General features: G+C 43.3%; 2 protein-coding genes across 3 annotated transcripts in view; one reads left to right on the forward strand and one right to left on the reverse strand.

Annotated features, from left to right (window-relative positions):
- acmsd (aminocarboxymuconate semialdehyde decarboxylase) overlaps positions 1-2,458 on the reverse strand; it is a 10,423-nt gene extending 7,965 nt beyond the window's left edge. The window contains exons 1-2 of the mRNA XM_071341713.1: positions 2,278-2,458; positions 127-171 (exon numbers count right to left, since the gene is read on the reverse strand). Coding sequence (XP_071197814.1) covers positions 127-171; positions 2,278-2,367 — 135 coding nt within the window. The 5' untranslated portion in view covers positions 2,368-2,458. The remainder of the gene's footprint in view (positions 1-126; positions 172-2,277) is intronic.
- Positions 2,459-4,059: 1,601 nt separating this feature from the next.
- Positions 4,060-111,682, forward strand: LOC139539033 (transmembrane protein 163a-like). 2 transcript variants are annotated; one of them, XM_071341715.1, is made up of 8 exons: positions 4,060-4,643; positions 23,042-23,161; positions 84,198-84,241; positions 85,187-85,278; positions 89,784-89,880; positions 99,425-99,536; positions 100,285-100,426; positions 106,275-111,682. In XM_071341715.1, exons 1-8 carry the CDS (start codon positions 4,460-4,462, stop codon positions 106,333-106,335), a joined length of 852 nt encoding a protein of 283 aa, XP_071197816.1. In that variant the 5' UTR covers positions 4,060-4,459; the 3' UTR covers positions 106,336-111,682. The 2 variants fall into 2 exon arrangements, with proteins under 2 accessions (XP_071197816.1, XP_071197815.1); XM_071341714.1 differs by having other exon boundaries at positions 4,064-4,646.
- Positions 111,683-144,179: the final 32,497 nt, after the last annotated feature.

The following is a 144,179-nucleotide window of genomic DNA, read 5'->3' on the forward strand; positions in this document are numbered from 1 at the left end:
CTTGGCCAGGTCGCAATTGTAAATGAGAACTTGTTCTCAACTGGCCTACCTGGTTAAATAAAGGTGACATTTAAAAAAAATATATATATTGTTCTGTACTGTTGAGTAACCTAACTTGAGACTCACCTTGCAGTGATGGTGAAGCTGGATAAATCCATCATATCCATATCTCTAAAGAACAAATAAAACTGTCATTAGAGTGGGTTTATGCCGTCATGATAATGAATAATTAAGTGTTTTGCTAAGCATAGGACATTTTGAATTTCCTGATATTATTTTAATACATTCACAAAGTCATATCTCATGGCTCCCGTGTATCGAAAGCTACAACTTTCATTACTTGTCATTATGCACCTTGGGGTTTGGCTTGTGCGCAAAGTAGGCCTGCAGAGATAAAAAACAGACCAGCCAATGTAATTTTAATTGGAGTAAATTACCTATGAACCACCTTCACAACAACTGGGAACAGAGACAGAAAGGGAGGGATCTGAACGCAATCAACACCATCCCATTTCGGTCCAGTGATATGCATACAGATGAACCCTGACACAGCCCAAAAAGAGTAATAATATCCATTCCATAGGATCAACATCCTCCTCAATTTAGACTGAAGATAGCTTCCCTGTATGTATGCTAAGTGGGTTAGATGTCCTTGAACGTGCCATGAACCCCAATGCAATTCCTCTATCTGTTTGAATACAATTACATTTCCTCCATCCATCTCAACAGTGTTAGAATGCTTGTGGGATCAGGTAGCCTAGCAGTTATGAGTGTTGGGCTAGTAACTGACAGGTTGCTGGTTCAAATCCCTGAGCTGACTAGGTGAAAAATCTGCCTTGAGCAAGGCACTTAAACCTAATTGCTCTGTATAAGAGTGTATGCTAAATGACAAAAATGTTGCTGTTTTTTTATGAAGGAGTGGCATGGGTCTTGAACAGGTTGCAGCTGTTTATCTGGTCTTTAGAGTAATAGGTCTAACTTCAATAAGGGATGGAATGGAATGCGATTTGTTCAGTCATTTTATTCAATGAGTCCACAGGTTGGCGCAAAATGCACAGGGCAGAACACATAATGCCTCTGATGCAGCCATGTTGTTTAATAACACTGTTGTAAACATGTCTGTATAATAAACTACGAGTGGCATGGGTCAATATTTTTTTATTTTACCTTTATTTTACCTTTATTTAACTAGGCAAGTCAGTTAAGAACAAATTCTTATTTTCAATGACAGCCTACCAGGGAACAGTGGGTTAACTGCCTTGTTCAGGGGCAGAACACAGATTTTTACTTTGTCAGCTCGGGGATTCAATCTTGCAACCTTTCGGTTACTAGTCCAACGCTCTAACCACTAGGCTACCTGCCGACAATATGATGCAATTGGAGTCATGTTGACTATCAGGGTGACTGGGCCTCTGTCCTGACTGACTCCTGTTGCCCTCTGTGGCTTTCTCACCCCCACAAAGGATTTTTCCCCCCAGAATAAAACATGGCGTTTGTTCCAAGTGGCTCCCTATATAGGGCACTACTTTTGATTTGGACCATGATTCCCACAAGCCGTAGTGAATGTAGGGAACTGGGTGTCATTTGGGACGCACACATGAACAATCATTAGCTAAGGTCAGGCCTATTGACAGAAAGACAGTCTTTAAAGGACTGGGTCACTGCCAAGCATTGATTAATGTTTAACAAGTCAGTGCAGAGATGTAATAGCGGTGGTAAAACTTTTCATAGGATTTCCTTACTGGCTGCATAGAAAATATAAAACCATTTCTTCAGAGTTCTCGATGATATTCTTGTTAGTTTCAAATGAACAGTCTTCATCAAGGACTTTGGTATTCTGACAAACACAGTTATAAGATGTTACTTCATTCATTTGAGTTTATTATGCTAAAATAAGGTGATTCTGTTTGTTTTTTAGCCATGTGTGGTGGGTGTCATAGGCCTTCATGATTCTGCTCTAAAACTAATAAGACGTTTTTTTGCCAGATGCGAGGACTCAGTGAAAAAAAACACAATTAGATAACCAGATGTATTGATTGAGACAAGATATAACTCCTAGATCCACCACAGCCTGTGCGGTGCCAAGCGGTGAGCGCATTCAGCAATGTGCGCGACTGTGCATAATGACATTATGTAAATCAAACGTCAGGTAGACTATTAATAATGCACCATGTACCGGGCACGAGAAGTAGCCTGATTAATCCTTTCTATTGAAAAAATGTTTTTTTTAAAGTTGTCAATGCATCTTGTAAAGTAGTATGGTATCACATAGCCTACCTCTTTCAGATTGGGCCATTCCTTGGGTAAAATGTGATTATGAATATCAATCTTCATCCTGATAAATCTACTACGACAAGTGTTTTTCATACAATTCGCCTGATGTGAGACAGGTAGTAAACGGTGTCTATCATGAGCATTGAGCAAGGTTATTCTCCGCCCTACTGCCCTGCCCCCTAAACACCCCAATGAAAAGCAGGTGAATGACTGACAGGGCATAGTCTCTTCTCACAGACACCGTGCCAGAGACATGGGCGGACTGGGACAAGAAATCGGCATTTCTAACACACCAGACCATTTTTTCCTTGAGACCTCCATTATTAGCCGGATATAGTTGAATTTGAGGAAGAAAAACAACAAGTCAGACCAGCCCATCTGGCATTTGGGCAAATGGGTCTCGGGACAGAACGCTTCTAGACTCACAGACAGGGCACATCTCATTTATGGATGGACAGGGTTTTACACACAGCACCCAAAAAATAACTGGGGCTGGACAAAAAGATCCAATACATCGAGAAGAGAGGAATGTACAGTATGTTCACTTTCCTTTTCATGTAGGTTATCCTTCAATCAGGTTTTATTATCACTGGGTCATAAATATTTGTGTAGCAGACTTATTGACTAATAGTTCAACTGTGCACTGGAAACACAAAGGGTTTCGATGACCCCCCCCCCCCCCCCCCCCATTCTCCCAAATGCAGCATCTGTTGTGCTATAGGCTATCTACATGAGGTCCTGCATTACAAGAACACGCTGAATCAGCAGGTTATAATATGAGCCTCATTTTGGATCCAATGTATAACAGACACATGCAGTAGTATAGAAAATGGTAAAATTAGTTAGGCTATTGGATAGCCTATAAGTTGCAAAAACAAAACCTATTTTTGGGTTGATTGGTTGAACCAGAGAGAGTATGCTAGTTTATTATACAGACATGTTTACAACAGTGTTATTAAACAACATGGCTGCATCAGAGGCATTATGTGTTCTGCCCTGTGCATTTTGCACCAACCTGTGGACTCATTGAATAAAATGACTGAACAAATCCCATTCCATTCCATCCCTTATTGAAGTTAGACCCATTACTCTTAGGACCAGACATACGGCTGCAACATGGACTCAGGGCTCCACGTAACATAGTAAAGGTAAATCTGTCTCCCCCCATTTCCATTTAGTATGACATGTTACGTTTTGTATGGTATGTATTAATTTGTGGATGTCCATCATCCATTTCATATATGTTACAAATGACAATTAATATATGTTATGAATGCAGTTCATACAACATGTTATGAATATGCTATATTTATGATACTTTACGAATTCCAATTTGTTTTGGGTTATGTTAGCTAGGTGGCTAACATTAGCTAGCTAGGGTTAAGGTTAGGGCTTTGGGTTAGGGTTTATGGTTAGGGGAAGGGTTTTAGGTAACATGTTAAGTAGTTGCAAAGTAGCTAAAAAGTAGTAAATAGTTGCAAAGTTGATGATTAGTTAAAATGCTAAAGTTGTCCATGGTGTGATAAAAAAATGTAACCTTTGGGTTGCTAGACATTCGTGTTATATGCAGACCCATACTCGCTGACCTTGGCATAAGTAACCTTCTGTCTTATGTAACCATATCAAACATAACATATAATACTGTTGTTTTACAGAAAGAAATTAAATAAATAGTTCATGGTATCGAAATCCAGGAATTGATTGACAGTTGGGTGTTTTCGAGCTATGTTCTTGCATTCTGCGCATGGTTGCGTGTGATGGAAGGATTTCGAGGGAGGGGTAGAAAAGTTGTCGCGTCAAAAGTCGACAATTGAGCGTCAAATGGCAGCCTTGTGTCTTTATCGCAAGTGCATGTCGATAATAATCAGATCTATATTACAAAACTCAAGCAAATTAACCCATTTATGAATCTGAGCAAATTAACCTTGATTTATAAATCTTCTCACTGCAGTTCCCTCTATCGTGCGAAATCTCGTCGTCAGAGAGAGTGGAGAGAGAGGGGTGTGGCCGTAAGGGGTCTGTTGCTGCTGATGCTGTGGAGATTGCGTTTATCTCTCATCTAGTCATCGTTGTCTGCACTTCGTCCTGTCAACACCGGCGTCATTCGCGCCCTGGATGGCAGCATTTGGAACTCCGGTGTGAGTTATTTTTTTCCCGAGGACTTTTGACTTATAAGTAAACAACCATGACTGACCCAATGACACAAGATTCATTCCCTGTCCCGGATCCCACAATCGTGGATCCTTCGGCCGTACGGAACGGCGGATGCGCGTCTAATGCGAATCTATCCAAAATACCGAGTCAGGACGATCCTTTTAATATGGACCGGGACCAAGAGATGAGAATCACCGACAGCGTTGATGGTCAAGGTAGTAAGTAATTCAGGGATTACAAACTTTATTGTTGTAAAAGTACATCTTCACCTTGACTTGATTGATGGGCGCTTCTGGAGTTTATTTATAGCATCTGGAAAGTGGTTTTGATCAATTATTAATTTGATCAATTATTAATGTGTTGCTATAATTACTTACCTGCATAACATCAGAGACATGTCAATTTGGCAAAGCAATTGGAGATAAATAATAGGCAAGCATCGCTGTCTCTATAGAGCACTCTTATTGTCAAGATGTTGTGTCTGACATTATCTAGGTTATTTCTTCCGGATGATCACCAAAACCCGTATGTGAATTTGTAGAGGTTATCAAACAATACAAAAATGAATGTACATTTTGAGCCTGAACTCAATGTGTGAAATCTTTTTTAGAGAGAGATAAGATGCAATGGTTATGAAAATGCCCTCAATATTCAGAAGTTTTGTCTGTCTCACACACACACGCGCGCACGCACGCACACACGCACGCGCGCACGCACGCACACACACACACACACACACACACACACACACACACACACACACACACACACACACACACACACACACAGGTCATACTAAATGGAAATGGAGGGAGACAGATTTACCTTTACTAAGGTCTGACATAAGGTCTGTACATAACCTGTGTTATACAGTATAATGTGATCTCTTTCACAAGTCTTATCATAATCCCTTTGTTATCCCCATGGAGACTTGTATAGGGGGAAAAAACTTTAAAAAACATCCCAACATGGATATGACCAAGACCCCAGTCATAACATTCCAACATGTATATGACCAAGACTCCAATCATAACATTACAACATGGATATGACCAAGACCCCAGTCATAACATTCCAACATGGATATGACCAAGACCCCAGTCATAACATTCCAACATGGATATGACCAAGACTCCAATCATAACATTCCAACATGGATATGACCAAGACTCCAATCATAACATTCCAACATGGATATGACCAAGACCCCAGTCATAACATTCCAACATGGATATGACCAAGACTCCAGTCATAACATTCCAACATGGATATGACCAAGACCCCAGTCATAACATTCCAACATGGATATGACCAAGACTCCAATCATAACATTCCAACATGGATATGACCAAGACCCCAGTCATAACATTCCAACATGGATATGACCAAGACTCCAATCATAACATTCCAACATGGATATGACCAAGACCCCAGTCATAACATTCCAACATGGATATGACCAAGACTCCAATCATAACATTCCAACATGGATATGACCAAGACTCCAGTCATAACATTCCAACATGGATATGACCAAGACTCCAGTCATAACATTCCAACATGGATATGATCAAGACCCCAGTCATAACATTCCAACATGGATATGACCAAGACTCCAATCATAACATTCCAACATGGATATGACCAAGACTCCAGTCATAACATTCCAACATGGATATGACCAAGACCCCAGTCATAACATTCCAACATGGATATGACCAAGACTCCAATCATAACATTCCAACATGGATATGACCAAGACTCCAGTCATAACATTCCAACATGGATATGACCAAGATCCCAGTCATAACATTCCAACATGGATATGACCAAGACTCCAGTCATAACATTCCAACATGGATATGACCAAGATCCCAGTCATAACATTCCAACATGGATATGACCAAGACTCCAGTCATAACATTCCAACATGGATATGACCAAGACCCCAGTCATAACATTCCAACATGGATATGACCAAGACTCCAGTCATAACATTCCAACATGGATATGACCAAGACTCCAATCATAACATTCCAACATGGATATGACCAAGACCCCAGTCATAACATTCCAACATGGATATGACCAAGACTCCAATCATAACATTCCAACATGGATATGACCAAGACTCCAGTCATACCATTCCAACATGGATATGACCCACTCCCACTTGGTATGTCGTCTGTGTAACAGTGTGGACTTACACACGTTGGCCCTTTTCCATGCCAAATTATTAACTCAGTTTCTTTGCTATATGCTGTAGTATTTCTATTTAAGATGAATGTAATGGAAATCCATTACCGATTGGATCATATGGTAGTGGTGTCAGTTCAGTTAAATATATTGGGTCATATGGTAGTGGTGTCAGTTCAGTTAAATATATTGGGTCATATGGTAGTGGTGTCAGTTCAGTTAAATATATTGGGTCATATGGTAGTGGTGTCAGTTCAGTTAAATATATTGGGTCATATGGTAGTGGTGTCAGTTCAGTTAAATATATTGGGTCATATGGTAGTGGTGTCAGTTCAGTTAAATATATTGGGTCATATGGTAGTGGTGTCAGTTCAGTTAAATATATTGGGTCATATGGTAGTGGTGTCAGTTCAGTTAAATATATTGGATCATATGGTAGTGGTGTCAGTTCAGTTAAATATATTGAGTCATTCATATGGTAGTGGTGTCAGTTCAGTTAAATATATTGAGTCATATGGTAGTGGTGTCAGTTCAGTTAATTATATTGGATCATATGGTAGTGGTGTCAGTTCAGTTAATTATATTGGGTCATATGGTAGTGGTGGCAGTTCAGTTAAATCTATTGGGTCATATGGTAGTGGTGTCAGTTCAGTTAAATATATTGGGTCATATGGTAGTGGTGTCAGTTCAGTTAAATATATTGAGTCATTCATATGGTAGTGGTGTCAGTTCAGTTAAATATATTGAGTCATATGGTAGTGGTGTCAGTTCAGTTAAATATATTGGATCATATGGTAGTGGTGTCAGTTCAGTTAATTATATTGGGTCTTATGGTAGTGGTGTCAGTTCAGTTAAATCTATTGGGTCATATGGTAGTGGTGTCAGTTCAGTTAAATATATTGGATCATATGGTAGTGGTGTCAGTTGAGTTAAATATATTGGGTCATATGGTAGTGGTGTCAGTTCAGTTAATTATATTGGATCATATGGTAGTGGTGTCAGTTCAGTTAATTATATTGGGTCATATGGTAGTGGTGGCAGTTCAGTTAAATCTATTGGGTCATATGGTAGTGGTGTCAGTTCAGTTAAATATATTGGGTCATATGGTAGTGGTGTCAGTTCAGTTAAATATATTGAGTCATTCATATGGTAGTGGTGTCAGTTCAGTTAAATATATTGAGTCATATGGTAGTGGTGTCAGTTCAGTTAAATATATTGGATCATATGGTAGTGGTGTCAGTTCAGTTAATTATATTGGGTCATATGGTAGTGGTGTCAGTTCAGTTAAATCTATTGGGTCATATGGTAGTGGTGTCAGTTCAGTTAAATATATTGGATCATATGGTAGTGGTGTCAGTTGAGTTAAATATATTGGGTCATATGGTAGTGGTGTCAGTGTGAGTTTCAAGTTTGGGGAAGCAATTTTTTTCAGCTTTATAATAAAAGATTGCATGCATCTATCATCTTTTTTGCAGACAAATGTAAGATAGGTATTGCTAATGTGATGCATAGTCATAATTTAGGCTAATATTATAAACTGGGTGGTTTGAGCCCTGAATGCTGATTGGCTGACAGCTGTGGTAAATCAGACCGTATACCACGGGTATGACAAAACATTTATTTCTACTGCTCTAATTACGTTGGTAACCAGTTTATAATAGCAATAAGCACCTCAGGGGTTTGCAGTATATGTCCAATATACCACGGCTAAGGGCTGTGTCCAGGCACTCCGCGATGCGTCGTGCATAAGAACAGCCCTTAGCCGTGGTATTATTATTATTATTTTTTTATTTCACTTTATTTAACCAGGTAGGCTAGTTGAGAACAAGTTCTCATTTGCAACTGCGACATGGCCAAGATAAAGCAAAGCAGTTCGACATATACAACAATACAGAGTTACACATGGAATAAACAAACATACAATCAATAATACAGTAGAAAAGTCTATATACAGCATGTGCAAATGAGATAGGATAAGACAGTTAAGGCAATAAATAGGCCATGATGGCGAAGTAATTACAATATAGAGTTATTTAGGATGATATCTATGAGGGTGCCTGTGTTTATGGATTTGGGGTGGTACCTGGTAGGTTCATTGAAAATTTGTGTGAGATTGAGGGCATCAAGCTTAGATTGTAGGATGGCCGGGGTGTTGAGCATGTCCCAGTTTAGGTCACCCACCAGCACGAGCTCAGAAGATAGATGGGGGGCAATCAATTCACATATGGTGTCCAGGGCACAGCTGGGGGCAGAGGGTGGTCTATAGCAAGCGGCAACAGTGAGAGACTTGTTTCTGGAAAGGTACATTTTTGAAGTAGGAACTCGAATTGTTTTGGTACAGACCTTAATAGTAAGACAGAACTCTGTAGGCTATCTCTGCAGTAGATTGCAACACCGCCCCCTTTGGCAGTTCTATCTTGGCGGAAAATCTTATTGTTAGGGATAGAAATTTCAGGGTTTGTGTTGGTTTTCCTAAGCCAGGATTCAGACACGGCTAAGACATCCAGGTTGGCAGAATGTGCTAAAGCAGTGAATAAAGCAAACTTAGGGAGTAGGCTTCTAATGTTAACATGCATGAAACCAAGGCTTTTACGGTAACAGAAGTCAACAAATGAGAGCACCTGGGGAGTAGGAGTGGAGCTAGGCACTGCAGGTCCTGGATTAACCTCTACATCACCAGAGGAACAGAGGAGAAGTAGGATAAGGGTACGGCTAAATGCTATAATAACTGGCCCTCTAGCACGTTCGGAACAGAGAGTAAAAGGAGCAGGTTTCTGGGCACGATAGCATAGAGTCAAATCAAATCCGCTGGTGCCTATATTTATATAGCCCTTCTTACATCAGCTGATATCTCAAAGTGCTGTACAGAAACCCAGCCTAAAACCCCAAACAGCAAGCAATGCAGGTGTAGAAGCCCAGTGGCTAGGAAAAACTCCCTAGAAAGGCCAAAACCTAGAAAGAAACCTAGAGAGGAACCAGGCTATGAGGGGTGGCCAGTCCTCTTCTGGCTGTGCCGGGTGGAGATTATAACAGAACATGGCCAAGATGTTCAAATGTTCATAAATGACCAGCATGGTCAAATAACAATAATCACAGTAGTTGTCGAGGGTGCAACAAGTCAGCACCTCAGGAGTAAATGTCAGTTGGCTTTTCATAGCCGATCATTGAGAGTATCTCTACCGCTCCTGCTCTAGAGAGTTGACAACAGCAGGTCTGGGACAGGTAGCACGTCCGGTGAACAGGTCAGGGTTCCATAGCCGCAGGCAGAAACAGTTGAAACTGAAGCAGCAGCACGGCCAGGTGGACTGGGGACAGCAAGGAGTCATCATGCCAGGTAGTCCTGAGGCATGGTCCTAGGGCTCAGGTCCTCCGAGAGAGAGAAAGAAAGAGAGAATTAGAGAGAGCATACTTAAATTCACACAGGACACCGGATAAGACAGGAGAAGTACTCCAGATATAACAGACTGACCCTAGCCCCCGTCAAGGCATAATGTACAGACAAAGGTATGGTAGGAAGAGAGTACATTGGAAGTAAACCTAGGCATTGAGTAATGATGAGAGAGATATAGTCTCTAGAGATGTTTAAACCAGGTGATGTCATCGCATATGTGGGAGGTGGAACAACATGGTTGGTTAAGGCATATTGAGCAGGGCTAGAGGCTCCACAGTGAAATAAGACAGTAATCACTAACCAGGACAGTAATGGACAAGGCATATTGATATTAGGGAGAGGCATGCGTAGCCAAGTGATCTTATGGGTCGAGTGAGTGGTTGGGCTGGCTGGGGACATGGCGATTCAGACAGTTAGCAGGCCGGGGCTAGCAAGCTAGCAGTTAGCAGGCCGGGGCTAGCAAGTTAGTAGAAGGGCCTTAGAGGGACGTCGCGATGGGGGAAAGTCTGTTTTTGCCTCCTCGTGCGGTGACGTCGATAGACTAGTCGTGGAATTAGTAGGGTTCCAAGTAGCAGAGGGGTCCAAGTCCAATTGGCAAAATGGGTATAGTGATCCAAGAAACTGGCCGATGGATCAGCTAACAGTCCAATATGCTCTAGATAGCTAGCAGGCCGCGGTTAGCAGAATGGGCCTTCAGGGGACGTCGCACCTGAGGGGCCTGTTGGAATCCTCGGGCAGATTATGTTGGTATTCCAGTCGTGAAGGATCGGCGGGGTTCCGTGCCCCGTATCGGCAGTAGAAGGGGTCCGGATATTGTAGCCGAGGAGTGGGCTTCAGGAGTAGCCCAGGAGCCCTAGCCGGGAGATGGGCCTAGCATGGGCTAGCTCCAGGCTAATTGGTGCTTGCTCCGGGGCGGAAACGTTCGCCAGGAGTAGTCAACCCGGGTTGCGGTTAGCTAGCTGCAATGGTCCAGATGAAAAGGTTCAGAGCTTGCGGTAGGAATCCGGGGATATGGAGAGAAAAATAGGTCCGATATGCTCTGGTTTGAAACGTGTTGTATGAACTGGCGAGAGCTTTCCGAGCTAAAGGTTAGCTGATGACCGCTGGCAGTGGTTAGCTGACTGATAGCTGGTAGCTAGTTAGCTAGCTAGCTTCAGTTGAGTTCCGATGTAAGTAGAAATACTTTAGAAAAAAAAACCTGATCCACACCACATTGGGTGAGATGGGTTGCAGGAGAGTATTTTGAAATTGAGGTTAGGAAAAATATTAAAAAGATTGCGAAGAAAAATATAAAAAAGATATATACATGAGACAAGACAAGACAAAAACAAAGACATCTGACTGCTACGCCATCTTGGATTATGCTATATTATGGTATATTGGCCATATAACACACACCCTCGTACCTTATTGCTTAAATATAACTCAATCACTGTTAGAAAAACAGACAGTTCTGAACAAAGCATGTCTGAGAGGGTAGTGACATCAATCTAATCAAATACTTTTATTTTCCTTTCTTTGCATGTGGCCTTTTGTACAATATGACATCCATCTAGCCTGGAGGAGGAAATTGTGCCCCTCAAATCTTTCCAGTGGCACTGGACCAATGATAAAGACAGTGAATATGCATCACTCACTGGGGAAATGGCCCGATGTTCTCCGCTGGTGCCTATAAGATAGACTACTGTTCTCTCAATCGGGAGTTGAACATTTTGATAACTAGAGACAGATTAGAGTCTTTTCCTTGGCTTGTCTTTTCAGCAATAGCCATTTGCTTTCTAAACTATGTTTCCTACGATTGTATTTTGAAATATTGTGATAAGCCTAGGGCTATTTAACTGCTTCTCACTGACCGCTCTAACTCAACAATCAGCTAGCCTATTTGGTAGCAGTAACTCAACAATCAGCTAGCCTATTTGGTAGCAGTGACTCAACAATCAGCTAGCCTATTTGGTAGCAGTAACTCAACAATCACCTAGCCTATTTGGTAGCAGTGACTCAACAATCACCTAGCCTATTTGGTAGCAGTAACTCAACAATCAGCTAGCCTATTTGGTAGCAGTAACTCAACAATCACCTAGCCTATTTGGTAGCAGTGACTCAACAATCACCTAGCCTATTTGGTAGCAGTGACTCAACAATCACCTAGCCTATTTGGTAGCAGTAACTCAACAATCACCTAGCCTATTTGGTAGCAGTGACTCAACAATCACCTAGCCTATTTGGTAGCAGTAACTCAACAATCAGCTAGCCTATTTGGTAGCAGTAACTCAACAATCACCTAGCCTATTTGGTAGCAGTAACTCAACAATCACCTAGCCTATTTGGTAGCAGTGACTCAACAATCAGCTAGCCTATTTGGTAGCAGTGACTCAACAATCAGCTAGCCTATTTGGTAGCAGTAACTCAACAATCAGCTAGCCTATTTGGTAGCAGTAACTCAACAATCACCTAGCCTATTTGGTAGCAGTAACTCAACAATCACCTAGCCTATTTGGTAGCAGTAACTCAACAATCACCTAGCCTATTTGGTAGCAGTAACTCAACAATCACCTAGCCTATTTGGTAGCAGTAACTCAACAATCAGCTAGCCTATTTGGTAGCAGTAACTCAACAATCAGCTAGCCTATTTGGTAGCAGTAACTCAACAATCAGCTAGCCTATTTGGTAGCAGTAACTCAACAATCACCTAGCCTATTTGGTAGCAGTAACTCAACAATCAGCTAGCCTATTTGGTAGCAGTAACTCAACAATCAGCTAGCCTATTTGGTAGCAGTAACTCAACAATCACCTAGCCTATTTGGTAGCAGTAACTCAACAATCAGCTAGCCTATTTGGTAGCAGTAACTCAACAATCACCTAGCCTATTTGGTAGCAGTAACTCAACAATCAGCTAGCCTATTTGGTAGCAGTGACTCAACAATCAGCTAGCCTATTTGGTAGCAGTAACTCAACAATCAGCTAGCCTATTTGGTAGCAGTAACTCAACAATCAGCTAGCCTATTTGGTAGCAGTAACTCAACAATCAGCTAGCCTATTTGGTAGCAGTAACTCAACAATCAGCTAGCCTATTTGGTAGCAGTAACTCAACAATCAGCTAGCCTATTTGGTAGCAGTAACTCAACAATCAGCTAGCCTATTTGGTAGGCTATTTGCTGCAAGCTCTGCCCAAATTGTGCGCTTTAAACAACCCACAGTACATTTTTTAAAGAAGCTAATGATCCTCTGTGGCCATATCATGCTCTCTGGCGTAGCATTTTGAATGTTTTCATTTAATTAAGTATAGGCATGAGTAATTATATAGGTGCTTTTGGCAAATTTAATAAAATGTACTTTAGGGGAAGCTTATCTTCCCCTAGCCTATGCCAACATCAATGTGAAGGTAACCGGTGAAAATAACAGTTGCTGGCCGCAAGGCTTACAAGGCCGAGTTCAAATGCTGACATCAAATTCAATTTGTGCACTGCCTAACTGTCTGGCACATCTCTGCTCTCTGAGAGAAAGGCATCAGGCTGGCAGCTGCTCTCTGAGATGCTCTCCGCATGGTCCTAAAGCCAGCCCATAACCAATACTCTAAACAGCCGCTGCATTTTAATCGGGATTGGAATGATTTTAGTCTTCCTATATGTAGCTTACATTTTTGGTCTTGAGCTATGGTTTAGCCCAGCTATACCCAACTGAGGCCTCTGTCATAGGGTGACCAGCGCAGATGTAATGAGATGGTAACTGAAGAGACTCTATGTAGGAGGATTGTACACTCAGAAAAAAAAGGCGATATCTAGAACGTAAAATGGTTCTTCGGTGGTCCCCATAGGATAACCTTTTGAATAAGCCTTTTTGGTTCCATGTAGAACCCTTTTGGTTCCAGGTAGAACCCTTTTGGGTTCCATGTAGAACCCTTTCCACAGAGGGTTTTAAATGGAACCCAAAAGGAGGACAGCCGAATAACTCTTTTGGAAGCTTTTTTTCTAAGAGTGTAGGTGCTGAAGCTCTCTAATGAGGCCCAGTCAATGTGTTAGAGAGCCTTAATGATGCTCGTTGCCCATAGGGATGAGTCTGAAACATACCGACTGGAAAGAGATGAGAGAGAGAGGGACATCAAGGAGGAAATGTTTTTGAACGGTTTGCATTATAACAGTAGAGCCCCATACCCCCACCACCATTCCCTCCACATATGCTGCCTCCATCTCACCCCCATTTACATACAAGACTGTAGCCTTGCTGCCTTTCAGAACTGCAGTCATTTGAATATGTCTAGCAGAGTTTCAGAAGTAGAGCTAGAGAGGAGACTAGCTTTATGGCACAGATTGTTAGAGCTGTACATGTTGTTCACTACAGATATACAGTACATGTTGAATGTAACATCTCTGTGCCTGTGTCTACAACTGTGCCTCCCTGCTTCTCATAGCTTTAACATGAGTTTTCCGAGTCTTCAGACCCCCCCATCTGTAATATCATGTGTTACCTGGAATCACCCCAACCAATCAATTCAGTGCTTTGAATAATTTATGTGTTTTTGATTGACAGCTGGCAATATAGGAGACTGTGCGGAGGAGTGGAATGTCAGAGTGAATCGAGATTATGTTGGAACCACCTTTTAAAGCATGTTGACGTTTATTGTCTTTAGTCTTGTCCTTCAGGCAGCACTGAGCGAGTTCCCCTTAGAATTTTATTTTTTATTTAACCTTTATTTAACTAGGCAAGTCTTTATTTAGATAGGCCAGCTGCAAAGTCAAAATTGGCTATATTGTAAAAATGCATGTTTTTCTTTTTGTTGTTGTCTAATTTAAGGTTAGGTTTAGGCATTGGGGTTAGCAGTGTGGTCAAGGTTAGACTTAAAATCAGATTAGATGACTTTGTGGCTGTGCTAGCTAGTGACCACTGCAGAGCTGCCTCCAGAACAAGATTCATGATGAAAAATACTAACCTGCCCTTTTAAAAGGGAGGGTTCTATGGGTTTTTTCAGAAAATGTATTAACATTCTATTAGAGAGATTACAGTCATAGCCCAGAGTGCCACGGGAATCTAATCACATATTCAGTAGAGGACGAAAATTGGAATTACTTCCAATTTGAGTATGTTGAAGATTATGAACATGTAGTTCATAATGTAGTTAATGTAGTTAATCCACAAAACCAGCATGGATCTATGGGATGAATTAAACACACTCTTAAAACGAGGGTTCTTTGGAAGGCAAGGAGTTTTAACTAAAACCTTTTTCATCCTAAGAACCTTTTTTTGAAGAAAGGGTTCTTTGATGATCCTTTGGAAGGAAAGAAGGGTTTTACATAGAACTCTTCTGAATCTGAATAAGATTTTTGATAGTATTGATAGAAACTTTTTTCTTTCCTTTAAATAGTGTCTGAGTGTTTACCTCAGTGTTTAAACTTTGAATAATCTGGTCAATTTAAAAATATGTGTGAGAATGTTTTAAACTGTACCTATATGGGAATATTTGTGCATGTATCTCGTATTCCCTTAATGATTTTTACATGTACAGTACTGACATAGTATATACAGTGCATTCGGAAAGTAATCAGACCCCTTGATTTTTTCCCACATGTTGTTACGTTACAACTTTTTCTAAAATGGATTAAATTGTTTCCCCCCCCATCAATCTACACACAATACCCCATAATGACAAAGCAAAAACAGGTTTTTAGAAATGTTTGCAAATTTATTTAAAAAAAAGGAAAATATCATGTTTACATAAGTATTCAGACCCTTTACTCAATACTTTGTTGAAGCACCTTTGGCAGCGATTACAGCCTTGAGTCTTCTTGGGTTTGACGCTACAAGCTTGGCACACCTGTATTTGGGGAGTTTCTCCCATTCTTCTCTGCAGATCCTCTCAAGCTCTGTCAGGTTGGATGGGGAGCGTCGCTGCACAGCTATTTTCAGGTCTCTCCAGAGATGTTCGATTGGGTTCAAGTCCAGTTTCTGGCTGGGCCACTCAAGGACATTCAGAGTCTTGTCCCGAAGCCACTCCTGCGTTGTCTTTTCCTGTGTGCTTAGTGTCGTTGTCTTGTTGGAAACCTTCGCCCCAGTCTGAGGTCCTGAGCGCTCTGGAGCAGGTTTTCATCAAGTATCTCTCTGTGCTATGCTCCGTTCATCTTTCCCTCGATCCTGTCTAGTCTCCCAGTCCCTGCCGCTGAAAAACATTGCCACAGCATGATGCTGCCACCACCGTGCTTCACTGTAGGGATGGTGGCAGGTTTTCTCCAAATGTGACGCTTGACATTCAGGCCAAAGAGTTCAATCTTGTTTTCATCAGACCAGAGAATCTTGTTTCTCATGCTGGGGAGTAGCTTTTGCTGGGGAGTAGCTTCCGCCTCCCGCCATGAGGTCGAAGGAATTGTTCGTAAAGCTCAGAGACAGGATTGTGTCGAGTCACAGATCTGGGGAAGGGTACCAAAAAAATTCTGCAGCATTGATGGTCCCCAAAAACACAGTGGCCTCCATCATTCTTAAATGGAAGAAGTTTGGAAACACCAACACTCTTGCTAGAGCTGGTCACGCGGCCAAACTGAGCAATCGGGGGAGAAAAGCCTTGGTCACCTCCCTGTTTTTATTTGTGGGAATACTTGGGGACAGATTTCTTATATAAAAACATTGGGCAGGCCCCAAAAAAGTTGTGGCCCACGAGTCCACTGTTGCTGACCTCTGCCCTACGGGGACAAACCGAATCACACTGTATGGTTGTACTTCGTAGCGAGCCTACAGACTGTGATCTTTACCCTCAGTAATTCTGGGAAAAAGAAAGTATGAATCATCCAATGTATGTAGTTTATCATCAAATGTAGGATCAGTATCTATGTTGTGTGTGTGTGTGTGTGTGTGTGTGTGTGTGTGTGTGTGTGTGTGTGTGTGTGTGTGTGTGTGTGTGTGTGTGTGTGTGTGTGTGTGTGTGTGTGTGTGTGTGTGTGTGTGTGTGTGTTTAGAGGAAGTGAGTAAGAGAACATCAGGGAAGAATGCAGCTTCGTTCAACTCACATGATCCACATCTAGGATCAGCAGTGGAAGCATGTGCCCAACAACCTCCCTCCCTCCCTACACACACACACACACACACACACACACACACACACACACACACACACACACACACACACACACACACACACACACACACACACACACACACACACACACACACACACACACACACACACACACACACACACACACACACACACACACACACACACACACACACACACACACACACACACACACACACACACACACAGAAAGAGAGAGTGAGAGCTGTTATTAACTCTATCCTATAAGAACTGTATGGAGCTGGGCCATGTGACTCTCGACCACCAACTGGCCTACTTAAAGCTGACCTGAATACCATGGAGGTAAGGGGGATTTTTAATTTGACTTTCACCCCTGACTGACTTGGCTTGAGACTCACCCCTGAGGACACTTGAACATGTGATTCCCTTTGATTTCCGTTTGGAAGAACTAATGATGCTGATACACAGCTTTACAAGCTGATTTCAGGTCAGAGGTAAACAAGTTGTCAGATCTGTGTGGTCCTCATAACATTACTGCCTCCCACTGAACTCAAATCAATGAGTAAAGGGAATGAGATATGAGCTGGTAAATATTTCACTACGATTGTCCCCCCAGGGAATTTCACCCTTTTCCTCTGGTGGCTGTGACTGTAACACAAAAAATTCTTGATTATGTCAATTGGTCATCAGTGAGACAAGGATGAGAGTACAATGAGAGGAGGGGTTCCCTGTAGTTTTCTTCCATTATGATGTCTGTAGGTACGATCTCCTGTCAGTCAGTGTGTATAAAGAGCTAAGCGTCTTAGTGCTTATTCACACAAACCCACATGGCAATGAAGAGGGAAGCACTGCCGGATTCATAATCACAACATCTAGTATTGAGTTTGAGTTTATTTTATTTTTACAGGAACAGTGCACATTAATCAACGTTTCAGTAAAAGTGCCGGTTTTAGCCAACCGGCTAATTTTCAACCGCAGTCCCTGGGCAGGTTTTTAAAAACAATTAGAAAACAGACAATCAACGAGCAGTGAGCACACGCACAGCAACACAGGACAAGCAAGACATAGCATGCAGACAGAGAAACATATCACAAAAAGCAACAAGACATTGAGGGTCTCTGTGCTGTAAGTCTCTCTGTCTCTGTCTCTGTCTCTGTCTCTGTCTCTGTCTCTGTCTCTGTCTCTCTCTCTCTCTCTCTCTCTCTCTCTCTCTCTCTCTCTCTCTCTCTCTCTCTCTCTCTCTCTCTCTCTCTCTCTCTCTCTCTGCCCCTCTCCCCCCCCCTCTCTCTCTCTCTCTATCTCTGTCTCTCTCTCTCTCTCCCCTCTCTCTCTCTCTCTCCCTCTCCCTCTCCCTCCCTCTCTCTCTCTCTCTCTCTCGCTCTCTCTCTCTCTCTCTCTCTCTCTCTCTCTCTCTCTCTCTCTCTCTCTCTCTCTCTCTCTCTCTCTCTCTCTCTCTCTCTCTCTCTCTCTCTCGCTCTCTCTCTCTGTCTCTCTCTCTCTCTCACTGTCTCTCTCACTGTCTCTCTCACCCCTCTCTCTCCCCCCCTCTCTCTCTCTCCGCCCCTCTCTCTCTCCCCCCTCTCTCTCTCGCTCTCTCCATTTTTCCCCAATTCCATTTCAGGGCTTTATTGGCATATGTTAACATTGCCAAAGCAAGTGAAGTAGATAATAAACAAAAGTGAAATAAACAATAGAAATTAAATACTAAACATTACACTCAAAAAAGTTCCGAAAGAATAAAGACATTACAAATGTCATATTATGTGCAAATAGTTAAAGTACAGCGAAAATAAATAAACAAAAATATGGGTTGTATTTACAATGGTGTTTGTTCTTCACTGGTTGCCCTTTTCTTGTGGCAACAGGTCACAAATATTGCTGCTCTGATGGCACGCTCTGATATGGGAGTTTATCAAAATTGGGTTTGTTTTCAATTTCTTTGTGGATCTGTGTAATCTGCCGGAAATATGTGTCTCTAATATGGTCACACATTTGGCAGGGGGTTAGGAAGTGCAGCTCAGTTTCCACCTCATTTTGTGGGCCGTGTGCACATAGTCTGTCTTCTCTTGAGAGCCAGGTCGGCCTACGGTGGCCTTTCTCAATAGCAAGGCTATGCTCACTGAGGCTGTACATAGTCAAAGCTTTCCTTAAGTTTGGGTCGGTCACAGTGGTCAGGTATTCTGCCATTGTTTACTCTCTGTTTAGGGCCAAATAGCATTCTAGTTTGCTCTGTTTTTTTGTTAATTCTTTCCAATGTGTCAAGTAAATGTCTTTTTGTTTTCTCATGATTTGGTTGGGTCTTATTGTGTTGCTGTTCTGTGGCTCTGTGGGGTGTGTTTGTGTTTATGAACAGAGCCCTAGGACCTGCTTGCTTAGGGGACTCATCTCCAGTTTCATCTCTCTGTAGGTGATGTCTTTGCTATGGAAGGTTTGGGAATCGCTTCCTTTTAGGTGGTTTTTAACAGCTCTTTTCTGGATTTTGATAATCAGCGGGTATCGGCCTAATTCCACTCTGCATGCATTATTTGGTGTTTTACCTTGTACACAGATGATATTTTTGCAGAATTCTGCATGCAGTCTCAATTTGGTGTTTGTCCCATTTTGTGAATTTTTGGTTGGTGAGAGGACCCCAGACCTCACAACCATGAAGGTCAATGGGTTCTATAACTGATTCAAGTATTTTTAGCCATATCCTAATTGGTGTGCCAAATCTCTCAGCTCGTTCACAGCGTTGTGGAAGTTGCCTTTGGCGCTGATGTTTAGGCTGAGGTATGTATATTTTTTTGTCTGCTCTAGGGCAGCGGTGTACAGATGGAATTTGTATTTGTGGTCCTGGCAACTGGACCTTTTTTGGACGACCATTTTTTTTGTCTTATCTGTGCAATCTGTGCAGAAGATCTAGGTGCTGCTGTAGGCCCTCCTTGGTTGGTGACAGAAGCACCAGATCACCAGCAAACAGTAGACTTTTTACTTCAGTTTCTAGTAGGGTGAGGCCGGGTGCTGCAGACTGTTCTAGTGCCCTCGCCAATTCGTTGATATATACGTTGAAGAGGGTGGGGCTTAAGCTGCATCCCTGTCTCACCCCACAGCCCTGTGGAAAGAAATGTGTGTGTTTTTTGCCAATTTTAACCTCACACTTGTTGTTTGTGTACATGGATTTTATAACGTCATATGTTTTTCCCCCAACACCACTTTCAATCAATTTGGAGACCCTCATGCCAAATTGAGTCAAAAGATTTTCTGAAATCAACAAAGCATGAGGAGACATTGCCTTTGTTTTGGTTGGTTTGTTTATGAATTAGGGTGAATACGTGGACTGTCATACGGTAATTTGGTAAAAAGCCAGTTTGACGTTTGCTCAGTTCATTGTTTTTACTGAGGAGAAGTACGAGTCTGCGGTTAATGATAATGCAGAAGATTTTCCCAAGGTTGCTGTTGACATATCCCACGGTAGTTATTGGGGTCAAATTTGTCTCCGCTATTGTGGATTTGGGTGATCAGTCCATGGTTCCAAATATTGGGGAAGATGCCAGAGCCAACGATGATGTGAAAGAGTTTAAGTATAGCCAATTGTAATTTGTGGTTTGTATATTTTATCATTTTGTTGAGGATACCATCAACACCACAGGCCTTTTTCGGTTGGAGGGTTTGTATTTTGTCCTGTAGTTCATTCAATGTAATTGGAGAATCCAGTGGGTTCTGGTCGTCTTTAATAGTTGATTCTGAGATTTGCATTTGCTCATGTATATGTTTTTCCTGTTTGTTCTTTGTTTTCGGATCAAAAAGATGGTGGTTTATCCATATATCTCCGTTTTGGATAGATAACTCTTTGTATTGTTGTTTGTTTAGATTTTTCCAATTTTCCCAGAAGAGGTTAGAGTCTATGGATTCTTCCATTACATTGAGCTGATTTCTAACGTGCTGTTATTTTTCTGTAGTGTATTTCTGTATTGTTTTAGTGATTCACCATAGTGAAGGTGTAGACTCAGGTTTTATGCGTCTCTATGTTATTGGTTGGACAGGTTTCTCAATTTCTTTCTTAGATTTTCATCAAACCATTTGTCATTGTTGTTAATTTTCTTTGGTTTTCTGTTTGACATTTTTAGATTTTAGATACTGTTTAGGTTTTCTACTGCCAAGTTTATGCCTTCATTATTACAGTGGAACGTTTTGTCCAGGAAGTAGTCTAAAACGGATTGAATTTGTTGTTGCCTAATTGTTTTTTGGTAGGTTTCCACACTACATTCCTTCCATCTATAGCATTTCTTAATACTAATCAGTTCCTTTGGCTTTGATGCCTCATGACTGACTATTGCTCTGTTCAAGTAGACTGTGATTTTGCTGTGATCTGATAGGGGTGTCAGTGGACTGACTGTGAATGCTCTGAGAGACTCTGGGTTGAGGTCAGTGATAAAGTAGTCCACAGTACTACTGCCAAGAGATGAGCTGTAAGTGTACCTACCATAGGAGTCCCCTCGAAGCCTACCATTGATGTACATACCCAGCGTGCGACAGAGCTGCAGGAGTTGTGACCTGTTTTTGTTGGTTATGTTGTCATAGTTGTGCCTAAGGGGATATATGTCACCTCCAGGTAGGTGTTTATCCCCCTGTGGGCTAAGGGTGTCAGGTTCTTGTTCAGTTCTGACATTTAGGTCATCATAGACTAACCAGGGCATGTCCCTAGGCCTGGAAATGATTGATTTCCCCCTCCAGGATGGAGAAGCTGTCTACATTAAAGTTTGGGGATTCTAGTGGCGGGATATACTGTAGGTAGCACACAGGAGGACATTTTTCTCTGTTGAGATCATTTCCTTTTGAATTTCTAGCCAAATGTAAAATGTACCTGTTTCGAATAATTTAATAGAGTGATTTAGGTCTGCTCTATACCAAATTAGCATACTCCCCGAGTCCCTTCCCTGTTTCACACCTGATAGTTTGGTGGATGGGACTACCAGTTCTCTGTAACCTAGAGGGCAACCAGTGGGTCCATCTCCTCTATACCATGTTTCTTCTAGGATGACATTGTCCTCAGGCCTTGGATATTCCAGGATGAGATAGTGAAGGCTTTGTGTCCCATAAAGTGTCCAATATTGTTAGTCGTGTGGTTTGGCCTCAGACCAGTAAGTGTGAGCAGAGCCTGCTGAGCATCTGGTACATGACATTGGCTTGGGCTAGTGTATAGGTCTGATCTGAGGGGGCCTAGCTTTTTCAATCACTCCCTTGAGTGCTGTTGCCACACTTTCCTGCAGTGTTCTCAGGTTGTTTGTGCCTGTGTGTATTATTATGTGGCTAGGTGACCCTAACTGGTCCTCAGACAGAAGGTCTAGGGCGCGCTTGGTGTTTGGTCACCAGAGTTTAGACACTGTGTGTTTGGGGAAAAGTACATTTTCTTGTATATATTTCCCTTTTGAGTCCATAAGGAGTACAATCTGTGGCTTGTGTATGTCCTCAGTGGGTGTCAGGAGTGCTATCAGGGTGGCTGACAGGGGCGGTGATCAGAGGCTCTCTCTCTCTCTCTCTCTCTCTCTCTCTCTCTCTCTCTCTCTCTCTCTCTCTCTCTCTCTCTCTCTCTCTCTCTCTCTCTCTCTCCCCTTCCCCTCTCTCTCTGTGCCTTCTCTTGTTAGCAGTCTGTCTTCATGGATCGGCAATCACACCGCCACCTGTCAGCACTTAACTACCTTTGCAACAGCAAACTTAATTGACCCTTTATCAGAGAGAACAACAAATTAGTAAACCCTGGCGTCTCCTGAGAAGCTTTTAGTCGAGCTAATTATCTGTAGCTGTGTTGTAGCTCACTGGGATTCATCCACCCTTTACCTTCCTGCAACACTGCAAATGACATCCTCAAGTGCTTTCTTGGCTGGCGGGGAGAAGGGGAAGGAGAAGAACTAACTCCATTGTGGTTTGAAGCAGTGTTAATTAGCCCTTGTTGTAGCACATTGTTTACCTCCTGCCTTTGGCTAGACGTGCATAGCTATTAATCCCAGTTTCTCACCTCTCCACAGGCCTGCTGGAGAGCAGCATGCGACTAAAGCCCCACGAGGCTCAGAACTACAGGAAGAAGGCATTGTGGGTGTCTTGGATCTCCATCGTGGTGACAATCATCCTGGCAGTGGCAGCCTTCAGTGAGTACATACCATTTAATGGTGTCCTTTAATGGTGTTGTATTATTCACTGTAGCCTGGTGTCCTTCAACAGTCCTATATTGTTAAGTGACTCTCCCTGAGTGACTGTGGTTCTGGATGTTTCTTGATGAGCATTGCTGTTAGGTTGCTTCAGGCCTAGGTAGTTATTCATTAGGTAGTGCCCTTCATCCAATGATTTCCAATGCATTTCAACCATTGACTAAACATTGGTTTTAAACCAAGTAAGTATAAAGTATATTATATTAAGTATATTTTGTAATCTTGTTACACTAAATTAGAACTCAGTCCAACAGGAAAAAGATCAAAAGAAAGAATGAGTGGGAAAAAAAGCATTTGAAATCCAAACCAACCTGCTGGCAGATTGGCATTACTGTCAGAAAACAACAGAAAGAGCATCAGATAGAACAGAAGGCCAAATCTAACTCCTGTTCATAATATTGTAAATTGTAGTTATTTTGAAGCCTTCACAATGCACTGTGAAAGAAAGCTAGCCAAATCACCTGAAATTCTTGAAAATAAGTTTGCAGTGCTGTCATTCATTGCTAGTCACCACATGTCAAAAAGTTCACTTCACGTTGACTCATTCCCCTTGGTGTATTCTGGGGTTTAGATTCAAGAGAAAAAATAAGGGTAGAAAAAAACATTTTTTTCACTGACAGATGTTTGACTGTAGACATGCAGACTGGCAGACTGACTGCATGCAGTAAGCCTGGAGCCACTTTGTCATTCACAATGGCTGAGCAGCAGGGTTAACTTGTTATAAATGGGCTTGAACATTGTTAGTTCGTTATCGACCGGGGTAATTAATATTCTGTCCTCGCCACACACCAGTCTAAGGACCAGGGAATAGACAGATGAGCCGAGGCAAAGTCGCAGTGCATTCTGGGAATTGATGGGACATCTGTGTTCAGCATCTAGGATATGGAAATGGAGTTTGTTGTCAGGGACCTTTCCTGTCCTATGTCCTATATCGCTCTGAGACATCTGCTCTAAGAACATCCTCAAACTGAACTTGTAGAATTCATTTCCTCAAACACCTATTTTTCTGTGGCAATTGACGAGACTATAAGTGACTAAATAGACCCAGAAAAAACTACAACCAAACAAAAATGATTTTTCAAATTACTTGACTAAAACGAGATGAGACGAAATGATCAGAAAATCTGACTACTGAATGGACTGGACAAGAGTTTTTGGAGAGATTGAGAGCTTTTCAGTGATAAGCACAATGAATATTAGCAGCAAAGATGCGCAGCATGGTTCTGTTCAGCAGTGGGAAGGATACGCCACACCCAGTACACACAGCCTAACATTTATTTGGACTCTCGCCACCATAAGACACGTTCCTGTGTATTCTCACCATACCTGCTTTTTAGTGTAGCCTCATCACACAGCTGTGTGTTTTGTTAAGCTTGTTTGGTCCTTGTGTTGTTAAGACTTTAATTGAAATGGCCTCCACAAAGCTCAATTTCCAAATGGACCGTCCTTGGGCTAGATAGGGTTTCACAGCCATAACCATAGGATCACACACAATGTTCATATAATGGACTTGGCTACATACCGTATGATTGAGTGTGTTGTTCAGAGAGGCAAGATGACAATACAAAGATACAATCTGTTCTTGTCAAATGTCACTATAGGGCTGAATTCTATCATAATTCTTCCATCATATCTGCCATACTACGGTTTATGTTAAATCCTCACATTCTGGATGAAACAGGAAGCATATCAGGCAGAAATTAGAGAGGGACATTTGGATACAAACAGCTTGGTTATCCACATAGTAATGCATGTCTATGGTGGCAGAAACTTTATCTATACTGAGTGTACAAAACATTATGAACACCTGCTCTTTCCATGACATAGACTGACCAGGTGAATCCAGGTGAAAATTATGATCCCTTATTGATGTCACTTATTAAATCCACTTCAATTAGTGTAGATGAAGGGGAGGAGACAGGTTAATAAAGAAGGATTTTTAAGCCTTGAGACAATTGAGACATGGATTGTGTATGTGTGCCATTCAGAGGGTGAAAGATTTAAGTGCCTTTGAACGGAGTATGGTAGTAGGTGCCAGGCGCACCAGTATGTATCAAGAACTACAATGCTGCTGGGTTTTTCACGCTCAACAGTTTCCCGTGTGTATCAAGAATGGTCTACCACCCAAATGACATCAAGCCAACTTGACACAACTGTGGGAAGCATTGGCGGAAACATGGGCCAGCATTCCTGTGGAACGCTTTCGACACCTTGTAATTGAGGCTGTTTTGAGGGCAAAATGGGGGTGCTCAATAGTAGGAAGGTGTTCCTAATGTTTTGTACACTCGGTGTATATTCTGTTGTTGCACCTTCCAGACTAGTGACATTGACATTGTAAAAATAAAATATATATTGACAAAGAGGCAAATGAGGCGAGGATTTGAAAGGAATTTCTCGTCTGTTCAACAAATGCTAGGCCTGCATTAAACTATGGAGTTTAGCAATGTGTCTTTATTATCATAGACAGTATCTGTGGGATTGTGTGATGCCAGACGATGATTGAAAGCCTTTAAATTATTGTGTCTGATCTATCTTCAGTAGTCTTTGCCTTCGAAGTTTCACCAATTCATAATTTAACTTTCTTTGAGACCCACTCAGACACAACATTAACGGAATAGATATCTCATTAACAATATAACACATAATATTCCGTTGTGCAAAGGCCAGGCATAATAGGTTTAGATATGGTGCATCACTGTTCTGCCTGCTGAGAGAGCATTGTATAATAGCAAAGCTGCTCAATATTCAAAGAGAGTGTTCTTCTCAACAAGCTGATTTAAGATAGCCTACAGCCCTGTTAGGGATTGTAGAAGTATTCTGGGGGGTGACAAATGGTGTGCTGCTTGATAAATCTGTCTCTCTGTCTGGTTCCATTTGATGTTATGTGAGGAGGGAGAGCGAAGGAGAGAGAGACGTAGAGAGAGAGAGAGAGGGGGGGGGGGGGGGGGAAATTGAAATGAGAAGGAGAGATTGGGATAGAGAGAGAGAGACAGAGACAGGGAGAGACAGAGACAGAGACAGAGACAGAGAGAGAGAGAGAGAGAGAGAGAGAGAGAGAGAGAGAGAGAGAGAGAGAGAGAGAGAGAGAGAGAGAGAGAGAGAGAGAGAGAGAGAGAGAGAGAGAGAGAGAGAGACACAGAGACACACACAGAGACACACACAGAGACACACAGAGACACACACAGAGACACACACAGAGACACACACAGAGACACACACAGAGAGACACACAGAGAGACACACAGAGAGACACACAGAGACACACACAGAGACACACACAGAGACACACACAGAGAGACACACAGAGAGACACACAGAGAGACACACAGAGAGACACACAGAGACACACACAGAGACACACACAGAGACACACACAGAGACACACACAGAGAGACACACAGAGACACACACAGAGAGACACACAGAGACACACACAGAGACACACACAGAGAGACACACAGAGAGACACACAGAGAGACACACAGAGAGACACACAGAGACACACACAGAGAGACACACAGAGAGACACACAGAGACACACAGAGACACACAGAGACAGGATGAATAAAGCACACCAGTGCAGTCTCATGTGACTACTGTTATGGGTGGTCCAGATGATTCCGGTCTGAATGTGGAGAGAGATCTGGTTGGGCTTTAACTCAGTCTGAACACAACCACTGGAGTTAAAAATAAACACTCAACAATTCTGCTTATTGGTTATGCAGTTCTCATTAAAATAACTTTGTGCACACATGCAGGTATAAGGGACATTCTCTCACAGGTAGTAAAACAGTTTAGTGCAGGCAAATGTTCACAGAAATCTGTATATTAGGGCTGCACAATGAATACATTTTTTATTGAAATTGCAGTATTGGCATGTGCAATATCCATATTTGAAAAGGCTGCAATTTATTTTAAACACCATGAATGTAACGTTCAAATCCCCTGTGAAACTCTGACCAGTACTTTGGTTCATACCCTGTCACAACAACTTTTACTGTACCTGTCTATGTCGTTAGTTATGCCAAGCAACACCAACCATAGAATGCTCATTTTAATTATATTATTCCAAAAGTTCACTCAAGTGTTTTGATCTAAATCTAAAATCTAATCTCAATATTTGGTTAAAAAAATGCTATTATTATTATTTTCCCGTATTGTGCTGTATATTGAACATCGGAAAAAATATATCCAAAAGTGATGGATGATCTGAAGAATGAATGATCTGATTTGAGAACACTTACGTCGTAGAGGTAGCCCTTCACCTGGAATCACTGCCTTCCAAGTTGGTGTGGCGCTTCCTGCAGTATGTTGCTCCTAGACCTCCAGCCTTCCCCCTGGTTTTAAATTAAACATTAGCTGGCTTTCACAATCCGTCGTGCCTCCAGGCTCAGTGCACCTCCTTCTCTGTCCTCTCAGTATTTTCTAATCAACTTCAAATCTAATTAGCTCACTTGCAGCCAAAGTGCAGCATCAGAAGTGCTTTTAGAGCAGTGGAATATAGGGGAATGAATGCATTCCCATCTTTAGAAGATTACCAGATTAAGAAATAAATAAAAAATATTTAACCTTTATTTAACTAGGCAAGTCAGTACAGAACAAATTCTTATTTACAATGACAGCCTAACCCAGACGACGTTGAGACAATTGTGCGCCGCCCTGTGGGACTACCAATCATGGCCAGAGGTGATGCAGCCTGGATTTGAACCAGGGACTGCAGTGACACCTCTTGCCTTAGACCGCTGCGCCACTCAGGAGCCCCTGATAGCCAGAAGATTATTAGTTTTCCATTCTTATAAAATTTTATTTTCATATAATATTCTGTTCTTTGTAGTGGATAAGGCATACATTTCCATCTGATGCTATTTTATTGGGTTGGTTTCTAATACAGTTTTTCCCAAGGTTTCTAATACAGTTTTTCCCAATAGTTTACACACTTAAACTGGCCCATGAAGCACAATGACCCAAACCTGTAACTCATTTAGCAGAACCATACACCAAATCTGCAACATGTTTTGCTTTACACTCAGATTGCAATTCTATAACAAACGTTTGGAAAAACACAACACATAATTCTCTAGCTTCGGCACAACCTTCACAACTAAAATATATTGTGTGGAAATTAAAAGCAACACAACAAGCTAAGCTCAATTAACAATTGATCCCTTTCTCTCTTCACATGTTCACACACTAATTGCGTAAATGTTCATTTTGCAATCAAACCGTTGGTATGGATAAGAAGGCCACAGGTGAGTACTCCTGTGCTTGGAGAACAATGGAAGCGAACTTGGCAGAGAGAGGTGGAGGTGGAGGTAGAGGTGGAGGAAGAACAAGGAGAGTAATCTCTGATGAAATTTGGGCGACTGTGGTGGACCATGTGGTCAACCATGGTTTGACCTTGAGAGAGGCTGGGCAGAGAGTCCTTCATCGTAGCATCCATCATCCGGAAGTTCCACAATGAGAAGAGGTTTGTACTGCAGACATTGGACCTCTCTACTACTTTTACTACTTGACAGTAGTGCAACATAAATCAATACATATTGTAAGGGGACACAAAGTCAATGTTACATGTATTACTGTCTGTATGAAATTTGGGAGCTATACTACTTCGTAACATGTTTATCTTGTGTACTGTATGACTGTAGTGTTTACTGTACTGCATGCTATTTCGTTTTTGTAGAACTGAAAGACGACCACCACGCGATGGAAGAACGTGTTTATTTACAGACAAACAGCAGGCTGCCATTGTGCAAATGGTAGTTGAAAATAATGCCATAACAACAGATTATTGAAAACCCTGCCATCTTCCATAACATCAGAGTGAGTTTATCACCCATAGCTCGCATCCTTAAGAAACACCATCTCCGGATGAAGCAAATCTACAGAGTCCCATTTGAAAGAAATTCCCAAAGAGCGAAGGATAAACGGTACAAATATGTGCAAGTAAGTAATGTACTAGTATTACACTCTTAAAACATTAAGAGTGTAATACTCTTAAGTTGCCAGTGAACTTTATTATAAAGCAATTACAGTATTTACTGTCATTTTAGAGAATCATGGAGTTGGATGCAAGTCCCATCCCCCAAGAACTCACATTCATAGATGAGGCTGGATTCAATTTAGCGAAGATGAGGAGGAATAGAGAGGAAGGAACATCATTGGTCAACGCGCCATCGTGCCGGGAAATGTCACCATATGCGCAGATATGAGCCACAATGGGGTCCTCCACCGCCATGCCACTCTTGGACGATACAACACTGCCCATCTCCTTCATTTCCTGAACACCTTACATGACAATCTTTTTCAGCCAGAGCAGAGAGGGCCAGGTGATCCTGAGCAGCAAATGTATGTTCTAATTTGGGACAATGTGAGTTTCCATCAGGCTGCTCAGGTCCGCAACTGGTTCCGTGACCATCCCAGGTTTACAATTCTCTATCTCCCACCATATTCCCCATTGAGGAGTTGTTTTCAGCATGGCGGTGGAAGGTGTATGATCGCAAACCCCATGAACGTATGACCCTTCTCCAGGCAATAGAGGAGGCATTTGGTGACATTCCAGCGGAGTCCTGTCAGGGGTAGATGCGTCATGCCAGAAGATATTTCCCCCGCTGGCTGGCCAAGGAGAATATCGGCTGTGTTGTTGATGAAAATCTGGGGCCGGACCAAAACAACAGACATGACTGATTTTGTTTTCTCAATGGAGTATTTGTTTCTTGGCTTATGATTTAGATTGGAAAGTTTCTTTCTCTATTCCGTACAATTGATCTAACATACAGTACAGTAGTACAAATAAGACTATTTATCTTCCTTTGCATATGCAAAATATATTTACTGTATGTTTGCATTTTTACTGAATGTGTTAACAGTTTGCTGTTTGACACGTATTGAGTCATGTTGAAATATAAAACATACATTTTTGCATTTGTGTTCCTTTCTTGTTTGAGTACACACAAACAATATACAGTATAACAACAATCTTAGTATTTACACTGAAATAGGTTCTGATAGTAGTGCTTTCAATATGTCACATTAGTGGGATCTTGTTGTTCACTATGTTAGATTCATTCGATGTGTGTGTGTGTGTCTCGTTTGTATGCAGTTTCATCTTGAGCAGGGAGTACATGATTTTGATTGCTGTGTTTCATTTTGCAAGATGTCTGTGCGGTTTGGGGAAATTGTCTAACTGTTTTGTGTTTTGTGTTTGAGAGTTTTGAATACCTGAGATATAGTTTCAGCGAATGTAATAAAGCCTTACATTCCATGATGAATTTACAATGTTGTGTTGTGAAACGATTTATCCTTGTGAGAACATGTACACATACATGTACCTGAGGTCATTACTCACACAGTATTCAGGGATTTGACTGTGAGTGAAGAAGGCTTTCTGTCTGAAAGCTCCACTTAACCTGTGGTGAATATTACAACGTGTGTCCCCCAAATGGCACCCTATTCCCATAGGGCTCAGGTCAAAAGTAGTGCACTATATAGGAAATAGGGTACCTTTTGGGGCTCACAAAAATATATATACACTACCGTTCAAAAGTTTTGGGTCACTTAGAAATGTCCTTGTTTTTGAAAGAAAAGCTATTTTTTTGCCCATTAAAATAACATCAAATTGATCAGAAATACAGTGTAGACATTGCTAATGAACTGCTATAGGAAGAGAACAATGTGTTACTGGAAAAGCAGGGAGCAGTGAGCTCAAGGCTGCACAGCTTTAATATTCTAGTGTCCTAATTCTAGTGTCCTAATATTGTATTCTTCCACAAAGGCTGCACACGTAATACAGTGGTCACCACCTCTTCACTGGGATGTCCCTGGATGAGAGAATGAAACACTGGCTGTCATTAGAGCTAATAAATTTGACCCATCTTTTGCTGGGAGTCATTGGAGTGGACTGCATCTCTCTTTACTGCGGCAGGCAGCCAGGTAGAGCGATACAGACAGATGCAGTGAGCCCTGATCAAAGGCTGTGCTAATGTCTCGCCCCCAGTTAGCTCAGTAGAAAGTAGGAGCACAACTCTGACTGTCTCTTGGCTGCCTGCCACAGTAATGTTTGGTCCTGATCCATGGCCAGGGTCTGGTCTGCTGTGGTGGACTGAAAGTCTGTGTGTGTGTGTGGAAGTATCAATGACTATTTGTCTTGTTTATTATCAGGGTCGCCTCAGAGCACAGATTTTGTAGGGGAGAATAAATAAAAACTAAAAACAAGTAGAAACGTGCCTCTCCACTGTCTCCCGAGGTCTTGTGGTATGAATACCTTTTTGTTACATGTGTCTAGAATACCGGGCTGTGGGCAGATTGACTGGAGATATCACTTCACATGAATAGTGATGGTGTGGTGAATACCTTGGATTCTGGCTTCAGAATAACTCAGAACACAAGCACAGTATCTGATGTGAGTGGTGGTACTTTTTCAACATTTTGTTGTGTTACAGCCTAAATTTAAAATGGATTAAATTGAGATTTTGTGTCACTGATCTACACACAATACCCCATAATGTCAAAGTGGAATTTTGTTTCTAAAATTAATAAAAAATTCAAAGCTGAAATATCTTGAGTCAATAAGTATTCAACCCCTTTGTTATAGCAAGCCTAAATAAGTTCAGGAGTAAAAATGTGCTTAACAAATCACATAATATGTCGCATGGATGCATTCTGTGTTCAATAATATTGGTTAACATGTTTTTTTTGAATGACAGCCCTAGCTTTGTACCCCACACATACAAAAAAAGCAGACGCTGAATATCCCTTTGAGCATGATGAAGTTATTAATTAGGCGTTGGATGGTGTCTTAACACACCCAGTCACTGCAAAGATACAGGTGTCGTGTCTTTGGCTATGCCGGATTAAGTGATATGACATGTTATTCTATAAAATAATTTCTCTGTAATTAATATTACCTGATTAAGCTAATCAGGTAGATAATTAACTAGAAAGTCGGGGCACCACGAAAGAATGTTTATAGAGCTGTTATCTTCCGAATAAACTCTTAAAGACCTGGTCATCTTTTACATCAATAGCAGTCCATATTTAATCGTCACCTTGTTTAGTCTCATCTCAAAGTTGTCAATTATTGGTTATCTTCACGAACCCTGGCTAACAAGTTGATTCAGCAATATCAAAATTTGGTTTAATTATTTATTTACTAAATACCTAAATAATCACACAGAATTACATATACACAGAATGTATCATACATTGATTACAAATTATGTCATAAAGGAAAACGTCCCTAGAGGACGGAACAGATACGACAGCTGGTTACACAAAGAGAGGGGGTTGGGCTTGAGTGAAAGAGCGGGAAGACTGAGTAACAAAGGGAGAAGCTATGCTATCATAAATACAGAATCTTATGCATTCTAAATAACCGCCCATTTGAAAAAGGAGAATGCAATAAATATTTACTCTGAGCTGCGCTCCGGTAGATTGGTCGTCGATGGAAGGCCGGTTTGTCCGTTATGGATCTCTGGTCCTCTGAAGAATGTCTAGTGGTGAACTGGAGTGTGGTAGAATGGATACTCTGTCCGTCCTCTCCTAGCCCACGTTTAGCGACTGCTGCTAACTCAGCGGCTAGGAGGTATCACTTCTGGAGTGAATAAGAGTTCAAAGTTCATACCAAGTTGCCATACTTTTAAGCTCATGCTATATTCTGGCTGGTATAGTCGAAATTCATCCTTTCGGCGTGTTGACCATCATCTTCACGTTGGAATTCAATGCTGATTCAGTTAGGTTATCTGAGCCCTTTTAACGTAAGACCGTCGCACTAACGTCCTCGGAACAGAAAGTTACATTTTCGTCAAGGGCTTTATATAGGAGGGGAGAGAATGGTGTGTTTCATAGTTTATAACCAATTTCTGTTCACATGGGCAGGGCCACTGAGTTGAGCATAGTTCACTCATGAAAACCCAATTCTCTCATTTGGAAGCTAAAATTACATTTAATCTTTTCACAAATAGTTTAATATTTAAACATTTAAATTGCACAACAATTCCATGTGAATCTGAGATACAAGATACAGTTTATTTCCAAGATACAGTTTATGTCGTCCTATCATCAGTAATAATGTCTCAGATGCCAACTGATCTGGCATCATATTCATTTAGTACCAACGCATATTTTCAGCTGGTTGGATTACCGAAATATGGTTCCGTTCCCATCTTTTGATGTCACCGGACTCTCTCTCAATGTTAACAAAGGGATTTTCAATAGTCACATCAGTAGAGTAGAGAGAAGAAAAAGGGGAAAGGTATTTATGGGGGTCATAAACCTCCCCCACTCAGGCCAACGTCATGACACAGGAATCCTTCCTAACTCAGTTGCCAGAGAGGTAGGAAACTGCACAGGGATTTCACCATGAGACCAATAGGGATTTTTAAAACAGTTCCAGAGTTTAATGGTTGTGATATGAGAAAACTGAGGTTGGATCAACAACATAGTTACTCCACAATACTAACCTAAATGACAGTGAAAAGAAGGAAGCCTGTATAGAATGAAATAATCCAAAACATGTATCCTGTTTTCAACAAGGCACTAAAGTAATACTGCAAAAAAATCTGCAAAGAAATGAACTTTTTGTTCTGAATAGAAAGTGTTACTTTTTGTCCTGATTAGAAAGTGTTATGTTTGGGGATAATACAATACAACACATCACTGAGCAGTACCACTCTTCATATTTTCAAGCATGGTGTTGGACTAGGGAGCAAAAAACTATATATAATAACCGGAATAGAGCTCAGCACAGGCAAAATCCTAGAGGAAAACCTTGTTCAGTCTACTTTCCAACAGACACTGGGAGACGAATTCAAATCTACACTGGAGTTGCTTGCCAAAACAACATTGAATGTTCCTGAGGGGTCTAGTTACAGTTTTGACTTAAATCGGCTTGAAACACTATGGCAAGACTTGAAAACGGCTTTCAAGCAATGATGAACAACCAACTTGACACAGCTTGAATAATTTAAAAAAGTATAATTGGGAAATATTGTACAATCCAGGTGTGCAAAGCTCTTAGAGACTTACCCAGAAAGACTCACAGCTGTAATCGCTACCAATGGTGTTTCTAACATGTAATGTCTCATAATGATTCTAACATGTAATGTCTCATGATGATTCTAACATGTAATGTCTCATGATGATTCTAACATGTAATGTCTCATGATGATTCTAACATGTAATGTCTCATGATGATTCTAACATGTAATGTCTCATGATGATTCTAACATGTAATGTCACATGATGATTCTAACATGTAATGTCTCATGATGATTCTAACATGTAATGTCTCATGATGATTCTAACATGTAATGTCTCATGATGATTCTAACATGTAATGTCTCATGATGATTCTAACATGTAATGTCTCATGATGATTCTAACATGTAATGTCACATGGTGATTCTAACATGTAATGTCACATGGTGATTCTAACATGTAATGTCACATGGTGATTCTAACATGTAATGTCTCATGATGATTCTAACATGTAATGTCTCATGATGATTCTAACATGTAATGTCTCATGATGATTCTAACATGTAATGTCTCATGATGATTCTAACATGTAATGTCTCATGATGATTCTAACATGTAATGTCTCATGATGATTCTAACATGTAATGTCACATGGTGATTCTAACATGTAATGTCTCATGATGATTCTAACATGTAATGTCACATGGTGATTCTAACATGTAATGTCTCATGATGATTCTAACATGTAATGTCACATGGTGATTCTAACATGTAATGTCTCATGATGATTCTAACATGTAATGTCACATGATGATTCTAACATGTAATGTCTCATGATGATTCTAACATGTAATGTCACATGGTGATTCTAACATGTAATGTCTCATGATGATTCTAACATGTAATGTCTCATGATGATTCTAACATGTAATGTCTCATGATGATTCTAACATGTAATGTCTCATGATGATTCTAACATGTAATGTCACATGGTGATTCTAACATGTAATGTCTCATGATGATTCTAACATGTAATGTCACATGGTGATTCTAACATGTAATGCCTCATGATGATTCTAACATGTAATGTCTCATGGTGATTCTAACATGTAATGTCTCATGATGATTCTAACATGTAATGTCTCATGATGATTCTAACATGTAATGTCTCATGATGATTCTAACATGTAATGTCACATGGTGATTCTAACATGTGTCTCATGGTGATTCTAACATTACATGTCTCATGGTGATTCTAACATGTAATGTCTCATGATGATTCTAACATGTAATGTCTCATGGTGATTCTAACATGTAATGTCTCATGGTGATTCTAACATGTAATGTCACATGGTGATTCTAACATGTAATGTCTCATGGTGATTCTAACATGTAATGTCTCATGATGATTCTAACATGTAATGTCTCATGGTGATTCTAACATGTAATGTCTCATGGTGATTCTAACATGTAATGTCTCATGGTGATTCTAACATGTAATGTCTCATGGTGATTCTAACATGTAATGTCTCATGATGATTCTAACATGTAATGTCTCATGGTGATTCTAACATGTAATGTCACATGGTGATTCTAACATGTGTCTCATGATGATTCTAACATGTAATGTCTCATGGTGATTCTAACATGTAATGTCTCATGATGATTCTAACATGTAATGTCTCATGGTGATTCTAACATGTAATGTCTCATGATGATTCTAACATGTAATGTCTCATGGTGATTCTAACATGTAATGTCACATGGTGATTCTAACATGTGTCTCATGATGATTCTAACATGTAATGTCTCATGGTGATTCTAACATGTAATGTCTCATGATGATTCTAACATGTAATGTCTCATGATGATTCTAACATGTAATGTCACATGGTGATTCTAACATGTGTCTCATGGTGATTCTAACATTACATGTCTCATGGTGATTCTAACATTACATGTCTCATGGTGATTCTAACATGTAATGTCTCATGATGATTCTAACATGTAATGTCTCATGGTGACTCTAACATGTAATGTCTCATGGTGATTCTAACATGTAATGTCTCATGGTGATTCTAACATGTAATGTCTCATGATGATTCTAACATGTAATGTCTCATGGTGACTCTAACATGTAATGTCTCATGGTGATTCTAACATGTAATGTCTCATGGTGATTCTAACATGTAATGTCACATGGTGACTCTAACATGTAATGTCTCATGGTGATTCTAACATGTAATGTCACATGGTGACTCTAACATGTAATGTCTCATGGTGATTCTAACATGTAATGTCTCATGGTGACTCTAACATGTAATGTCTCATGGTGATTCTAACATGTAATGTCTCATGGTGACTCTAACATGTAATGTCTCATGGTGATTCTAACATGTAATGTCACATGGTGATTCTAACATGTAATGTCTCATGATGATTCTAACATGTAATGTCTCATGGTGACTCTAACATGTAATGTCTCATGGTGATTCTAACATGTAATGTCTCATGGTGACTCTAACATGTAATGTCACATGGTGATTCTAACATGTAATGTCTCATGGTGATTCTAACATGTAATGTCTCATGGTGACTCTAACATGTAATGTCACATGGTGATTCTAACATGTAATGTCTCATGGTGACTCTAACATGTAATGTCTCATGGTGATTCTAACATGTAATGTCTCATGGTGACTCTAACATGTAATGTCTCATGGTGATTCTAACATGTAATGTCTCATGGTGATTCTAACATGTAATGTCACATGATGATTCTAACATGTAATGTCTCATGGTGATTCTAACATGTAATGTCTCATGGTGACTCTAACATGTAATGTCTCATGGTGATTCTAACATGTAATGTCACATGATGATTCTAACATGTAATGTCTCATGATGATTCTAACATGTAATGTCTCATGGTGATTCTAACATGTAATGTCTCATGATGATTCTAACATGTAATGTCACATGGTGATTCTAACATGTGTCTCATGGTGATTCTAACATGTAATGTCTCATGGTGATTCTAACATGTAATGTCTCATGATGATTCTAACATGTAATGTCTCATGGTGATTCTAACATGTAATGTCTCATGGTGATTCTAACATGTAATGTCTCATGGTGATTCTAACATGTAATGTCTCATGATGATTCTAACATGTAATGTCTCATGATGATTCTAACATGTAATGTCTCATGATGATTCTAACATGTAATGTCTCATGGTGATTCTAACATGTAATGTCTCATGATGATTCTAACATGTAATGTCTCATGGTGATTCTAACATGTAATGTCTCATGATGATTCTAACATGTAATGTCTCATGATGATTCTAACATGTAATGTCTCATGGTGATTCTAACATGTAATGTCACATGGTGATTCTAACATGTAATGTCTCATGGTGATTCTAACATGTAATGTCTCATGATGATTCTAACATGTAATGTCTCATGGTGATTCTAACATGTAATGTCTCATGATGATTCTAACATGTAATGTCTCATGATGATTCTAACATGTAATGTCTCATGGTGATTCTAACATGTAATGTCTCATGGTGATTCTAACATGTAATGTCTCATGATGATTCTAACATGTAATGTCTCATGGTGACTCTAACATGTAATGTCTCATGGTGATTCTAACATGTAATGTCTCATGGTGATTCTAACATGTAATGTCTCATGGTGACTCTAACATGTAATGTCTCATGATGATTCTAACATGTAATGTCTCATGATGATTCTAACATGTAATGTCTCATGATGATTCTAACATGTAATGTGTCATGGTGATTCTAACATGTAATGTCTCATGATGATTCTAACATGTAATGTCTCATGATGATTCTAACATGTAATGTCACATGGTGATTCTAACATGTGTCTCATGGTGATTCTAACATGTGTCTCATGATGATTCTACCATGTAATGTCTCATGGTGATTCTAACATGTAATGTCACATGGTGATTCTAACATGTAATGTCTCATGGTGATTCTAACATGTAATGTCTCATGGTGATTCTAACATGTAATGTCTCATGATGATTCTAACATGTAATGTCTCATGGTGATTCTAACATGTAATGTCTCATGGTGATTCTAACATGTAATGTCTCATGGTGATTCTAACATGTAATGTCTCATGGTGATTCTAACATGTAATGTCTCATGATGATTCTAACATGTAATGTCTCATGGTGATTCTAACATGTAATGTCTCATGGTGATTCTAACATGTAATGTCTCATGGTGATTCTAACATGTAATGTCTCATGGTGATTCTAACATGTGTCTCATGATGATTCTAATATGTAATGTCTCATGGTGATTCTAACATGTGTCTCATGATGATTCTAATATGTAATGTCACATGGTGATTCTAACATGTGTCTCATGGTGATTCTAACATGTAATGTCTCATGGTGATTCTAACATGTGTCTCATGATGATTCTAATATGTAATGTCACATGGTGATTCTAACATGTGTCTCATGGTGATTCTAACATGTAATGTCTCATGATGATTCTAACATGTAATGTCTCATGGTGATTCTAACATGTAATGTCTCATGGTGATTCTAACATGTAATGTCTCATGGTGATTCTAACATGTAATGTCTCATGATGATTCTAACAGGTAATGTCTCATGGTGATTCTAACATGTAATGTCTCATGATGATTCTAACATGTAATGTCTCATGATGATTCTAACATGTAATGTCTCATGATGATTCTAACATGTAATGTCTCATGATGATTCTAACATGTAATGTCTCATGGTGATTCTAACATGTAATGTCTCATGGTGATTCTAACATGTAATGTCACATGGTGATTCTAACATGTAATGTCTCATGATGATTCTAACATGTAATGTCTCATGATGATTCTAACATGTAATGTCTCATGGTGATTCTAACATGTAATGTCTCATGGTGATTCTAACATGTAATGTCTCATGATGATTCTAACATGTAATGTCTCATGGTGATTCTAACATGTAATGTCTCATGATGATTCTAACATGTAATGTCTCATGGTGATTCTAACATGTAATGTCTCATGGTGATTCTAACATGTAATGTCTCATGGTGATTCTAACATGTAATGTCACATGGTGATTCTAACATGTAATGTCTCATGATGATTCTAACATGTAATGTCTCATGATGATTCTAACATGTAATGTCTCATGGTGATTCTAACATGTAATGTCTCATGGTGATTCTAACATGTAATGTCTCATGATGATTCTAACATGTAATGTCTCATGGTGATTCTAACATGTAATGTCTCATGGTGATTCTAACATGTAATGTCTCATGGTGATTCTAACATGTAATGTCTCATGATGATTCTAACATGTAATGTCTCATGATGATTCTAACATGTAATGTCTCATGATGATTCTAACATGTAATGTCACATGGTGATTCTAACATGTAATGTCTCATGGTGATTCTAACATGTAATGTCTCATGGTGATTCTAACATGTAATGTCTCATGGTGATTCTAACATGTAATGTCTCATGATGATTCTAACATGTAATGTCTCATGATGATTCTAACATGTAATGTCTCATGGTGATTCTAACATGTAATGTCTCATGATGATTCTAACATGTAATGTCTCATGGTGATTCTAACATGTAATGTCTCATGGTGATTCTAACATGTAATGTCTCATGGTGATTCTAACATGTAATGTCACATGGTGATTCTAACATGTAATGTCTCATGATGATTCTAACATGTAATGTCTCATGGTGATTCTAACATGTAATGTCTCATGGTGATTCTAACATGTAATGTCTCATGATGATTCTAACATGTAATGTCTCATGGTGATTCTAACATGTAATGTCTCATGGTGATTCTAACATGTAATGTCTCATGGTGATTCTAACATGTAATGTCTCATGATGATTCTAACATGTAATGTCTCATGGTGATTCTAACATGTAATGTCTCATGGTGATTCTAACATGTAATGTCTCATGGGAGTGAATACTTATATAATCATTTATTTTGGTTAGATCGTTGACCAAAATGACAATTAAATCCATTCAAATCCCACTTTGTAACACAATGACATGTGGTGAAAGTCAAGGGGTGTGAATACTTTCTGATGGCACTTGCTGAGATTCACAGATCCAGATGAAATTGGGAATCTACAGTGTCTTGTGAGGGTCATCCTGTTAACTATGCTGAAATACAATTGTTTTCAAAAGTCATCAAATTAATGACACAACAGGCCCAGTCTCCTGATACACATTCCTAGAATGTATTGGGTCGCCCATTAGGATTAGGCCTGTATTGTAATGTTTTACAATGCCCATAGTGAGTAAACCTATAGCTAGTCGACCTGTTACAGTTTTTTTCTGATTGCTTAGGCACTATCTTTGAAACTATAGGCTATTTTTGCAAAACTCTACATACTAACCACAAAACCTTACACCAAACCAGCAAAACATTATACATCTCTTGCAAAAGCAAACAATTCTAGCAAAACTCTTCAAACTCTTTAAAAATGTGTGTTTTTGAATCAATACAGCACACACAAACCGTCATTTGAATAAGCACACGAAGCACCAACTAGGCACTGATAGTATAAATGAAAAACACTTGTGGCGTTTTCTTTGTCTGTGTGCAGGGCAGAGCAGTTTGCAGTGAAGGTTTGTCGTACATGTAGTAAACACACATTCACACAGGTATCCAAATGTGTAAAGTATGGATGTGGATTCCAAACATAACACACTATCAATACAAAAACGGAGAAAACATATTATTTTTTCTTCTCAAAATCTTCTAACACTCCTCAAACAACAGAAGCACAGTAGAAGAAACCAAAACATTTGTGCTAGAAAAAAAAACGACAGAAGAAATGTGGCTACATCTCACCTTCTTTGTGGGTCTGGCCAGAAGACTTCATCCACATCACATGTAATGTTGTCTTGAGCTAGGCACCGTGGAAAGTATGGCCTGGAGTGCCGTATCCAGGCCTGGCCCCTGATCCATGTCTCCACAAGCCTCCTCCATTGCCTGTAAAAGGGGTATGCGTTGGTGGGGCTGGCGATCATACACCTTCCAACACCATGCAGAGAAGAATTCTTCAATAGGATTCAAGAACGGAGAGTATGGGGGTAGATTGAGTGCGATGAAAAGTGGGTGACCTGTGAACCAATTACGGACCACAGCAGCCCGGTGGAAACTAACATTGTCCCAGATGATAACGTACCTGGGCTGCTCTGGCCCCTGGTCATTAGGGATTAGTCTGTTGTGGAGGGTGTCCAGAAATGTGATAATGTGTGCAGTGTTGTATGGGCCTAGGATTGCATGATGGTGAAGGACGCCGTTTTGACTAATAGCTGCACACATTGTTATGTTGCCACCACGTTGTCCCGGGACATTGATGATGGCACGGTGTCCGATGATATTTCTGCCGCGGCCCCTTGTTTTTGCAAGGTTGAAACCTGCCTCGTCCACATATATTAGCTCATGATGAACTGCATCTGCTTCTAGCTCCATGACTCTCTGAAAGAGACAAGACAAAACAATGTAGCACAGTACGAAAAGACAGGGATCAGTCAATATGATGTAGCACCATACACGTCCAGATGCAGTACCAATGATAGGATAGTATAGCTTACCTGCACATATTCATATCTCAGTTGTTTTACACGGTCTGAGTTTTTTTCGAAGGGGACTCTGTACAGCTGCTTCATCTTAATTCTATTGCGTTTCAGTAGATGAGACAGTGCAAAGAGACTCATTCTGTTGACGTTTTGGAATATGGTGTTGTCTGCCATTATGTGGTCCTGCAGTTCTCTGAGTCTGATGAAGTTATTTGCAATGACCATATTTACAATGTGGGTCTCCTGCTCTGAGGTGAACAGTCAACCTCTTCCGCCAGATACTGGTTTTCTTGCAGTTGTGTAAAAACATTTGAATGGTTTTAGTGATAGATCCTCCTCATTATGAATGTACAGTACATATTACTGTACCAGTAAGACTACAGCACTTAGTTACTTACCGGTTCTCATTTCTAAATATCCGGATGATACCTGCAACAGTATAGCAGCTCAGATTTGGTTGAACCCATTGCCCAGCTTCCCTCATTCCCATCCCATGGTTGACAACATGGTCAACCACAGTCTCTCTGATTTCATCAGTTATTGTGTTCCTCTTCCTCTTCATCTTCCCCGTCCTCTCCTTATCCCCCGTCCTACTTCACCTCTTCCTCCTCCTCCTCCTCCTCCTCCTCCTCCTCCTCCTCCTCTGACTTCTCCTCCTCCTCCTCCTCTTACTTCTTCTCCTCGTCCTCATCCTCCTCGTCCTCCTCTTCCTCCTCCTCGTCCACCTCTAGTTCTCACCCCTCTTACTCTCTGTTCAATATTGGCCTCCATTGTTGTCCAAACCAAATGTTTACCTGTGGCCTATTTATAGTGCTCAAGCTCTGATTTGTAAGTGAACTCATTATCTAAAAGTGTTTTCACATGTGTCAATGTGGAAAGGAAATTGGCGAAATAGTGTAGCAATGTAGAGACCAATGTTAACAGTTTTGCTAGAAGTGTGTTATTAAATTGCAAACTGAGTGTAAAACAGTGAGTTGTGTTTACAGTTTTGTAGAAAGTGTGTTATAAAATTAGAAACTGAGTGTAAAGCAGAGAACGTGCATTCAGTTTAGCACACTTGGTAAATGCATTGGCTACAAGTGTAAATGGTTTCAGAGATAGTGCTTCAAGAATCACTGTTAGTGTTTAAGCGTTCAGAAAAAGCTCTAATCAAACAAGGTAACCCGATTATGTTGAGTTAGTTTTAGTAAGTAACAGAAAGTCCCCACTGACACCAAACAATTCCTTAGTAAATACCTGGTAAATGTAATGGAAACAGTACCGTAAAATAACGTGATAAAGTGGAACCTAATCAGTAAAGTAGCTCAACAATCCCAGGGCTGATTCCTGAAGAATGCAAGCCTGGTTAAACCAGTGGTTTAAACCAGAATGAGCAATCTTGAGTGGTTTAACCAGGCTTGGAGAATGCTGTGTTAAATAGCTCAACAATGGTTTACAGTGCCTGTAGTAAGTAGACCTATAACTAGTATCTGTTAATCAAACAAGGTATGGTATGACCATCTTGTTAGTAGCTCAACAATCCAGGACTGATTCCTGGATCAGTCCTGGATTGTGTGGCTCAGTTGGTAGAGCATGGCGCTTGCAACGCCAGGGTTGTGGGTTCAATTCCCACGGGGGGACCAGGGTTCAATTCCCACGGGGGGACCAGGATGAATATGTATGAACTTTCCAATTTGTATGTCGCTCTGGATAAGAGCGTCTGCTAAATTACTTAAATGTAAAATGTAATAATGTAGTGTCACTATTAGACAGACAGACTCTCTCTCAGCTGGTCATCGTTGGAAAGCAGTGACTCAGTGCCCTCGACAGGAAGTTGTTAGCCTGCTCACATGCCAGATGTAACATTTCACAGTTCCCCTATCCTCTCATCACACCAAATCAAATCAAATCAAATGGTATTTATCAGCTTCGTAAATAACAGGTGTAGACTTATAGTGAAGTGTTTACTTAATTAAGGGTCCTTTTCCAAAAATGCAGAGTTAAAGATACAGATAAAAAATAAAAAACACGAGTGATAAATACAAAGTGAATAATGAATAACACTGACGAGTAAAAGTAACATGGTTATATACAGGGAGTTCCAGTACCGAGTCGATGTGCAGGGGTACGAGGTAATAACATGGCTATATACAGAGAGTACCAGTACCGAGTCGATGTGCAGGGGTACGAGGTAATAACATGGCTATATACAGGGAGTACCAGTACCCAGTCGATGTGCAGGGGTACGAGGTAATAACATGGTTATATACAGGGAGTACCAGTACCCAGTCGATGTGCAGGGGTACGAGGTAATACCATGGCTATATACAGGGAGTTCCAGTACCCAGTCGATGTGCAGGGGTACGAGGTAATAACATGGCTATATACAGGGAGTTCCAGTACCGAGTCGATGTGCAGGGGTACGAGGTAATTGAGGTAGCTATGTTCATAATGGTAGGGGTGACACAACATGGAAAAGCAGCCTAGTCATCCTCACACTGCAGATTATGTGTGGTGGTCATTGAAGAGTCAGTGTTTGACTAAAGAGTGTGACCGGTCTGGTGGGGCCTCAGGCCTTGTTTCAACAGTACTCGCCATCATCTTATAACTGTAACTATGTGGTCCATGATACTTATCTTGGAGCTGTGATGGAATTGTGCCCTCTTCCCCTCCCCCTCTGGTTCTTCTGATTCTAGAACACAGAGGAGCATTCTCTTCCTTTTTTATTGTAGTTTGATAAATACATTGCCGTCCCTCTGATGATGTGTTTGTACCTATCATATGACGTGTTTATTAAGTGCTTTCTTTATTCATGCTGTGAGAAGTCATGGCCATTTTGCTTCAGCCGTGGTGATCAAATCTTTTCTAAGGCCACGGAAATGTCACAGTGATTAATCACTGTCTTATTTCTCACAGCAATAGACTATTCATAGTCTGTTTCCTCTTGAAAATTCACAGTTGTTCTGCTGCAATAGTCGACACAGTTAGACTTTGTTCAAAGAGCTTTAAATTATGCTAAACACAAACAAATGATAGATAATGGATTTTTGTTGATACAGTATGTAGATCAGTCTTATTGAATAGTAAGCAGTGTTAGTGTCACGACTTCTGCCGAAGTCGATGCCTCTCCTTGTTCGGGCGGTGTTCGGCGGTCGACGTCGCCGGTCTTCTAGCCACCGCCGATCCATTTTTCATTTTCCATTTGTTTTGTCTCGTTTTCCCACACACCTGGTTCTCATTTTCCTCATTATGTGTTGTGTATTTAACCCTCTGTTCCCCCCATGTCTTTGTGTGGTATTGTTTATTGTAAGTGCTTGTGCACATTATGTTTGACTGGTGCGCGTCGGGTTATTGTGCACATACTTTGTATTTCTTATGCCGTTGGTTTTACTATTAAACTGCTCCGGCTATTATCAAGTTCTGCTCTCCTGCGTCTGACTTCCCTGCCACCAGATATGCACCCCTTACAGTTAGACCATGTCACTTGCAAATTAGCCAGATTCTGAGGAAGTTATAGAGAATAAATAGAAAAACAATGCTTCAGTTTTCCCCATAGGATCTCATCAGGTCACAGACCAGACCAGCACGACCGGTGTCAAACAGTGGCACAGAGCATCTGGTTACTGTGTAGAGTGGCTATATGGAGGGATTAGGACTCAATCATAGACTGTTTCTAATGGGATTTGGTGCTAGATTGAGACAACATATGCAGCGTTTACTGTGAATGCAGTCTCCGCGGAAGCTGTGATATTGTATTTAAATATAAATTGCTCTAAAGCGCTGATCTTCATGGCTATGGATTGAATCCATCACTTAGTCTAATGTTGACTTCAAGTTCAGGTCGGGTGAATCTGTATGAATCCTATAATTTCTATAAGTCATATAACTCATCATTTGACCCTCTCTGCCTACTTAAAGGTTAAATATGCAGAAATGTTAATAGTTTGCCTAATTTCAGTTTATAAAACAAGCAGGTATAGAGAATCATTGTACTATCTAAACTGCTATGAGATATATTTTCCATAACCAACAATATTGTATTTTCAGCTGTTTGAAGCTGGTGGACATAACCGAAAGTAACAGACGCAAAAATGAAATTTAAGAAAGGGAAGCATAGAAATAGCGGACGTTGAACAGATTTACAGCTTCTTAGACTTGCTTTCAATGAGAATGACAGATCTATAATTCATATTTCTATGTGAAATGTTTATGTTGCTCAAAAAGTTACATATTGCAGCTGTAAGCGTTTATGTGGCCCTGCAGTCGAAGGTCACTCATGGCAACTGAGTGGACTGAGTGCGCTGATTAGATACAGCAGCTGATTTAATGGCTGGAGGGCTTTAGCGGTTTATGGGATGTAGAGGGGATGTATAGGGGATGTGTTCTACAATATGTGCTTCACTGGTTCCAATCCAAAGGGATGTACAGCATGAGAGGGGGATTTTTAAGTCATTGTCTAAGTCATTGTATTCATGTACTGTATTTGCCTATTTATGGCTTATTTGAATAGGGATACAAACACATTGACACATTAAATAAACAATCATCTGATGCATTCCCCCATAGTGTATACAGCTTTCCTTCCATCGATTCTGTGTCTCAGTCAAATGCAATGCTTCCTCTATGGGACAACAACTCAGTAATGGACACACAAAGAGGATGGTTAGGACCAGATCCTTTTTCCAGCCACACCCTGATCACAGACACTTCTCATGGGATTATGTGTATAATCCCACCACAAATCCACCGGATTGATCCCACCAGACTGTTAAATGCCTAGGTCAAACATCCATAGAGGCCCACTGACTGACCCAGCCAGCTAAAAGGCCTCTAAAAGCACCAAATCAGCCTCTTCATGACCTCCTAGCCTGCCAACTAATGCTAATCTCCTCAGGGCAGTCAAAATAACTGCTCCATAATATGTTTTATTCAGAGTTTAAGGCAGATAAAAATAGATGTAATCTCTCTCGGGTTGTCAAAACAACAAAGTTATCCGTCATCAGTGCACAAATGTTCACTCTTATGTCCCTCCGATAGGCCGACACCATGTGACTGTCTGTGTGTGCTGTGTGGCGTGCTCAGTAGTTCATGAACAAGGTCTATTCACCTGTGTATTCATCTGTATACGATCACCTGGAGCGTGAGAGACAGACTCTGTGTTCTGTACATTTAGTCAAAGGCACAGGTGTACATGTTGTTGACCAACCCCTCTTACGTCACAGGTACTGGCAGCTGCTGTGCTGAGGTGAGTTGGTCCACGATTTGATGAGTAGTCTGGCAATCCTGATTCTCGCTCTCTCTCTCTCCCGATAAGTACTATGGTCATCCTGTTCACACCAAGACAGTCGTGAAGAGGGTACGACAAAACCTATTCCCTCTCAGGAGACTGAAAAGATTTGGCACGGGTCCTCAGGGGCAGTCAGGGCTAAAAGGAAGTTGTCAAGGAGATGATAGGCTATCTATCCCTCAGCATCAGGAATTGCCAATGTCTCTCTCCTGTCGGAGTGGATGGAAGCCATTGGAGCATTAAACCAGATTTATCTCTGATCTGACATGTTGTTTGTTCCGCCCAATTAGGTTTTATGAGGGGCGCGCTGCAATCCCAGTAGGCCCTGGTAATGCTCCTATCAACAGAGAGAGCAGTGCTCTAACAACAGCATCAGCAGTCACTGTCGCTTAGAGATCTCTGCGTCTAGTCAGGGACTTCCCACACTAAAACCAGACCTTCTGAGACCAATTTAATGGGAGATGAAAAGTCTAGTGTTGACATGCTTTTGGTTGTGCATTTGATAGAGCTAATAATAAATAGTGCTATAATGTGTCTTAACGTTTTATAGGATCACCTAAGCAATGCTTCCTCTTTTATCAGCACAGTCCATATATACCATTCCCCTGCTGTCTGAAAGGAGAAAGTGACAGAGTGGTGTGAAGACAGATATCTGGCAGAAGGAAGGGTAGGGGGTGAGGATGATGGGGATGGTGAGGTTGCCTAATGAGACCAACATAGCGTGGTTGTGATGGCCCACGTCCCCAAAGAGGAGGTGCAGAGTTTCACACCCACTTAAAATGGCCTTGTTATCACTGGGGCTGTGTGTGACCCTCTCACTCCCAACTGGTCACCTTCAACCGTGCTGCTGACGTTTCTCACTCAGTGAGCAGGTGCTACATATGTTCTGTATGACATGGCTCACATTGCAGTTGTACAACTGACTAGGTTTCCCCCTTTCCCTTTTTTTCCACCTCCACAGCCACCTTATGCACCACACTATCAGCACGAGACAAGCAAATCTTACTCCATCAAATCCAGAGGGAAAGTATAGCTCATTAAAACACCTTTGCACGTATACGCTTTGTCACACTTTTCAAGAATAAATGCCTTCTCTCTGTGCACACATAAAGTTCAAATGTCCCTCCTTCCCTGCACTCGAAGCATCCCACCATGTTCTATGTCTCAATATTTGAGCTTGCTGTGGGAAGAAGCTGAGAGTGCATAGAGCCAACTTTCTCTGCATCCACAGATAGATCTGTATAAAACATCCCAGAGAAATCACCAATAGGTATTGATCAATGGGCAGTATATGGTATCCGTTACCAAAGGTCTGGTTCAGGCCTTGTGTTACCAAAGGTCTGGTTCAGGCCTTGTGTTACCAAAGGTCTGGTTCAGGCCTTGTGTTACCAAAGGTCTGGTTCAGGCCTTGTGTTACCAAAGGTCTGGTTCAGGCCTTGTGTTACCAATGGCCTGGTTCAGGCCTTGTGTTACCAAAGGTCTGGTTCAGGCCTTGTGTTACCAATGGTTTGACTCAGGCCTTGTGTTACCAATGGTCTGGCTCAGGCCTTGTGTTACCAAAGGTCTGGCTCAGGCCTTGTGTTACCAATGGTCTGGCTCAGGCCTTGTGTTACCAACGGCCTGGCTGAGATCTTGTGTTACCAATGGTCTGGCTCAGGCCTTGTGTTACCAACGGCCTGGCTGAGATCTTGTGTTACCAATGGCCTGGCTCAGGCCTTGTGTTACCAACGGCATGGCTGAGATCTTGTGTTACCAATGGTCTGACTCAGGCCTTGTGTTACCAATGGCCTGGCTCAGGCCTTGTGTTACCAATGGTCTGGCTCAGGCCTTGTGTTACTACTGGCCTGGCTCAGGCCTTGTGTTACCAATGGTCTGGCTCAGGCCTTGTGTTACCAATGGCCTGGCTCAGGCCTTGTGTTACTACTGGCCTGGCTCAGGCCTTGTGTTACAGGGTTATTTGTTACCTGCAAATGCATTTCGCTGTGCTCCAATTTGGCCTCCGGAGAAAACTCTGTTCCCCTAATGTACGTGTATGTTATTTTTTGGTTGTTGATATTGAGGAGATTAAAAGACAACGGCAGACCTGAGAGCAGTTTCTAGATAGGATGGATTGATTCCTGTACAAATGGAAGGTGTATGGGTGGGTATTGTTAGTCATCCAAACAGGTGCAGGCTACTGTCCTTTACTCAGTGCCCCCTCACATATCAATTAAGCTGCTATATAATTGGTTATTCTTTTGTGACTTGGTAGTTCAATATTCATTTGAGAAATAAGTTTCCAGCTATGGGTTGAGAGAATTTAGAATAGAGAATTTAGAATAGAGAATTTAGAACTAAGGTGAGAAGCAAATGTTTTTCGGAGCCGTCTGAATCCTTGAGACAGTGACCTTCTCTGACACACAGACAACTGCTCTTGACAGGGCACAGTAATTTACACTCCATTTGAAGGCCATCACTGGGCACCTCTGTCTCAGATAGAGTTAAGGGTCCTTCAGTCCTTCAACCAGGGCTGTGACACATACCTCCCCGATTAGCTTTCTACATGATGGCAATGGCTATATTCTGTGCATGTACACAAACAATAACCATATAGATGTTTTATTGGCTCTCATCATGGGCATAATGGGGTCAACAACTGGGTTTACATGTTACATAGAGACCCTTTCCAGAAAATGGCATTAGTTGAGCTCTATAGTTTTAGTGATTTATGTTGATCATGACAAGCACATGATCAGATCCATGTCAGACCATGACAGAAGATAATGTGGCTGTTGTTATGAGGACATTGTTGTGGTGTGATTTATCTGCCCTGTGGTACAGTTCATTTTAAATGACCATTCTTACTGATACTCCATGGCTCACCACATGTTGTTGACTGAGATTCTCTGAAATGCAGGGCTTGTTTTTGATATTTGACTAAATTGATTTGTTTTTCCTTAAAAAAAAAAAAAATTCTCTGACCCTTTCTTCTTTTCTTCTCTGACTGTCACTCTTATCCCTCCCTCCTTTCATCCCTCCCTCCTCTCTTCTCTCCCTTCTCTTATCCATCCCTCCTCTTATCCCTCCCTCCCTCCTCTCATCCCTCCCTCCTCTTATCCCTCCCTCCTCTTATCCCTCCCTCCTCTTATTCCTCCCTCCTTTCATCCCTCCTCTTATCCCTCCCTTCTCTCATCCCTCCCTCCTCTTATCCCTCCCTCCTCTCATCCCTCCCTCCTCTCTTCTCTCCCTTCTCTTATCCCTCCCCCCTCTCATCCCTCCCTGCTCTCATCCCTCCCTCCTCTTATCCCACCCTCCTCTCATCCCTCCCTCCTCTTATCCCTCCCTCCTCTTATCCCTCCCTCTTCTCTTCCCTCCCTCTTCTCTTCCCTCCCTCCTCTCTTCCCTCCCTCCTCTCATCCCTCCCTCCTCTCTTCCCTCCCTCCTCTCATCCCTCCCTCCTCTCATCCCTCCCTCCTCTCTCCCTTCTCTTATCCCTCCCTCCTCTCATCCCTCCCTCCTCTCATCCCTCCCTCCTCTCATCCCTCCCTCCTCTTATCCCTCCCTCCTCTCATCCCTCCCTCCTTTCATCCCTCCCTCCTCTCATCCCACCCTCCTCTCACCCCACCCTCCTCGCCTGGGCCTTGTTCAGATCTGAGACGAGACAGAGACTATCAGACAGCAGAGACAAGATGAGACTTAAAAAAGACAAGATGAGACTTGGCAAAGGCTACTTTCATTCTCTCTGTCTCTCAGTTTTCACCCCCCCTTCAAAATTAAGGACAGAGTATTGAAAAGTGACAATATAATACAAATACATGTTGCTATGATGAGTCAATGAGGAATGTGCAACTTGATGTTTGTTTGTGTGAAAGCCTTATGGGTGGGTGGAACACAAGGGTTTGTGATGAAACAATGTCTCAAACTTCTCCAAGTGACTGATTGGCTACTCTACACCTATGATTCAGTTGAATATCCAATCGGTGTGGAGTGGGGGGCACTACTTTTTGCTGTTGCAGAGGGAGATAATAAAACTACCTTGGGCTGACAGGATAGGTGTGGCTCAGGTATCAAAATGGGAGTCCCATCCTCCATCCTCCATCCTCCAGTTAATAATCTTTCACTTTCACCACTTCAGCAGTTTTTTTGGACTGCAGGAAAATGAAAAAGTCAGAATCATCCATTTAGGATATTAGACTCTTTGATACTCACTGACATGACTAGATCAGATAGGGTGTATTGCGGATCTGATAGTTAGATCACCGTAATTACAGGTAAAACTATATGACAAAACCATTTTGGACTTTAACAGGCTATTTGTTATGTTCAACGTCGAAGGTTGCTTTGGAAATGGCCAAACATCGCAAATAAACTGTTAATTTGCATTTATAGCTTGTCCTCAGCGTTCATCAGTTGATTTAAACATACTATTTAGCTACTCCCCGTGTGTGTTCTCAGCAGCGCGATAGATTTGTTGTGTTCAATGATCCCTCTGAGCACATTTTAGGTCTTCCGAAACTTGAACATTGTGAGAATTTTGAGCAACTTCCGGCGTGCGTTTACAGTGAACACTTGGGTTGTACTCTTACAGTTTTAGAGAGTAGCCAATAGGCTATGCAGCCGAAGGCCATGCAGCCGAAACGCGTCGGATTTTTGAAACTTTGTTTTCTGCGTGGCAGTTCTGGAGGAGTGGCAGTTCTGGAGAAGGTGCGCGGCCACCCGCCCACGCGCGCAGTTTAGAGATAACATTGGTTGTGTTATATAATTACTGGTACTATCATCCAAAGGGAAATTAGATAGTCATTTCCAACATTAGGCGGATTAATTAGACATTGCTGGTGTGATTTAGTGTGTGACTGTATGCTTACAATGTAAGATAGCGCTGGAAGAAATAGCAGCCGTTTTACAGGCGCCTAACCAATTGTGCTATTATGTGTTATTTTTCGGGTTATTTGTAACTTATTTTGTACATAATGTTTCTGCCACCTTATCTTACGGCAAAAAAGAGCTTCTGGATATCAGGACAGCGATCACTCACCTCTGATTTTTTCTTCAACAAGCAGGAAGCACAGGATTTACTTCAGACACCCGACAAGGCCGAAATCCCTGTCATTGACAAGAGAAAGAGATGCAGGTATAGAGGACACAGGGCGGGGTGCCTCGTAAGGATCCGCCAACGGCGAGTGGGAAATCTTCCCTTACCATCAATATTACTTGCCAACGTACAATCATCGGACAATAAATTAGATAGGTACGATCACGAATATCCTACCAACGGGACATCAAAAACTGTAATGTCTTATGTTTCACCGAATCGTGGCTGAATGACAACATGGAAAACATTCAGCTAGGATATACTCTGCACCGGATAGACAGAACAGCACACTCCGGTAAGACGAGAGGGGGCGGTCTCTGTATATTTGTAAACAACAACTGGTGCACGAAATCTAAGGAAGTCTCTAGATTTTGCTCGCCTGAAGTAGAGTATCTCATGATAAGCTGTAGTCCACGCTATTTACCAAGAGAATTTTCAGCAAATTTATTTTGTGTCTCTTTATTTACCACCACAGACAGACGCTGGCACTAAGACCACACTGAGTCAGCTGTATAAGGAAATAAGCAAACAGGAAACCGCTCACCCAGAGGCGGTGCTCCTAGTGGCCGGGGACTTTAATGCAGGGAAACTTAAATCAGCTTTACCTAATTTCTATCAGCATGTTAAATGCGCAACCAGAGGGAAAACAATTCTAGATCACCTTTACTCCACACACAAAGACGCGTACAAAGCTCTCCCTCGATCTCCATTTGGAAAATCTGACCATAATTCTATCCTCATGATTCCTGCTTACAAGCTCAAATTTAACCAGGAAGCACCAGTGACTCGGTCTATGGAAAAGTGGTCAGATGAAGCAGATGCTAAACTACAGGACTGTTTTGCTAGCACAGACTGGAAAATATTCAGAGATTCTTCCGATGGCATTGAGTCGTACACCACATCAATCACTGGCTTTATCAATAAGTGCATCGAGGATGTCGTCCCTGCACTGACTGTACGTACATACCCCAACCAGAAGCCATGGATTACAGGCAACATTCGCACTGAGCTAAAGGGTAGAGCTGCCGCTTTCAAGGTGCGGGACTCTAACCCGGAATCTTATAAGAAATCCTGCTATGCCCTCTGACGAACCATCAAACATGCAAAGCGCCATTACAGGACTAAGATTGAATCGTACTACACCGGCTCCGACGCTTGTCGGATGTGACAGGGCCTGCAAACTACTACAGATTACAAAGGGAAGCACAGCCGCGAGCTGCCCAGTGATACGAGCCTACCAGACGAGCTAAATCACTTCTATGCTTGCGCCGAGGCAAGCAACACTGAGGCATGCATGAGATCATCAGATGTTCCGGACAACTGTGTGATCGCGCTCCCGTAGCCGACTTGAGTAAGACCTTTAAACAGGTCAACATACACAAGGCCACTGGGCCAGACGGATTACCAGGACGTGTGATCCGGGCATGTGCTGATCAACTGGCAGGTGTTGTCACTGACATTTTCAACATGTCCCTGATTGAGTCTGTAACACCAACCACCATAGTCCTTGTGCCCATTAGCACTGAGGTAACCTGCTTAAATGACTACAGACCCGTAGCACTCACGTCCGTAGCCATGAAGTGCTTTGAAAGGCTGGTAATGGCTCACATTAACACCGTTATCCCAGAAACCCTAGACCCACTCCAATTTGTATACTGCTCAAACAGATCCACAGATGATACAATCTCTATTGCACTCCACACTGCCGTTTCCCACCTGGACAAAAGGAACACCTACGTGAGAATGCTATTCATTGACTACAGCTCAGCGATCAACACCATAGTGCCCTCAAAGCTCATCACTAAGCTAAGGATCCTGGGACTAAACACCTCCCTCTGCAACTGGATCCTGGACTTCCTGACGGGCCGCTCCCCAGATGGTGAGGGTAGGTAGCAACACATCTGCCACGCTGATCCTCAACACTGGAGCCCCTCAGGGGTGTGTGCTCAGTCCCTTCCTGTACTCCCTGTTCACCCATGACTGCTTGGGTAGGCACGAATCCAACACAATCATTAAGTTTGCAGACGACACGACAGCCTGATCACCGACAATGACGAGACAGCCTATAGGGAGGAGGTCAAAGACCTGGCCAGGTGGTGCCAGAATAGCAACCTATCCCTCAACGTAATCAAGACAAAGGAGATGATTGTGGACTACAGGAAAAGGAGGACCGAGCACACCCCCATTCTCATCGACGGGGCTGTGATGGAGCAGGTTGAGAGCTTCAAGTTCCTTGGTGTCCACATCACCAACAAACTAGAATTGTCCAAACACACCAAGACAGTCGTGGAGAGGGTACGACAAAACGTATTCCCCCTCAGGAGACTGAAAAGATTTGGCATGTGTCCTCAGATCCTCAAAAGGTTCTACAGCTGCAACATTGAGAGCATCCTGACTGGTTGCATCACTGCCTAGTACGGCAACTGCTCGGCCTCCGACCGCAAGGCACTACAGAGGGTAATGCGTATGGCCCAGTACATCACTGGGGCTAAGCTGCCTGCCATCCAGGACCTCTATACCAGGTGGTGTCAGAGAAAGGCCCTAAAAATGTTCAAAGACCCCAGCCACCCTAGTCATAGACTGTTCTCTCTGCTACCGCATGGAAAGCGGTACTGGACCACCAAGTCTAGGACCAAAAGGCTTCTCAACAGCTTTTACCCCTAAGCCATAAGACTCCTGAACAGGTCATCAAATGGCTACCCGGACTATTTGCATTGTGTCCCGCCACTCCCCCCCCCCCCCCACACTTGAGCTATACATTAATTATTAACTGAATTATCTCGACTAACCAGTGCCCCTGCACATTGTCTACCCGGACTATTTGCATTGTGTCCTGCCACCCCCCACCCGCCAACCCCCTCTTTTACGCTGCTGCTACTCTCTGTTTATCATCTATGTATAGTCACTTAAACTATACCCACATGTACATATTACCTCAGTTAGCCCAACTAACCGGTGCCCCCGCACATTAACTCTGTACCAGTACCACCTGTATATAGCCTCGCTACTGTTTTTATTTTATTATTTTTTATTTATTTACTTATCTGTTGTTTACCTAATACATATGTTTTCCATAAAAATTGCACTGTTGTTTAGGGCTTGTAAGTAAGCATTTAACTGTAAGGTTGTATTCGGAGCACGTGACAAATACACTTTGATTTGAATGTACTGTTCATGTATGAGTCACAGTAGCATTGACTTCTCAACACATCTCCCACTTTATTTTGTGTTGTGCTTCATAATACTGAGAAAGTCTGAGTCACTATAGAAATATAGTCTGCATACCAAATGGAACCCTATTCTGATATGGCTATGGTCAAAAGTAGTGCACTATATAGGGAATAGGGTGCCCTTTGGGACACAGCCATGGTGTCTGAGTCTGCTCAACCTGCGACCAATGAACCTGTCTGTCTGTTACACTCTAAAGAAATCCATAGTGTTTAGCCCTGATTTGAGGTTGTTTTGACACTATTTCATCTTGGGTCAACCAATCATTTCACTGAGATTAGACAGAGAGCCAAATGTTTCCCCTCAGATGGGTGTAGCAGCTCTGTCATTTTTTTTTAGGTTAGTGGCTGTGGCCTTGCTAAGGGAAGCCAGTGGAAGAATTGGTTCAAAAGAGCAGAGTCAGACTGCTCAGAGTCAGACAGTATGATACTCCTATTAGCACTACAGGCCACTGTGTTTAGTTGACACGAACTGGTACAAAAGAACAGAGTCAGTCGCTTTCATACACGTACTGCCAGGCCGAAGTGCAGGTTGATATTTATTGTCATGAATCTTGCCCTGGAGATAGAATTGAGCGATTTCTGCAGAGCTGCCTCCAGGGCAAGATTCATGACAATAAATGCCAATCTGCTGGCGAAGGCCACTGTATTTTGTTGATGATATAAATAGCAAGACTGAAGATTTGCAGCTCAACTGGGAGTGTGTGTTGTAAAAAGCCTTCTAAGGAATTTTATTCTTGGAAGAATGTATGAAACATTGATTTGACATTTACATGATTTATTTAGACAAATGCAACATTCGCTGTCTGTCTTTGCATATAATATTAATGACATTAATTCAACATAGCATATTTAGATCAGAGGAAGAATCTTCCAGAAAGACAGACTGGTGCAGATAAATAGGAATAATATTTATTTACCTCACTAAATAGTAATAGATGCCTAAAATACATCATTTTATTTTCTTGAACTTTCATGAAACATACTGTATCTCACCCACATTGAGTCTAGATTTCATTATGCATTAGTCTGACTGAGACCTCATTTGTTTTGCAAAACTACACATTACTTACGAGCTGATCAATTCAGCCTCTCTGAGGTGTGTGTGTGTGTGTACTATGCGCGTGTGTGAATTGATTTAAAGTGAAACCCTAAACAAAAGGCAAATCGCCATCTTCAATTTGCCCAGGAAATGAATCATTTGTATTAACCAGAGTTATTCTGAATCAGCATCTCTGGAAGGTCAGCCAGGCTAGGTCAGAATGCAAGACAACAACAATGAGGCCGCCACTTTGTATAATTCCAATCATTCTGGGAGAGCCTCACAGAGATCCTCACACACAGAGCTCTCTATTTTTCACCATTCAAGAAGCCTTATTTTGTGTGGTTATGTGAAGATATGTCCACCAAGGACGTATATTTAACATACCTTGCTACATGTGACATTGCTAAGGTTTAATGGTGACTGTAGGAAAATCTATTTGTTCTATGCATTCTGCCCTTGTGTGAGAATTGTGAAATCCAGTCACAGTATTGTCACAATTGTATGGGCCTTAAAGGTCAGGTGGATGACTGTTAACAGCCCCAGCAGATCTGCCCTGGGCTTTCTTTCATTGCATATTTCCCCTATCAACAGACCAGACTGCCCAGAGACCAGTAACCTGAGCAGGTCTGTCCAGTGCTGTCCAGACAGCTATCTACCTTCTGCCCCATAAGAGACTAGTCTAACCATGTTAAGCCCCAGTGCTGAACTCAGGTCAATCCAATCTATTAACCCACCACTGCTCTTTGATTAGAGGAGAAAGTCTGGGAGTTCCGACGATGACCGCCATCCTAATATCAATCAATCAATCAATCAAATCTAATACGGATTAAAATAACAGCTCCTAATACAGTATGCTTTTCTCCCCCTCTGAAACATGTGTGTGTATCTCTCTCTCTCTCTCTCTCTCTCTCTCTCTCTCTCTCTCTCTCTCTCTCTCTCTCTCTCTCTCTCTCTCTCTCTCTCTCTCTCTCTCTCTCTCTCTCTCTCTCTCTCTCTCTCTCTCGTGAATGACACATCTTAATAGAGACATGTTTATTTAGCTATGTTACGTAGATTTTCTATCAAATTGTGTAGATAACAATGGTCGTGGGGAACGAGGACATGTCGGTGGCCATTTTAGGACACACCTTAGGACGAGGACCTGAATCACGACATCAGTAGAGAAACACACTGCTGGTTCAGCTGCTATGGAAACACAATGACTAACCACGTTAATGTATTCTTACCCTGTTTCTTGCCACTAAAAGCCAGAGCAGCAGCGGGCCCCAGAGCTCCCCTCAGTCTAAAAATAGAAGGATGATGCAGCCCAGCAGGTTTAGACTAGCCCAGCCATCCTCCCTCCTCCTCCTCTGGACTAACCCAGACACACCCCTCCTCAGGAGAGGCACTGCGCTGCCTGCTCCCAGGGCTGGCACGAAACTGGCACCCACGACCTGGCCACTGATGAAGGTCTATTGACTGAAACATTGGTTCTACGGAGAGATCCATGACATTGTTTGGGGACTAGTCAGGATTGCCACTGTGCTGGAGTTATCTTCTGCTGGTATGTGCCAATCCTTTATCTTGGAGTGAACTATCACTGTAAAACCTTAGTTTGATTGGTAACTTTGGGCCTGTACCCCACCATGGGCTATTCAGTCTGATTGTGTCCTGTCAAAAATATCTTGTTCTTCAGGGAATCACAGACAAACCTCTTCCCCCACCCCTCCTATGCCCAATGGGTCAGACTGGCTGCTCATATCTCCCTAATCACCCGAAGGAAAGACATTGTAAGCAGATTTCTGCTATTCAGTTGTCTAGGCTGATGGATTACGAAGCAGCCTTGGCTCCCAGGCCTCCCTAGTGACCTGGACAGAGTCCAGACAGAGAATTCACTGTGTCGATAAACACCGTGTGGAATGTAGTGATCGTGCCTCAAGAGCTGGATGAGGCTATAGAAATCTTGTTGATAGTCTGGCTGGCTGGCAGGATGCAGTTACATCAATTCGAACTGACCGAGGACTGATACTTGGTGCTGATAGTCTTCTTATGTCACTCATTTGCCATCTGGAGCAAATAGAGGAGATAGAGGAGATGAATAGTATAAGCAGCATTAATCATGTTTTGTAGTAACAGACAAATAAAGAGGAGGGAAGGGTGTGTGTGTGTACTTGTTTTCCTACATTGTGAGGACCCCAATGTTCTAACAATTCACCCAAATGTCCTGAAAAGGTAGGAAAACAAGAACTTTTTTGAAAGGCAGGACTTTTTTCAGGTCCTGAATTTATCCAAATGCTATTTTAACCTTAAGGGTTAGGTTTAGGGTTTTGGGGTTAGAATTAGGGTTAGGTTTTGGGTTAGGTTTCATGTTAGGGTTTTGGGGGTTAGGGTTAAGGATAGGGTTAGGTTTCGAGTTAGGTTAAGGGTTAGGGAAAATATGAGTTTTAATGGTCAAATATTTTTACACTCCAAAACGTCCTGAGTCTAGTGTCCCAGTGATCAGAGCTGTGAATACCTGAGTGTAGTATAGTGTCCCAGTGATCAGAGCTGTGAATACCTGAGTCCACTATAGTGTCCCAGTGATCAGAGCATTGAATACCTGAGTCTAGTATAGTGTCCCAGTGACCAGAGCTGTGAATACATGAGTCTAGTATAGTGTCCCAGTGACCAGAGCTGTGAATACCTGAGTCTAGTATAGTGTCCCAGTGACCAGAGCTGTGAATACCTGAGTCTAGTATAGTGTCCCAGTGACCAGAGCTGTGAATACCTGTGTTCAGCTGATATTTTCCTGGTCAACATGTAGGCTATATGTTCCTGGTAAACATATACTGTAGGCTACTGCAGCCACTGTGGATAAACACGAGTTAGAGTGACCCTTCCAGGAATGCAGTGAATTACTAGCCACTCCAGGGTTCCGTAACACTCCTATTGTTTATCAGTACAATCATTGCTCAGTTTAACTCAATCTTGATTAGAAAATTGAGTTGGAACAGACAATCAGTCAATGTGTCTGTGGGCAGTAGATAGAGAGAGCCTCGGCTTTCTGGGCAGGAGTCAGAGACAAAGAGAGCAAGAGGAAGAGAAACAGAGAGAAAGTGATAGAAGAGATTGCACAGCATACACTGGACTCTCTCTGTGAGATGTTCCCCAACCCACATGTTTTGTCATAGAGAGAAGAGACTCACCAGAGACTCTCTGTGGAGAGCTGAAGAGGAGCACTACCGCAGAGAGCTGGCAGACGGTAACTGTTTAAATTTCTTCAAGGGCTGCTGCCCTCGGTATAACTGTCAGCTGGGCGTCAGCCAGCCAGTAACCAGATGCTGTTATTTGCCCTGGAGTAGGTGAGGGAAAGAGAAGAGTGAAACCCAGCAGAATCTCAAAAAGGGACTGAGAGGAATGATAATAAAGTGGCAGAGAGAGAGAGAGGGAAGGTGAAAGACAACTGAGGCCAGAAACATTACACATCTGTTCCTGCTGACAGTCCTCTATTTGAGACTGACAAACCCTGTAGGTACAGAGCTGTAGAGTGATGCTGCAATCCCTGTAGATACAGAACTGTAGAGTGATGCTGCAAACCCTGTAGATACAGAACTGTAGAGTGATGCTGCAAACCCTGTAGATACAGAACTGTAGAGTGATGCTGCAAACCCTGTAGGTACAGAGCTGTAGAGTGATGCTGCAAACCCTGTAGGTACAGAGCTGTAGAGTGATGCTGCAAACCCTGTAGATACAGAGCTGTAGAGTGATGCTGCAAACCCTGTAGATACAGAACTGTAGAGTGATGCTGCAAACCCTGTAGATACAGAGCTGTAGAGTGATGCTGCAAACCCTGTAGATACAGAACTGTAGAGTGATGCTGCAAACCCTGTAGATACAGAACTTTAGAGTGATGCTGCAAACCCTGTAGATACAGAACTGTAGAGTGATGCTGCAAACCCTGTAGATACAGAGCTGTAGAGTGATGCTGCAAACCCTGTAGATACAGAACTGTAGAGTGATGCTGCAAACCCTGTAGATACAGAGCTGTAGAGTGATGCTGCAAACCCTGTAGATACAGAGTTGTAGAGTGATGCTGCAAACCCTGTAGATACAGAACTGTAGAGTGATGCTGCAAACCCTGTAGATACAGAGTTGTAGAGTGATGCTGCAAACCCTGTAGATACAGAACTGTAGAGTGATGCTGCAAACCCTGTAGATACAGAGTTGTAGAGTGATGCTGCAAACCCTGTAGATACAGAACTGTAGAGTGATGCTGCAAACCCTGTAGATACAGAGTTGTAGAGTGATGCTGCAATCCCTGTAGATACAGAGCTTTAGAGTGATGCTGCAAATGTTTCCTTCTCCATCAGACTGATTACCCGATGAAAAAAACGACCTATTGCCTTTTCATCCCTCACACGGGACAACAGATTCACCTGCTGAGCAGCACTGCTGCATTTCAAGATGAGCTGAGAATGAAATTGGTGTTGTGTGTGTTTGTGTGTGTGTGTCTGTGTGTGTGCTTGCATGTGTGTGTGAATGTGTGCTTGCATGTGTGTGTGTATTCCTGTGTGTTTATGTGTGCTTGCATGTGTGTGTGTATTCCTGTGTGTGTGTGTGTTTATGTGTGCTTGCATGTGTGTGTGTATTCCTGTGTGTGTGTGTGTTTATGTGGCTGTAAAGGGAGGGTTAGGATGGAGCAGGTGTACTACGGAGGACCACTGCTGGTCGGTCTGTGTGTAATCTGAGCTCAGCTGAATAATGTTATTCATGAAAAAAAAGGAGATGACTCCACAGCCAGTCCCAGTTAGTTAGCCTGGTCTCAAGAGGCACTGTGGAACCGTGGAACCTACATGGAGCTGGGAGGAGACAGCACTAGGCTGCTGTTAGTGACCTCGATCCATCACCCCAGATTAGACATGCCAAGATAGCGCTGGTTACAAAGCGTACCTTTTCACACATCAAGGCAGCCAATACAAGGCAGGCACCAGGCAGCTGTCAGACTCAGCTCTGCACTCAATGGCTTTAACATAGGAACCAAACAGATGTATCCAGGGCTCTACTCTGACATCCCCCGTGCGCCTAAATTGAAAAATGAAAGCGCATAGAAGAGATGTTTAGAACAACAATGAAAACTATTTTTTAAATTAAAGCTAGAATCTTGAATTTTTCTAGAAACACTGGTGCTCCTAAATAAAAATTCCAGGTCGCACAGCAAAATATTCAGGTGCATATGCAAGTAAAATGGTTGCACTGTAGAGCCCTGATCCTGTTCTCATCCTGTCTAAAGGCTTTTTTATTTTTTATATCCAGACTGTTTAATTACCCTACAGTAATCCAGGATAATGAATCATAAACTGCTTGATATCAGGCTGCGGCAGTGTAAATTCTTGCCACTGGCAAATAAGCAGTCCTGAAAGATTTGAAAGCTAATAATAAGTTTGTTTAGTAAATGGTTGTAATGTTGTTTGTTGGTGTGTTTATGTGTTGGTGGCTAAACTGAAATAGCTGCAAGGGAAAGGTGAATGTGTTTGTGTATTTATTACACATTCTGTGTGCTTCTTTGTGTGTGTTTCTTTGTGTGTGTTTCTTTGTGTGTGTTTCTTTGTGTGTGCTTCTTTGTGTGTGTTTCTTTGTGTGTGTTTCTTTGTGTGTGTTTCTTTGTGTGTGTTTCTTTGTGTGTGTTTCTTTGTGTGTGTTTCTTTGTGTGTGCTTCTTTGTGTGTGTTTCTTTGTGTGTGCGTGTGTGGGTGTACGTGTGCTTGTGTGCTGGTGTGTATGTGTGTGGTATTAAGTCATTCCACGTGGGGGATTAACATAGTAACAGCAGAGCAACGTCACACGCTGTAAGCCACAACAAAACACTTTAATACACACAGGTCATACATCCTAAACTGTAACTGTACTGTGTGTGCTTTTGTTTGAAGAATCCCCACTCTTATTCAGCCCTCTCCCCTTAAAGTTGAATTTATACCAGGGATTTTTCCATTAAACTATCCCACTGGGCACAGTGGTCAATTCAACTGCTATTCCACGTTGGTTCAACGGAAACATCGTTGATTCAACCAGTGTGTGCCGAGGAGAACATGGCACATATAGTTGTAACCATTGGCAGTGGTGGTAACATTGTTAGATCTCTAGCCCTCTGTTGCCATTGTTTCCGAAGGTTCTTACAGTCAAGGTCTGTCTTTCAGGTCTTTGACGGTAAAAACCGGACTGAGAAAACACACATCAATTATTTCTCTCCATCATATTTGTCCTGAATTCTCCCAATTAAGCTGTTCCTCTGTTGGCTTCTCACATCGCCCTCCCACGGCTCAATGTAAATGACCTCAGTCAGATGCTGTAGATTGGACAGTTCTCCACCGGCAGATCTTTAATAGTGCAAAAATGCTTTTCAAATGGATATAACCGTAATTTGCCAGCTTACTGCATGGATTTGTAATAAGAGAAAACAACGCAGACAAAACGAAATCTAATGCCGTGAGCTGTATGCGGTAGATGCAGTAGATTACAGTAGGCAGACACAATCCCACAGGATTTAATTAGTACTGGAGTCAACAGCGAGTGAGTTTGTATTTATTGTAATGAGGTGCTGTAAGCCTTTGCAGACAGTCAGTGAACAAAACAACCTGGGGGACTTTGAAAGGTGATGCTGTTGCTATGCTGTGTTTTACTGAGAGAATGTTCTGAGATGTCCTTTAGCACACGGCATGATGTTAATCAGAGCTGTGAAGAAAATACTGTATATCATATGTACTGACACTGTAGAGACTGTTTTACCTCAGAACATAACATTTGTAACACTTTCCATGTCCTTCTTGTTGTTGTGGGTCAATGTTGATACCACCAAGGACTGTCTCCCGTAATGTACTGTATATTTGTACCCTGCTTTAGTCCAGGCGCCTGCACCCCACTTTATTTGGCACAAACTCATCATAACAACAGAAGCCTCGGTGGCAGGCAGCAGAATCCCAGGTGGCACTTCCCTTACTAAAGGAATTGATCGTGTGCACTGAAATCGATGTGGGAGAGAGCCTGGGAGGTGCTGCAGGAAAAGGGAGGCTGGGGGAGCCAGTGTGGACTGTGGAGTGAGAGAGAGGGGGAGGGGAAGGCAGAGGGAGGCAGGGCAGGGGAGGGGAGGTGGGGGGAAAGAGGGAGGCAGGGGAAGGAGGGGGAAGCAGGGGGAGAGAGGGAGGTGGGTTCTTCCCCTGGTTCTGCAGGCTGTGGACTGGAGCGGTCCTCTCAGTCGGAGCAGAGCCACCTAGTGCTGTAGGGTCTGAATTATTAAACACAACATATTGCAGCTCAGCAGTGGGGGAAAGCTATGTCGGATGTGTCTACTTTTAAATTGGGCCGCTGTGAAGAGGAGTGGTCTCAGGCTCTGTGAAGGGGAGGACGGAGGGTGTGATTTGGTAGGAAGGGGAGCAGTCTGAGCGGTCGGCAGTGGGAGCCTGTTAATTAAGGAGGAAAGAACCGGAAACCAAGGCCTTTGTTTTAACAAGCTGCTGCTGCACCAGGGATTTAGTTATCTTTATCAACATGAGTCAATTAGCTAACAGACCAAGATAAAGGACTAAATCACATAAAATCCAATCAAATTGTAAATATCACACACACAGTTCACTGCAGGTATAAAAGTTACAGTGAAATGCTTGTACGCTACACTGCATTACAATAATCAATTATTCTGAACAAATAAATTAAAAAATAACACTAAGCCATAGCTAACCTCTTAATGACCCTTTTCTCAACCTCACTCTTATGTAGTACATGCAGACGTGCACCAGTACACACACATACACACACAGACACACACACAGACACACATACACACACAGACACACATACACACACAGACACACACACAGACACACATACACACACAGACACACATACACACATACACACAGACACACACACAGACACACATACACACACAGACACACATACACACAGACACACATACACACACATACACACACAGACACACACAGACACACACATACACACACATACACACACATACACACACAGACACACATACACACATACACACACACACACACAGACACACACAGACACACATACACACACAGCCACACATACACACACACACACACACACACACACACACACATACACAGACACACACAGACACACACAGACACACATACACACACAGACACACACACATACACACACACATACACACACAGACACACACAGACACACATACACACACAGACACACATACACACACAGACACACACAGACACACATACACACACACCTCAGGGATCTGAATATTCATCATTTGGAGTTGCCTGCCAGTGATTTCTAGAGCATTCCCATTTCCACGAAAGTTTGAAAGTCTTCCTCTGAGCTAGATTCTAGTTTTTTTCTCCTCATTATTTCAATGAACTCTGTGTTTTCCTGGAATCACAATGGCACTCACTTTGGTGAAGCGTGTTACATTCTGGGTTACATTACTCTAGTATCGTTTTCTCTAAACCACCAAGAGTTAACCAATAACAACCTATGGACCATTTAAACTACTATAGATTAAAATGGTAAAGGATGTTCTCACTGAGATACAGTGTAATAGGACTATACTATAGGAATCAACCTCAGAGCATCAACATTAGCCTGACTAATGGAACAACCAGGCTAGCTAACAGTCTCTCCATGGCAAAGTGGGTAAATTCATGGAAGCAGTGTTCGTATTCTCCCACGTAATATCACTGGCACTGAGGCTTTTGCCAAGCAGCAGATTATTTAATTTCACATATTCATTGATAGTCATTGAAATCACAAAACCAATTACTGCTGCATTCTCAAGATCAGTCTCTCTCTCGCTCTCTCTCTCTCTCTCTCTCTCTCTCTTTCTTTCTTTCTTTCTGTTCTCTCTACACTCAGAGGGGGGTTTATGTATTGTTCTCTGACAGCACTACATCTATACTGAACAAAAATATAAACGCAACAATTTTAAAAGATTTTACTGAGTTACAGTTAATCAAAATCAGCCAATTTAAATAAGTTCATAAGGCCCTAATCTATGGATTTCACATGACTGAGTATACCTTTAAAAAAAATGGGTCTCACAATGGGTCTCACAATGGAGCTCACAATGGGCCTCAGGATCTCGTCACGGTATTTCTGTGCATTCAAATTGCCATCGATAAAATGCAATTGTGTTCTTTGTCCATAGCTTATGCCTGCCCATACCATAACCTCCACCATGGGGCACTCTGTTCACAACGTTGACATCAGCAAACCCCTCGCCCACATGACGGTTGTGAGGCCGATTGGACGTACTGCCAAATTCTCTAAAACAACGTTGGAGAATTGCTTATGGCAGAGAAATTAATATTCAATTATCTGGCAACAGCTCTGATGGACATTCACCATGCCAACTGCACGCTCCCTTAAAACTTGAGACATCTGTCGCATTGTGTTGTGTGACAAAACTGCACATTTTAGAGTGGCCTTTTATTGTTCCCAGCACAAGGTGCACTACACCTGTGTAATGATCATGCTGTTTAATCAGCTTCTTGATATGCCACAACTGTGAGGTGGATGGATTATCTTGGCAAAGGAGAAATGTGCACTAACATTCGAGAGAAGTAAGCTTTTTGTGCATATGGACAACTTCTTGTATCTTTTATTTCAGCTCATGAAACATGGGACCAACACTTTACATGTTGCGTTTATATTTTTGTTCAGTGTAAGATTAGAGATGCTATATGGATGCAGATTGCAGATCACCCTCCCCAATTCAGTTGGACTCTCCCAGGATCATTGACTGGCATTACAGGAGGGCTTGGTGGATCACCCCCGCCCCGCCCCGCCCCGCCCCTCACCTCTACTCCCCTCCTATCGGGGCAGCAGGCAGCCTAGTGGTTAGAGCGTTGGACAAGTTACTGGAATGTTGCAAGATCAAATCCCCGAGCTGACAAGGTAAACATCTGTTGTTCTACCCCTGAACAAGGCAGTTAACCCACTGTTCCTAGGCCATCATTGAAAGTAAGAATTTGTTCTTAACTGACTTGCCTAGTTAAATAAACGTAAAATAAAAAAATATAATAAAAATTGTCATCACTCTGCCCTGCAACTCCATTTCCCACCCAGGAATCTGGGTCTGTCCACTGGGAGGAGGGATGTAATAAAATGTTTTTTTTAGTCACAAATTATTCCTGTGACTATTTGTCATAGCAGGGGGTATTATGGGTTTTAAATTAAAAGGAGGGAGAGTTGGGATTTAAAAGGGCGAGATGTGATGCTTGTCCCCTTGCTTTCTGTGATATGTCTGACAGAAATATGTTTAGTTCTCATGGAATTAGTATTGATTCCCTCTTACACGGAACCCAAACCGGCTGCGCGCGTGCGCCATCGTGCATAAATGCATTATGTCCCCCTACACCAAACGCGATCACGACACGCAGGTTAAAATATCAAAACAAACTCTGAACCAATGTCATTAATTTGGGGAGAGGTCGAAAAGCATTAACCATGTATGGCAATTTAGCTAGTTAGCTTGCACATGCTAGCTAATTTGTCCTATTAAGCTAGCTTACTGTTGCTAGCTAATTTGTCCTGAGATATAAACATTGAGTTGTTATTTTACCTGATATGCACAAGGTCCTCTACTCCGACAATTAATCCAGGCATAAAATGGCCAACCAAATCGTTTCTAGTCATCTCTCCTCCTTCCAGCCTTTTTCATCTTTGAATTTATATGGTGATCGGCATCTACACTTTCATAGTATTACCACAACCACTGGCAAAACAGTTCGTCTTTCAATCACCCACGTGGGTATAACCAATGAGGAGATGGCACGTGGGTACCTGCTTCTATAAACCAATGAGGAGATGGGAGAGAAATAGAAAGGAGTTCTATTTTAGCCCTTGGCATCGCAGACGCTCGTTGGCGCGCGAGCAGTGTGGGTGCAATAATTGAATAACATGGATTTCTAAATTTATTTTGCGACGCTCGCGCACGCGACGTGTCCGGTCTGGTCAGCATGTTAGGGATTTACCCTAGGGTTCATTAAAAGTACCTAGGACTGGGTACCAACCAGACCACCATAGTCCCTGTGCCCAAGGAAGCGAAGGTAACCTGCCTAAATGATTACCGCTCCGTAGCACTCACGTCGGTAGCCATGAAGTGCTTTAAAAGGCTGGTCATGGCTCACATCAACTCCATCATCCCGGAAACCCTAGACCCACTCCAATTCACATACCGCCCCAACATATCCACGGATGACGCAATCTCAATCGCACTCCACACTGCCCTTTAACCCCCTGGACAAAAGGAACACCTATGTGAGAATAAAGTTCATTGACTACAGCTCAGCTTTCAACACCATAGTGTCCACAAAACTGATCCTCAACACTGGGGCAACTCAGAGGTGCATGCTTAGTCCCTTCTTGTACTCCCTGTTCACCCCCGACTGCGTGGCCAAACAAGACTCCAACACAATCATTACATTTGCTGACGACACAACAGTGGTAGGCCTGATCACCGACAACGATGAGCTTGTCTATAGGGAGGAGGTCTGAAAGCTCTCCCTCAATGTGAGCAAGAAAAAGGAGCTGATCGTGGACTACAGGAGAAGGTGGACCGAACAGGCCCCCATTAACATCGACGGGGAGCGGGTCGAGAGTAGTGGATACTCTCAACCATAGTGGAGCGGGTCGAGAGTTTCAAGTTCCTTGATGTCCACATCACCAATGAACTGTCATGGTCCAAACACACCAAAACAGTTGTGAAGAGGGCATGATAACACCTTTTCCCCCTCAGGAGACTGAAAAGATTTGGCATGGGTCCCCAGATCCTCAAAAAGTTCTACAGCTGCACCATCGAGAGCATCCTGACTGGTTGCATCACCGCCTGGTATGGCAACTGCTCGGCATCTGAACCATAAGGCGCTACAGAGGGAAATGCATACGTCCCTGGGGCCAAGCTTCCTGCCATCAAGGACCTCTATACCAGGCGGTGTCAGAGGAAGGCCCAAAAAATTATTAAAAGAATCCAGTCACCCTAGTCATAGACTGTTCTCTCTGCTACCGCAAGGCAAGCGGTACCAGAGCGACAAGTCTGGGACCAAAATGCCAAGCCATAAGACTGCTGAACAATTAATGAAATGGCCACCCAGACTATTTACATTGACACCCCCCCATTTGTTTTTTCACTGCCGCTATGCATTGTCTATTATCTATGCATAGTCACTTTACCCAGAACTACATGTACAAATTACCTCAACTAACATGTACCCCTGCACATTGACTCAGTAGCGGAACTCCTATATATAGCCTCGTTATTGTTATTTTATTGAGTTACTTTTTATAATATTTTACTTTAGTAAATTTAGTAAATCTTTTCTTAACTCTTTCTTGAACTGCATTGTTGGTCTGTATGCTAAGGTCTACACCTGTTGTATTTGGCGCATGTGACAAATATAATTAGATTTGATTCACACTCTAGGATGCAGTTCTTCCTTTAGGAGGAGAATGGTTATCTTTCACCAAGAAAGAAAAAGAGGGTAGCTGCACACTCTATCGCTTAGATACAATACAGTACATTAGACAGCAAGCTGCCTTCATCAGGACATCTTTCCACCAAGCCACTTCCTCTCAGTTCAACAGCTCACTGCGGTTGCCACATTTTGAGACATTGCTGTGGAGTAAAGTTTGTCAGCCCTCAGGAGCATCCTAACAGCCACAAGCTGCTCGTCTGGTTCTGTCGATCTGATTGTACAACGTGCGTGTAGTCTGCAGCGCAATAAGCACGTTTTGGAAATGATAGGAAAGTGACAGGCATACTGTAATTCCACGGTTCACATGTGTGTTCATTTGCACACAAAAAAATCACACAATGATGGAAAGACCTGTGAGTTGTCCTTGTTTATTCAGACAGAGAAGAGCTCCAACTTCTTAATCATAGCCTCAATTTTGTCCCGTACATTGAATATAGTTCTAATCTGTCCCTGTAATTCTAGATTTGGATAATTCAGGCGAGAAAAGAAAATCACCCAGATAGGCCAGTCGTGTGAGAAACTCGTCATAATGCAAGCGGTCAGACAAGTGAAAATTATGGTCAGTAAAGAAAACTTTAAGCTCGTCTCCCAATTTAAAAAATGTGTCAATACTTTGCCCCTTGATAACCAACGCATTTCTGTTTGTTGTAAAAGCGTTACATGGTCGCTGCCCATATCGTTGCATAGTGCAGAAAATACCCACGAGTTCAGGGGCCTTGCTTTAACAAAGTTAACAATTTTCACTGTAGTGTCCAAAACGTCTTTCAAGCTGTCAGGCATTCCCTTGGCAGCAAGAGCCTCTCGGTGGATGCTGCAGTGTACCCAAGTGGCGTCGGGAGCAACTGCTTGCACGCACGTTACCACTACACTATGTCTCCCTGTCAAGGCTTTTGCGCCATCAGTACAGATACGGACCGTTAGTGGAATTCCCGCGAGAGAATAACGGTTCATGTGATTGGATGTTAATTATTTGACTAGACTACCTGTATATGACATTGTGTTGTTATTTCGCTGAACACTATATTGCTCAATTTAATTTTTGGCAGTGAAACGAGGCTACACAGGCGATAAAAAAATGTCACCCAAGTGTATATCCTCGTTGGAAAATATAAATAGGCTGTTTGAAAATGTGAAAAAGAAATGTGAATCACGTTTTTATTTGGCGTACCCCTGGCCGGCATTGTCACGTTCCTGACCTGTTTTCCTTTGTCTTGTATTTATTTTAGTTGGTCAGGGCGTGAGTTGGGTGGGTTTGTCTATGGTTGATTTTCTATGTTGGGATTTTTGTGTTCGGCCTGGTATGATTCTCAATCAGAGGCAGCTGTCAATCGTTGTCCCTGATTGAGAATCATACTTAGGCAGCCTGGGTTTCACGTGTGTGGTGTGGGTGTTTGTATCTCGTGTCAGTGTTCGTGCCACACGGGACTGTTTTCGGTTTGGTCACGTTTGTTGTTTTTGTATTTGTAAGTGTTCAGCTTACGTTCATTAAATAATGACCACTTTCCACTCTGCGTCTTGGTCCGATCCCTACACCTCCTCTTCAGACGAAGAGGAGGAAATCAACCGTGACAGAATTACCCACCATACCAGGACCAAGCAGCGTGTTAAGCAGCAGCAGGAGCAACCTACACAGGATTTATGGCAATGGGAGCAGAGTCTGGACTATACTATGTGGGAGGAGATCGACAGGTGGGCGATCGACCCAGGGAGAATGCCGGAGCCCGCCTGGGATTCTCTGGAGCAGTGTGAGGAGGGATACCGGCGAATGGAGGCAGCACGACGACGCGGTAGGAAGCCTGTGAGTCAGCCCCAAAAATATCTTGGGGGGGGGGCTACAATGGAGTGTGGCGAAGTCAGGTAGGAGACCTGCGCCAACTCCCTATGCTTATCGTGGAGTGCGAGAGTACGGGCAGACACCGTGTTATGCGGTAGAGCGCATGGTGTCTCCTGTACGTGTGCATAGCCCGGTGCGGGTTATTCCACCTCCCCGCACTGGCAGGGCTAGATTGGGCATTGAGCCAGGTGCCATGAAGCCGGCTCAACGCGTCTGGTCTCCAGTGCGTCTCCTCGGGCCGGCATACATGGCACCAGCCTTACGCATGGTGTCCCCGGTTCGCCTACACAGCCCAGTGCGGGTTATTCCACCTCCCCGCACTGGTCGGGCTACGGGGAGCATACAACCAGGTAAGGTTGGGCAGGCTCAGTGCTCAAGGGAGCCAGTACGCCTGCATGGTCCGGTATATCCGGCGCCACCTCCCCGCCCCAGCCCAGTACCGCCAGTGCCTACACCACGCACCAGGCTTCCAGTGTGTCTCCAGAGCCCTGTTCCTCCTCCACGCACTCGCACTATGGTGCGTGTCTCCAGCCCGGTACCACCAGTTCCGGCACCACGCACCAAGCCTCCTGTGCGTCTCCAGAGTCCTGTGCGTCCTGTTGCTGCTCCCCGCACTAGACTTGAGGTGCGTGTCCTTAGCCCGGTACCTCCAGTTCCGGTACCACGCACCAGGCCTACGCCTCAGCCGGCCAGAGTCTGCCGTCTGCCCAGAGCCGCCTGCACTATCCGTCTGCCCAGAGCCGTCAGAGCTGCCCGTCTGTCCCGAGCCGTCAGAGCTGCCCGTCTGTCCCGAGCCGTCAGAGCTGCCCGTCTGTCCCGAGCCGTCAGAGCCGCCCGTCAGGCAGGAGCAGCCAGAGCCGCCCGCCAGACAGGATCAGCCAGAGCCGTCCGCCAGACAGGAGCAGCCAGAGCCGTCCGCCAGACAGGAGCAGCCAGAGCCGTCCGCCAGACAGGAGCAGCCAGAGCCGTCCGCCAGACAGGAGCAGCCAGAGCCGTCCGCCAGACAGGAGCACCCAGAGCCGTCAGCCAGACAGGAGCACCCAGAGCCGTCAGCCAGCCATGACCAGCCAGAGCCGTCCGCCAGGCAGGAGCAGCTAGAGTCGTCAGCCAGCCATGACCAGCCAGAGTCTCTCATCTGCCCAGCACTGTCTGAGCTGCCCGCCTGCACAGCACCGTCAGAGCTGTCCGTCAGTCCCGAGCCGTCAGAGCTGTCCGTCTGTCCCGAGCCGTCAGAGCTGTCCGTCTGTCCCGAGCCGTCAGAGCTACCCGTCTGTCCCGAGCCGTCAGAGCTGCCCGTCTGTCCCGAGACGTCAGAGCTGCCCGTCTGTCCTGAGCCGTCAGAGCCTTCCGCCAGACAGGAGCAGCCAGAGCCTTCCGCCAGACAGGAGCAGCCAGAGCCTTCCGCCAGACAGGAGCAGCCAGAGCCTTCCGCCAGACAGGAGCAGCCAGAGCCTTCCGCCAGACAGGAGCAGCCAGAGCCTTCCGCCAGACAGGAGCAGTCAGAGCCTTCCGCTAGACAGGAGCAGTCAGAGCCTTCCGCCAGCCATGAGCAGACAGAGCCGTCAGCCAGCCAGGACCAGCCAGAGCTGTCCAGCCAGGACCAGCCAGAGCCGTCCAGCCAGGACCAGCCAGAGCCGTCCAGCCAGGATCCGCCAGAGCCGTCCAGCCAGGATCCGCCAGAGCCGTCCAGCCAGGATCAGCCAGAGCCGTCCAGCCAGGACCAGCCAGAGCCGTTCAGCCAGGACCAGCCAGAGCCGTCCAGCCAGGACCAGCCAGAGCCGTCCAGCCAGGATCCGCCAGAGCCGTCCAGCCAGGATCCGCCAGAGCCAGCCAGCCAGGATCCGCCAGAGCCAGCCAGTCAGGATCCGCCAGAGCCAGCCAGCCAGGATCCGCCAGAGCCAGCCAGCCAGGATCCGCCAGCCAGCCAGGATCCGCCAGAGCCAGCCAGCCAGGATCCGCTCCTCAGTCTGGAGCTGCCCCTCAGTCCGGAGCTGCCCCTCAGTCCGGAGCTGCCCCTCAGTCCGGTGCTGCCCCTCAGTCCGGTGCTGCCCCTCAGTCCGGTGCTGCCCCTCAGTCCGGAGCTGCCCCTCAGTCCGGAGCTGCCCCTCAGTCCGGTGCTGCGTACATGGAGGGTGGTTGTTAGGAGGAGGCCACGGGGGCGAGTAAGGAGGCGGACAAAGACATTGTTAAGGTGGGGTCCACGTCCCGCGCCAGAGCCGCCACCGTGGACAGGCGCCCACCCAGACCCTCCCCTAGAATTTATGGTGGTGCGCCCGGAGTTCGCACCTTAAGGGGGGGGGTTCTGTCACGTTCCTGACCTGTTTTCCTTTGTCTTGTATTTATTTTAGTTGGTCAGGGCGTGAGTTGGGTGGGTTTGTCTATGGTTGATTTTCTATGTTGGGATTTTTGTGTTCGGCCTGGTATGATTCTCAATCAGAGGCAGCTGTCAATCGTTGTCCCTGATTGAGAATCATACTTAGGCAGCCTGGGTTTCACGTGTGTGGTGTGGGTGTTTGTATCTCGTGTCAGTGTTCGTGCCACACGGGACTGTTTTCGGTTTGGTCACGTTTGTTGTTTTTGTATTTGTAAGTGTTCAGCTTACGTTCATTAAATAATGACCACTTTCCACTCTGCGTCTTGGTCCGATCCCTACACCTCCTCTTCAGACGAAGAGGAGGAAATCAACCGTGACAGAATTACCCACCATACCAGGACCAAGCAGCGTGTTAAGCAGCAGCAGGAGCAACCTACACAGGATTTATGGCAATGGGAGCAGAGTCTGGACTATACTATGTGGGAGGAGATCGACAGGTGGGCGATCGACCCAGGGAGAATGCCGGAGCCCGCCTGGGATTCTCTGGAGCAGTGTGAGGAGGGATACCGGCGAATGGAGGCAGCACGACGACGCGGTAGGAAGCCTGTGAGTCAGCCCCAAAAATATCTTGGGGGGGGGGCTACAATGGAGTGTGGCGAAGTCAGGTAGGAGACCTGCGCCAACTCCCTATGCTTATCGTGGAGTGCGAGAGTACGGGCAGACACCGTGTTATGCGGTAGAGCGCATGGTGTCTCCTGTACGTGTGCATAGCCCGGTGCGGGTTATTCCACCTCCCCGCACTGGCAGGGCTAGATTGGGCATTGAGCCAGGTGCCATGAAGCCGGCTCAACGCGTCTGGTCTCCAGTGCGTCTCCTCGGGCCGGCATACATGGCACCAGCCTTACGCATGGTGTCCCCGGTTCGCCTACACAGCCCAGTGCGGGTTATTCCACCTCCCCGCACTGGTCGGGCTACGGGGAGCATACAACCAGGTAAGGTTGGGCAGGCTCAGTGCTCAAGGGAGCCAGTACGCCTGCATGGTCCGGTATATCCGGCGCCACCTCCCCGCCCCAGCCCAGTACCGCCAGTGCCTACACCACGCACCAGGCTTCCAGTGTGTCTCCAGAGCCCTGTTCCTCCTCCACGCACTCGCACTATGGTGCGTGTCTCCAGCCCGGTACCACCAGTTCCGGCACCACGCACCAAGCCTCCTGTGCGTCTCCAGAGTCCTGTGCGTCCTGTTGCTGCTCCCCGCACTAGCCTTGAGGTGCGTGTCCTTAGCCCGGTACCTCCAGTTCCGGTACCACGCACCAGGCCTACGCCTCAGCCGGCCAGAGTCTGCCGTCTGCCCAGAGCCGCCTGCACTATCCGTCTGCCCAGAGCCGTCAGAGCTGCCCGTCTGTCCCGAGCCGTCAGAGCTGCCCGTCTGTCCCGAGCCGTCAGAGCCGCCCGTCAGGCAGGAGCAGCCAGAGCCGCCCGCCAGACAGGATCAGCCAGAGCCGTCCGCCAGACAGGAGCAGCCAGAGCCGTCCGCCAGACAGGAGCAGCCAGAGCCGTCCGCCAGACAGGAGCAGCCAGAGCCGTCCGCCAGACAGGAGCAGCCAGAGCCGTCCGCCAGACAGGAGCACCCAGAGCCGTCAGCCAGACAGGAGCACCCAGAGCCGTCAGCCAGCCATGACCAGCCAGAGCCGTCCGCCAGGCAGGAGCAGCTAGAGTCGTCAGCCAGCCATGACCAGCCAGAGTCTCTCATCTGCCCAGCACTGTCTGAGCTGCCCGCCTGCACAGCACCGTCAGAGCTGTCCGTCAGTCCCGAGCCGTCAGAGCTGTCCGTCTGTCCCGAGCCGTCAGAGCTGTCCGTCTGTCCCGAGCCGTCAGAGCTACCCGTCTGTCCCGAGCCGTCAGAGCTGCCCGTCTGTCCCGAGACGTCAGAGCTGCCCGTCTGTCCTGAGCCCTCAGAGCCTTCCGCCAGACAGGAGCAGCCAGAGCCTTCCGCCAGACAGGAGCAGCCAGAGCCTTCCGCCAGACAGGAGCAGCCAGAGCCTTCCGCCAGACAGGAGCAGCCAGAGCCTTCCGCCAGACAGGAGCAGCCAGAGCCTTCCGCCAGACAGGAGCAGTCAGAGCCTTCCGCTAGACAGGAGCAGTCAGAGCCTTCCGCCAGCCATGAGCAGACAGAGCCGTCAGCCAGCCAGGACCAGCCAGAGCTGTCCAGCCAGGACCAGCCAGAGCCGTCCAGCCAGGACCAGCCAGAGCCGTCCAGCCAGGATCCGCCAGAGCCGTCCAGCCAGGATCAGCCAGAGCCGTCCAGCCAGGACCAGCCAGAGCCGTTCAGCCAGGACCAGCCAGAGCCGTCCAGCCAGGACCAGCCAGAGCCGTCCAGCCAGGATCCGCCAGAGCCGTCCAGCCAGGATCCGCCAGAGCCAGCCAGCCAGGATCCGCCAGAGCCAGCCAGTCAGGATCCGCCAGAGCCAGCCAGCCAGGATCCGCCAGAGCCAGCCAGCCAGGATCCGCCAGCCAGCCAGGATCCGCCAGAGCCAGCCAGCCAGGATCCGCTCCTCAGTCTGGAGCTGCCCCTCAGTCCGGAGCTGCCCCTCAGTCCGGAGCTGCCCCTCAGTCCGGTGCTGCCCCTCAGTCCGGTGCTGCCCCTCAGTCCGGTGCTGCCCCTCAGTCCGGAGCTGCCCCTCAGTCCGGAGCTGCCCCTCAGTCCGGTGCTGCGTACATGGAGGGTGGTTGTTAGGAGGAGGCCACGGGGGCGAGTAAGGAGGCGGACAAAGACATTGTTAAGGTGGGGTCCACGTCCCGCGCCAGAGCCGCCACCGTGGACAGGCGCCCACCCAGACCCTCCCCTAGAATTTATGGTGGTGCGCCCGGAGTTCGCACCTTAAGGGGGGGGTTCTGTCACGTTCCTGACCTGTTTTCCTTTGTCTTGTATTTATTTTAGTTGGTCAGGGCGTGAGTTGGGTGGGTTTGTCTATGGTTGATTTTCTATGTTGGGATTTTTGTGTTCGGCCTGGTATGATTCTCAATCAGAGGCAGCTGTCAATCGTTGTCCCTGATTGAGAATCATACTTAGGCAGCCTGGGTTTCACGTGTGTGGTGTGGGTGTTTGTATCTCGTGTCAGTGTTCGTGCCACACGGGACTGTTTTCGGTTTGGTCACGTTTGTTGTTTTTGTATTTGTAAGTGTTCAGTTTACGTTCATTAAATAATGACCACTTTCCACTCTGCGTCTTGGTCCGATCCCTACACCTCCTCATCAGACGAAGAGGAGGAAATCAACCGTTACAGGCATTGCTCGTACCCGTACCCCAGTTTGGGAATACCTGCGCTAGGGGAACGGGCCTGCCTGCTCTGCTCAGAGAAGAGGAGGAGGAGAAGACAGGTGGAGAACAGAGAGGAGGAAAAACGCAAGGAAATCAAGGTAGTGGCAGCTGCACAAATAACTCATCCAATGGGCTTTGACTTCTCAAACATGTCAGAAAGCTTACACAATATGTGTCACGCCCTGAACTTAGAGAGCTTTTTTATGTGTCTATTTGGTTTGGTCAGGGTGTGATTTGGGTGGGCATTCTATGTTCTTTATTTCTAGGTTTTGTGTTTCTATGTTTTGGCCGGGTGTGGTTCTCAATCAGGGACAGCTGTCTATCGTTGTCTCTGATTGGGAATCATACTTAGGCATCCTGTTTTGCCACCTTAGGTTGTGGGATGTTGTTTTTTGTTAGCTCTGCGTAGCCTATGGAACGTGGCGTTCGTTGTTCTTTTGTTGTTTTGTTTTGGAGTTCGGATTTAATAGAGAATCATGAACACGTACCACGCTGCACCTTGGTCTCATCCTTCCGACGAGCGTTACAATATGATGCCCCGTCACCTTATTAATTCAGCCTCTTACTTACATGAACCACTAAATTAAACTTAGGAGTTGCATTAAAGCAGAATTCTGTGTTTTCACGCAGGAAAAAAAGATATAACACATAAGAACTATCTTGCTACGTTTTGTAAACAGATGTAAAATGCTTCTTTATTGTAATTTCTGCTCGGCATCAGACTCATTTCATGCTTCAGTTGCACTTTTCACTTCTCAGTTGCCGTCACTAACATCGAGTGGCTGCTGCCAACATACAGACTCAAACGTCTAGCCACTTTAATAATTAATAATTGGATGTAATAAATGTGTCACTAGTCACTTTAAACAATGCCACTTTATATAATGTTTACATACCTTACACTACTCATCTCATATGTATATACTGTACGCTATACCATCTACTGCATCTTGCCTATGCCGCACGGCCATCGCTCATCCATATATTTATAGTATGTACATATTCTTATTCATCCCTTTACACTTGTGTGTTTAAGGTAGTTGTTGTGAAATTGTTAGATTGCTTGTTAGATATTACTGCACTGTCGGAACTAGAAGCACAAGCATTTCGCTACACTCGCATTAACATCTGCTAACCATGTGTATGTGACCAATAAAATTTGATTTGATTTGAGCTACTTTTCTCTGTTACTTTTCTCAGTGTAGCCAGCCTACTTTTCTCCAGTAAAATGCCAGATTAACTTTAAACAAAACATTAGGAAATGTAGCCGGTTACATTCTTTCTATGATAAACATTGATAACAAACATGCATAATTTTTGCAAAAAATACCTGCTCTTTCATTGTAAGCTAATTTACTTGTGTGGCTACCAGCCAAATAGCGTTGCACATCTCTTGTCATCTGATGAAAATGAAGCTATTTTCTGCTAAATGTGTCGCCCTAATGTATTTTCTGTGAAGAAAAATGATAGTTGCATGTCCCTGATCATGCTATTGAAGCAAAAAACACTGTTTACTTTCAATATAAAACACGACCGCTGTCAATACACAGCTGGATTCACCTGCTCACGCTTTCACCCGTTGTGCCATTTACAAACAAACACTTGACTGGCTCAACTGTTCTGGGGAACTACGGTAAGCTTTATAATGTAAAATAATGTGACGGGTGAAATGAAGAACGTGATCCATTTGATCTCCTAACATACTGCACAGGTTAACTGCAGGTATATACTTAAAAAGTAGCTACACATATTAAAATGTATTAAAAGACTTCAAAGAAATAGATTCAACGGTATGACGGTATTAAAACCAAGCCGAGTGTTGCAGCTTCTGTCCCTGGGCTCAGATTAGCCTGCCACCTGAACGACCCAGCCTTGGCTTGGCGTCCACCCAGTCACAGTCCTTACATAACAGGCTGATAATTAGGACTTTACAGCTGTAGATAAAACCCTTACAGGTTCCTTAGAATCTCTATCTCAGATCTTCTTGGGTCTTTGCAGGTGTTTAGGGCCAAGTCCCTAATCACTGTCTTAGGGAAGGTAGTCATTACAGTACTAAAATGAGACTTGATTTAATATATCTAAAAATGCAAACTAATTCTTGAGTGTGGTGTGACTGAGTGAGTGAGTGAATGTGTGTGTGTGTGTGTGTGTGTGTGTGTGTGTGTGTGTGTGTGTGTGTGTGTGTGTGTGTGTGTGTGTGTGTGTGTGTGTGTGTGTGTGTGTGTGTGTGTGTGTGTGTGTGTGTGTGTGTGTGTGTGTGTGTGTGTGTGTGTGTGTGCAGTATATCACCAGATTTATATGTACACATTATGTCACATAACTATACAGTACCAGTCAAAAGTTTGGACACATCTACTCATTCAAGGATTTTTCTTTATTTGTACTATTTTCTACGTTGTAGAATAATAGTGAAGACATCAAAACTATGAAATAACACTTGTGTTAACAAAACGTGTTAAACCAATCAAAATATTTTTTATATTTGAGATTCTTCAAAATAGCCACCCTTTGCCTTGATGACACTTTAGCCATACACAATGGCACTAATATGAAGTTTATGCATTAGGCATATCACTTCTTCACTATGACTTAAAAAGTTTAATCTAAACACAGCATGGCCTGGAATCTCTCAGTGTAAACGTACCTACTTACTTACTTACTCTAAGTTAATGTCTGATGTTTTACAAGATGCTGTGGTAAAGTCGTAGTCATATACAGTACCAGTCAAAAGTTTAGAAACACCTACTCATTCAAGGGTTTTGCTTTATTTTTTACTATTTTCTACATTGTAGAATAATAGTGAAGATATCAAAACTATGAAATAACACAAATGGAATCATGTAGTAACCAAAAAAGTGTTAAACAAATCAAAATATATTTGAGATTCTTCAAAGTAGCCACGCTTTGCCTAAATGAAAGCTTTGCACACTCTTGGCATTCTCTCAACCAGCTTCATGAGGTAGTCACCTGGAATGCATTTCAATTAGCAGGGGTGCCTTGTTAAAAGTTAATTTGCAGAATTTCTTTCCTCCTTAATGCATTTGAGCGAATCAGTTGTGTTGTGACAAGGTAAGAGTGGTATACAGAAGATAGCCCTATTTGGTAAAATAACTCCATATTATGGCAAGAACAGCTCAAATAAGCAAAGTCCATCATTACTTTAAGACATGAAGGTCAGTCAATCCGGAAAATTTCAAGAACGTTGAAAGTTTCTACAAGTGCAGTCGCAAAGACCATCAAGCGCTATGATGAAACTGGCTCTCATGAGGACCGCCACAGGAAAGGAAGACCCAGAGTTACCTCTGCTGCAGAGGATAAGTTCGTTACAGTTACTAGCCTCAGAAATTGCAGGCCAAATAAATGCTAATAATAATAAGTACAGACACACCTCAACATCAACTGTTCAGAGGAGACTGCATGAATCAGGCATTCACTGTCGAATTGCTGCAAAATAACCACTACTAAAGGACACCAATAATAAGAAGAGACTTGCTTGGGCCAAGAAACACGAGCAATGGACATTAGACCGGTGGAAATCTGTCCTTTGGTCTGATTAGTCCAAATGTGCGATGTTTGGTTCTAACTGCCGTGTCTTTGTGAGATGCAGAGTAGGTGAACGGATGATCTCCGCATGTGTGGTTCCCACCGTGAAGCATGGATTAGGAGGTGTGATGGTGTGGGGGTACTTTGTTGGTGACACTGTCTGTCATTTATTTAGAATTCAAGGCACACTTAACCAGCATGGCTACCACAGCATTCTGCAGCGATACGCCATCCCATCTGGTTTGCACTTAGTGGGACTATTATTTGTTTTTCAACAGGGCAATGACCCAACACACCTCCAGGCTGTGTAAGGGCTATTTGACTAAGAAGGAGCGTGATGGAGTGCTGCATCAGATGACCTGGCCTCCACAATCACCTGACTTCAACTCAATTGAGATGGTTTGGGTTGAGTTGGAAAAGCCAACCAACAAGTGCTCAGGAAATGCCACCAACAAGTGCTCAGGAAATGCCACCAACAAGTGCTCAGCATATGTGGAAACTCCTTCAAGACTGTTTGAAAAGCATTCCAGGTGAAGCTGGTTGAGAGAATCCCAACAGTGTGCAAAGCTGTCATCAAGAAAAACTGTGCCTACTTTGAATAATCTAAAATCTAAAATATATTTGGATATTTTTAACACTTTTTTGGCGACTACATGATTCCATATGTGTTATTTCATAGTTTTGATGTTTTTACTATTATTTTACAATGTAGAAAATAGTAAAAATAAAGAATAACCCTTGAATGAGTCCAAACTTTTAACTGGTACCGTATGTGTACAAATGTGTATCTGACATGTTGAGAAATGAGGTAAAGAAATGAGATGTGTTTAGGTGCCGCTGAGAGTGACACTGCTATTTGTCTCACTTAGGGAAATACCCAGTCTCACTTCTCTGATCAGTGTTGGACATAGAGAGAAAGAGAGAGAGGGAGAGAGGGGAAGATGAGAAAAGGTTGTCTGAGTTAGAGGGGATGGTCGAAGATGAGGAGGGAAGAGTTACACAATTTAATTTTAATACTGCGGAGACAGAGGAGCCACCTCTCTGTTGACTACATTTTCTACAGAATACAACAGAATAAATTAGATTCAAAACTCTCCTGTATGTTTTCCACAGAAGATGATGTATACATTGTGTGTAAGAATGAATCCGATGTGAATATGTCGATAGTGCAGTCATCAAGCCAACAATGGAAGCAGCCTCTATCAACTATAACAACAACCTCATCTGTATCTTTCTATATCTATGTTCCCTTCCCCAGCTACAGGGCTGCTTGTCTGCCAGGCCTGGTTGACTCCCTGATAAATCTGTGTTATCAGCTGAGTACTGTGGTATCTCTCTTTGCTTTTACACTGAACAGTTTTTTTCTGAGATGCCGAGTGCCTCTGAAAGCAAAGCTGAGTAAACCAATTACCAACAGTATATCAGCAACAGAGAATAGAGCGAGATTGATGTTTTCATGTCTTCTCAAGACTCTTGTACCTCCTATAAATACTGAGTGATGTTTCTTCAACTTTCTTCAACTAACCTCACCAAGGCTACACTCATTAGAATGGCTCAATACCATCACCCACCAGCCCCCTCCCTCTCATCACCCACCAGCCCCCTCCCTCCCTCCCATCACCCACCAGCCCCCTCCCTCCCATCACCCACCAGCTCCCTCCCTCCCTCCCATCACCCACCAGCCCCCTCCCTTACATCACCCACCAGCCCCCTCCCTCCTATCACCCACCAGCCCCCTCCCTCCCATCAACCACCAGCCCCCCATCACCCACCAGCCCCCTCCCTCCCATCACCCACCAGCCCTCTCACTCCTAGCAACCAACAGCCCCCTCCCTCTCATCACCCACCAGCCCCCCATCACCCACCAGCCCCCTCCCTCTCATCACCCACCAGCCCCCTCTCTCCCATCACCCACCAGCCCCCTCCCTCCTATCACCCACCAGCCCCCTCCCTCTCATCACCCACCTGTCCCCTCCCTCCTATCACCCACCAGCTCCCTCCCTCTCATCACCCACCTGCCCCTCCCTCCTATCACCCACCAGCTCCTCCCCCATCACCCACCCTCCAGCCCCCTCCCTCCCTCCCATCACCCACCAACCCCCTCCCTCCCATCACCCACCAGCCCCCTCCCTCCCATCACCCCCTCCCTCCTATCACCCACCAGCCCCCTCCCTCCCATCAACCACCAGCCCCCCATCACCCACCAGCCCCCTCCCTCCCATCACCCACCAGCCCTCTCACTCCTAGCAACCAACAGCCCCCTCCCTCTCATCACCCACCAGCCCCCTCCCTCTCATCACCCACCAGCCCCCTCTCTCCCATCACCCACCAGCCCCCTCCCTCCTATCACCCACCAGCCCCCTCCCTCTCATCACCCACCTGTCCCCTCCCTCCTATCACCCACCAGCTCCCTCCCTCTCATCACCCACCTGCCCCTCCCTCCTATCACCCACCAGCTCCTCCCCCATCACCCACCCTCCAGCCCACCAGCCCCCTCCCTCCCATCACCCTCTCATCACCCACCATCACCCACCAGCCCCCCATCACCCACCCACCAGCCCCCTCCAGCCCCCTCCCTCCCTCCAATCACCCACCAGCTCCCTCCCTCCTACCACCCACCAGCTCCCTCCCTCCCATCACCCACCAGCCCCCTACCAAAACATCACTGCTTAGATCAGGGCACTGTATATGGAATAGGGTGCCATTTTGTGATGCAGTCCTGGTCTGGGAGAGGAGAGCGTGGAGCCTAGGCAGGCCTTGACAGGCTGTGTTGGCTAGCATCCTGGTGTCTCGATCCAGCCTCCCTCCAGACGGCCTGGGCTGGGAACACACAAAGCCAGGGCTCCCTGTAGAGGACTGGATGTTGACAGTACAGCCAACAGATCCATTCATCCTGCTTCACCCTGTTATGCTGTCGCAGCTAACAGACTGTTGTATCTCTTATGTTTTATGTGCAAGCGACACTGATGTTTTCATGTCTTCTCAAGACTCTTGTACCTCCTATAAATACTGAGTGATGTTTCTTCGACTTTCTTCAACTAACCTCACCAAGGCTACACTCATTAGAATGGCTCAATACCATCACCCACCAGCCCCCTCCCTCCCATCACCCACCAGCCCCTCCCTCCCTCCCATCACCTATCTGCCCCTCCCTCCCTCCCATCACCCACCAGCCCCTCCCTCCCATCACCCACCAGCCCCCTCCCTCCCATCACCCACCAGCCCCTCCCTCCCATCACACTTACAGGCTCACATGTCACTCTGTCCTCCGGGTGTCTGTTTGTATTGTTAGTATCGACCTGGCCTACGGTGATGACGGAGGGGATAAGAGGTTGTTGGTATTTGTAATGTGGTGCCAGTCTGCCAGAGTGTCGTACCTTCATGCATTGTGGGTCTGTCTGTCACCATGGCACCCTTCACCACAGAACCTTTTTTAAGCCTTCTAAAACCCAGACCATCACAACCTTCATGGCAACCATCGAGTGGTGGATCAAAGAGACTGAGATAAAAACCCTGGTGAAGACAAACAAACTCTCCTCCAGCGCAGTTCGCACTCAGACTGCCCGTCTCCATGGTGATCTTCCTAGCGACAGGGAGTCCTGTGTTACTGTTGTCGACCTGAAAACGAATGCATCACAGAGGAAATTTTAAAGACCTCAGCTTCACAAGCCAGAAGGAACAGAACACGATGTTGTGAACAGGAGAATATCGGGTCAGAATCAGATGAATAAAGTGTGTTATTATAACCAATGAGAGACTCAGTCAAATGCTACTAATGCACAAGATGCTTCAATGGATAATTATTCTATTGCATTCTCAACTCTAACAACTGAGTATTGATAAGGAATCGAATGGAATGTGTTCACAGACCTTCATTCTCAATACATTTCAAACGTACCCTGTGTAGGATTATAGCTGTTCAAATCCATACCATTTTTGTTCAGAGATGAGTACAGCAAAGTGCTAGTCTCTGAATAATTAATGCTCCTCTTAGGTGTGCTGATAATATGAATTATGTACAAACAGAATAGGTTATCAGTGTTTTGAGCTTTCTCCCAACCAGGGAGAGAACTCTTACATAATAAAAACTGTGTGCATGTTTGTGTGTGGGAGAGCAATATTTACATGGATGTTACTGTAATCATTCCTTTTGCTGTTAGAATCCTATGCCTTTTGTTCCCCAGGCAATCATTTATTTTCTCTCCCTCTCTCTCTTCTCTCTCTAGCTGTTTCATTCATGAGACACAGCGCATCAGCCTTCGGATTTGCCGTGAGTTCCATTTATACATATTAATTAGTCATAAAGTCATGGTGTTAATTTATTAACGCTGGTTGGGTTCGGACGCGATGCTGCCATCGTCTCCTTGGTAACAGCCAGGGAAGCATGAGAACACATCAGAACACTGTGATAACAGAGCAGTCCCCACAGACCACAGAAATAGAATCCCTTCTGTTTTTATGTATATGCCACAGACACTGTAGTAGGAAGCTCTGGTTTATTTCTTCATTTGGATACAGAAGCAGCAGCTACTCTTTCTGGGGCCACAAAAAAACACACAAAACATATCAAAACACATAACAAAACCCTGATACACTGATAGACAAGTCACACAAATGTTTTATTCAATGATATACAAACAATACAACTAAAATATAAAACAAACAAGAATGGCATCTAGAAAGCAATTAAAGCACACTATAATTCCATGTCAGGTATACCAGGACAGGTAACTGAGGACATGGATGTTAATAACAACACTGAGCTGTTAAGGCGGTTGGTGCCATCTATGTTTTAACAGAAAGAAACATCACTGTTTACGTGTGTGTTTTCCCACTTTTTCTAAGGAATTAAGATCCCAAAGTAATTGTGTGCTAGTTGGTAACTATAGCTGCATGAAACCAGAGGGTAGCAGTATAATTACAACCACAGTGAGTGTGTCTGGTAGTGCCTGCAGGCTTGAGTCCGTCTTCAGACTGCTGAGCGGTCGTAGTCGTACTAGGCCGTTAATGGCACCACAGGGGATAGATGTGTTGGTCTCACAGTAAAGAATCCTGCAGTTCAAAAACCACGCTACTCTAGTGGAAAATATAGGGAGTTTAGGGTAGTAGTGGAATAGATGGCGGGACTGTCGACTTCAGTGAATATGATGTATGTTATTTTACAATTTTACTATTTGATGCATCCCCACTGGAGACCTAATGCCTGTCTTTACAGTTTGACGCCACGTTGGACGTGCTATCTTCAATCATCGTGCTGTGGCGCTATAGCAACGCAGCAGCTGTCCACTCTGCCCATAGGGAATACATGTGAGTAAAACGGCCACAAAATTTAACGTTGCATGGTGTTCCCAAATAGAATGTTCCCTGTTCACCAGCATAGAAACAGTTCTCCCCTAGTAGCCTACTGGATTAAATTAAATTTTCCTTGAATCTATATCAGTGTCTTGTACATAGGGCTGTGGGGGTCATGACACTTTGTCAGCCGGTGATTGTCAAGCAAATAACTATTAATATAAACAAATATATCATCTCCTGGCATCCACACATAGCCTACAAGCCACTGATGCAGACCTTTGGAACATCTACATTTTTAAAAATCAAATAAATCCATGTAATATAGCCTACACTATCCTTTTGTCCTTGTGTTAGGCCCTGATCTGGCTATGCCATATGGCTGTGGGCTACACTAGTTCATTTACCAGACAAGAATTGCTAATAATTCTGTGGCATTATTTTATATTATTTTATAGTATGAAGAATAAAATTGAACAAAACTGAATAAAATAGAAAGGATATTTTATCCAAATGATTTGAGGGAGTTGCGAACATGCAGCTATTCTGTGTTGGGCGGTTAACAAAGAAATAGGTACTCCTATATGCTTAATTTAGAGCTATTTATGTAACTTTAGTTGTGATACAAACATTGGGCTATATGTTTTGATTTTTAATACATACTGAGGCTGCATGATGCAACTCTAATGATGCTTTGAAAAAAGTTGCATGAAAGGCATGAGCTCTGGAGTCACTTCATCTGTCTCTCATTCACAATTTTACAAGCACTTGATAATGCCGCAAATTTCCTAGCGGCATTCCCTTTGTATGGCCGTAATGCACCCTAAAAGAATCCATGCCTTTTGCGGCCAGTGGCCGTTGTGCCCTTGGGCTGAATATAATAATTATAATTCCCTTCTCCCGGCTGCTCGCTCCGAAGCACCTCTCACTCACATGGCTCTCCGTCACGTGATTGGATCTTTCTCACAGGCTACAAGTGAAGACAGACACATTGGGGACGCAACTGCCCGCGTCCTCATCCAATTCCGAGGCGCATATTGAAGATATTGGAATAATTGTTCACATTTACTTTTCGTCAGCCAACAAGATGAGTAAGCCTAACGAACAGCAAAAGCACTAGCCTATGTCAATCTACTATCCCCCATAGTACAAAAGTTGACCTATTCTATACTGTGCAAGAAAACAATATTCCAAACATAGTCTGGGACAGTTGTTGGATCTGATAGATCCCAAATTAATACAACCACCAGCCTCAAACTTTTCAAAGTAATGAGGCTGACGCAACAGATCAGAACATTTAGCCTAAGATGTTGATAAACTGTTTAGCTATTTCTTCACATTAGAAGCGCAGCAATACGCACACAGCAGTAAGCTATAAGCACAAATAGTTCTATTAGCAGGAAAACACCATTCTCAAAAGTGACCGCAAATGTGATTATGCATGTCATCTTTTAAAGGTGCATTTTTATGGTGAAAATGATCTTCCCCAAACTTGAAACTTACCCGCTGCACATTTGTGCCAGTTAGGCTCTACACCCGTTGTATAGCGGATTAATGTGCTTAGTTTTAAGAAGTTATCTGGCCACTTTAGTTGTGATACAAACATTATTAAAACGTATAGGCCTATGAGCTAGGCTACATGAGGTGTGTGACTATTATTTGAAAAAGTCACAAAAAATTGCATGCGCTGTTTCTTGCCTTAAAAGCTGGGCATCATTCACAAGTGATAATATATCATTCACAAGTCATAGTGTGAAATTAGTTAAAAAATAATATATGTGTGAAATTCGTTTTTTTATTTAAAATGGATCGTTATCATGCACATGTCTCAAAACAGGGAAGGGGGAAAAAATCATGGTATCTATGCACTTAAAAAGCGAATGGAGGACGCTATTCCCATGGTTAATTTTCATGCCAGCCATGTAGGTTATAATCCTGTTGAAATGAGAAGCAATGTGCTTAATATTAGGAAGGTTGAGAAAAATAAATATAGTAGGCCCAGCCTATAGAAAGCTGATGGGATCCTCCTCTTTTTAAGAGGCCATCACTCTGTTTTCTCACACAATTGCATAGCCTATAGAAATGTTGCGCAACAGGAGCTCATGGGCTCTCATGAAGTGTTTGATTAGATTTTCGATTACATTTGCATTGATGTCAGACTGATTAGAGGGACAATAGAGTGGCGAGTACCAGGTTAGCAGGTTGTTAGCAAGTTTGGTAGGCTACTAATGACCATCAGCAGCATCAGAGCTTCGAGAAGCCTAATTAGCGTGACTAAACGGTCACGTGGAATTTGACTGCCGTCATGACTCGTGACCGCCGGTGTGGCGGTAATACGATCACCATAACAGCCCTACTTGTACATGACCATATTGAGCTGTTATTACATGTATTTTTAGTCCAGGCAGCCTGGTAGAATGTCTTCTTAATTACTCAAATGTTAAACATATGTACAGTATATCTTCAACAGAGTTATAGGATACAGTATATTTTCCACAGAGTTACAGGATACAGTATATCTTCCACAGAGATACAGGGTACAGTATATTTTCCACAGAGTTACAGGATACAGTATATTTTCCACAGAGTTACAGGATACAGTATATCTTCCACAGAGATACAGGATACAGTATATCTTCCACAGTATTACAGGATACAGTATATCTTCCACAGTGTTACAGGATACAGTATATCTTCCACAGAGATACAGGATACAGTATATCTTCCACAGTATTACAGGATACAGTATATCTTCCACAGAGATACAGGATACAGTATATCTTCCACAGAGATACAGGATACAGTATACCATCCACAGTGTTAGAGGGGTTCATCCTAGTTCATATCTTGTTCCTGGTTCGACAGCATCTCACTGTTAATTCCTAAGCACTGCAGGTTCTACAATGATAAAGGACACCGACACCCGTCTACCATCCATCTTATGTATGCCCACTGTAGGGGGATGGGAGTACAGGAATGGAGGGGGGAAGGGATGGATGGATGAAGACATTCTCATTCTCAGTCAAAACCAGAGATAAATGGGGAAGTAATGGTCGAAGGAAGAAAACTACATCTTTCTCCGGCTCCAAAGAGGCACTAAACTGTGAAGCTGCTGCTGGAAGCGTTGCCAGGAACCCAGAGAACTGACACCTTTCACTTTTGTTTAATGCGAACAGATCTCCCCTTCCTCTCTATGCCTGATTAAACCTGTGTTAAAATAGCACTCACAAACAGCTCTTGGTCCCTGGAGAACCAGTACAGCAACTCAAGTGTACCACGGAGAGGTGAAGCTAACAAAAACTGCAAGGCAATTTGTTAACTTAAAAATGTATTTTAGTTAAGATTTTTGCTTCCATTTTTACTGGATGATGACAAGGGAATCAAGCCTCAGTAAACCCATGTAACACATTAATTATAATTTATACCGTTTATACAATCTATGCATATATCACACTACATAATCCTACATTTACCACATAAAATCTACACTATTAGAAAAAACCTTGCTAAGTAGAACCATACAGGGTTCTTTGGTTTTTCCCCATAGGGAACCTTTTTGGTGCTGGATAGAACCCTTTGTAGTGTGTACGGTTCTTCAAAGAACTCCCAGTATATGGTTCTACATAGAACCCTCTATGAAGGGTTCTGCCTAGAACTCTCTATGAATGGTTCTACCAAGAACCATTTTATCATCTAAAGGTTCTTCCTAGAACTGTCTGTGAAGGGTTCTACCGAGAACCCTTTTTGTCTTTGGAGGGTTCTTCCTAGAACCCTCTATGAACGATTCCACCAGCATTATTGTCCTTTCAATGTCATTATTTATGACAATCATGACATACTATATATCAGAATGACTGCCAGGGTAGGGAAGATTGGATACTGAGACTACCTCAATCATCTGAACTGGAACAACCATCTCAGTAACGGGTGCAAAAAATCTAATTATTAACAGATTGGATTAGTTTAGAAAACAATGTTTTCTATCTTTGTGTAGCATAAAATGTATCAACCAAGCAACGTACTGTACATACAAAAACACTGATATTACAGCAAATCAAACAATTCTGAAAATCTCCCTGCAACAGAGCATGCTGGGAAATATTATATATTGTTCTATGTAGAACCCTTCTTGCCTTACAAAGAATCCTTCTTGCCTTCTAAAGAATCATCAAAGAACCCTTTCTTCCAAAAATGGTTCTTAGGATGTTAAAGGTTCTTGGTAGAATCCTTTGCCTTACAAAGAACCATTGTCTTCCAAAAGGGGTTCTTCTGATCAAAACAGTTCTTGGTAGAACCCTATCCCCCCACAAAGAACCCTTTTTTCTAAGAGTGTAATGGTATGGTAATAGTATGGTAATAGTATGCTAATGCTATGATATATGGTAATAATGGTAATAATATGGTAATAATAATGGTATGTAATGGTATGTAATGATGGTAATTATATGGTAATAGTATGGTATGGTAATGGTATGGTATGCATTATGCGGTAATATGTTTTGGTTTCTGTCTGTCCACAGAGCGTGTGTGGTCCTTGGGGTGGTCTTCATCTTGTCCTCCCTGTGCATTCTGGGAAAAGCCATCCATGACCTGGCCACCAAGCTGCTTCCTGAAGTGGTGAGAGACGTACACACGCGCACACACACACACACGCACGCGCACGCACGCACACACACACAAATAGACACAAATACTCACAGCTGCAAACACCAACACAGAAAACCCTGTAGTGAGACATCAGTGTGATGAATCAGTTATTTTAGAATCTTTCCTCAAAGTCGTCACCATGTTTTATATACCAGAAGATGTCTTTTTATAGCCCCCTTTTTCTACCTTTTTGATGTCAGAAGTCTTCCTCTGTCCTTCTCTGATTCACCTACCCATGTGGTGAAGTGCAAGGCCTGCTGAGGTTAAGGCAAGGCAAAGGAAGCAGAGAAAGGAGTGGCTAGGTTAATCCTGGAATAGTCTCATCTCACTGCTGCCAGGAAATGCAACCTGTTCTACACTTCTGTAGATTGATGCTGCGGTAGAGATTTAAAAAAGTTGCCTCATCAAACCAACAACGTTTCCGTTCTAGATAGATGGCTATATAAGGTATGCAATGGCAGTTATCAGCCCTTATGGCCCTTACAATTTATTCCATTATATATAATTAAGTGCACAATCTTCACATATCCAATGTGATAGTACAATTGTAGGATATTGGTTTGAAGGTTTAAATGTTTCAGTGAATGCAAATTAACCTCAACCCTCACATTTTCTCTCACTTTCTCATTCTCTCTCTCACTGCCTCTACTCTCTCTCTCTCTCTCTCTCTCTCTCTCTCTCTCTCTCTCTCTCTCTCTCTCTCTCTCTCTCTCTCTCTCTCTCTCTCTCTCTCTCTCTCTCTCTCTCTCTCTATCTCTCTCACGCTCACTCTCCCTTTCATTCTCTCTATTTGCTGTCTCGGTTGGTAAATGATGGTAAATGATGGTAAATTAGTGATTTCTCTCTGATTTGGAGCCAACACCAGTAATCAGTGAGGCTGTAAAGTCTTTTAAGTCTGCTTCATGGCAACGGAGCGCCAACAGCTGTTATGCGATGTAACCACTGGTCTGAAAACGACAATTAGCTGCTCATTACCACAACAGTCAGGAAGTAAAGTAGCTGATCCACAGACCAGCCCAGAGTACAGGTCTTCACGGGTCCAAAAAGTTGGACCCAATATGCGTAAATATATTTAGAGACCTGTTCTGAACGGAGGGAGAGAGGTGCCACTCTAACAGGCAGGGAGGGGCCGTACTGTTATCGAGTGACATGGGGAGCAGTACACTAATAGCTGCCATAGCTATGTTTTATATCATCCAATATGATAACATTGTACCTGTCCTGACTGCATCAAACCGGGAGAAGCTAGATAAGCTAGCTAGATAGCTAGGCTAACTGAGGCTACATCAACCTGGGAGAAGCTAGATAAGCTAGCTAGATAGCTAGGCTAACTGAGGCTGCATGCACTTTCTCATCCTACAGTTACAAACAACAACAACTCCATTCAGAATATTAAGTAGCAGCCTACCTGTTGGCTCTTGGTCATTGAAGCCTGTCCTTCTCCTTTAACATGGAGCGAGGCTCTATGACTGTAGCCTATTGCCGCTTTGATGACCTATGATGGCCAATAACAACAACAAGCTACACGCACCACTCTCATGAAAAGCAAAGAGCAGCAGCATAAATTATACAATTTCTCTCTCTCTACTGCAGCATTCATGTTCTGATCTGTACGGGCCCTTCTGGACAAGTCAATTCAAATTACACATACCTCAAACCCATGACAATCATGTCAGATCCGACCTAGACCTGTGACATTATTTAGAATTCTGTATCCGGGCCTGCTCGGGTCCCGAATTCCAGGTTCCGGATCAGGTCTCGGTTGTTCGGGTACAGATGGATCCATGACGACCTCTAGCCCAGAGTCCAACCTTGCATTGCGTTGTCAGGACAGAGATGGAGAGAGGAAACGGGAGAGAGAGAGTGGGACTGAGAGGGAAGGGGGGTTAGAGGAAGTGAGAGAGAGAGAGAGAATCAAAGTGAAGAAAGGAGAGGATTGATAGATTAAGATAGAAATTAGTTCTCTCTCTTCCCCTTCAGTCCCCCCTCTCTCTCTTTATCTTTCTTTCTCTCTCTCTCTCTTTATCTTTCTCTCTCTATGTCTCTCTTTCACTCTCTCTCTCTCTCTCTCTCTCTCTCTCTCTCTAGAACATGTCAGATGCTGCACTCTGCTCTTTTTTTTTTGTCTGTTCAGCCTCTTAGAAGTTAATAAGTCCCAAGAATCCTCTCTGCTCCAGTTTAAGTAGCTGCTGGTTGGCTGGTTGGTTGGTTCAGTAGACAAGGGCCTGTGTGGTCAGGGCTTTGTTTGACAGAGTTTTACAGTATTAAAGGCAGTAATGAGAGTGATTTTGGTACTGTATAACAGGGGTTCTTAAAGTGGGGTCCGCAGACCAAATGTTTACATTAATATTTCTAACAACAATAGATTAAAGAATTTTGGCCAAGGGATCCGTGGAATAAGTTTAGAGGGTGTAATAAAATACAATACAATATAATGTAATATTAACAACTTACAATGTATGTTCTTAACCCTGGGCAACATGGGCCTGGGAGGCTCACAGTGATCCACAAATTAGAATCGAATACTTACTCCATACTTATTGTATTCCCCCCAATTTGTGTTTAAATTTTGTACATAGAGTTAAAGTCGGAAATTTACATACACTTAGGTTGGAGTCATTAAAACAGATTTTTTGAACCACTCCACAAATTTCTTGTTAACCAACTATAGTTTTGGCAAGTCGGTTAGGACATGTACTTTATGTATGACAAAAGTAATTTTTCCAACAATTGTTTACAGACAGATTATTTCAGTTATAATTCACTTTATCACAATTCCAGTGGGTCAGAAGTTCACATACACTAAGTTGACTGTGCTTTTAAACAGCTTGGAAAATTCCAGAAAATTATGTTTTGGCTTTAGAAGCTTCTGATAGGCTAATTGACATAATTTGAGTCAATTGGAGGTGTACCTGTGGATGTATTTCAAGGCCTACCTTCAAACTCAGTGCCTCTTTGCTTGACATCATGGGAAAATCAAAAGAAATCAGCCAAGGCCTCAGAAAAATTATTGTAGACCTCCACAAGTCTGGATCATCATTGGGAGCAATTTCCAAATGCCTGAAGGTACCATGTTCATCTGTACAAACAATAGTACGCAAGTATAAACACCATGGGACAACGCAGCCATCATGCAGCTCAGGAAGGAGACGCGTTCTGTCTCCTAGAGATGAACGTACTTTGGTGCGAAAAGTGCAAATCAATCCCAGAACAACAGCAAAGGACATTGTGAAGATGCTGGAGGAAACTGGTACAAAAGTATCTATATCCACAGTAAAACGAGTCCTATATCGGCATAACCTGAAAGGCCGCTCAGCAAGGAAGAAGCCACTGCTCCATAACCGCCATAAAAAAGCCAGACTACGGTTTGCAACTGCACACGGGGACAAAGATCGTATGTTTTGTAGAAATGTCCTCTTGTCTGATGAAACAAAAATATAACTGTTTGGCCTTCATGACCATCGTTATGTTTGGAGGAAAAAGGGGGAGGCTTGCAAGCTGAAGAACACCATCCCAACCGTGAAGTACGGGGGTGGCAGCATCATGTTGTGGGGGTGATTTGCTGCAGGAGGGACTGGTGCACTTCACAAATAGATGGCATCATGAGGAAGCAAAATGATGTGGATATATTGATGCAACATCTCAAGACATCAGTCAGGAAGTTAAAGCTTGGTCGCAAATGGATCTTCCAAATGGACAATGACCCCAAGCATACTTCCAAAGTTGTGGCAAAATGGCTTAAGGACAACATAGTCAAGGTATTGGAGTGGCCATCCCAAAGCCCTGACCTCAATCCCAACTGAAAAAGCATGTGCGAGCAAGGAGGCCTACAAACCTGACTCAGTTACAGGAATGGGCCAAAATTCACCCAACTTATTGTGGGAAGCTTGTGGAAGGCTACCTGAAACGTTTGACCCAAGTTAAACAGTATAAAGGCAATGCTACCAAATACTAATTGAGTGTATGTAAGCTTCTGACCCTCTGGGAATGTGATGAAAGAAATAAAAACTGAAAAAAATAATTATATTATTCTGACATTTCACATTCTTAAAATAAAGTGGTGATCCTAACTGACCTAAGACAGGGCATTTTTACTAGGATTAAATATCAGGAATTGTGAAAAACTGAGTTTAAATGTATTTGGCTCAGGTGTATGTAAACTTCTGACTTCAACTGTACATGCACTGTAATTTAAATCTAAAATCCTTAGTTGCTACATCCATTTATAGAATATCATGATATACCCATTGATTAGTGAGAAATATAACTTAGAAATGCCTCATGAGCTTAGTTATACTGTCCTACCCCATCAGAGCATAAAATATTATCTTGTTTTACGCCAATGTTTTTAAACAACGTAAATGTAAACAAACACTATATAGCCTCAAAATTTGGATAAACTATTATTTTGATATCATGGATTGTCAGTCCTTGCATCCATAGCTCTGTCTATGAATTTGAGAGTGGTTACTGTACATTTCTCCATGCTCATCCCTCAGCTTTTTACCAAATCAGAGATGTTTGGAATTGCAGGAAATTAGCTTGAAAACTGCAACATTTGCTCTCCGATGACAAGAGCTGGGCCTTTAAAATGTTCCTTCCCGATGACATGCACTGCCAAAGTCAGAGTAAAACTCCCTGTATGCTATTTCTATCTCACTCGAGTCGTGAGGGGTTCCCTGATGAATTTGCTATCACAAAAGGGGTCCCCGACCCAAAGAGTTTGAGAATCCTTGCTGTATAATTAAGCAATAAGGCCAGAGGAGGTGTGGTATATTGCCAATTTTGGGGGGGTCATGCCTGCATTCAGGGCTCAAAACACCCAGTTTATAGTACATTTTAGACTCTATAGTGATTGAACAGATCAGGCCCCAACGGGCCTGTCTTCACATACTCACACACATTCTCACAATCTCCCTCCAACTCTCTCTGGCCTGGCTCTGTCTATTTCACAACATCCCTCTTCATCCTTCTCCCATTTGTCTCTGCTTCTCTGACTCTTAACAGTGATGACTGTGAGGGAAGCGAGTTTAAAAAGAGTCGATACAATCTTTCGCCTGACAGATTTTTACTGCAGTGTCCAAATGTAACTCACTTTCCCGCAGCAATCTTTCTCTAACTCTAGTGTCATTTAAACCAAACACAATCTGATCTCGAAGCGTAGATGAGGTTAGGTCTACAAAATTGCACGTCTGTGCTTTTAATTTAAAATCTGTAAGAAAGACGTCAAACTTTTCACCTTGCTGTTGTACACGACAGCGAAACACACAACGTTCTTAATATGTGTCGTTCTTCTTAGGTGAACAATATGCATCAAAATTATCCAGTACCTCCGTGAACTCATCTTAATCCTCCTCATTTGCAAACGTGAAGGATATATAGATCCCTGTGTTCCCGCTATAGAGCAAAGAGAGCATCGTTCACTCCTGGTACCATGTATTACTATGTGGGTTACATCGAGCAAAGACGACCATCACCATCAATCATAGTTAACGAGTTTTTAACGTTATTCCACCATTGACACACATAAACCACAGATGATGTAAAAGAGTGTCGTAAACCATCACTCAGAATCACATTGATGCAGGTCCAAAGACTCATTTGACTGGCTCTCCTTCTAAACAGTCTCAGTAGGCTCATCTATAGTTAACCTGCCTGGGCCTATGGCCAAATAAAATCTACCCCAGGGGTCCATTGTGCTGCGCCCACACAAACACACACACACACACACACACACACACACACACACACACACACACACACACACACACACACACACACACACAGTCTTGTACAGCTAACCTTGTGGGGACATACAATTCAGTCCCATTCAAAATCCTATTTTCCCTAACCCCTAACCCTAACCCTAAACCTAACCCTAATCCTAACCCGTACTCTTACCCTAACCCTAACCCTAACCTTAACCCTAACCCTAACCCTAACCCTAACCCAAAAACCTCAACTTTATCCTAACCCTAAACCTAACCCTAGCTCCTAACCCTAACCCTACAACTAACCCTAGCTCCTAACCTTAATATTTAACTTAATTCTAACCCTAACACTAATTCTAACCTTAACCCTAAACCCCCTAGAAATAGCATTTGACCTTGTGGGGACTAACAAAATGTCCCCAGCTGGTCAACTTTTTGTTCGTTTACTATTCTTGTAGGGACTTCTGGTCCCCACAAGAATAGTTAAACACGTCCACACACACACACACACACACACACACACACACACACACACACACACACACACACACACACACACACACACACACACACACACACACACACACACACACACACACACACACACACACACACACACACACACACACACACACACACACACACACACACACATAGAGGTCAGGTCTAGTAAGAGACAGTGTTTAGTGGATAGAGGTCAGGTCTAGTAAGAGACAGTGTATAGTGGATAGAGGTCAGGTCTAGTAAGAGACAGTGTTTAGTGGATAGAGGTCAGGTCTAGTAAGATACTGTGTATAGTGGATTGAGGTCATGGCTCTCAATTCAGACTGGGGAGGACTGGGAAGGAGGGAGTCCTAAACTGAGTCAAAGGTCAGGACAGGCAGAGGGCTTGGTGCAGCAATGTGGTGGTGGTAGCTCTGTGTGTATGTGTGGAATACCTGGATGTGATTCCTCTCACGTCCACCCTCCCTCTCCCTCAGTGGCCAGTGAGTCTGGAACCTGATTAAAAATGGAGGAGTTAGAATGGTTTCCCAGATGCTGTGTGGAAGTGGACCTTTAATTTGAGCCAGGGATAAATGACAGAAAGAAAGGAAAAACACCTTCTGTCTCTCTCTCTCTCACAACCGTCTCACAGGCAGAAGGTGTTTGAGTCTGACCATGCAGAGGGAAGGGAAGATATCTCCATATTAGATAGAGGAACAACCAGTAATGCTGTTCAGTATTGATTCCAGACCGCAGTTTGACTTGGTAAAGGCTTCTGATGTGGGGAATAAGAGGGAACACTCGAATTGTACTGGGGTGCTTTGGGGAGGGTTGTGTGATTTTGTTATTCAATGTGTTTGTATGGGCTAATAGCAGTAAGGCCAAATCAAATGTTTCAGCAAATAATTGTTTAAATATATTTGTTTGATACTTCAAGGGATCTTAAAATTTCAAATCAAATGGCAAAATTATCCTTGGTATGACCTTAATGATTCCATATAGCTTAGTAGTACCCCTAAGATAGGGCTTAGACTGTTTAGTGGCAAAAATAAGGGGTTAAATACATGTAAATAAAAAATAACTAATGTTTCCTGATCTTTTTTAAATTTCTCAGATATAGGACAGACAACTCAGAACAAACTTAATTTTAATTTTGGGACTAACTGGTGATCCATGTAGTGAATCTGTTATTCAATGCGTTTGTATATGATGGCTTAGACAGGTCTTAGACTCTTATGTGTTAAATGTTGCCTGTAAAATAGGCCTACCTGGTAGAATGATATATCATGATGGCAGGGTATGCAAAACATATGTATCTGGGAGCTTAAATATCTGAAGTGAGCAGTACTACTTTCATATGAGTAATACAAATACAGTTTTTTTGAGTAAGGTATGCGTAAATGTAACGCCCCCACTAAGCCACGCCTCCAATAATTTCCCAGTGTGCCTTGCCTTTTCGATTGAATTGTAGATTTACCACCAATGACTGTATTTGTTAGTGACAGAGATTTTAATTTTCAGTCCTGTGGCCTTCACCAAGTGAGTTCCTAGGTGAATATTATCATTATAACTGAACCATTACATATATCATAAGGCCTTATACAGTGGCCTGAAACTCCTAGTTTACAGGCCACATCAGGCCTGCAAGTAGGGTTGTAAAATTCCACAAACTTTCACAAAAATTTTCCCAGTCATTTTCCAACCAGGATTTATGGAAAAACCTGGGAAATGTACCTGAATTTCGCAACCCTAACTGTAAATCACATTATGCTGGCTTGCATAGTGATGTGTAATTCCTGTTGGAATCTAGCCAGCTTTAGGCTATCCAACAGTTGAAATGTGTATTCACCCGCAACCTGCATTCATAATGACTCCCAGGGTTAAAAACAGTGGGAGGAAACTATCTAAGCCATTTAAACCATTTCAGTAATGGGTGCAAAAATGTAGTTTATAAAACAATTATATTTGTGTAGCAAAACATTCTATCAATCAATCACTCAATGTACATGCAAAAACACAGATATTAAAAACATGTCCAAAAAATCTACCTGCAGAAGAGCATGCTGGGAAAAAAGTTCATTTGTTTTCATATCTTTAAAAAATGTAGTTGGTGTGACTTCTCATTAGTTTTGAGTCAGTACCACATAAACATTTTAACATAAATCTTGAATAACGTTCCAACCAGAGAATTACATTGACTTCAGATGAGCGATGGAACAGAGCTCCCTCTTATGTGAACGCACATGGTCAAAGAATGGTCAGGTCATGGCAGACCTGACTCATTTCCCTCTCATTCGGCCCCCCTTCACAGTAGAGGCATCAGACAAAGTTCTACAGACTGTTGACATCCAGTGGAAGCCGTAGGAAGTGAAAACTCATTCATATCTCGCTGTGATTTCAATGGGATCTTGGTTGAAAATCGAACAGCCTCAGAATTTCCACTTCCTGTTTGGATTTTTTCTCAGGTTTTTGCCTGCCATATGAGTTCTGTTATACTCACAGACATAATTCAAACCGTTTTAGGAACTTCAGAGTGTTTTCTATCCAATACTAATAATAATATGCATATATTAGCAACTATGACTGAGGAGCAGGCCGTTTACTCTGGGCACCTCTGTGCACCTTTCATCCAAGCTACTCAATACTGCCCCTGCAGCCACAAGAAGTTTTAGGTAATAATGACTTTTCATTGAGTTTGACTACAATTACTAGAAGTATTTGAGTTAAAAATGCCTTGGAGTTTACATTGGATATACAGAATATTGTATCAACAAAACATGTGTCTATACCAATCTGTTTGTCACCTTTTGTTTCACTAAGGGCTCTATTCAATCCGGATCGCGGAAGTTCAGCGTTACAGCGTGATTGGCATTTAAATGCAATGTTCTCGCGTTAGCGGAGACTGCCTTCACGGTAAATGGTAATATTTCGTGTCAATCGGAAATTACTTTTACATTTCTGTTCTATCACTTCAGCGACACAGATTAAATAGAGCTCTAATACTGGATAGGAGGCATCATGTGTTTGTGAAGCAGTGTTTTATCACAGTAACACCATACCAAACATAATGACCTTGTGGAGAGGAGAGGCACATGCTGCCAGCCTGGCTGTGCCATATTAATATTAATGACACTGCTGAAGACTTAACAAGAGCATTCCGTAACTATTTGACTTATCTCACTGTAGATTTTCTACCTTTTGTCCTTTCTATTCTCTCCCTCTCCCTCTCCCCTCCACCTCTCTCTCTCTCTCTCTCTCTCTCTCTCTCTCTCTCTCTCTCTCTCTCTCTCTCTCTCTCTCTCTCTCTCTCCATTTCTCAGGATGACTTCCTCTTCAGTGTGTCTATTGTCAGTGGGATTATGTGTATTATCCTGGCTGTGTTGAAGTTCATGCTGGGGAGAGTGCTGACCAGTAGAGCCCTCATCACTGACGGTAGGCCAGGAAAGACTGACTCATATATACACACACACATACCACACACAGGGACCCGCAAAGACGCACACACACACACACACACACACACACACACACACACACACACACTCACAAATACTGTACCAAGGGCTTGCACAGCATGCCTACTTGAACTGGAGCCAATTAAAGCAGCGATATAAGGCCTTGTGCCAGGGAGGTGAGAAAAATGGGAGAAAGTCAGAAAAACAAATTATGGTAATAAATAAGAGCTGAGGGGGTGACTGGTGTACGTGGTCCAGCTGTAGACACTCCTCTCCCACGGGCTCAAACCCCCTCCCTCCATCCCTCTCTCCCTCTCCCCATATACCTGTTCCCTCACTCTCTTTGTTGGTATTTTCTGTCTCTCTGTCTCTGTCTCTCTCCCTTTTCCCTCTCCCCCCCTTCTCTCTCCCCCCAGGTTTTCACAACACACAAAGCAACAATCCAATAAGTCTGATGTTGCTGTTCTGTTCTCAGACCCTTTTCACTCATTTCCCACCAGACAGACATGGAGGCAGGCACATGATTTTTTAACTCCATGGTGTGTTATTGATGTGGTTCTTCTCTGTGGCTGTAGTGTTTAACTCCATGGTGTGTTATTAATGTGGTTCTTCTCTATGGCTGTAATGTTTAACTCCATGGTGTGTTATTAATGTGGTTCTTCTCTGTGGCTGTAGTGTTTAACTCCATGGTGTGTTATTAATGTGGTTCTTCTCTGTGACTGTAGCGTTTAACTCCATGGTGGGGGGAATCATGGGTTTCTCCATCCTCATCAGTGCTGAGGTGTTCAGACACCACCCTGATGTCTGGTACCTGGACGGATCCATCGGCGTCATCATCGGACTCGTCATCCTCACGTATGGGGTCAAGTAAGAGAAGTGTAGCCTGCACGCACACACAGACAGACATGCTCACTTATGTAAACAGACAGTCACATCAGAAGGTCACATGAAGACATTCACACACACTCACATGTACATACATCAGGGTTAGGCTCAATTATTCATTTTGGAATTGACTCCCAATCAACTCACCCACAGGATGTAGAATTTTAGTCAAATAATGAGTTTCATTGAATCTAACAGGTCACATTGTCACGATCATGTGGAAGAGATTCGGACCAAAACGCAGCATGAGGAAAATAAGCCATCTTCTTTTTATTATTGAAGAAGGCAAAACGAAACAAAACACTTACAAACTACCAAAACAACAAACGATCGTGAAGCTAAATAACGTAGTGCACACACACAGGCTACAAACGTTCTACATAGACAATTCCCCACAACAAACTAAAGCCTATGGCTACCTTAAATATGGCTCCCAATCAGAGACAACAGAAACCAGCTGTCTCTAATTGGGAACCCATTCAGGCAACCATAGACTTTCCTAGACAACTACACACAACATAGACACAGCTAGACAACTATACTAAACATAAAGCCAACTACTCTAAATAAACCCCCTAAACCTTACAATCACCCTGGACACTACAAAACCCACATAAATACCCATGTCACACCCTGACCTAACTAAAATAATAAAGAAAACAAAGAATACTAAGGCCAGGGCGTGACATAGCCCCCCCCTTAAGGTGCGAACTCCGGGCGCACCAGCACAAAGTCTAGGGGAGGGCCTGGGTGGGCATCTGACCACGGTGGTGGCTCAGGCTCAGGGCGAGGTCCCCACCCCACCATAGTCAATCCCAGCTTATATCTCCCCCTACAAATGACCACCCTCATATTACCCTCACTTAATCTTTTGGGTAACATCGACACAAGGGGCAGCACCGGGATAAGGGGCAACACCGGGATGAGGGACGGCAGCTCCGGGCTGAGGGACGGCAGCTCCGTGCTGAGGGACGGCAGCTCCGGACTGGCTGGCGGATCCTGGCTGGCTGACGGCTCTGGCTGGTCATGGCTGGCTGACGGCTCTGGCTGGTCATGGCTGGCTGACGGCTCTGGCTGGTCATGGCTGGCTGACGGCTCTGGCTGGTCATGGCTGGCTGACGGCTCTGGCTGGTCATGGCTGGCTGACGGCTCTGGCTGGTCATGGCTGGCTGACGGCTCTGGCTGGTCATGGCTCGCGGAAGGCTCTGGCTGATCCGGTCTGGCGGAAGGCTCTGGCTGATCCGGTCTGGCGGAAGGCTCTGGCTGATCCGGTCTGGCGGAAGGCTCTGGCTGATCCGGTCTGGCGGAAGGCTCTGGCTGATCCGGTCTGGCGGAAGGCTCTGGCTGATCCGGTCTGGCGGAAGGCTCTGGCTGATCCGGTCTGGCGGAAGGCTCTGGCTGATCCGGTCTGGCGGAAGGCTCTAGCGGCTCCTGTCTGGCGGACGGCTCTAGCGGCTCCTGTCTGGCGGACGGCTCTGTAGGCTCATGGCAGACGGGCGGCTTTGCAGGCTCATGGCAGACGGGCGGCTTTGCAGGCTCATGGCAGACGGACAGTTCAGACGGCGTAGGGCAGACGGGCAGTTCAGGCGCCGCTGGGCAGACGGGCAGTTCAGGCGCCGCTGGGCAGACGGGCAGTTCAGGCGCCGCTGGGCAGACGGGCAGTTCAGGCGCCGCTGGGCAGACGGGCAGTTCAGACGCCGCTGGGCAGACGGGCAGTTCAGGCGCCGCTGGGCAGACGGCAGACTCTGGCCGGCTGAGACGCACTGTAGGCCTGGTGCGTGGTACCGGAACTGGAGGTACCGGGCTAATGACACGCACCTTAAGGCTAGTGCGGGGAACAACAACAGGGCACACTGAGTTCTCAAAGCGCACTATATGCCTGGTGCGTGGTACCGGACTGAGGGCACGCACCTCAGGACGAGTGCGGGGAGAAATAACAGTGTGTACAGGACTCAGGAGACGCACAGGTGGCTTAGTGCGTGGTGCCGGAACTGGAGGCACTGGGCTGGAGACACGCACCATAGGGAGAGTGCGTGGAGGAGGAACAGGGCTCTGAAAACGCACTGAAAACCTGGTGCGTGGTGTAGGCACTGGTGGTACTAGGCTGGGGCGGGAAGGTGGCGCCGGATATACCGGACCGTGAAGGAGGACACGTGCTCTTGAGCACCGAGCCTCCCCAACCTTACCAGGTTGAATGGTCCCCGTAGCCCTGCCAGTGCGGCGAGGTGGAATAGCCCGCACTGGGCTATGCAGGCGAACCGGGGACACCACCTGTAAGGCTGGTGCCATGTACGCCGGCCCGAGGAGACGTACTGGAGACCAGATACGTTGGGCCGGCTTCATGGCACTCGGCTCGATGCCCAACCTAGCCCTCCCAGTGCGGCAAGGTGGAATAGCCCGCACTGGGCTAAGCACGCGTACTGGGGACACCGTGCGCTTTACCGCATAACACGGTGTCTGACCAGTACGACGCCCTCTTACTCCACGGCAAGCCCGGGGAGTTGGCTCAGGTATCCAACCCGGCTTCGCCACACTCCCCTTTAGCCCCCCCCCAAGAAATTTTTGGGTGTTACTCACGGGCTTCCAGCCACTCTGCCTTGCCTTTGCCTCATAAAGCCGCCTCTCCGCTTTCGCTGCCTCCAGCTCCGCTTTGGGACGGCGATATTCCCCTGGCTGAGTCCAGGGTCCTTTGCCGTCCAGGATCTCCTCCCATGTCCATGAGTCCTGTTTACTTTGCCGCTGTTGTTGGTTCCGATCATGCTGCTTGATCCTGTTGTGGTGGGGAATTCTGTCACGATCATGTGGAAGAGATTCGGACCAAAACGCAGCATGAGGAAAATAAGCCATCTTCTTTTTATTATTGAAGAAGGCAAAACGAAACAAAACACTTACAAACTACCAAAACAACAAACGATCGTGAAGCTAAATAACGTAGTGCACACACACAGGCTACAAACGTTCTACATAGACAATTCCCCACAACAAACTAAAGCCTATGGCTACCTTAAATATGGCTCCCAATCAGAGACAACAGAAACCAGCTGTCTCTAATTGGGAACCCATTCAGGCAACCATAGACTTTCCTAGACAACTACACACAACATAGACACAGCTAGACAACTATACTAAACATAAAGCCAACTACTCTAAATAAACCCCCTAAACCTTACAATCACCCTGGACACTACAAAACCCACATAAATACCCATGTCACACCCTGACCTAACTAAAATAATAAAGAAAACAAAGAATACTAAGGCCAGGGCGTGACACACATCTCCAGATACCAAAGAATATATCACTTTTCTCTGGAAACAATGTTCATGTACTCTTTTAACCTTAGTGCTTAGAATAGCCAATTATATTTCCATTTCTTTGGCTTCTTTTTGAAGGCCTCTGGGTCAACTTCAGGATTAAATTAATGCATTCTGGGAAATGTGGTATTTTCCGCCCATATTGAACAAGCATGTACAGTTGAAGTTGGAAGTTTACATACACTTGTTTGGAGTCATGAAAACTCGTTTTTCAACCACTCCACAAATTTCTTATTATCAAACTATAGTTTTGGTAAGTCGGTTAGGACATCTAAGTAATTTTTCCAACAATTGTTTACAGACAGATTATTTCACTTATAATTCACTGTATCATAATTTACATACACTAAGTTGAATGTGCCTCTAAACAGCTTGGAAAATTCCAGAAAACGATATCATGGCTTTAGAAGCTTCTGATAGGCTCATTTCCAACATTTGAGTCAATTGGAGGTGTACCTGTGGATGTATTTCAAGGCCTACCTTCAAACTCAGTGCCTCTTTGCTTGACATCATGGGAAAATCAAAAGAAATCAGCCAAGACCTCAGAAAACACATTGTAGACTTCCACAAGTCCAGTTCATCCTTGGGAGCAATTTTCAAATACCTGAAGTTACCACGTTCATCTGTACAAACAATAGTACACAAGTATAAACACCATGTGACCACGCAGCCATCATACCGCTCAGGAAGGAGACGAGTTCTGTCTCCTAGAGATTAACGTACTTTGGTGTGAAAAGTGCAAATCAATCCCAGAACAACAGCAAAGGACCTTGTGAAGATGCTGGAGGAAACAGGTACGAAAGTATCTATATCCACAGTAAAGTCCTATATCGATATAACCTGAAAAGCCGCTCAGCAAGGAAGAAGCCACTGCTCCAAAACCGCCATAAAAAAGCCAGACTACGTTTTGCAACTGCACATGGGGACAAAGATTGTACTTTTTGGAGAAATGTCCTCTGGTCTGATGAAACAAAAATAGAACTGTTTGGCCATAATTACCATCATTATGTTTGGAGGAAAAAGGGGGAGGCTTGCAAGCCGAAGAACACCATCCCAACCGTGAAGCACGGGAGTGGCAGCATCATGTTGTGGGGGTGCTTTTCTGCAGGAGGGACTGGTTCACCTCACAAAATAGATGGCATCATGAGGAAGCAAAATTATGTGTATATATTGAAACAACATCTCAAGACATCAGTCAGGAAGTTAAAGCTTGGTTGCAAATGGGTCTTCCAAATGGGCAATGACCCCAAGCATACTTCCAAAGTTGTGGCAAAATGGCTTAAGGACAACAAAGTCAAGGTATTGGAGCGGCCATCACAAAGCCCTGACCTCAATCCTATAGAAAATGTTTTGGCAGAACTGAAAAAGCGTGTGCGAGCAAGGAGGCCTAAAGGCCTGACTCAGTTGCACCAGCTCTGTCAGGAGGAAATTTATTGTGTGAAGCTTGTGGAAGGCTACCAGAAACATTTGACCCAAGTTAAACAATTTAAAGGCAATTCTACCAAATACTAATTGAGTGTATGTAAACTTCTGACCCTCTGGGAATGTGATGAATTAAATAAAAGCTGAAATAAATCATTCTCTCTACTATTATTCTGACATTTCACATCCTTAAAATAAAGTGGTGATCCTAACTGACCTAAGACAGGGAATTGTTACTAGGATTAAATGTCAGGAATTTTGAAAAACTGAGTTTAAATGTATTTGGTTAAGGTGTATGTAAACTTCCGACTTCAACTGTATATAACGACATGTTTGATGTTTTATTTGCAAGATGTATATTTGTATAGACTATACCTAATATCGAATAGAAGAAGCATTTGAATTTCACTGAATTCAATTCTATTTCCTTTCATTCAAATTCGAATTGAAATTCTGTATCCTGTTTAATTCATGAGGCATTCTCAATTCAATTCGGAATTAAGCCCAACCCTGACAGACACACATGCTACACACCCATTAGCCATAAATAGGCTAATGGGTGTGTAGCATGTGTGTCATAAAATTGATACACATTCCCCCATGGGAAAAATAAAGTGACTATCTTATCTTACAGTTAGAGAGGACCACAATGGAAATAAGTCCCAAACTTTATTTAAGCAGTAAGGCACGAGGAGGTGTGGTATTTTTCTTTAAGCACGACGCCCTTACCCGTGGTATATTGGCTATATACCACAAACCCCCGAGGTGCCTTATTGCTATTATAAACTGGTTACCAATGTAATTACAGCAGTAAAAATAAATGTTTTGTCATACCTGTGGTACATGGTCTGATATACCACGGCTGTCAGCCAATCAGCATTCAGGGCTCGAACAACCATGTTTATATTGTTCGTTATCCTCCATGACTACTCATGTGGATGTGTGTCTTTTTGAAGTTTATTGTGTGCTTGTTTTTAAAATGGTCGATTTAACAATTGTAGTTGTTTTATACACAGTCAAACATTTAATGTGTTATAACACATCTTATCTACTCTTGTATCACATGACATGTCTCTCTTCTCCCCTCCCTCCAGACTGCTGCTGGACATGGTACCCAGGGTGAGACAGACCAGGAACTACGAACGCTTTGAGTGAGCCAGTCAACAGATTAGTGGGATGCTCCGAGGACCAGGGTTACACCTGCCACAGCCCCAATATCTATCTATCTATCTATCTATCTATCTATCTATCTATCTATCTATCTATCTATCTATCTATCTATCTATCTATCTATCTATCTATCTATCTATCTCTCTCTCTCTCTCTCTCTCTCTCTCTCTCTCTCTCTCTCTCTCTCTCTCTCTCTCTCTCTCTCTCTCTCTCTCTCTCTCTCTCTCTCTCCCTCCCTCTCCCTCTCTCTCTCTCTCTCTCTCTCTCTCTCTCTCTCTCTCTCTCTCTCTCTCTCTCTCTCTCTCTCTCTCTCTCTCTCTCTCTCTCTCTCTCTCTCTCTCACACACACACACACACACACACACACACACACACACACACACACACACACACACACACAGGCCTTAGCCTGGAGAGACTCGGAGGGCAAAACAATGGAAGACATTAAGATGTTGTCATTCCCTCAATCAAGCTTTTCCCATCCAGCCCCCCCCCCCCCCCCCCAACCATTTCTCCTTACCTCCTGACACATTCTGTCCATCGTTACTACTATCCAGAAAAGAAGGAGGGAATGAAAGGGGTGAGAAAATGACTAGGAAGAGGTTGGCATTAACGGCTGGTACCAGAGAGAGGAGCGTTCCTTTGGCATGTCTATTTGAACCCCTTGCCATTGTTGCTAAGCGACCTGGAGGCCCTGGCATTTTGAAGGGCACAATATCATAATTTTCATAATGATCCAAACCTCCTGGGATCCTTAGTCAAATGTTCCCTTTTCCTTGCCAACACTGATTAGTAAGACATGTTGTAGATCATCCATCTCATCTTCTGTGACGTTTTAAAATCCCTACGTATTGTTAGAATTTATAATGAGTCTGGTTGACTCACTGCAGGTTCAGAGTGCGTGTTGGAGGGGAATCCTGCCACTACTTTCTGCCCTGTCTGTCTCCATTGCTCTCTGAGATTAGAAGCTGTGTAACTATAGTATACTGAACAAAAATATAAACTTAACTTGCAAAAATGTCAAAGATTTTACTGAGTTACAGTTCATATAAGAAAATCAGTCAATTTAAATAAATTCATTAGACCCTAATCTATGGATTTTACATGACTGGGAATACAGATATACATCTGTTTGTAACAGATACCCGAACAACAATGGGCCTCACAGTGGGCCCCAGGATCTCGTCACGTTATCTCTGTATATTCAAATTGCCATCGATAAAATGCAATTGTGTTTATTGTCCGTATCTTATGCCTGCCCATACCATAACCCCACCGCCACCATGGGGCACTCTGTTCACAATGTTGACATCGGCAAACCGCTCGACCACACAACGCCATACACATGGTCTGCTGTTGTGAGGCCAGTTGGAAGTACTGCCAAATTCTCTCAAACAACATTGGAGGCGGCTTATGGTAGAGAATTTAACATTAAATGACCTGGAAACAGCTCTGGTGAACATTCCTGCAGTCAGCATGCCAATTACACGCTCCCTCAAAATTAGACATCTGTGGCATTGTGTTGTGTGACAAAACTGCACATTTTAGAGTGGCCTTTTATTGTCACCAGCACCTGTGTACCTGTGTAATGATCATGCTCTTTAATAAGCTTCTTGATATGCTACACCTGTGAGGTGGATGAATGATCTTGGCAAAGGAAAAATGCTCACTAACAGGGATGTAAACAAATGTGTGCACAAAATTTGAGAGAAATAAGCTTTTTGTGCGTATGGAAAATGTCTGGGATAATTTATTTCAGCTCATGAAACATGGGACAAACACTTTACATGTTACGTTTATATTTTTGTTCAGTATATATAAAGAGAGCTATACAGCGTACGGTAGGTAGGTCTGTGAGCAGCTCACACAGCTGGAGTCATATACTGTAAATTAATGTGTCCTCTGCAGTGCTTCTCCTGGTTTCTCTACTGACACAGCCCAGGTGCCAGTAGAGGACACAGTGATACATGTATCTATCCCTATGGTAGAGGACTATGGCAAGTCACTCCACGGTAGTCCTCCACTCTCTGGCTTCAGAGGGAAACAAAAAAGAGAGAGAAGGGGAGGCCCAAACAGCAGGGCCAGGCCAGTATCTGGAGGGGTGTGGCTGCCCATTGGTAAGATATAGAGTACTGTACATGCACAGAGCAGACCAGAGCAGACCAGACCACACCAGACCAGAGCAGACCAGACTAGACCAGACCAGACCAGACCAAAACAGACCAGACCAAAACAGACCAGAGCAGACCAGACTAGACCAGACCAGACCGTCAAGCAAGGCAGAGAGTAGTTCACAGTCAACATTGACTTCAGGGTTGAGGGCGAAAAGCAAACTGTTAGCATAAGTGAAAATATGGCATTACAGTGTCCCACTGAATAGCTGAGAACAAAGAACACAAGTCTATCAATCACTAGAAGTACAGAAACACCTTTCCACTTGACAAAGCACAAGTAGAAGCCTATCCAGATGGGAGCACACAGTGAACCAGACTAGAGATAGTTACAGTAGCTACAGTAATACCTCTTCCTCCAGATATGCATGCTGTACCACACTGTTTTGTTCTAGATAACAGTGTTAAATCCTGTCATAATAATGACTGTATCCCTCCACAACCTTGTCTGGGATGACCGTGTCTATATAACTGATAGTCATATGTTTCAGTGCCATACATGCTCAGATTCCTAAACGAAGACAACATTATTAGCCAGCTTGTTTACATGGCATACCTTACTTATGTTTACAATGATATATACTGTATGTATCTATGTCAGTAGAGCGTGAGAGAAAGACTGATGTCAAGGTTAGAGACAAGAAAGTAACTGGTTCAGGTAAAGTAGTGTACGTATGTACAGAACACTATATTGCAAAATTGTATTAATTACTTTTTAAACTAAATTAGAATTCTTAACATGCGGTAGCCAATAGATGTGATTATGTGCCATGTTTCACAATTGCAATAGTTATATGGGGATACATTCGAGTTACATGTCAAAAATAAATGTACATGTCCCAACTTAATCTGCCTGTCCTGACAGTATGGACAGTAAACAACATAGAGAGTCAATATTATGTGAGGCCATCGGTCACTATGTACATCAGTGATCTGCTTCACAGCATATTGGATCACCATCAACGGCAATGTCCTTTCTCTTACTGTTTACCTCCGCTTACCCCTCATAGTAGTGATGCCAGCACGTTTCCTTTATACCGTACGCAAAGGACTGTAAATACAAAACATGAAATGTGTATAAATGTTTAATACACCGTTTAGATAGAGGCTTCTAGATGTAGCAAACCAATAGGAATAGCTCAAATGGATGAATAGTGCTATGTTATTTTCTAAACAAACGATTATTCATATTATATTTAAGTCGTAGTATAAGTCTTTACACTGCCAGTTCTGCTCAGCTTAGAGTTGATATACTGTAAACGTGTAAGTGAGAGCTTTCTTTACCCCCACAAAGATGACAAATGCATAAGTCTTCAAAAAATAAAAAGCACAGAGTTTAGATCTTAAATTCCATCCAAAGAAGCACAGAAATAGGAAGTTAAAGAAATGTTATACTTCTTAGAGTATCATTCCTGGTCTTACATTGTTAAATTATGTCTGTGCTCACTGCTTAGAAGAGCAGGATACAGTAACATTCACAATAACACGGACAAACTTCCTCATCAGCTGAATTTAGAGGCTGTTAAAAAAGATTGTAATTTTCCATGGAATTTGTATGTATGCTCTCATGCCTGTGTATTAATTCCAGTGTATGATGTCATACAACTGAGTTGTGCATACTGTACATTGTAAGTGAGTATACTGTAGATGCTATAGATTGACTGACGTTATAGGCGCAACATCTATTTTGTAATTACTTCACTGTATGGATGTGTTTTCTCCAAAATGTCAGAGGATGACGTCTCGTGAAGTTGAATTCGTGCTAAGAATCTGTTACAGTAATTCCCGATTCAAAGCTGTGAAAACATTTCTAGATATGTGTTTAATGGTGTAATTGGCAGCAATGTGCTATTAATTAATTGGCTCATGCGTTTTACTTCATAAGCACTGGTAATCAGACAAAGACAGACACAGGGATACATGGAAACACACTGGTAATCAGACAAAGACAGACACAGGGATACATGGAAACACACTGGTAATGTAGGGAAGCAGACACAGGGATACATGGAAACACACTGGTAATGTAGGGAAGCAGACACAGGGATACATGGAAACACACTGGTAATGTAGGGAAGCAGACACGGGATACATGGAAACACACTGGTAATGTAGGGAAGCAGACACGGGATACATGGAAACACACTGGTAATGTAGGGAAGCAGACACGGGATACATGGAAACACACTGGTAATGTAGGGAAGCAGACACAGGGATACATGGAAACACACTGGTAATGTAGGGAAGCAGACACAGGGATACATGGAAACACACTGGTAATGTAGGGAAGCAGACACAGGGATACATGGAAACACACTGGTAATGTAGGGAAGCAGACACAGGGATACATGGAAACACACTGGTAATGTAGGGAAGCAGACACGGGATACATGGAAACACACTGGTAATGTAGGGAAGCAGACACGGGATACATGGAAACACACTGGTAATGTAGGGAAGCAGACACGGGATACATGGAAACACACTGGTAATGTAGGGAAGCAGACACAGGGATACATGGAAACACACTGGTAATGTAGGGAAGCAGACACAGGGATACATGGAAACACACTGGTAATGTAGGGAAGCAGACACAGGGATACATGGAAACACACTGGTAATGTAGGGAAGCAGACACAGGGATACATGGAAACACACTGGTAATGTAGGGAAGCAGACACAGGGATACATGGAAACACACTGGTAATGTAGGGAAGCAGACACAGGGATACATGGAAACACACTGGTAATGTAGGGAAGCAGACACAAGCACAATCTCATAGACAACGCGTGTAACCATAGCAATGTCTTCTACTAATCATTTGATGAAGTTATGTTATAGCAACACTAGCCCTTTCCACTGTTTACCTTTGCATAGGCTGACACAAACCCCAGCGTTCTACAGTATATACGTTTTGCTTTTCTAAAACACACACATACACACTCACACTCGTCTAGACACATCATCTTCATGTAAATTACACCTGTGAACAGTTTAAGAGTAGAATCATGTGTCTGATTGTAAATATTTCAATGGTATTACAGATTATGTAAACACTACTGTATGTATATTTATGTAGAACACATATCTGACTATGTGGTACCTCTTCCTCACAGAGGAAAAGTTTTATTGAACAATAAAGTTTTATCCTGCTCATTCATTGAAAATGTTGAAATTCCTTTTCCCCCACCTTTGCATAATTATAATTGTAATTAAATAATACAATAATAAATATGAAATAATACAAAAAACTATGCAAATAATTAAATAATATAAAAAATATATGGAAATGTTAGAAAAAGTTTATATTGTTAGAAACAGCTAACGCTTCGAACACACCGATAGTGTCTTTGCATTTTTGGACACCGGAATTACATTAATTTCCAATGAAACGCTGCGTTTGCCTTGCAGCATTGCGTTGCAGAGGCAGTTGCAGTGCGTTCATATGTTGGATTTATCGAATGTATGCGTCAAACTGTATGCGTCGGCGGGTTGACTGAAATGGGAGCAGAAGGTGAACGTTCAACTTTTGTTGCATACATATCCAGATGATGCTGCGTACTATTTTGCGCAAATTTACTGTTGTTAAAGATTGATGATATTTACTAGAAGAGAGAGACCAAGTTGAGACGCTAGACCAGGTGGATAAGGTATGATATTTAAGGCAGTTTAATAAGTTGCAAAGATATCTGACAACACGTGCACGGGCTCGTCCATTTAGCTCAGAGGGAGCTAGCAGGAGGAGCCCCGACTCATATTGTGCAATACATTTTATACAGTGAAATGACGTAGGTTGATTCTAGTAGTTCTGCTCTCCTGACTGGTCGCTGTGAGTGGAGGGCGGTCCCCTTCAGGCTGATATCAATGTTCCATTGGTTCTCAGTAGTGTTCTTTGTCCTTGGAACTCCCGCCTGAAACAGGGGTTTGTGTGTGTGTGTGTGTATGCATGCGCGTGCTCGTTGAGTGCCATGCCGGTCTGGGTTGTCTCTTGTATTGACAAGATGTTGAAGCAGACACCAGCAACTGGCGCCTGAGGTCAGAGCGCCCCCCTGAGGTCAGAGCGCCCCCCTGCCTTATCAGTGCTCATAAATGGTTTGTGTCAGCCATCTCTCTCTGTGTGTGTGTGGGAGTAAGGTTAGTATCTGGCACAGGCAGAACGGGTTCATCTGTGGGGTGCAGCAAAGTATTACAACAAAATCTACTTTAGTAAAAAGGCATTATGTCAGCATTGTAGCTATGGGTTAAAGTCACATAAAAAACATCATTTATTACACTGTCGGTGTGTTCGAAGCTTAAAGCATTACCTGGAGTCTAACAATATACAAATTAATCTCCCCAAGGACCAGTGAAGAGTCGGATGTAGGACAGCTAATGAGTTCATGATTCACTTCAGATGATTCTGTGCAATCTGTAATTCCATTGTCAACCACACAGGGGGCAGCAGAGACAAGCTGATAAAATTTGCACTCTTCTAGCCTACCAAGAGGGGCTTTTTGTCTGGCTTTTGTAGATGACATTTTTTATTTTGGCCTGGCAACAGTCAAGTCCATCAAAGTAACACATGCCCATCTGAACTTAAGTATCTTACAAAAGACCTCCCTTCAGTCCCTATTATATTCTGCCTTCCTAAGGTTCACAAATCACCAGAGAAGTCACTTGGAGCCCTATTGTAGCATGTGATGGGAGTTTAACTGAACTTATTCCCCATTGTGTTGGCATTGCGTCCTATAGTGACGCAATTGCCCTCATACTTGACAGACACTGGCGACTTCATTAAACAACTATCATAACTTGAAATTGGTGATAACTATTTGGATATCTCTCTCATCACCCTACATGTTGTTTCTTTAAATAATGTACTAATGTACTACATGACAAAGGACAGGAGGCTTTGAAGTTATTTTTGGAACAGAGAGGGGGCACAAAGTCCTCTACACGTTTTTTTTTTGCTCCTGGCGACCTTCCTTAAGTACAATAACTATTTTTTCTAGACTGTTTCTATTTACAAAATCAGGGAGCGGCTATGGGCTCCATTTTCTCTCCCGACTATGCATGACCATGTGTGGGTTATATGGGAGACAAGTTCACTCGGCACAATAACCCTTTCTCCCAAACATATACTTATGTGAAAAGGATATATTGCTGATGTGTTTCTCGTTTGGAAGGGTCCCCTCAATGTGTTTGAGGATTTTCTCGCTTACCTTAATGATATGATTCAGTCTATCACGTTCACAGCCGAGATTAGTCATAGAGAGATCTCCTTCCTTGATACCCTTGTGCCCCTTGACTCAGGGCCTTTGTCCACCACTTTGTATACAAAGCATACAGACAATAACAGTATCCTACATGCCTCTAGTGCGCATCCCACATTTGTGAAGAAGGGATTACCGTTCACACAATTTCTGAGACTGAAAAGCATTTGTACTGTTAAAACAGGCTATGGAAATGTATAGTCAGTTTGAGGATTCTCTCAGTAGAGTATCTACCATTGATGAGACCTCAACCAGAAGGGATAAAAGTAAAAATAACCGTTGAAATGTGCTCATGGCTGATCCTGCTTGCCAAAATATTTATCTTTGACCCTCCTCTCTTTTCACAGGGCCAGGAACGTCAGGGATTTCATTGTTCGGGCTGACACTCATGTCCCGCCTGAAAATAGATGATGGAAATAGATGATGGAAGACTGGAACGAGGTGACTGGCCATAGTTGTAGGGATTCCTGTAGAAAAAGTGAGCGTATTTAGCATGCTCTGCCACTGGCAAACAATACACTATGAAACAGTTCCTCACATGCTCTTCTAGCATCCTATACCGTATCTCTTGTCCATGCAATAACATGGATTATAGAACACAAGAGTTTTGTAAGGAGAAATGACCCTAAATCCCCTATTGCACATCATTTCTCAGAGGCCGGTCACCCCTCTCCTTCATGTCCTTCTGTGCTATACAGCAGATAAAACGTTCACGTAGGGGTGGTCATCTTGAACGTAGTCTTCTCCAGACAAAATGCAGGTGGATGTTTCCATTTAAAAACTCTCCACCCATCAGGCATGAATGAAGAATTGTTATTGAAATATTTTCTGTATCTGGAATATTGCCTATTATTGGTGTTCGATATCCCCATCTAGTGGTATCTCTAGCTCCCTACTCTTTCTTCATTTGATTTTTATTGCAACAATAATAACAATATTACACATCAATACAGTGACATTCCTGTGAAAACAATGATAAACATAATAGAACCACCTCCCCCCAAAAAAGTATCATTAAAATGTGACAAGGCAATGAGACATTAACAGGCATTCAGAGACATGACTTCTACCTTTTTTAAGTTTCATAAATTTGAGGGATTTATGAAATTGTAACACTTCAAGGAAAAAAACTACAAAATAAGGAATTACCCCATTTACATTTGTGAATATAATATTTGGCCAAGAGAATAATAATGTTAATAAAATAGTTATGATCGGAAATTACAAGGATAGGCATAATGTCATTTACTCCCTACCCCTATACTCCTGTGTTATTTATTCTGTCTAAGGAAATGTTCACATGGTGTATGTAAAGGCAATAATTAATGATATTTCTTTGTCTGCGTTTGTATATTTTGTATATAATCTAGATCATTCATTCTACTGTACTAGGTAATGATTCATATCCTTGAAATAGAAGCCAGGAGTGTTCCCGACGATTTCCACTGATGAAGGCCTGAGGCCGTTTGTGTTTTGTTTTCACCTTTTTATTTATGAAATTTTGGCACTATGATTTTTTGGGGCACCATGATGTTTTAATAAACATCTTAATTTTGCATTCAAGCTTCAGTTTTGGATTTATTAATTTTTTCGACTGCATCTCTCCCAGTATTCTTATTTTGACTCCTATGCACCTGGAACAGACACTAGTGGCCTCATCATTTATGAACCGGGAAGTGGATATAAAGCTATGGTTAGAGTTTAAAGCCTCATGTCCTCCAGATGAGTTAACTCTTTGCGTTCTGACATAATTCATTCACTGTCAATGGACAAGTCAGCAACACTGTGTTGGGTATGCCACACTAGGCTGCGGCGGTACAAACGGAAGTTCATCAGTCTAGCCAGTTAGCTAGCAATCTATCTACAAAGCTAAACACTTTGCTAGATAGCTTAACTAAGAAACTGCCAGCACCTAGCTTCCACTTTCAACTGATCAGGTAATCCAATCCTATTGGCAGTGTGTTTCCATGCCGCATTTTTTAGCATGGAGGTCCTGGTAGCAATCGGCGCTTTGGTCGAATACCACATGGGACCCAGAGAAATCGAACATAACCATCTCTATGCTGCAAACCTTTCTGCAGCCTAGTGAAGCACTGAAGCACATGTGCATCAGTTATGGAAAATGCGAACTAGTCATCTGCAAAAAACGAAGTAAGGCAAACCTCTAGTGCATTTGATGGAAGTACAGCATTACGCCTAGCTTACACATTGCGTCTTTGCGCAAAATGGTAAGCAGCATCATCTGGATATGTATGCAACAAAGGTTCAACATTCATCTTCTGCTCCCATTTCTGTCAAACCTTCTAGGCATACAGTTTGATGCCTATGTTTGATAGATCCAACGTATGTACCACACAGAATGCACTGCTACTGCCTCTGGAACTGCAATGCTGCAAAGCAAACGCAGCGTTCCATTGGAAATGAATGTACTTCTGATGTACCAGAAAGCAACTCACTGTCGGTGTGCTCACGGAGTTAGAGTCATAAAAATATGTTTGGTGTTTCCAACTTCAAAACACTAGGCGACAGCATAGGCCAGCACACAGTTTGCTCGAAGCAAGACGGTAACGTCATAAGCAACACAGCTCATTATACTCATGTAATACAGTTGTACGTAAAATATATATTTGTATACTTTGTTTAAAGTTTCCACTAGAGGACAGTCAGAAGTCAAAGATTGATGCCTTGGTACTTTGATATCTAATTTCTTTGCAATTTCAGAAAGGATAGTATAACTACTGCCATGAGCTTTTAGCTGTTACTTTTGGATGTACAGATGAGAACACATTGAGGCACAAAATCTTCACAGAATTTTGCTAAGCATAGTCCACATATCGCCCTTCTTTATCTGATTATAAAACCATTAATATGATGTGACATGTAATAAAGTGACAACAGTGATAATTAATAGTATAGTATAGTATACCTACTTAGTATTGTGAAGATAGATTGTTCATTACCGAAATGTCTGCTCTTAGGAAAATGTAATCGTTCAGTCTCTCCTATCCTATTACTTTATCATGTACAGTTGAAGTCGTAAGTTTACATACATCTTAGCCAACTACATTTAAACTCAGTTTTTCACAATTCCTGACATTTAATCCTAGTAAAAAGTCCCTGTTTTAGGTCAGTTAGGATCACCACTTTATTTTAAGAATGTGAAATGTCAGAATACTAGTAGAGAGCATGATTTATTTCAGCTTTTATTTCTTTCATCACATTCCCAGTAGGTCAGAAGTTTACAGAAGTTAACTGAATCAGGGTTGTAGGCCTCCTTGCTCGCACACGCTTTTTCAGTTCTGCCCACATGTTTTCTATAGGCTGAGGTCAGGACTTTGTGATGGCCACTCCAATACCTTGACTTTGTGTCCTTAAGCCATTTTGCCACAACTTTGGAAGTATGCTTGGGGTCATTGTCCATTTGGAAGACCCATTTGCGACCAAGCTTTAACTTCCTGACTGATGTCTTGAGATGTTGCTTCGATATATCCACATAATTTTGCTTCTCATGATGCCATCTATTTGTGAAGTGCACCAGTCCCTCCTGCAGCAAAGCACCCCCACAACATGACGCTGCCAGCCCCGTGCTTCACGGTTGGGATGGTGTTCTTCAGCTTGCAAGCCTCCCCCTTTTTCCTCCAAACATAAGGATGGCCATTATGGTCAAACAGTTCTATTTTTGTTTCATCAGACCAGAGGACATTTCTCCAAAAAGTACGTTCTTTATCCCCATGTGCAGTTGCAAACCGTGGTCTGGCTTTTTTATGGCGGTTATGGAGCAGTGGCTTCTTCCTTGCTGAGCGGCCTTTGAGGTTATGTCGATATAGGACCCATTTTACTGTGGATACAGATGCCTTTGTACCTGTTTCCTCCAGCATCTTCACAAGGTCCTTTGCTGTTGTTCTGGGATTGATTTGCACTTTTCGCCCCAAAGTACGTTCATCTCTAGGAGACAGAACACGTCTCCTTCCTGAGCGGAATGACGGCTGCATGGTCCCATGTGTTTATACTTTGTGGTGGATGAATCAGAATTAGTTGGGTAACATAAGTAATGAAGATGTCATATCTGCATAATATTCTGATGTGATATACTTTTTATTAGAATGTATTTATAATAGACTCTAGTGTTGGCAGTTGCATTTCTTCCCTCAGCTGGGGCTCAGTCACTTGGGGCCCAGAGAGGGGAGAGGTAAGGCTTGTCTTTTACATGTCTCTGGTGCTATGCAGAATATCAGAAAGGGAAGAGCACAGGATGGAACATTGTCTTCATATGTGAATGTATCTGTTAAACCATGTGAAGGGATGGCGTGATCAATGGGGAACCAATTACTTGTCTCCACAATGTCTGTGCGCAAGTCACTCCCTCCTTTGGCATTGGGGGAGGATTATGGCAGTGTCTGGAACCATTATATGTCCTCTCTGATGTTATACTTATCCTGGGATAGTGTATGACCTAGAGGCTCACTCCCTTCAGTGAGCTTGTCCAGGAGTGGGGTCAAGAGGGGGTTTACTTGAGATGGGAGTATCTAGAGTTCACATTTGTTATGCCATTGGATGAGGTAATGGTTCTGTGTTATGAAGTACCAGGAATGAGATTAGAACCTCGTCTTAGGCACCAAACTGAACGATTATTTATAGCGAATGCTATCTGGCTATGGGATACTCCTCTATCTCAAGTAAAAGTCTTTCTTTGTGAACAGTTCCTAAGATCTGTGGTTCGTCATGTAAGTTGAGAGGGGTATATCTTGGCTATAAAAGATCTTTGTACTTTTCTGTTGACACTTTCAATGGTTCATTAGAGATGGCGCATCATTGAAAGTCAAAAGGCTATTGCAAAGCTCTTATTATTAAATATGTAGTTTAAGTGTAACTCTGACTGGTGTGTGAAGTTTGTAACTCTCCTCATTTGGTAAATATGCCACCACAACTTGTGTACTATTGTTTGTACAGATGAACGTGGTACCTTCAGGCATTTGGAAATTGCTCCCAAGGATGAACCAGACTTGTGGAGGTCTACAAATCTTTTTCTGAGGTCTTGGCTGATTTGTTTTGATTTTCCCATGATGTCAAGCAAAGAGGCACTGAGCTTGAAGGTAGGCCTTTAAATACATCCACAGGTACACCTCCAATTGACTCAAATAATGTCAATTAGCATATCAGATGCTTCTAAAGCCATGACATCATTTTCTGGAATTTTCCAAGCTGTTTAAAGGCACAGTCAAAATTTCTTAGATTTTCTGACCCACTGGAATTGTGATACAGTGAATTATAAGTGAAATAATCTGTCTGTAAACAATTGTTGGAAAAATTACTTGTGTCATCCACAAAGTAGATGTCCTAACCGACTTGCCAAAACTATAGTTTGTTAACAAGAAATTTGTGGAGTGGTTAAAAATCTAGTTTTAATGACTCCAACCTAAGTGTATGTAAACTTCTGACTTCTACTGTATTTGGTTCCTTCTTAACACTTTTCATTTCACAAAAACAGTAGTCTCTGCCTGCTTATGTCACTAGGTTGATGAATGCAACTTCATTCTCCAGTTCAAATTTCATTACCTTCTTTATATTATTGTCATGAGAATTTTGTTCTCAATGTTCATAAACTGAACTTCAATTAAACTACTCTGTCTGTTACTATGAATTTGTAAGGTTCTTATTGAAATGAAACAGACAGAGGCCAGTCTACAATAGTCAGCGTGTTTATTTACGAGAGCTCTGCTTACCATTTCCTGTACATTGGTTTATATACCTCACATTTCATCATAAATGTCCCTCCTCCTCTCAGAAACAATGACAATATAGTTCACAAGTCTTCTCCTTCTCTTACATTGTCTGCCACCTGTTATACAATCTACTACAAGCCCAAGGTCTCTCCCCTCCCTGGGTGGGGACAGAATGTCCTGTAAGGAACACAGTAGTACAGCTTGTCTGTCGATAGCTCCTCTTATCATTTGTTTCACACTTGCACCCTGCTTACATACTAAAAAGGAACAAAAAGTCCTTGTTCTAATTCTGACTAAAACTATACACATCAGATTTAGATTTATGATTCTAATACATTTCATACAATAATACAGTGACAGGGTAGAATTCTGTTAGTTATAGTTCTATGTTAAATGTATACATCATTTAGTCATTATTCATAAAAATCATAACAATTATTAATTACATTTTTCAGGGAGTTTCTCTCGCCATCTTGAGTGAAATGATTTGGGTTGAGGAGATTGTCTTGTGCCACTTCATTCTCCTTGACCTTTCAGTTCTCCTTGACCTTTCAGTCGAACCAATTATCTGCTTATTATTATTACCCAGAAGACACTTCAGTGGGGAAAGACATACTTCCTTCCAAAATATTTATTCCCAAGGTAAGTCAGACGACTGTGGTAAATGTTTCAACTCACGTATTTTATTTTGGAACGGAAATGGCACTGTGCTTTGCAACCTGTAGAGTACAGTTTCTATTAAGATGTCAGTCAAGATCCTGTAGTAAAACTGTAACAAATCCCTTCTTCCATAGTCATTGTGACATTCTTTGTCAGAGCTCCTACACATGCGCCAGATGCCTTTGAATGCTTGATGACAGTAGCTTTCAGGGACTCTTCTCAGGTGTCAGAATAACGCTTGCTCAGACTTGCAGAAGACCAAGCTTAACACCCACAACTTATTGTATTAAGTAACCATTTGCCATTTACATTTGCCATTTTACCAGAAGCTCTTATCCAGAGTAACTTACAGTACACATAAAACATTGCGTATTTCAGCACAGTTTGTTAACATAGGCCTATATTGTGCAGCTGCAGGGTCAAAATGAATATTGTTTGCCTTTTTGGCACAAGAGAGGGATCATTTACAATCAAAAACAACCACGCAACACCATCTATCCCCCCAGATCCAATTATTCACAAGAAGACACAATACAGTGGCATTGCTGGGCTCTGGCTTAATTGCTGCTCTCCATTACATTAAAACCCGAATCGCAGATACGATGGGATGACTCGGCTTCTCAACTAACACATCGTCACACACTGTTGATACAGCGTTCTCATGGAAACCAATGATTCTTGCCATATGGTTAAAAACCTGTAAAACAAACACCCATTAAAACTTTGTTCAGAGTTTAGCTTATTAATAATACTTAAAGTTGGATAAAGTGCAAAGACACATCAAGAATGAAGCAGAATGAGTTATGTTACTTTTGACGACCCATATCAAAGATTTTTCCTAACTCTTAGTGTATTATGGCTTGCTTGCCTTCCTAAATGAATGAACAAAAACACCTTGAATCTCTGACTCGTACAAAAAAAGAGAAAGAAGAAAAGGAAAACAATGTTCGCTCATTATTTCAACAGACTTTATCAAAGTGATCACATGTTTTATATCTAAGAACAGTCATTAAAACCCATTGGACTGTTTGCAAATTACTTTCTTACAGAAACCATTTGTCTACCGCCATACTGTCACGATCGTCTTGCTGAGAGAGAGTGGACCAAGGCGCAGCGTGTGCAAAATACATTCTCTTTTATTTTAGAGAAAAGGAAAAACACGCAACGAACACTTTAACAAACTGAAACCAAAAACGACAAACGATCGTGAAGCTAAAGACATAAGCGCACACACAAGCTACAAACGTACAACATAGACAATTACCCACAATAACCTAGTGCCTATGGCTGCCTTAAATATGGCTCCCAATCAGAGACAATTAATGACATCTGTCTCTGATTGAGAACCATTCAGGCAACCATAGACACAGCTAGACACCTACACTAAACACAAACCCATCTACTCTACTTAACCCCCTAAACCATACAACCACCCTAGACAATACAAAAACACATACATTCCCCATGTCACACCCTGACCTAACTAAAATAATAAAGGAAACAAAGAATACTAAGGCCAGGGCGTGACACATACCTATGCTTGACAAAGCCACACGAATGCCCCCTCCTCTATTCGTAATTTTTTTTCCCTGATTCACATTCAGAGCACTTAAATAAAATGTTTCCTGCCTGACAGCTATGTCCTGCGGCTCATCTTGTTTTCCCTGTGATTTCTGTGCCCACTCCCTCTCAGCCCCATCTCCATCCTTTCAAGGCCCTAATTGCATCTGGAGTATGTCAGCGTAATCCCGGGCATGGTATGTCATAGTACTTATTTTATAGCAATGTGACAGTCCTTTCCAGGAACTGTTAAAAAATACAACAACAACACTTCCTGTTTGGCTCTGGGGGGGGGGGGGGGGGGAGGGGCTTCATGCCCTGAGTTTGAACAGCATGCAGCACATCTGACCTCAGACCTCTGTAGCTCAGGAGAGGAGAAAACACACAAGGAACAGGGAGGGAAACAAAATACATTGGAGAGAAAGAGATTGAAGAGAAGAGAGAAGAATACACATTTGGTGGATGCCAGTGCTCCCGCACATTGGCTAGCTGGGCTATCTGCACTGTGTCCCACCCACCACCCGCCAACACCTCTTTTACGCTACTGCTACTCTCGGTTCATCATATATGCATAGTCACTTTAACCATATCTACATGTACATACTACCTCAATCAGCCTGACTAACCGGTGTCTGTATGGAGCCTCGCTACTTTTATAGCCTCGCTACTGTATATAGCCTGTCTTTTTACTGTTGTTTTATTTCTTTACCTACCTATTGTTCACCTAATAATTTTTTGCACTATTGGTTAGAGCCTGTAAGTAAGCATTTCACTGTAAGGTCTACCTACACCTGTTGTATTCGGCGCACGTGACAAATAAACTTTGATTTGACTTGATTTGATTTGATATATTTGTCCTATTTCACACATGTACAAGTGCATATTACATTTTCCAGAAGTTCTTATCCAGATTACCCTCGGAGAGCAGAGCCATTATCAAAGAGGAGGGGAAGGTAGAAAGGAGAGGAGAGAGGAGAGGAGAGGGGAAGAGATGAGAGGAGAGGAGGAGATGAGAGAAGAGGGGAGGGGAGACAGGAGAGGGGTGTGGAGGGGAGGAGAGGAGAGGAGAGGAGAGGGGAGGGGAGACATGCCAGAATAGAAGAATATAGAGGAGAAGAGGGGAGAGGAGAGGAGACACTGGAATAGAGGAATAGAATAGAGAGGAGAGGAGAGGAGAGGAGAGGAGAGGAGAGGAGAGGAGAGGAGACATACTGGAATAGAGGAATAGAATAGAAAGGAGAGGAGAGGCGAGGAGACATACTGGAATAGAATAGAGAGGAGAGAAGAGGAGAGGAGAGGAGAGGAGGTGAGGAGAGAGGAGAGGAGACATACTGGAATAGAGGAATAGAATAGAGAGGAGAGGAGAGGAGAGGAGAGGAGAGGAGACGAGAAGAGACGAGAGGAGAGGAGAGGAGAGGCGGGTAGGGGAGGGGAGAAGAGAGGAGAGGAGGGTAGAGCAGGGGAGAAGAGAGGAGAGGAGGGTAGAGGAGGGGAGGAGAGAGGGGAGGTGAGGAGAGAGGAGAGGAGACATACTGGAATAGAGGAATAGAATAGAGAGGAGAGAAGAGGAGAGGAGAGGAGAGGAGGTGAGGAGAGAGGAGAGGAGACATACTGGAATAGAGGAATAGAATAGAGAGGAGAGGAGAGGAGAGGAGAGGAGAGGAGAGGAGACGAGACGAGACGAGAGGAGAGGAGAGGAGAGGAGAGGAGAGGAGAGGCGGGTAGGGGAGGGGAGAAGAGAGGAGAGGAGGGTAGAGCAGGGGAGAAGAGAGGAGAGGAGGGTAGAGGAGGGGAGGAGAGAGGAGAGGAGACATACTGGAATAGAATAATAGAATAGAATCCCTGATTTGTCTCTGATTTCCTTTCACAGCGTTGGATAGATTGTGCAAGCCAAATACACAAGCCAATACACACAAAAGTTAGGATTGTAGTGATACAGGACGCACCAGACTGTTGCAAACTGTAGGCTGCTTCACAAGAGAACAAACTACTGAAAGTATGATAAAATATGATACTGTGTATATTTGTTAAAATTACTCTGCTCACCCAGTCATGGATGTCAGGCTGTCATTTTAAATATAAACATGTTCTGTGCTCTCTTACCTGATTTAATACAGGTTTATGTTTATGGTACTGGCTGCATCCTGACATCAGTGCAACCACATCAAAGAGGGAAAGAGTACCTGATTGCACCTAGACATCAATGATAAGTTTGGTGAAGGACTGGAAGAGGGTCAAGGTGACATCTGCGACCTGTACTGCTTCACAGTGTGTGTCTGTGTGTGTGTGTGTGTGTGTGTGTGTGTGTCTGTGTCTGTGTCTGTGTCTGTGTGTGTGTGTGTGTGTGTGTGTGTGTGTGTGTGTGTGTGTGTGTGTGTGTGTGTGTGTGTGTGTGTGTGTGTGTGTGTGTGTGTGTGTGTGTGTGTGTGTGTGTGTGTGTGTGTGTGTGTGTGTGTGTGTGTGATTGTTTTTGCATGTTTATGGGTGGAAAACCTTTTTCCTTGTTTAGGTAGAGAGTGGGAACCTTCTTGTCCTGTTGATGTTTATGGTACTGGCTGCATCCTGACATCAGTGCAACCACATCAAAGAGGGAAAGAGTACCTGATTGCACCTAGACATCAATGATAAGTTTGGTGAAGGACTGGAAGAGGGTCAAGGTGACATCTGCGACCTGTACTGCTTCACAGTGTGTGTCTGTGTGTGTGTGTGTGTGTGTGTGTGTGTGTGTGTGTGTGTGTGTGTGTCTGTGTCTGTGTGTGTGTGTGTGTGTGTGTGTGTGTGTGTGTGTGTGTGTGTGTGTGTGTGTGTGTGTGTGTGTGTGTGTGTGTGTGTGTGTGTGTGTGTGTGTGTGTGTGTGTGCGCGCATGTTCGTGGGAGGAAAACCTTTTCTTCAGGCAGAGATTTCTTCCTTTGATGTCTCCCAACCTCTCTTTTTTTCAGCAATTATTTTCTGCATCTTCTCGACTAACTTTGGTATCTTCCTCTAAACAAATAAATATATGTGTACGTGGGAGACAAATGGCAGCACGGCTGATACTGTAGCTAGTTCCCTCCGCATCCCAGACAGTATTATAAGAAAATAACAAACTGACAATCACGTATTCTTTATGTTTATTGTAATGCCTTTGGTGTGTGACATTAGTCCAGACCAGGGGTGGGCAACTCAAGGCCTCAAGGGCATGATTGGTGTCACACTTTTAAAAAAGTGAAGATCATGATTAGGTGATTATTGGAGTCAGGTGTGTTAGCTGGGGCTGGGGCAAAACTGTGGCACCAATCAGGCCCCGAGGACTGGAGTTGCCCATCCCTTGGTCTAGACAAACAGGCTGCTGGAAAACATAGGTGTTACAGTTTATCCTAGAAGGGACAAGAAGATTACACAAGACATAAAAGGGATTCCAAGGTGACACATACCGTAGAATCATTCTTATGACAATTGTAAGATTTTGTTTTCCATTATCCAGGTGTTAGCTATCCTCCAGATGGGACTTTTGGTCTGACGGAAAGTTTAGCTGTGTGTGTCTGGTTGACTGTGTGTGTCTGGTATTGCTCCCTATAGGGCATCGCTTATGACCAGAGACCTTGTCAAAATTCTGTGGCACACTGTGCTGGAACATCATGTTCAGACCTGTGTGTTTACTTATCGCTTCCTGAAACACTGACTATCCTGCCGATCCTCGACTTCGGCGATGTCATTTACAAAATAGCCGCCAACACTCTACTCAGCAAATTGGATGCAGTCTATCACAGTGCCATCCGTTTTGTCACCAAAGCCCCATATTCTACCAACCATTGCGACCTGTATGCTCTCGTTGGCTGGTCCTCACTACATATTTGTCGCCAAACCCACTGGCTCTAGGTCATCTATAAGTCTTTGCTAGGTAAAGCTCCGCCTTATCTCAGCTCACTGGTCACCAAAGCAACACCCACCCGTATCACGTGCTCCAGCAGGTATATTTCACTGGTCATCCCCAAAGCCAACACTTACTTTGGCCACCTTTCCTTCCAGTTCTCTGCTGCCAATGACTGGAACGAATTGAAAACATCACTGAAGTTGCAGACTTATATCTCTTTCACTAACTTTAAGCATCGGCTGTCAGAGCAGCTTACCAGTCGCTGCAGCTGTACACAGCCCATCTTTAAATAGCCCATCCAACCAACTTCCTACCTCATCTCCATATTTGATTTAGTTTTTCTGCTCTTTTGCACACCAGTATTTCTACATGCACATCCTCATCTATCACTCCAGTGTTAATTGCTAAATTGTAATTACTTCGCCACTATGGCCTATTTATTGCCTTACCTCCTTGTTTTTGTCGCACTGCTTTGCTTTATCTTGGCCAGATCGCAGTTGTAAATGAGAACTTTATCTCAACTGGCCTACCTGGTTAAATAAAGGTGAAAAAAAAAGTAAAACACAATATGAATTATAAATAGCTAATGTTCTGTGGGTCTAAGCTTCCTCTTCAATGATAGACCCAGGGGCTTAGACAGGGATGGGAGGCAGTTGAGGTGAACGTTGAGCAGGTGCCTGAAGTGCAGGATATCCATACCTCAGCTAGAGATTAACAGCTTGCAGCTTATCAAAACTGACTTCTTATCACATGTTGTAAGGACTCTACGGCAATTCAGTAATTCAGGCTAAGCTGCACTTTGCAAATCAAACACACTGTGGCTCTCAAGTCACACCCTCAGGGCTGATGTCACACAGTCAACCTTCTGTAGTGTCGAATGCATGTCAAAATGGGTATCAAATGAATTGTCATTCCTTGTAGAGATCCTCTCCTTGTTGACTGTTGGCGTGTGGTTGAGTCAACCACTAATATATTGAATTGTTTTAAGATGGTCATACTATGGATCAGTTACCTACTTGATTTAACATTTCAGGACCCCTTTAGGTATCAAAAAATATTTACAAATTATTTGATAAATATTGAATTTGGCCTTTACTACTATAGCTCATACAAACGCATTGAATAACACAATGATAAATGGCAAAAAAAGACAGTCCAAAAATAAATCATAAGGAATAAGGTTTTGAAGTGTCTGTCTTATACAAGTATCTTTTGTACACATATTTAACCCCCTAGTTTTGCTGGAACAAAACTAGCTCCGTACTTCCATTTGTTTGTATTTGTTACCGTCAGACGAGTCTCATGGGAGAACACCATTGTGTTCGTGAGAGTCTCCCCTTATCATGGTGGTGTCATATTAGTTTGTAGCTCAAACCACAGGAGGCTGCTGAGGGGAGAACGGCTCATAACCGTGTGTTTGATGTATTTGATACCATTCCACTAATTGCGCTCCAGTCATTACCACAAGCCCGTCCCATTTAAGGTGCCACCAACCTCATGTGGCTCAAATGGTTTGGACGCTACAGACAGAAGTTGACACATCAGCATTACTGACTTCAGATGAGTCCCATGACACTTGTAGGTGTCGTAGAGCAAAACAGCGAGCCAGTTTTGTAGGCCAAACCACTTGGAACCTACAGACGTTTTCATGAGAAGACCAATTTTCGGGATGTCTCACGGTCTGACAAACACAGCTGTAGCTCGGCCACATTCCACCGCCGATGCGGAGGGCCGAGATTGACTGGATTGAGACGCAGCCCATGCAAAAACATAAACTGACGGATTTTGATGGGGACTTTTTTATTATGTTTCTTAGATTGACTCACGGGTGCATCAATAGACTCTTAAGGATTAATGAGGACGAGCCAACCTTTTGATACAGGATGCAGTAATGAGTATTAAAACTGTCACCTGTGATAAAACGAAGGGCCCTATGGTAGACGGCATCCAAACGGTTAAGTGTAGTGGCTGCTACATTCAGGTACAGTTGATGTCGGAAGTTTACATACACTTAGGTTGGAGTCATTAAAACTCATTTTCAACCACTCCACAAATTTCTTGTTAATAAACTATAGTTTTGGCAAGTCGGTTAGGACATCTACTTTGTACATGACACAAGTACTTTTTCCAACAATTGTTTACAAACAGATTATTTCACTTCTAATTCACTGTATCACAATTCCAGTGGGTCCGAAGTTTACATAGACTTAGAAGTTGACTGTGCCTTTAAATGTCATGGCTTTAGAAGCTTCTGATAATTTGATTTGACATAATTTGAGTCAATTGGAGGTGTACCTGTGGATGTATTTAAAGGCCTACCTTCAAGCTCAGTGCCTCTTTGCTTGACATCATGGGAAAATCTAAAGAAATCAGCCAAGCCCTCAGAAAAATTATTGTAGACCTCCACAAGTCTGTTCCATCCTTGGGAGCAATTTCCAAATGCCTGAAGGTACCATGTTCATCTGTACAAACAATAGTACGCAAGTATCAACACCATGTGACCACGCAGCTGTCATACCGCTCAGGAAGGAGACGCGTTCTGTCTCCTAGAGATGAACGTACTTTGGTGCGGAAAGTACAAATCAATCCCAGAACAACAGCAAAGGACCTTGTGAAGATGCCGGAGGAAACAGATACAAAAGTATCTATATCCACAGTGAAACAAGTCCTATATCGACATAACCTGAAAGGCCGCTCAGCAAGGAAGAAGCAACTGCTCCAAAACCGCAATAAAAAAGCCAGACTACGATTTGCAACTGCACCTGGGGACAAAGATCGTACTTTTTGGAGAAATGTCCTCTTGTCTGATGAAACAAAAATAGAACTGTTTGGCCATAATGGCCATCGTTATGTTTGGAGGAAAAATGGGGAGGCTTGCAAGCCCGAAGAACACCATCCCAACCGTGAAACACGGGGGTGGCAGCGTCATGTTGAGGGGGTGCTTTGCTGCAGGAGGGACTGGTGCACTTCACAAAATAGATGGCATCGTGAGGACTGAAAATTATGTGGATATATTGAAGCAACATCTCAAGACATCAGTCGGGAAGTTAAAGCTTGGTCGCAAATGGTTCTTCCATATGGACAATGACCCTAAGCATACTTCCAAAGTTGTGGCAAAATGGCTTAAGGACATCAAAGTCAAGGTATTGGAGTGGCCATCACAAAGCCCTGACCTCAATCATATAGAACATTTGTGGGCAGAACTGAAAAAGCATGTGCAGGCAAGGAGGCCTACAAACCTGATTCAGTTACACCAGCTCTGTCAGGAGGAATGAGTCAAAATTCACCCAACGTATTGGGGGAAGCTTGTGGAAAGCTACCCGAAACGTTTGACCCAAGTTAAACAATTAAAAGGCAATGCTACCAAATACTAATTGAGTGTATGTAAACTTCTGACCCACTGGGAATGTGATGAAATAAATAAAAGCTGAAATAAATAATTCTTTCTGCTATTATTCTGACATTTCACATTCTTAAAATAAAGTGGTGATCCTAACTGACCTAAGACAGGGAATTGTTACTAGGATTATGTCACGCCCTGACTTTAGATATCTCTGTTTTTCTATATATTTTGGTTAGGTCAGGGTGTGACTAGGGTGGGTACGGTAGTTTTGTATGTCTAGGGTTTTTGTATGTCTAGGGGTGTTGTATGTCTAGGGGTTTTGTATGTCTATGTTGGCCTGATACGGTTCCCAATCAGAGACAGCTGTTTATCGTTGTCTCTGATTGGGGATCATATTTAGGTAGCCATTTTCCTCGTTTGTGTTGTGGGATCTGGTCTACATTGAGTTGCCTGAGTGCACACCTGTAGCGGCATGTTTCGTTTTGTTCGGTGAGTTTCAGTGATTAAAATGATGTGGAACTCTACTCACGCTGCGCCTTGGTTTCATCATTACGACGATCGTGACAGATTAACTGTCAGGAATTGTGAAAAACTGAGTTTATATGTATTTGGCTAAGGTGTATGTAAACTTCCGACTTCAACTGTAAATGGTGTTACCATAGTCATGAACTGGCAGGAAAGTTGACTGTACAATCGGCTTCCTGTTATTTAGAGAGAGGCAAGATCTATTTAAAAAAAATATATATTTTCTTTTTAACTAGTTCATCAGTATGTTTTTAAAACGTTAAATCCTTGTCAATCCAAATGCCCAGAAATGTATAGGTGGGAACCTGATCTATGGGTCAACAATTCAATGAATAAATATGTAGTCCATCTGAAACATTTTTGCAAGATTTAGAGAACAACATGTATTTAGTCTTGGCCACATTAAGTACAAGTTTTAAATCAACCGTGGCTTTCTGTAAGGCAACAAAATCAGATTTCAGCTCTAACACCTGGTATAGTTGGGTTAATGGCATACGTAAAAGTATCGTCTGCATGCAGATGAAAATTACAAGTTTGAACAGATAGACCAATATTGTTTATGTAAATAGTAAAGAAAACAGGTCCCAGTACCGACCCCTGCAGTACACCTTTTGTAATATCCAGGAAACTAGTCTTGACACCATCAGAAATCCCACATTGTGTCCTGTCTGACAGATCCTTCTCAAACCACTTGCAAGAAGTCTGATCCAGGCCTATTTCAGTCAACCTTTGAATGAGAATGTCATGGTCAACAGTATCGAAGGTCTTGGAAAGGTCTCTAAATAAGGCAGCACAATGCTTTTTAGGATCTAAGCAATTTAACACATCATTATAAACAAGTGTAGTAGCAGAAAAGGTGCCATGTCCAGCTCTAAAACAGGACTGGTTCACATTAAGAATAGAGTGAGAAGTTAAAAAAGTTGTCCAGGAATTGTAAAACTTTGGAAAGGCAAGATCATTTGAAAATTGGACGGTAGTTATCTAAGTCAGAAGGATCTCCTCCTTTATGTAGGGGGAGGACGTGCCGGTTTCCAGATCTTAGGGATAACACCAGAAACAATTGTCGAGTTAACATCACATGTAAGGACCGGCGCTGGAGGTGAGAAGCAGGTATGGGGAGTCAACATTTAATATAGCACAGACATTGAACAAGACAGGACCAGCGTCAGCACCGGGTAACATAATGACATAAAAAAAAATATTCTAAAGCTGGCAACAGAGCTTGGGAACAGACAGATATAGGGGAGGTAATGACACAGGTGATTGAGTCCAGGTGAGTCCAATAACTGCTGATGCCCGTGTCGGGGGAAGGCAGGTGTGCGTAATGATGGTGGCAGGAGTGCGTAATGCTGGGGAACCTGGCGCCTTCGAGCGGCAGGGAGAGGGCGCAGGAGCAGGCGTATCAATATAGGTCAATGGTTCAGCAATAAGTGGGGCAGAGAGCTGCTTTAAGAAGGGATCAGCACTTATGGATTGTTTTAACATCAATCTTTTGCAAAGCACTTAGTACATCATAGACATTTCAAATGTTTGAAATGAAAATTAAGTATGTGAGTCTGTTAGTGCATCATTCTCTACAATCTGTTTTGAGGTGACTAAAGGACTCCCCCTAGTGGAGTTAGATGCATTTTCAGAGACTATCCTTTCAAACAGGTGGCCAGCTGGAGGTTATTAAATGGTTATTAAAAGCACCACATATTTCGATTTTGTCTAGTACTGGACCAGAGACTGTCAACACCTGATGGGGCAAGGAGGGGGGTGGAGTAAAAAAAAAATATTTGACCACTTTCCATGTCCTTGGGAAAATCAAGAGTGAAGAGGAAATTCATCAACTCCTGGAGGACAGTGATCATTAATTGTTCAAAGTAAAAACAACACGTTTCGGTATTTAATCTACATCAAGATTTTTCCCGTTTCACTTCATTCAGTTTACTCCTCAATTCGTGCATCTTGGCTGGAGAGTGAAGTAGTGACAGTGATCACTTCCCATTGCGAAAATCAGGATACATTTTTTTCATTCAAGACCTCTGACTCAAAGATTTTAACCAGTTCCCATGCATAATGTAGGGTATTTCTGGTCTACTGATAAAAAAAAATCATGACAGGTAAATGAACACCTACCAAACGTTTGCCATAAAATTACACACTATATGTCACAACAGGTGTAAATGTATGGGCCATTACAGTGTTATGACCACATTATGACAGGTTATGACAGGTTATGTCACTTGTTATGACATGTGTTATGACACTGGGTGTCAAGTAAAGTGTTACCAAAATTAACATATGAACTCCTGCTGTATCTATGAGTTTATACAGGCTGTGAAATCAGGCTTTGAAAACACCAAAACAAACATAAAAGTTCCCTTTAGATAGCTAATAAGCTGGAGCACAGATTTGGTGCATAATTACAGTTTTAAGCAAAGTTGTACTAGTAAAAGCCAAGCAGCCCCAACGTGATAAATAGGAACATAGTCTACGTGCGAGAAGTACTTATTACAGAACTGTGACAGAGCAGTTTGCCCAGGCGACTGTAGGCGGGACTGATCAAAGCTTAACACTGCAATTATCTGGTGGGTTCTGTTGGGTTTGGGTTGTGGAGGATATAGAGGCTGTGGAGGCTGGGACAGCACAGTACACCATGTCACCTGCTGGGTGGGGAGATGAAAGTAGTAACATCAGAGGGTTGCACCATGGTTAACACCGTCTCATCCAACCATTCGATCGCGCGTGCATTCAGTGTGGTTGTGTGTGAGAGTGCATCAGCGTGTAAAATCTGTTTCTGCCTGCTTGAGCCAAAAGAACCAAGAAGAACATGTCCGTTTTAGAAACAGCACAGATGGCATCTGCCTGGGGTCCTTTTCTCCACCTCCACAGGATATTAGTGTTTAGCTCAGGAGGGATCAGGGCTTCTGTAGCATATGTTTCCAATGGGCCTACAATACAGAATAGAGACTAGAGTATTCCACAAATCAACATGTTTGATTTGCATGGCACAGAAACACTGTTTAAACAAAAAAATCGGGCGTGAAATCGAGGTAATACAAAGTGGTAATGTGCTCACAGACTTGTCACTTGTGTCTGGACTATTTTTCATCATTGAATGTAAGGAGCTAATCTTTCAATTTTGTATACTTTGTCACATATTTCAATTTCTCAGCTCCATGTGCTAGAGCTTGTTTTAGGGATGTAAATGCAACGTTGTGCTACATTTTAGCATATCATTGACAGCCATTTTGAGTCTTTGGTTATAGCTGTTTGATTTATTGCATCTTTGAGAACTAAAAGCTCATTAGCAGCTTTAATGCTAGAAAGACTTCCAAACCCCAAGGACATCTAGAGAATGTGAAAACTGTTGCTAACCGGATAGCTTTAAAAGAATATTCAAGTATGTTGTTGTCTAAACCCAAGGTTATTTAGAATCCCAAAAACCACAAATACAGGCAGGAGATTTTCAATTCTCTTTTTAAAAAGGGGGTTTACAAAATATTAAACGACAGAACAAAACACAAGGACAGGCCCTGGAACACACTCACACCACATTCATGACAGAATTCATATTTGGCTGGATGCCATCATGGTCCGAGAGCTGTCGTTGTCATGGTCTCGTTCATGGCTCACCGGCTGGGTTCCAGTCAAGAGAGAGAGGAGAAGCTGGATCAATAACATAATCACTCGAAAATGTAGCAGTACTTCACTCACACAAGATTGCCCAAATAGAGTATCAATAAACTGGCTGTACATATGTCAGTGCATGTCTCTCTCTCTCTGCTTTCTTCCTGCATCCACTACACTAGACTGCTGCTAAGCCTAGCATCACTGGTGCCAGAACACCAGGGGACCCACTGGTCAGCCAAATGCTCAATATAAATTATTATGACAACAGAGAAATAGCGCAAAAGCCATTAAAAATAACTGGTCCATGGGCCTCCGGCTGTGTCATATTTCAAAAAGATATATAATTCATGTTATTTTTTATTTTTTTTAAATTTCAACCATCCCACCCAAATAAAAGACGGCCCGGACCTTCTGTCATTTGACAGAACTGCCAGATGGCCAATCCACCCATGAAAAGGGATGACGGCAGGGAGGATGGCTGTTTATTTCGATAATTGGATTCTCATTTTGTAAGTGCCAAGGAGCTTGCATTTGAATGAAGAGTCAACAAGGCACCATGCAATTGTGCCAGTCTAATTGTTGCTAGGCGAAAGAGAACCCTTGCCAGCCAGAGAACACAATGACAGAGGTAACCTAGGGATGTATCCCAAATGGCACCCTATTTCCTATGGGCTCTGGTCAAAAGTAGTGCACTATGTAGGCAATAGGGTGCCATTTGGGATGCAGACAGGGACAATGCTAGTCAGTCACAGAGGAGTCTCTCTCTGAGATCGATAACATCCTGCCAACATAAAAGCCATTGCGATAAAGTCCTCATAAAAACAAATCACTCCACAGCCACAAAGTACCAAATATAGTCAAATGACCAAATCGCCCCCTAGTGCCCTCATATGGGTGGAATGTTATTCCTATTTTTCATAATTTCATAATTAATAAACATTCTTATTTTTAAAAACAACTAAAATCCGGTGTTTCTATGTCAATAGGTTTTGTTCTATTTCAGTCTTCTGTGATGTGTCTAAAATGTAATAATGAGATGCAAACTCAAAATTGAATACATTTCCACTCTAAATATGACCGTGAGCATTTTCCCACTGAAGTCAGTTACGACACCGAACTGCAGTCAGGTCAAGACCCCGGTGAGGACGTAGAGCACGCAGATGAGCTATCCTGAGACGGTTTCAGACAGTTTGTGCAGAAATTATTTAGTTGTGCAAACCCACAGTTTGATCAGCTGTCGGGGTGGCTGGTCTCAGACCATCCCGGAGGTAAAGAAACCGGATGTGGAGGTCCTGGGCTGGCGTGGTTACATGTGTTCTGCGGTTGTGAGGCCGGTTGGACTTACTGCCAAATTCTTTAAAATGACGTTGGAGGCGCCTTATGGTAGAGAATTTAACATTCAATGCTCTGGCAAGAGCTCTGGTGAACATTCCTGTAGTCAGTGTGCCTATTGCACGCTCCCTCAAAACTTGAGACATATTTTATTGTCCTAAGCACAAGGTGCACCTGTGTAATGATCATCGAATTAATATGCCACACCTGTCAGATGGATGGATTATCTTGGCAAAGAAGAAATGCTCACTAACAGGGATGTAAGCAAGTATGTGCACAAACGTTTAGAGAAATAAGCTTTTTGTGCATGTGGAACATTTCTGGGATCTTTTATTTCAGCTCATGAAACATGGGACCAACACTTTACATGTTGCGTTCATATTTTTGTTCAGTGTAAATTGAGGGTTTCAAATTTCTCATAACAAAACACAAAAATACGAATTCCAATTGATTTGGACTCTTACAAAAAAAACAATACATTAATGCTTGATCCATTTAGTATTTTCTTAGGGCTTGTTCACTTTACACAGCAATCTTGGATGGCCTTGAGCTCAATGAGAGGAGAGAAGTACAAAAATCTTTGGATGATTAAAGTGACTTTGTAGAGGACACGTGTGGAGTTACGGAGTACAGAAGCATTTCTAACACACATAGCAAATTAAACCTGTAACCTTCAGAAACACAAACGAACCTACAACGAACTATCGGTGGTTGATGAAAACAGCAGTACACCGATGGTACCCTACTCCGTTTATAGTCCACTACTTTTGACCAGGACTTCTTGAATAGGGTGTCATTTCGAAAGAAATCTATATATTATATGCTATTGAATTTTATTACACTGCTAAATACTGTAAATTATTCTATTTAAGAACTCACAGCATATCATTTATCTTTGAATGGAGGTATAAACGTATACAATAACACTTTCAATGCCCTTTGCTACAAAATTGCCAATGGCATCTCAAATCATTAATTGTAGCATACGATGGAAAAGGAACAGGCGTGCAACGTTATGCTATGTCATTTTCAAATCTAATTTCACGTTGTGGGTATTACAGAATTTCTATGCTTTCCATGTATGCCCATTAGTTTCAATTATGCAAATTTCTATCAAATTCTACATCAATAATATTTAGTAACATGCAAGAGAATGTCTGTTTAGATGGAAGGTTTCATTTGCAATTATCAGCACGTGTTCACTGTGAGCAGATCAGCAATGTGTGGATAAATCGTTGACAACAGAGCACTATTTTCACGTCATCCAACAAATGTAAACGCTTGGAGTCTGTTAAACGGCGTTGGCACTTGGATTGGAAATGGTGCTATGGTCAGATGACATGAAAATAGAAGTCTTTGGCCACGCACACCAGTGGTGGGTTTGGCGTTGAAAGAATGATGTACAGAATGCACAGTAAACAACCCATACAGTCCATTCGGAAAGTTGTCAGACCCCTTTTTCCACATTTTGTTACATTACAGCCTTATTCTAAAATTGACTTTAAAAAAGTTATCATCAATCTACACACAATACCACATAATGACAAAGAGAAAACAGGTTTTTATAAATGTTAGCAAATGTATTACAAAAATAAAAACAGAAATACCTTATTTACATGAGTATTAAAACCCTTTACATGAGACTCAAAATTGAGGGCAGGTGCATCCTGTTTCCATTGATCATCCTTGAGATGTTTCTACAACTTGATTGTAGCCCACCTGTGGTAAATTCAATTGATCCGACATGATTTGGAAAGGCACATACCTGTCTATATAAGGTCCCACAGTTGACAGTGCATGTCAGAGTGAAAAACAAGCCATGAGATTGAAGGTATTGTCCGTAGAGCTCAGAGACAGGATTGTGTCGAGGCACAGATCTTGTACCAAAACATTTCTGCAGCATTGAAGATCCCCAACAACACAGTGGCCTCCATCATTCTTAAATGGAAGAAGTTTGGAAGCACTAAGACTCTTCCTAGAGCTGGCCGCCTGGCCAAACTGAGCAATTAGGGGAGAAGGGCCTTGGTCAGGGAGGTGACCAAGAATCAAATCAAATCCAATTTATTTATATAGCCCTTCTTACATCAGCTGATATATCAAAGTGATGTACAGAAACCCAGCCTAAAACCACAAAAAGCAAGAAATGCAGGCGTAGAAGCACTGTGGCTAGGAAAAACTCCATAGAAAGGCAGGAACCTAGGAAGAAACCTAGAGAGGAACCAGGCTATGAGGGGTGGCCAGTCCTCTTCTGGCTGTGCCGGGTGGAGATTATAACAGAACATGGACAAGATGTTCAAATGTTCATAGATGACCAGCAGGGTCAAATAATAATAACCACAGTAGTTGTCGAGGGTGCAACAAGCCAGCACCTCAGGAGTAAATGTCAGTTGGCTTATCATAGCCGATCATTGAGAGTATCTCTACCGCTCCTGTTGTCTCTAGAGAGTTGAAAACAGCAAGTATGGGAGAGGTAGCACAGGTAGCACAGGTAGAACAGGTCAGGGTTCCATAGCCGCAGGCAGAACAGTTGAAACTGGAGCAGCAGCACGGCCAGGTGGACTAGGGACAGCAAGGAGTCATCATGCCAGGTAGTCCTGAGGCATGGTCCTAGTGCTCAGGTCCTCCGAGAGAGAGAAAGAAAGAAAGAGATGCACTGGAAACAGGATGCACATGAGCACAATTTCGAGTCTCAGAGCAAAGATATTTCTGTTTAAAATGTTTAATACATTTGCAAGAATTTCTAAAACCCTGTTTTTACTTCGTCATTATGGGGTGTAGATTGCTGGGAAAAAAACGTAATCCATTTTTAGAATAAAGCTGTAACGTAACAAAATGTTGAAAAAATAATGGGGTCTGAATACTTTCCGAAGGCACTGTATGTACAAATATTCCCATATAAGTTCAAAACTATCCCACACCTGTCTTTTTAAACTAATCAGATTACTCAAACTCCTGATGTTGAAGTTTAAACATTATTTAAAATAAATAAAAATATAAAAAAATGTAAAAGCTGATTCACAAGGGATCTATGTAGAACCCTTCTTGTCTTCCAAACAATTATCAAATAACCCTTTATTCTAAACACGTTTCTCAGGATGAAACTTTTCTAGGTAGACCTCTTTGCCTTACAAAGAACTCTTGTTTTCCAATAATTTTTCTGATAATTAATCTGATAATCTTGGTCCCTCTGCAAAGAACCCTCTTACGTTGAGCATTGGACACAAAGCATTGCATATACTGTAGCCGGCAGTAGCAATCTGTTATAAGAGCAAAACATCTTACATTGCTCATAAGGGACTTTGGACTTAATTATAGTACTGAATATATATTGTAGCCTACAGTGGAAATGTGTTGTGTGAGCTAACTGAGAATTACAGTGAGGTGGACAATAAGGCAAGCAGTCTCTAAGTATAAGGACTCACAGTTATAGCTGCTGCCATATTGCACAAAGGCATACTAAGCAACAATACAAAGGCAAGAACACCTGTTGTCCATGCCTGCATGTACCAATAGCATGTTGAGTAAAATCAATGGAAGCTGACAAGTTGTTTTTGAACTCCACACAAGCTAATGAGTACAACCTGTGTTGGTGACTTTTAATGAATATGATTGGGTTAAACTGCCCACACATACACACACTGGGCAAGGAGTGAGGAGCTAGAGAGGGAGGGAGAGGGATGTTTTCACTTTGGCAGTGTAAGCATGTTTACCCCTTTGAATGTAATTTAATTGAGAGAGGGAGAGAGAGGGGTGGGAGAGAGAGAGAGAGGGGGAAGAGAGGGAGAGAGAGAGAAGACAGGGTATGTGCACACTGCCCATAAAAAGAGGTGGAAACTGAGATGCACTTCCTAACTTCCTGCCAAATGTATGACCATAGAGACACATATTTCCCTCAGATTACACAGATCCACAAAGAATTTGAAAACAAACCCAATTTTGATGAACTCCCATATCTATTGGGTGAAATAACAGTGTGCCATCACAGCAGCAAGATTTGTGACCTGTTGCCACAACAAAAGGGCAACCAGTGAAGAGCAAACACCATTCTAAATACAACCCATATTTATTTTCCTTTTTGTACTTTAACTATTTTCATATCATTACAACACTTTATATAGACATATGAAATATCTTTATTCTTTTGGAACTTCATTTTTTTTGGTTATTATCTACTTCACTTGCTTTGGCAATGTTAACATATGTGTAACGATGAGCGAAGGGGGGGAACCCAAGAGCGGATTAAGAAGAGGAAGCCGGGATGAACGCACCAAAATGTTTATTGATCACAGAGAAACGGGGAGTGCAGAACCGGGGTAGCTCAGATGAGTTGCAAAAACCAGGAGTGTAGAGTGAGGTTTGGTTGGCTGAGTAGAACAGGGGAACAGGTCCTGAGGGGAATCCAGGTAGTGGTGGTGAGAAAATCCAGAGCAAGGTGGTTGGTGGCGAGATGTGGAACAGGAGACAGGAGCCAGAGCCAGAGACAGAGACTTTTACCCTCCACAACATAACCTTCACTCCAAATCAAAACTCCAAACCAAAACCTGATTTTGGACTAAATTACCTGGAAAGATTCTGGAATGATTTTGATTACCAACGATTCTTACTGCCAAGGACCATCCCACAAACTTTCTGACAACCAGCAACCAGGAAAAGAAGTACAACAGAAACCCGAAGATATCATCCAACTTGGAACTGAGTAAGTCATTTTCAGTCTGAAGCTACCTTGAGACACCGTATGTCAACCTGTACAAGAATGGAACAGTCGTGGTGCAGGGCAACTTCATACATTTCCAAAAGGACTTCCACAGAATCAAAGCGAGAGCACAGCAGGAGGAGCTTTCTCTTGGTGACGACTTCCCCACCCCTAGCGAGTCTCATCACACCTCTTCAAACTGTCCTGCAGATGAATATAGTCCCCCCCTAGCATTGAACACACCCAGGTCCAACAACTTCACTGCTCCTCCATCATTGAGAGGGATAAATTCACAGAGCTGGAGAGAGACATGGTGGAGCTCAGAGAGCTAGTCCACACACTCCAGACAGCACAGACACACAAAACAGACCAGACAACACCTCTCCCCCTACAGTACCCAGAGAGCTGAAGGTGGAGATAGATGGCTGTCTGAGAGAGTTGGCTGCCCACCGATCTGAAGTGAGAGAACTTAAGGAGGAGACCGAGGAACACATGGCACAGCTGCAGGAGGAGGTGAGAAAGCTGAGGTGTGACAATCAACCACTCATGAGAGAGCTAGCCATCCCCCCAGAGAAGCCAACAGAACAGCCCATTTCAGACCTCGACCACATCCTTTAACACCACAGCAGGACAGACAAGGAAGAATCCACCAACCCAGGAGAGTCCCCCTCCTTTCACCCCCATCAGCCCACAGGATAGTCTCCTGACAACACCCCCACACTCACTGAGGACACAAAAGCCAGAGATTGTGCTCCTCATTGACTCAAATGGGAAATACATTGATGAGAGGAAACATTTTGTGGGTAAACTCAGGTGTACGAACACCTGGCATCCCCCAGCCACATCATAATACACAGGCACAAACGACCTGAGAGCCCAGCAGGAAAGGGTGGCCACAGCACTCAGCGGAGTGATTCAAAAAATCTCTTCCACTTTCCCCAACGCACAAGTGGTTATCTCCTCTTTCAACTTCCGGCGCCGACCGAGATGGCCGCCTCGCTTCGCGTTCCTTGGAAAATATGCAGTATTTTGTTTTTTTATGTGTTATTCCTTACATTGGTACCCCAGGTAATCTTAGGTTTCATTACATACAGTCGGGAGGAACTACTGAATATAAGATTAACGTCAACTCACCATCGTTCCAACCAGGAATATGACTTTCCCGAAACGGATCCAGTGTTTTGCCTGCCACCCAATACAATGGATCTGATCCCAGCCGGCGACCCTATGCGACGCCGTAAAAGGGGCAAACGTAGCGGTCTCCTGGTCAGGCTTCGGAGACGGGCACATCGCGCTCCACTCCCTAGCATACTACTCGCCAATGTCCAGTCTCTTGACAATAAGGTTGATGAAATCTGAGCACGGGTAACATTCCAGAGAGACATCAGGGATTGTAATGTTCTCTGCTTCACGGAAACATGGCTAACTCAAGAGACGCTAACGGAGTCGGTGCAGCCAGCTGGTTTCTTCACGCATCGCGCCGACAGAAACATACATCTTTCTGGTAAGAAGAGGGTCGGGGGTGTATGCCTTATGATTAACGAGACGTGGTGTGATCATAACAACATACAGGAACTCAAGTCATTCTGTTCACCTGATCTAGAACTCCTCACAATCAAATGTCGACCGCATTCTCTACCAAGGGAATTCTCTTCGATTATAATCACAGCCGTATATATTCCCCCCCAAGCAGACACATCGATGGCCCTGAACGAACTTTATCTGACTCTTTGTAAACTGGAAACCACACACCCTGAGGCTGCATTCATCGTAGCTGGGGATTTTAACAAGGCTAATCTAAAAACAAAACTCCCTAAATTCTATCAGCATATCGATTGTGCTACCAGGGCTGGTAAAACCTTGGATCATTGTTATACTAACTTCCGCGACGCATATAAGGCCCTCCCCCGCCCTCCTTTCGGAAAAGCTGACCACGACTCCATTTTGTTGCTTTCAGCCTACAAACAGAAACTAAAACAACAAGCTCCCGCGCTCAGGTCTGTTCAACGCTGGTCCGACCAATCTGATTCCACGCTTCAAGACTGCTTCGATCACGCGGATTGGAATATGTTCCGCATTGCGTCCAACAACAACATTGACGAATATGCTGATTCGGTGAGCGAGTTCATTAGAAAGTGCATTGACGATGTCGTACCCACAGCAACGATTAAAACATTCCCAAACCAGAAACCGTGGATTGACGGCAGCATTCGCGTGAAACTGAAAGCGCGAACCACTGCTTTTAACCAGGGCAAGGTGACCGGAAACATGACCGAATACAAACAGTGTAGCTATTCCCTCCGCAAGGCAATCAAACAAGCTAAGTGCCAGTATAGAGACAAAGTAGAGTCGCAATTCAACAGCACAGACACAAGAGGTATGTGGCAGGGTCTACAGTCAATCACGGATTACAAAAAGAAAACCAGCCCCGTCGCGGACCAGGATGTCTTGCTCCCAGACAGGCTAAATAACTTTTTTGCTCGCTTTGAGGACAATACAGTGCCACTGACACGGCCCGCTACCAAAACCTGCGGGCTCTCCTTCACTGCAGCCGAGGTGAGTAAAACATTTAAACGTGTTAACCCTCGCAAGGCTGCAGGCCCAGACGGCATTCCCAGCCGCGTCCTCAGAGCATGCGCAGACCAGCTGGCTGGTGTGTTTACGGACATATTCAATCAATCCTTATCCCAGTCTGCTGTTCCCACATGCTTCAAGAGGGCCACCATTGTTCCTGTTCCCAAGAAAGCTAAGGTAACTGAGCTAAACGACTACCGCCCCGTAGCACTCACTTCCGTCATCATGAAGTGCTTTGAGAGACTAGTCAAGGACCATATCACCTCCACCCTACCGGACACCCTAGACCCACTCCAATTTGCTTACCAACCCAATAGGTCCACAGACGACGCAATCGCAACCACACTGCACACTGCCCTAACCCATCTGGACAAGAGGAATACCAATGTGAGAATGCTGTTCATCGACTACAGCTCAGCATTTAACACCATAGTACCCTCCAAACTCGTCATCAAGCTCGAGACCCTGGGTCTCGACCCCGCCCTGTGCAACTGGGTCCTGGACTTCCTGACGGGCCGCCCCCAGGTGGTGAGGGTAGGTAACAACATCTCCACCCCGCTGATCCTCAACACTGGGGCCCCACAAGGGTGCGTTCTGAGCCCTCTCCTGTACTCCCTGTTCACCCACGACTGCATGGCCATGCACGCCTCCAACTCAATCATCAAGTTTGCGGATGACACTACAGTGGTAGGCTTGATTACCAACAACGACGAGACGGCCTACAGGGAGGAGGTGAGGGCCCTCGGAGTGTGGTGTCAGGAAAATAACCTCACACTCAACGTCAACAAAACAAAGGAGATGATTGTGGACTTCAGGAAACAGCAGAGGGAGCACCCCCCTATCCACATCGACGGGTCAGTAGTGGAGAAGGTGGAAAGTTTTAAGTTCCTCGGTGTACACATCACGGACAAACTGAATTGGTCCACCCACACAGACAGCGTTGTGAAGAAGGCGCAGCAGCGCCTCTTCAACCTCAGGAGGCTGAAGAAATTCGGCTTGTCACCAAAAGCACTCACAAACTTCTACAGATGCACAATCGAGAGCATCCTGTCGGGCTGTATCACCGCCTGGTACGGCAACTGCTCCGCCCACAACCGTAAGGCTCTCCAGAGGGTAGTGAGGTCTGCAGAACGCATCACCGGGGGCAAACTACCTGCCCTCCAGGACACCTACACCACCCGATGTCACAGGAAGGCCATAAAGATCATCAAGGACAACAACCACCCAAGCCACTGCCTGTTCACCCCGCTATCATCCAGAAGGCGAGGTCAGTACAGGTGCATCAAAGCAGGGACCGAGAGATTGAAAAACAGCTTCTATCTCAAGGCCATCAGACTGTTAAACAGCCACCACTAACATTTAGCGGCCGCTGCCAACTCCAGCCACTTTAATAATGGGAATTGATGGAAATTATGTAAAAATGTACCACTAGCCACTTTAAACAATGCCACTTAATATAATGTTTACATACCCTACATTACTCATCCTATATGTATATGTATATACTGTACTCTATATCATCTACTGCATCTTGCCATCTTTATGTAATACATGTATCACTAGCCACTTTAAACTATGCCGTTTTATGTTTAGAGTACATTACTACATTACTCATCTCATATGTATATACTGTACTCTATACCATCTACTGCATCTTGCCTATGCCGTTCTGTACCATCACTCATTCATATATCTTTATGTACATATTCTTTATCCCTTTACACTTGTGTGTATAAGGTAGTAGTTGTGGAATTGTTAGGTTAGATTACTTGTTGGTTATTACTGCATTGTCGGAACTAGAAGCACAAGCATTTCGCTACACTCGCATTAACATCTGCTAACCATGTGTATGTGACAAATAAAATTTGATTTGATTTGATTTGATTACCATGAAAATATGTTCACCCTGCCACCATACAGCGGGTGAATGAAAGCATTTCCCGGGACTATGCCTCAAAACCAAATGTTAACCTGGCCCACCACTCCACCTTGGACTCGAACAGCCTTTATGACCAGGTCCACCTCTACAAGGCAGCAGTCCCCACCTTTCCCAGGACCCTGAAGGATATCACCCTCAACCACAGCCCCTCAAACAGGAGCAACAGAGAAACGAGCATCCAGCCCAGACCAGCGAGACACCCTCCCAGACCAGCGAGACACCCTCCCAGACCAGGGAGACACCCTCCCAGACCAGCGAGACACCCTCCCAGACCAGCGAGACACCCTCCCAGACCAGGGAGACACCCTCCCAGACCAGCGAGACACCCTCCCAGACCAGCGAGACACCCTCCCAGACCAGGGAGACACCCTCCCAGACCAGCGAGACACCCTCCCAGACCAGGGAGACACCCTCCCAGACCAGCGAGACACCCTCCCAGACCAGCGAGACATCCTCCCAGAACTGCGAGACCCCTCCCGGAAGATCTGCACCGAGAGGATGCACATCAAGAGGACCTACACCAAGACCACAGCACCACCAGCCACATTCCCACCCCAACCAGTCGGCCCATCCTCCAACAAACT

The sequence above is a fragment of the Salvelinus alpinus genome, chromosome 14 (genome assembly GCF_045679555.1).
Source record: "Salvelinus alpinus chromosome 14, SLU_Salpinus.1, whole genome shotgun sequence".
In the NCBI taxonomy this organism is placed as follows: Eukaryota; Metazoa; Chordata; class Actinopteri; order Salmoniformes; family Salmonidae; genus Salvelinus; species Salvelinus alpinus.

Coding starts and splice junctions, on each gene's coding strand:
- LOC139539033 (XM_071341714.1), top strand. CDS start 4,460: ATGACTGACCCAATGACACAAGATTCATTCCCTGTCCCGGATCCCACA. Junction 23,162..84,197: donor CCTGGCAGTGGCAGCCTTCA/GTGAGTACATAC, acceptor TTCTCTCTCTAG/CTGTTTCATTCATGAGACAC. Junction 100,427..106,274: donor ATCCTCACGTATGGGGTCAA/GTAAGAGAAGTG, acceptor CCCTCCCTCCAG/ACTGCTGCTGGACATGGTAC.